At 36.3% G+C, this 144179-nt stretch overlaps 1 protein-coding gene across 3 annotated transcripts; it reads right to left on the minus strand.

Annotated features, from left to right (window-relative positions):
• Window positions 1–47315: 47315 nt before the first annotated feature.
• LOC131028545 (uncharacterized protein At3g49055) lies at window positions 47316–107187 on the minus strand. Of its 3 annotated transcripts, none has more exons than XM_057958829.2 (5): window positions 106379–107181; window positions 105016–105092; window positions 97495–97606; window positions 97189–97305; window positions 47316–47802 (listed from the first exon to the last, which is right to left on the minus strand). In XM_057958829.2, exons 1-5 carry the CDS (start codon window positions 107009–107011, stop codon window positions 47452–47454), a joined length of 1290 nt encoding a protein of 429 aa, XP_057814812.1. In that variant the 5' UTR covers window positions 107012–107181; the 3' UTR covers window positions 47316–47451. The 3 variants fall into 3 exon arrangements, with proteins under 3 accessions (XP_057814812.1, XP_057814813.1, XP_057814814.1); XM_057958830.2 differs by having other exon boundaries at window positions 47366–47824; window positions 106379–107187; XM_057958831.2 differs by having other exon boundaries at window positions 47528–47708; window positions 106379–107185.
• Window positions 107188–144179: the final 36992 nt, after the last annotated feature.

Consider the following 144179-nt stretch of genomic DNA (forward strand, 5'->3'; position numbering starts at 1 on the left):
AACTTTTGAGCAACTTTCCCAATGTTGCTTTTTATGACTCCTAGACCCACATTGGGCCAACCTAAGGACACCGCCATGTTATAAAGGACCCCTAAACACCTCTAGGATACACATAACCTCCATTTTCAAGAAAATCACAATCTTGACTTATGACCCCTAAGATCTCCTCTAGGACCCTAACTAGGACCTATGAGCACATGGCTCATTATTTTATGTACAATGGCTTCTAAAGAAGCATAACACCAACAAAACAAAGAAAGAGAAAGAGTTTGGAAGGGTGCTCCTGCACCAACAAGTGATGCAGAAGAAAGAAAAGAGAAGGAAAAAAATGATGATGAAGAAGAAGAAGAGGAGGAGGAGGAGAAATCAGAGAAATTTCTTGCTAAGTATGTTTAGAAGCATCATTCAAAGAATCAGATAATTAGAGATAAGACCAAAAGGTGTTCAGACAAGAAGGAAGATTGTGGAAGCTTGACAACAAGTCAATTACTATTTTCTTTCTATGACAAAACCGAAGACTTATGAGGAAGCAAGAAAATATGAGAGTTGGGTAAGAGCAATGGAAGAAGAACTAAATCAGATTCAGAAGAACAAGACTTGGGAGTCGGTACCTAGATCAGTCCACAAGAATGTAATAGGAACTAAGTGGGTATTCAGAAATAAGTTAAATAAGCATGAACATGTGACAAGGAATAAAGAAAGACTGGTATGTAAAGGATACTCTCAGGTGAAGGCCTAGACTTTGAAGAAACTTTTGCTCTGATAGCTAGGATGGAAGCTATTTTTATTTTTCTTGCATTTTCTGCTTACAAGAACTTTAAAGTTTATTAGATAGATGTAAAATCAAATTTTTTAATGGAGATCTTGAAGAAGAAATTTGCATTGAGAAACCAAATAGATTCAGATTGATAGACGATCTGGATACAGACTATAGGTTGGAGAAGGCATTTTATGGACTTAAACAGACACCTAGAGCCTATTATGCAAGATTGGACAAGTATTTGCTTCAACATAATTTCAGGAAAGGTACAGTAGACAGTAATATTTATTTCACTATTGATGGAGATAAGTTATTAATTATTATATTTTATGTGGATGGCGTAATATTTGAAGGAGATGATAATTTATGTAAAGAATTTGATAAGGAGATGCAGAAAGAATTTGAAATACCAATGATTGATGAGTTTTCTTTCTTTCTTGGGTTGCAAGTTATTCAATTGGAACATGGAATTTTTATTTCTCAAAGCAAGTATGTGAAGGAAATGTTGAAGAAGTTTGGTTTTGATGATTGCAAACCGGTTACAACTCCTTTAATCATTGGATGCAAGTTGAGCAAAGATGATGAGTCTCTAGAGGATGAATAGAAGAAGTATACGTCGATGATTGGTGGATTGTTGTATTTGACCATGTCTAGACAAGATATCATGCAAGTTATTTGTCTGGTAGATAGATTTCAATAAAATCTGAAGGTGACACATGGCAAGTTGTAAAGAGAATTTTTAGATATTTGAAAGGTATTGTGGATTATGGACTTTGGTATAAGAAGGGTAGAGATTTTATGTTGAAAACCTAAACTGATGCAAAGTGTGCTAGAAGTGTTGATGATTGGAAGAGTACTAGTACTGGTGCATTCTTTTTAGGGGACAGATTGATCTTCTGGTTCAGTAAGAAATAAGACCTAGTTTCCCTGTCTATTGTTGAAGCAGAGTATATTGTAGTGGCATCTCATTGTACTTAGGTAATATGGATGAGATAAAATCTTAAATATATCAAGGTAACATATGATGAAGCAATTCCTACTATCTGTGACAATACAAGTGCAAAAAAAAATTCAAAGAATCAAATTATGCATTCAAGAACAAAGCATATTTCAATTAGATATCATTACTTAAGGGAGAAACTTGCTAAGAAGGAAGTTTGATTGGAATAAATTTCTATGAAATAGTAGGTTGCAGATATTTTCATAGAGGCACTGGAAAAAGATACATTTCAATTTTTTCAAGAGAATCTTGGGTTCATTTCCCCTCCTTCTAGTTAGGTGCATTATGGGGATGCATGTATCCAAGGGGAGCTTTCATGACTATTTCATGTCTTGGATTTATGTTGTGGTTACTCTCGGGGGGAGAAATGGTGTGTGCAGTGTTGTTGTGACCTTTGCCCTTGATGGAAAATAGGGAGAGATTCAACAAGTTTGATCTTTGGGGAAGTGATTGATTGAGCAGTTTGAAGATTGAGATTGGGAGAGATAGTGCAGAAATGTGATGTATATTTTTTGAGAGATATTGAGTAGTATTAATATTCTTTGAGGTGCAGGAATAATCAAGTGTTGACATCAATGACAAAGGGGGAGATTGTTAAAAGTATGTGTTGATGTGTTGTTTTGATTGTCATTGATGCCAAACTTGTTTTTCTATATTGGTCTGGAATGTCTGTGGTGCAAATTTATCTTGTTGTGTTATTAATGTTGCAATTGTTCTATTGGTTGTTTTGGAAGTGTTTGGTTTCTGAATATGTTATTGATGTTGAGTGTTCCTATTATTTTTATTGGATATAGTTTTAATATCATAAATATCATGGTTTTGTGGTCTAGAAACATCTTTGTGTTCTCTAGGTGTTGTGGCATTGATCATTGTTGGTTGTGAGATTCTATATTAGACCTATCCTTTTGTCTGGATATGATTTGTGGAAGTGTGTTTTATATGTTATGGGTCTCACCATAGCATGTGGAGATCTGGATTTGGATTATTTGCATTGGAGAGTATGTCTTGATTTTTAATTACTTATATGGATGTGTAGCATGTGGATATGTTTTTGGTTATGTTCCAGTGATTGTGGATCAGTGAATTGATCTTTGCAAGATGTATTTTAGTCCCCTCTTTCTCTTGGAGTGGATCCATGTGTGTATTTTTTGTTTGGAAAATGTATTTTGATTCAGGTCGACTTGGTTTAAGTTTTTGATGATCTATCTTTTATATAAGGATGTGTATGATTGAGTTATGTACAGGCAAGGAAGGAAAGTTTGACGAATATAGATTTCAAAATAATCTGTGAGGTTTGGTAAAGAGTAGAAGAAGAGCTGTGTTTGAATGATATGCAAATTGTGTTGAGACTATGACAAACATTTGAGATAGAGTGTTGGAATTTGAGGTTAGAGTTGTGTGTGTTGATGTTGGTCACTTGATGCAGAGTTCAAGGATAGCTTCATGATCAGGAGATCCTTCTTTTCATATCATTTTTGTATCTTAAACTGAGTTAGTTAGCTTCAGGTTTTTCAAGTCCTCTTTGTATCTTTCCTCATGAGTAGTTAGCCTTGGTCTGCAAGTACGAAGCAATGGATATTTTCCTTGTAATCTGATATACATAGCGGATGTATTTTATGGGTAGGTACTCATCGTGGTTTTTCCCTATTTGAGTTTTCCACATATAAATCTTGGTGTTCATGTGTTGGATGTGTGTTGGAGTTTAATTGTTTATATGTTGCATTTAATTTTTATTTTGTACTGATTCACCACCCCTCTGACTCCCACCTTGGGTTCAACAAAATGTCATAAACAAACTACAAATTGCAATAAAGGGAAAACATGAAAAATAAAATAAGTGTTCTGAGACACATTATCGTCATTAGTATTCTTCTCCAAAAGTCTTTATATCTTTGTAAGGCAGCTTGCACTTTAAAATAATTAGGTCCCGGTGTATAACTAGTAATAGTTGAGACTCATATGATGGAATCCTCTATGGTGATGTAGGTCTTTTTATATTTACTCAAAATAAAATTCAAGTTATCCAGAGTCACTTGAAAATGCACTAACTTATCAATATAGGATGTTGGCATGATTGGCATAACTAATGCAAATGAGGTGATGCAATTGAAGACTAATGACTGAACCAGTAGAGGATAGAAGACTATTTGTGATGAAGAGATTGAGATTTTGTGATTAGATGACTTGATTAGTTATTTTGATGGAAACTGATGACTATTGATGTTATTTGATGTTTGGTTTGTCATCTAATTGATTTAGTCTACCGAAGATAGGGTTTATCGGCAATATACAGAAGATTGTCAAATAGGAATTTAACCGGTATATGAAGAGATGTTTTACTTGAAGCGGATGATTGGTGATGACTGGTGATTTATGGTTTGGAATGTAATCTTTTATTATGGTAATGAGTATCTGACTGGAACCGCATCTTGTGATGACTATCAAAAGGCATGTTTCTAATTTCTGATGAAGTTTTGCTAGGGTTTATTAGGGTTTTAGAACTGTTGAAGAAATCATCAAACTGGTAATGATTTTTGGTATGGCAGTGATTGACATCAAGTCTACATGGTGGTGGTAACACGGCACAACCCATGTGAATGATTTGTTTGTTGTTTTGGCATGATTTATGGAAGAATTTCTTGGGAAACATTGAAACGCTTAGAAGAGCATTTTAAGGATTTGACTTTATTACAAATCAATATTTTTGTGATGGGTTACGATCAATCAATGATTGATATTGCATTATAATTTGTTGTAATGATCTGGATATTGCTCATATATGATCTTTGATGAAATGTATTGTAATTCATGATGTAATTTATGGTTTAGTGGTCGACCTAATGGAAAGCATTATTTATGTTGGCTTAGTTGATGTTCATTATGACAGTGATCTTAGAGAAGAGTGTGAAGTTGTACCAGAGAAGAGTGAGATCTACCTGAGAGTTACAGATAGTGGAGCATAACTGGATCTGATTTAGCAAGCTGAGAAGTGCAAGTAATAGATCACTTTTTCACTATCATTTCCTAACAATTGCATTATATTAGATCCCTTTACCGGGTAGGTCTTGACAGGCCTTAATCTTGTAAATACCCTAACAGGGTATCTCTCAAAAAGAGTGATAAATCCTCTCACGAGGTTGATCCTAATAGGTCATTAAGCTCCTAACCAGACTGCACATCCAAATCCCTTAACCGTTTGACTCCTAACAGGGCGTATTGTAAGCTCCTAACAGGGCTAAGCTCCTAACAAGGCATACTTCAAAAGAGTAAAAATGTTTGTGGGTACTAACTCCCACCATTGGTTTTTTCCTATTTGGGTTTCCACGTCAAAAATATGGTGTTCTTGTGTGGAATTATTTTCATGTGATGTTATTGACTATCTTTAATTTATTCATTATTTATGAATACATCGGTTATAGCAGTTTATCAGAGACTTATCAGTGATTACCAATATTGTTTAATGAGTTGGCATATGTGGTAAATGAAGTTGGATTTGTTGTAAGTTTGTTTTGGGTTTAAAGTTTCAAATTAGTATTAATATTGATTCACCCCACCCCCCCCCTCTCAGTATTAATCAGATCCTCTTAGAATTAACAATTCGTGTTAGAGATTTGGTCCTCTATGTGCAGAAAGCCTAACCGCTTGAGGGAAAGATTCTGAGGAAGTCAAGATAATGAAGAAATAGGGTCCTAAGTTCAACAAGGATAACTACAATATCTGGAAAGACAGAATGAAGATCTACATCAAAGGTCTTGGTGCACAATATTGGAAGCAAGTTGAAACAAAATGTTTTGCTCCTACTACTACTCCCTTGACACCGGATGAACTCAAAGAGTAGGAAAAGAACATGCAAGCCTTGGAAGCTATTGTTAGTACTTTATCTGATTCAGAATATATTAATGTTCAAGGATTCAAAACTGTAGGTGAGGCTTAAGAAAAGTTAGATATAATTTATGGAGGAGATGAACATGTACAAAGAGCCAAAGAGGAAAGCTTGAGAGGAAAGCTTGATGACATGAGAATGCTTGAAGGAGAAAATATTGCACAGTATGGTCATAAAATCAAACAAGTTGTTGGTGGCATAAAGAGTGCTAGAGGTAAAATAGATGGTGACATAATAGTAAGTAAAATGCTTAGAACTCTTCAACCTCAATATGCTATAAGAGTATCTGCAATCCAAGAACTTAGATCTATTTCAAAGGATAAGGTAACTATTGATTCATTGATTGGTAAGCTTACAGCATTTGAGTTGAATAGTTTTGACAATGGTGTGATAAAATCTATTGAATCTACCTTTAAAGCTTTAGTTACTGGTTCACCTGCTAGAAAAGGAAAAGATATATGTCAAAATCATAAGTCCAGGTCAAATCATGGAAGTAACCATGGAAATGAAGACAATGAAGATCAGGTGATGAAACTTGAGGCACTATTAGCAAAAATATTTCCAAGAGGCACCGGTAAGTATAAGGAAAGCTACCTTTGAAGTGTTTTTCTTGTAGTAAAATTGGTAATATTGGTGCTAATTATCCTAATGCTAACAAGAAAGAGAAATTTAGAAAATATAAAGGAAAGGGCAAAAAGAAATGTTATGTTGCAGTAGATGAAGGTGTGACCAATGAGGAGTCTGAAGATGAAGATGACAATGAGAAAATTGTGTTTGTAGCCGTGAAGGAGGCACTGGTATCTCATATGGAGAATAGTCATAAATAGATTATAGACAGTGGCTGCTCACACCACATGACTAGAGACAATAGTAAGTTCATAACCCTTGATGAATTTGATGGTGGTGTTGTTAGATTTGGAAAGAACTCTCCTTGCATGGTGAAAGGTAAAGGTTCAATTTCTCTAAATGGGAAGAGTATTGTTGATGATGTGTTTTGGGTTGATGGTCTAAAGCGTAATCTTTTAATTTTTGGTCAGCTCAATGATAAAGGCTATTTGCTTGAGATTAAAAGTGGAGTCTACAAGATTCTTGGAGGTAATGGTGAATTGATTGCTACCGGGAAGCAAACTAGAGGTAACTTATTCCATTTGATTAGTAATGTTAATAATTGTTTGTTTGCAAGAATGGAAGACAGTTGGTTGTGGCATAAAATATGTTATCATATTAATTTTGATAATTTGGTTAAGATAAGCAAGTCAAGTGTTGTAAGAGGATTGCCCCAACTTGTTAAACCAGATAGTGTGATATGCAAAGATTGTCAAATTGGTAAGATGACCTCTATTTCTTTCAAGAGCAAGAATTGTACTTTTGAGAATATTTTAGATTTAGTACATATTGATCTCTGTGGTCCTATGAGAACAAAGAGTTATTATAGTGATAGGTATTTCATGTTTTTCATTGATGACTATTCTAAAATGATGTGGGTGACATTTTGTAAGAAGAAGTCAGAAGCATTTAGTAAATTTAAATCATTTAAAGCTTTGGTTGAGAATGAAACTGGTAAGAACTTGAAGTGTTTCAGATCAGACCGGGGAGGAGAATTCACATCTGATGAATTTGTTAAGTATTGTGATGAATAGGGTATCAAAAGACATATGTCACCTCTGAGGAAACCACAACAGAATGGAATAGCAGAAAGGATGAATAGAACAATAGTTGAAGCTACTAGAACCATGCTATTATAGAGTAATGTACCTAAAATTCTTTAGAGAGAAGCAGTCAGCACTATTGTATACATTTTAAACCAGGTACTAGTGAGGTAACAACAAAACACCCTATGAGTTATGGTATGGAAAAACTCCTTGTGTAAGTTATTTCAAAAAAATTGGGAGTCAATGTTTTATTAAGAAAGATAATCACACTAAGAAATTTGATGCAGAATTTGATGAGGGAATCTTTCTTGGTTACTCTACTAGAAGTAAGGCATATAAATGTTACAATAAGAAAACTAAGAAGATTATTGAAAGTGCTAATGTGAAGGTAGATGATCTCTCTGGAAAGTCAGAAGGTACCAGTAGATCTAAGTCTGAAAAAGATGATGAGAAACTTGTGATTATTGAACCGGAAGCACAGAACAATGAAGAACTGACAAATGGAGAATTAGGTGCTCAACCGGTAAGTGATGACAGTGATGAACAAAATGAAGAAAAAGAAGCAGAAGATGTAGAACCAGTACTAGTATTGCCTAGGTATGTCAGATTAAAACATTCACAAGAGAAGATAATTGGTGATAAGAATGTTGGTGTGCAAACAAGGAAAATCGGAGAAAACTCTTGCTCGATATCTACAATAGAACCCAAAATAGTAAAGGAAGCACTAAAATATGATGATTGGGTTAATTCAATGAATGAAGAATTAGATCAAATTGAGAAGAATCATACATGGTCACTTGTTCCTAGACCGGAGGATAAGAATGTAATTGGAACAAAATGGGTCTTTAGGAATAAATTGGATGAAGAAGGAAAAATTGTAAGAAACAAGGCGAGGTTACTCTGCAAAGGGTATACACAAAAAGAAGGTGAGGATTATGGAAATACCTTTGCACCGGTTGCTAGATTAGAAATGAGAATGTTGCTAGCATTTGTTGTATATAAGGGATTCAAAGTTTATCAAATGGATATCAAATCAGCCTTTCTGAATGGGATTCTAGAAGAAGAAGTCTACATTGAACAGTCGGATGGATTTTCTCTGTCTGATGATAAAGACATGGTATGTAAATTGCATAAAGAACTATATGGTCTAAAACAGGCACATCTTATCAAAATTGGATTCCAACGTACCAGTGAGGACAGTAACATTTATTTGAAGACTGGTGGAGACAAGATGTTGATAGCGGAAGTGTTTGTAGATGACATAATTTCTAGTGGAAATGATCATATGTGTATGGATTTTGTTGATGTAATGAAAGGGGAATTTGAAATGTCTCTAATCGGTGAAATAAAGTTCTTTATTGGGTTACAGATCTAGCAACTAGATGGTGGTATCTTTATTTGTTAGAGCAAGTATGTCAAAGAGGTGTTGAAGACATTCGGCATAGAAGACTGGAAACCGGTAGGAACACCGATGGTGACAAGCTGCAAGTTGTCCAAACAAGATGATTCTCCTGTTGTTTGTGAAAAAGAGTACAGGTCTATGATTGGTAAGTTGCACTATGTTGTTCATAGTAGGCTGGACATTACTCATGTTGCTAGATTAGTTTCTAGATTTTAGAAAGAGCCTAAGGAGACACATTTGGTGGTAGTGAAGAGAATTTTCTTGTATCTCAAAGGCACAGTAGACTATGGTTTATGGTATCCCTATAAAGGAGATTTTATTTTGGATGTCTTTATTGATGGAGATTGGGCAGGTAATGTGAATGACTAGAAAAGCACAACCAATAGAGATTTTCTTCTTAGTGGAAGATTAGTGGCATGGATGAGAAATAAACAAGCATGTGTTTCTCAATCTACAACTGAAGCAGAGTATGTTGTTGCATCCATGAATTGAATGCAGGCAATATGGATGATACATGTGCTAGAAGGATTCAAAATAGATATGTCTGAACCGGTGACTATCTATTGTGATAATACAAGTGCAATAAATATTTCTAAGAATCTTGTACTTCATGCTAGAATGAAGCATATTGAATTGAAGTATCATTTTCTAAGGGAAATAGTTCAAGAAAAATAGGTCAAGACGGAATATGTGAAGAGTAAAGATTAGATAGCTGATATCTTTACTAAACCCTTACCGAAGGCTACCTTTGAGTTTCTTAGAGGTAAACTAGGGGTTAGACCCCTACACCGGAAGAACTATAATGATGGAGATGCATCAATCATGTGGATATAATGTTTATTCTTCACTAAGGATTGATGAGATGCAAACTACTCTATAGGGGGAGCAGCTCAGATATAAAGCTCTGATTTAATGATCTAATATAATGATTGGATATAATGTTTTGATTTGGTTAGCAAAGATGATGATGACAGAAGAAGTAGTAAAGAAGATTGGTGATGCACATACACCTTTTGCATTTCTTTCAAAGGGGGAGAAGAACAAGATCAGATTTGGGAGAAGAACAAGATCAGATTTGGGAGAAGAACAAGATCAAATTTCAGAAAACATAAAAGGGGGAGACTGACACATGATATGATATCGGCAGCAAGTAGCACTGATGGTGTTGCAATCTGATTGGTATATCTAATTGGTGTTGCCATCAATGCCAAAGGGTGAGAATGTTAGCATGATTGGCATAACTGATGCAGATGAGGTGATGCAGTTGAAGACTAATGACTGAACCGCTAGAGGATAGAAGACTATTTGTGATGAAGACATTGATATTTTGTGATTAGATGACTTGATTAATTATTTGTGTTGTCATTGATGGAAACTGATGATTAATGATGTTATCTAATGTTTGGTTTGTCATCTAAGTGATTTAGTCTATCGGAGATAGGTTTTACCGGCAATATACAAAAGACTGTGAAATAGGACTTTAACCGGTATATGAAGAGATGTTTTACCTGAAGTGGATGATTGGTGATGATTGGTAATTTGCAGTTTGGAATGTAATCTTGTATCATGGTAATGAGTATCTAACCGGAACTGCATCTTGTGATGACTATCGGAAGGCATGTTTCTAATTTCTGATGAAGTTTTGTCAAGTTTTTAGTAGGGTTTTAGAACCGGTGAAGAAATCATTAAACCGGTAATGATTTTTGGTATGGCGATGATCGACATCAAATCTACATGTTGGTGGTAACACGGCACAACCCGCGTGAATGATTTGTTTGATGTTTTGGCATGATTTATGAAAGAATTTATTGGGAAATAGTGAAACACTTAGAAGAGTGTTTTAAGGCTTTGACTTCACTACAGATCGAGGATTTTGTGATGGGTTACAATCAGTCAATGATTCATATTGCATTATAATTTGTTGTAATGGTCTGGATATTGATCAGATATGATCTTTGATTAACTGTATTGTAATTCATGATGTAATTTAGGGTATAGTGGCCGACCTAGTGGAAAGCGTTATTTATGTTGGCTTAGTTGATGTTCATTGCGTCGATGGTCTTAGAGAAGAGTGTGAAGTCATACCAGAGAAGAGTGAGATTTGCTTGAGAGTTGCAGATAGTTGAGCATAACTGGATCTGATTTAGTAAGCTGAGAACTGCAAGTAATAGATCACTTTTTCACTGTCATTTTCTAACAGTTGCAGCAGATTAAATCCCTTTACCAGTTAGGTTTTTACAGGCCTTAATCTTGTAAATCCCCTAACAAGGTAGCTCTCAAAAAGAGTGGCAAATCCTCTCACGAGGTTGATCCTAATTGTTCATTAAGCTCCTAACCGGGCTACACATTCAAATCCCTTAACTGGGTGACTCATAATAGGGTCTACTCCTAACAGGGCGTATGGTAAGCTCCTAACAGGGCGTACTTCAAAAGAGTACAAATCTTTGTGGGTACTAACTCCCACCATGGTTTTTTTCCTATTTGGGTTTCCACATGAAAAAATATGGTGTTCTTGTGTGGAATGATTTTCATGTGATGTTATTGACTATCTTTAGTTTATTCATTATTTCTGAATACACTAGTTATAGCAATTTATCAGAGATTTATCACTAATTATCGGTATTGTTTAATGAGTTGGCATATGTGGTAAATGAAGTTGGATTTGTTGTAATTTTGTTTTGGGTTTAAAGTTCCAAATTGGTGTTAATACTGATTCACCCCCCCTCTTAGTATTAACCATATCCTCATAGAATTAACAAAAGATACTAAAAAATCTTTAGATTCTACCTCTATATGAATTAGGGATGTGAAATCTTGGATAATTGTATCCATGGGAAGAATTTTCTATTTCTCATCAAGAAATTTGCACGGAAGCTCTCTGACTTTGACAATGATGTCTAGCCCTTTGTTAGTACTTATTTCCTGAGCATCCTACAAATCTTTTATTAGTTCCTTCATAACCTCATTTCTATGTTTTATCACTTCTCAATACTCAATATATTTCTTACTGGTGGGAAAAATCCCATTCTCAACCAAAACTTCCAATTTGAAGTCTCTTTAGCTCATCCAAGCATCAAGATCTTTCTCTTACAACTGCAAATCCTAAGATAAGATATCAAAAGTTTCATCCAACTCTGACTTAACATTACTCATGTTGTCTAATAGCTCAATAAGGATTTCAAAAAATGAATACCTAGTGCAATCAACCTATCAATCCATACACTTACAGCTCTTCCTTGAGCATCAATCTGTTCATATTTCTTGATTGCCTTCTCATCAATGGAGGTAACAAAAGTTTCAATCATTTTTAAAGATTGACTTATCTTCAACAGTACAACAGTGAATTGTTCAACCTTAAGCTTCAACTGATCTTTAACAACCTTTTCCCTATCATGCCTTTCAATCAATTCATCCATCGTTGCCTGCAAATCATCTTTGGAACTTTCATGTGTTTGTTGAACAAACTCAATCCTTCTAACCAAATAATTTCAACCTTGTATTTCTTAAAAAAAATTGTCTGGTGGTGGCATAGCCAATTCTGCATACTTATTTCTCGATTGATCAACCATTACCCTTGAAAGTGTTTTGGCTCTTTTTGTAAGTTTTGGCTTCAATGGAACAAGTTGGCCAAAATCAAAGTCATATGGAGAGATGGATTTTTTCTTTCTCTTTGGTGTCATTGATTCCAACCAAGGAGGAAGAGTAGGATCACCTTTTAGCTCCTATCACCATAGCTTGAGTTGATGTAGCTTTTTCTTGAACAATGGTGGTTATGATTGGTGAAGAATGAGTCTAAACTACAAATGAGGTTTCCACAGTCGACACATTTGGCAAAGACTCGGTTATGAACTTATCAAATTATATCATTGTAGCATCAAACATAGATGTGGGTACTTCTGACAAGCTTGGGGAGAGAAGAAAGTATGTTAAGCACATTCTCAATGTTGTCATGAGGAGAATCTAAAGCAAACTCACTAGTAGTTGAAGAATGGATACACTAAGTTGATATAGTAGGTGCAATGAAAAACAATAGAAACAATAGGCAAAGATTGTATACTTGTGACAAGAGGATGTACCATAGTACATACAGGAGTGGAAACCTTTGGAGCAACCTCTGGTGTAGATTAATTCGTTGAAGTGACTAGAGGTTCTTGTAGTTCTTCATTTGGATGTTCTTCACCTTGCTCCTCACCATGAGTCGATATTCCCTCTTGGTTCTTGGTCTTATCTCTACCTAGTGTAAACTTATACCTAGGTGATTTCTTGGAAATAGTGTTATCTTCTTTGTTCTTTGTTCTCAATTCAGACTTCTACCAACAGGTATTATAGTACCTTCTTCTAGGCCTGTGTTGAAGGGTTTTAACTTTATTCCCTTTTTTGGTAGCTAGATATTGGTATTTGCAAAGATATGTAGAAATCTTCCTCTTATAGAAACCAATTCCTTTTGTGATCACTATATTGGAAGAAGAGGGGTGTTAGCAATCTTTTTCTACCTATAAGAAAGATTGAGTATATCTTCCATGTCCTCACGAATATCAACAAGATCAATATTTTTAATTTATTCCAATGCAAGTCGGTTGTAGTCTAGCTTACTTACCTCTTCTATTCTCCAGTTGGCCCATATATCTTCAACCTTGTGTACATGTGTGTAGCTCCTTCTAAGATTATCCTTCATGCCCCTATAGTCAAAATCTTCTCTTATATTAAAATTCTTCATGCTAACCCATTGCATCTTTGTCTCCATAGCCTTAGCTTTGGGAGATGTGGCTACTAAATATCTACAAATGGCTAGAGGAAATTTAAATCTAGACTTATGTGATTCAAATTATTTGCTATGTACAACCATGATTTGTCTACATAACTCCATTATCACAATCTTAGCACTAGGGTACCTAGGGAGAATATAAGGACATCCATTAAAACAGCCTACCTTGATATATGTGAAAGTTGGAAATTGTAAGAACATACAACCAAACTTGTTGATAGTCTCCCATAATTCATTTAAAACTCTTTTCTTTTTAAGTTTCTAATCAAACATATAGATATTTGAATAGAAGAAAAAATCATTAACTCTCCTAAAGTTTTTGATACTTTGCTTTAAAGTCAATTGTGAATAATATTCATACACTGAGACTTTCCTTCTATCACCTTCTAAAGTCAGGCCTAAAACATCTCTCATTGGTATGGCAACATACACTAAGTATGAGTTCATGTAGAATTTTGAGGTAGTTAACACCTTTGAAAGTTGATCACAAATTATATCAATGATTTTCTTTCCCTAGAAGATTTTCTAATTGCCAGTTCTAATAATGTGAATGTATTGATACATTCATTCCTGAAAAATATTGGATACGAGAAGGCCCTTAATCCTACTGAAAAGAATTATCAAATCATCGACCTATTCTTCGAAGTCATTGTTGTAGAGGGTCTTTGGCCATCTTTCAATCATAGGCCTGGGTGTCTAGAACCAATTTGTGTTTATATTATTCTTACACTTTTTAGAAAACTTGTCATAATTTGCTTATGTTGATTGCATGGTGAGATCAGCATATTCATCTATGTCTAGACATTTGAAAATTTTATCAAAGAAATCCTCATCTATCCTTGTGACCATCTTTCCATCTGCATCTTTTACACTCTTGATTTATCTATCAAAGTGGGTAGTTGCTACCAATACAAACTCGGTATTATGAGTTGACACTAGAAACAAAGAGGCTAGATGAATATTGGTGGCCAGAACAAGTTGCATGCTTCAAGGTACAAGTTGCTAGTTGACCCTCTTCAAGAATTCAGACATATCAACATGACTAATTTTTGTATCTCTAATATTGTCAATATTGGATAACACAGAGGTCATTGGGGACACCTTACAGTACTTATACTTATGGCCTTCTTACTCGGAGAAGGATCTAACATTTGGAATTAAGCTGCAACATTAAATTTGAGAATTTTTTAGTGTTAGAATTTTTTTGCAGATTTCATGTAGTAGCAAAAAAAAATTGCACTTCTACATTCTAGAGTGTTGGTGTGATGTAGATCAAAAAGAATTATTTAATCTATATGTAAATTTTATTTTATGGTACAAACATAGAGAAATTCTCCACTCTTGCACAGGGTAGGTCAAAACTTACAATTCGGAGAAAATTATTTGAACTACGTAAAGGGAAACACAATGTGTTCAGGTTTTAAAACCCAAACTTCACTAGAGAAGGAGAACAAGTGTCATTTAGTTTTTAAAACATGAACTACATGTGTATCATGGAGAGGATGTAGAGCAGAGAAAATTCTTCAAACTATATCCAACTGAATGAGGTCAGAGTGTAGTGCACATAATTTTCTCTGCTCTACACTCACATGGTGATAGAGACTATGTTGTTTAGAAAAAATTATTTGAACTACACTAAGGGTTGACAATAGCAATGGAGTATAGTTCAGAGAATTTTCTCTGAACAACACTATGAAATGACAAGGTAGGGTTTTGAACGTGAGGGGATGCAATGTGGGGAATAATCCCCACTCTCTCATAGGGTAGAGGTGACATTGGGGTCACGGACAACAAGGGAGCCAACCTAACCCTATGAAAAGAAAGGATAAAAATGAGAAAAGAAAGAAAATAAATGAAAACAAACTAAACAATAACTGAAAGCAAAAGGACAAGAAGAGAATGATAAAAATACTTGTAAATGTGTGATGGGGGAGCAAAAACATGCAAGAATCTCGCCACGAGGAAGGCAATAGCGACACAAAGGCATGGGAGATGTATAAAACCAAGAAGAATAAGGAAATAAATGAGAAAAAACAATTTAAAAACCTATTAAGACATAGCACAAGATGACATTAATTACACACACGCGAAGACAGAAGTGTAGTTTGGGTTTTAAAACCCAAACTACACTAAGCAAGGAGGAAGGGATGTAACCAAACTACATAAATGGAGGAGGAAGAAGTGTAGTTGCGCTGAAAAACATTGACACTGCAATTTGGTGAAAATGACCAACTCCTTAAAATATAATTTTGCCAATCTAAAAAATGATGAATGAAAGATCCAACCAAGGTAATTTTCTAAGGCATTTGATTTCGCATGAGAGGAATTGGAAACTACCTTGATATGTGTGCTTAGAGGACATCGGCTACAAAATAGACAAGTTTTGTAGGGCTTATCTCATGATTTGAGCAAGCTAAAATCAAGGATAACATAACAATACTAATCCTAGCCACATAAGCAAAAAATTTAGTATAGTCAATATCTTCTTGTTGAGTGCATCCTATGCAACCAACATATTAAAATAATATTATAATATTTGTTGGCCATTTGGATGAATTGATTATGTGTTGCATTGATGTCAATACTGGTTGTTTGGATGCTTTACCAGCACCCTTCTAGTCCCAGTAGGTTGAATAGTTTCTAGTTGGTTTGGATCCAACATAATCCGATAAGATCCGGTATGATTTGGTTATGGAATTGGCTTATTCATGTTACTCATATTCATATTCAGTCAGTTTGTTTTGGTCTGGTGATCGAATGTTATCCTGCTTGCTTGGAAGCTTGGCTTGTGGTTCACACAAGGGTTTTGTCAGCAGAGATTTTGATGAAGATCTTTGATGATATGCATAAGTGGTGTCGGTGCAGCTTCTGGTGGAGTTTCAGGATTTTGTTGGTGATCATGTTTGAGACTTGGCGAATGGAGATCATTGCTTTAGCATGTGGACCTATATTGGGTCCCGATTGATCTAGGTTATGGACCGGTTTTTAATGCAACAAGTGGATTGGACCTCTCGATGTGTTTCTGGGATGTCTTATGTGTTGGATATTATTTGTTTGGTCTAAGGCCAACATGTTTTGTAATTATGTAATTGGTTTATTGTCTGGTGGCTGACCTAATTGTTTATGGTCGAGGGTTTGTATATATGATGTAAGATCTCATTGTAGATTATGATAGGTATAAGGTCAGGGAATGTGTGAGGATATGTAATGTGCAAATAATGTAATATCATTCAAGAAGAGGATTTGGTCGATCATTGGAGATTAAATTGGGTTTATGTAAGAGGATTTAGTCCTTTTGTATAGGAGATGCTCTCTTTGCAGTTCAACACTTCTTCCAGATTCTAGACTAGATTTCTATGTAGTCAGTGAGACTCCTTTTGTGATGAGAAGTGCGCTCTAGGTTGTTGGCCTTCCTGCAAGTGCAGACCCCTCAATTGTAATTCACATACTTACTGCAGAAGTATTATCTGACTGTGGCTAGGCTTCCCACCATGGTTTTTCCCTTTATTGGGTTTTCCACGTATAAACCTTGGTGTCATGTGGATGGTATTTATTTTGTGATTATTTCTATGCTTAATTGGTTTAACTACTATTCCTGTATTTGGTTTTTGCATTCTGGTATTAATGTTTTGTGTTTCGATATTAATGTTTTGGGTTTAAGGATTAAATTTTTAATTGCTTAAGGTTCTGGTAATATGTGACAATTGATTCACCCCAATCGTAATTTTCTTCCGGTTATTTAAACTGTCTAACAATTGGTATCAGAGCTTTGGTCCTCTCTACAAAAAGCTTAAATGCTTGAGGAAGATCCTATGACGACTAATAGTTCAAGTTCATCCAGTTCATCTGGAGCTATCTTTTGGAGAGATATTCCTAGTCTTGATGGAACAAATTGCACAATATAGAAGATTTGAGGGTGAACTCACAATACTGGTTCCCACTTTTTGACCAACTTTGACACTTATATGAATATTTTGAAAAAAACCTTCTCTTTCCAACACCTATAACTTTTAAACCTTTAAGAATTTGAAGATGAAATAAACTAGTGATTTTTAACATCTTGTTTGTAGATTCTAAATATATTTTTTTCAAATTTGTTTGAATAAAATTTTATTGATTTTTCCATCTCCCTCAAAAAGTAATTTTTTACAGCAAACAACATTTTTTAAGAGTGATGTGTATCCCGAAATGCATAATTTTTTTTCTATAAATGATAAAAACTTAATTCTTTTGAATTTTGGTTTGTAACATCAATACCCAGGGCATGCAGTTGGTTTGATAGTGATATGTTGAATATTTTTCATTTTTTTAAGTTTTGAAGTTCGACTAATTATAATTTAGATATATGTGTATGTTTGAACACATAACTTGTTCTATATATATCAAAATTCAATTTTATTTTTTTTTGTTAGAAAGAAAACATCAATACCTAGGGCATAGATATTTTTGAGAATTTTTTTGAATTAGTTTACTATTTTTCCCAATACATTGAACAAAGAAGTTCATATTTGGTGAAAAACCTACATTCATAAGAAATAAAATAAAAATATATTAATGAAATTAAATATATTAAAAGTTATACTATTTGGAAAGCTTATAATAAGGACTAAATACTTAAAAAAAAAAAAACTTTTAAATGAATTAATCTGACCCCCCAAAAGCTAATGTAAAATTGGTTTTTTATCAGCATTTGATAGATGCAAAGGAGACTCCATTGCAAATATGATTTAGAAGTAGAGAAGTTCTATCCAAGAAATTTTGATCTAAGAGCCTTTGATTTAACTCTCTTCAATTAATTACTTAAAATGGGACCTCTTAAAGCTTAAATCATTATATTTTCTAAAAAATGTATGATTTCAGCAAAAATCAGGACGTACCAAAAAGTGGGAACCAGCTTTGTGAGTTCACCCTTGAATGGAGACTCATCTGAGATGTCTTGGCAAGGAGATTTGGGAGATCAAACAGAATGGTGTTACACCTCATAATCCGACATCTGGCAATCCTCCTCCAGAAAAAATAGATAAGGAGCTTGAGAATGATTGTAGGCAAAGAGAAGCCCTCTTGTGTGCACTTTCTGATTAGCAAATAATGGGATTGACTGACAAATCATCTGGAAAGGCTATATGGGATAAGTTGGAGACTCTTAATGAAGGTGACCCTATAGTGAAGATTACTAAACTTGATGGTTACCAGGTGAGATATGAAAACTTGAAGATGGAAGAAGATGAAAGGATTGTTGCATTCATGGAAAGGGTAAATGAGATTGTTATGGGAATTCAATGTTTTAGTGGAACTCTGAGTGAAGATGAAATTGTTTCTAAAGTTTTGAGAGCCCTGCCACGGGCTTACAAGATGAAGGCTACTGCTATTAATGAGTTGAGAACAATGGCTAATACATATGTCAATAGAGATACCTTGGTTGGTAAAATTATCTACTTTTGAGCTTGAAGAATTTGGACCTTCTGGAGTTGTGAAGACCGAACCCGCTTTTCATGCATCTGCATCAGCAACCATTAACCAAGATTGGAAAGCTTTGTATCTGAAGGAATTGGATGATATGAAGAGAGAAGATGATGAGTTTGAGCAACTTGAAGCACTATTTGCTAGAAGAGTACCTAAAGGACCGGTGTGAAGTAAGTATGAAGGAAAAGCACCTTTTAAATGTTTTGCATATAATAAGATTGGTCATTTTGCATCTAGATGTTCTGAAAGGAATTCAAGATTTGAAGAAAGAGTTAGAAGATATTTTAAACCTAACCCTGGATATTAGAACAAGTATAAGTACAAGAAAAACATAGACAAATCGTGCTACATAGCGGATGAGGAAGGCATTACTGATTCTAATGATGAACCAGCAAAAAACTCTACTAGTGGTTCCGACAATTGGAAGGAATGGGTGTTCCTGGCTATCAAGGAAAATGTTCTCGCAGTAGAAGAAAATGTACCTAAAGAGAAGGCACTTGCTGCTAAAATTGAAGACAAGGATGAATGGGTAATTGACAGTGGTTGTTCACATCATATGATTGGAGATAAAGGGAAGTTTCTATCTTTGCAAGAGTTTGATGGCGGTCTGGTTAGATTTGGAGATGACAAAGCATGTATGATCAAAGGAAAAGGAACTATATCATTGGATGGTAAGAATAATACTGACAATGTTTATTATGTTGAAGGTTTAAGGCATAATCTTTTGAGTGTAGGACAATTCGTGGATAAGGGATTTCAATTACAGTTCAAGGATGGAAAATGCAAAATCATTACCGGATCTGGTGTGGAGATTGCAATCGGTACACAGACAAAAGGTAATATATTTCATTTGAATTCTGGTGAGAAGACATGTTTGTTTACACAAATTGATGAGAGTTGGCTATGGCATAAAAGGTTGTATCATGTGAATTTTGATTGCATTGTGAAGATCATTTCAACTAAGGAAGTTAGAGATGTACCTAAGATTATGAAGCCCTATAATCCAGTATGTAAAGAATGTCAAATGGGTAAATAGGTTAGAACCTCTTTTAGGAGTATACAAGACAAATCTAATGATGTTCCTGATCTTATTCATACTGATTTGTGTGGCCCTGCTAGAGTTAAAAGTTTTCAAGGTGATAGATATTTCATGCTAATCATTTATGATTATTCTAGAATGACGTGGGTTACTTTTCTAAAGGAAAAATCTGAAGCATTTGAAAAGTTTAAAATCTTTAAGGCTAAAGTGGAAACTGAGACAGGATTGAAGATTAAATGTTTGAGGCCAGATCATGGTGGAGAATTCACATCCGATGAGTTTAATAACTTTTGTGAGAAGCATGGTATAAGAAGACAATTTTCTGCTCCCTGAACACCTCAGCAAAATGGAGTTGTGGAAAGGAAGAACAGAACTATCTTGAATATTGCTAGAACAATGATGATGGAAGCTAGTCTACCTCATATCTACTGGAGAGAATTAGTGAGCACAATGGTTTATACTTTCAACAGAGTACATATCAAAGGAGAAATCGGTAAGACACCTTATGAATTATGGTTTGGCAATACACCTACAGTTAAGTATTTCAGAATCTTTGGTAGTAAATGTTATCTCAGGAGAGATGATATCATTGGTAAATTTGACCCTAGATTTGATGAAGGCATATTTCTTGGTTATTCTAATGAAAGCAAGGTATATAGATATTATAACAAGAGATTACACACAATTGTGGAGAGTGCTAATGTCGAAGTGGATGAGTTGAATAGAGGTCAAATCAGAGTTTATGAGAAGGAGCCGGTGGTGGAAATGATTATATCTGAACCGTTAGCACCTTTACCAAAATAGAGTGTTGAACCAGTTACTCCAATAGTAACAGAAAATTCTACAGTAACTGAAGAACCGGGAAGAGGAACAGAGATTCATAAGACTCCTAGGTATGTGAGATTGAATCATCCAGAAGATCAGATCATTGGGGATAAGAACAATGGAGTAATGACAAGAAGAAGACTAGCAACTAATGAGGTATGTTTAATTTCTCAAGTTGAACTGGTATCAGTAATTGAGGCATGTAAGATGAATATTGGTTGAAAACTATGGAAGAAGAATTAGATCAGATTGGGAAAAATAACACATGGACCTTGGTTCCCCAGCCTAAAAAATAAGAATTTTATTGGAACTAAATGGGTTTTTAAGAATAAATTGAATGAGGATGGTCAAGTTGTAAGTAATAAGGCTAGATTGGTTTGTAAAGGATATTCTCAGAAAGAAGGAATTGATTATGGAGAGACTTTTGCACCTGTAGCTAGGATGGAAGCTATAAGATTATTTCTTGCCTATGTTGCCCATAAAAACTACAAGGTTTATCAGATGGATGTTAAGTGTGCATTTTTAATGAGGATCTTGATGAGGAAGTTTATATTGAGAAACCTGATCATTTTTCACTATCAGATGATACAAACATGGTTTGCAGGTTAAGGAAATCTTTATATGGATTGAAACAAGCACCTAGAGCTTGGTATGCAAGGTTGGATAAATACCTTTTGAAGATTGGTTTTACTAAGGGTAATGCCAACAATAATTTATATTATAAGATCACTGATGATGATATAATTATTATTGAAGTATTTGTTGATGACATCATTTTTGGAGGTGAAGATAAGTTATGCATATGGAGAAAGAATTTGAAATGTCTATGATTAGGGAAATGAAGTTTTTCTTAGGTTTTCAGATTACCCAAACTGATAAAGGTATTTTCATCTATCAAACTAAGTATGCTAGAGAATTGTTGGAGAAATTTGGTATGGGAGATTCTAAACCGATAAGTACATCTATGGTTACAAGTGTGAAATTGACAAGAAAAGATATTTTTGCACTGGTAAATCCTACAAGATACAAATCTATGATTGGAAGTCTACTTTATTTGACTCGGACTAGGCCTGACATAATGAATGTTGTTCATATTGTATCAAGATTTTAGAGTGATCCTAAAGAAATCATGAGAGTGCAGTGAAAAGGATTTTTAGATACTTACAAGGTACATCTAAATATGGCTTGTGGTACCCTAAGGACGATGACTTTACTATATGTGCATATACAGATACAGTTTGGGTTGGAGATGTTGATGACCGGAAAAGTACTTCTGGTGGAGCTTTCTTGCTTGGAAAGAAGTTGGTTTCATGGATCAGCAAGAAACAATCATGCACTTCTTTATCTATTGTTGAAGCTGAGTATATTGATGCTACTACTAACTGTACACAAGTTTATGGATGAAGCAAATTGTGAAGGATATAAAGGTGGATTGTGATGGACTGATAGTTATTCACTGTGATAACTCTGTTGCCATTGATATATCAAAGAATCTAGTATTTCATTCTAAGACAAAGCACATATCTATCAAGTATAACTTTTTGAAGGAAAAGATGGAAGAAAATGAAGTTAGATTGGTTTATGTGAACACTAAAGAGCAGATTACAGATATCTTCACTAAAATTTTGCCTAAGGAATCATTTGAGTACTTCAGAGACAGATTGGGAGTTTCTGCCCCTCCGATAGAGACTTGATTGATGCGGTTTGGCATCAATCTGGTATGCATTATCAAAGATATTTTTTCATTTTGGCACTAATGTGGGGATGCTATTGCTCGGGGGGAGTAGTCAGCTTTGTGATTCAGTGGTTTATATTTTTGCTTTGATATTTTTGTCAGATTTCTGGCATTGATGTCAAAGGGGGAGAGATATTGATGTGAAAAAGAAAAACTTAAGGAGCTATATACATTAGGGGAAGAGATATATGTATAATTTAGAGCTTTACAGAGATATCGTTCATAGGGGAAGTTTGGTCTTTGTTTCAAAACTTCATTGCTATATGTTTATGTGGGAGATTGTTGGTTGTCTTCCATTGGGGGAGACTTGTTTGGCATTTCTTTGTAATTAGATGTTTTTCACATCTACTGTTGCCACCAATGCCAAAGGTGGAAATTGTTTGCCATTTGGATGAATTGATTATGTGTTGCATTGATGTCAACACTAGCTATTTTGATTCTTTATCGGCACCCTTCTAGTCCCGATAGGTTGAGTAGTTTCTAGTTGGTTTGGATCCGACATGATCTAGTAGGCTCTAGTATGATTTGGTTATGGAATTGGCTTATTCATGTTACTCATGTTCATATTCAGTCAGTTGGTTTTGGCTTGGTGATCGAATGTTATCCTACTTGCTTGGAAGATTGGCTTGTGGTTCCAGTGAGGGTTTCACTAGCAGAGCTTTTGATGAAGATCTTTAATGATATGCATAAGTGGTGTTGGTGCAGCTTCTGGTGGAGTTTCAGGATGTTGTTGGTGATCATGTTCAATACTTGGTGGATGGAGATCATTGTTGTAGTATGTGGACCTATATTGGGTCCCGGTTCATCTAGGTTATGGACCATTTTAATGTAACGTGTGGATTGGACCTCTCGATGTGTTTCTAGGATGTCTTATGTGTTGGATATTATTTGTTTGGTCTAAGGATGACATGTTTTGTAATTATATAATTGGTTTATTGTCTGGTGGCCAACCTGATTGTTTATGGTCGAGGGTTTGTATATATATGATGTAAGATCTCATTGTAGATTATGATAGGTATAAGGTCAGGGAACGTGTGAGGATATGTAATGTGTGAATAATATAATATCATTCAAGCAGAGGATTTGGTCGATCATTGGAGATCGAATTGGGTTTATGTAAGAGGATTTAGTCCTCTGGTATTGAGCTTAACTGGAACTGTACTCGGGCATAGGAGATGTTATCTTTGCAGTTCAATACTTCTTCCGGATTGTAGTCTGGATTTCTATGTAGTCAGTGAGACTCCTTTTGTGATGAGCAATGCACTCTAGGTTGTTGGATTTCCTGCAAGTGCAGGCCCCTTAATTGTAATTCACATACTTACTGCAAAAGTATTATCTGACTGTGGGCAGGATTCCCACCGTGGTTTTTCCCTTTACCGGGTTTTCCACGTATAAACCTTGGTCTCATGTGGATGGTATTTATTCTGTGTGATTATTGTTTATGCTTAATTGGTTTAACTGCTATTCTAGTATTTGGTTTAAGCATTCTGGTATTAATATTTTGGGTTCCAGTATTAAAATTTTAATTGCTTAAGGTTTTGGTAATCTATGACAACTGATTCACCCCCCCCCCCTCTCAGTTGTTTTCCGGTTATTTGAACTATCTGATAATATTTAGTTATAATGGTCAATTAAGTTGATAGGATAGACTTTAAGGAATATTATTTATATTTTTAGTTGTCATTTTCTTTCTTTGTTGTCATTCTTTTCCTTACAAATAAATCATGTGTAACTCTTACTTAATTTGACATTTAGTCCTTTGTTAAAATCAAATATCTTGGTAATCATTCTCTATGTTATTACATCTCATGATAAAACCTAGCCTTATATTTATCAATAGCCCCATTAGATTTATATTTAGTTTTATAAAATCCACTTTGTACCAACAAAATTCTTCCTAAAAGACAATTATACCAATTCCTAAGTGTCATTTCAATCATGAACAGCATTTCACTCTTCATGGTTGCAACCCACTCTTCCTTTGCACTAGCTTTTGTCAAATCTTCTGACTCATCATTATGCATAACATGAGCTATGAGAGCATGGTCAACTTGTCTATGACCTTGTAGTCATCTAATCAAAATTAGTATCTAATATGAGTGATGGGGGTGATTTTTCTCATTGTGTCTTTAGTATTTTTAATATCTCCTAGTCTCCAAATTTGAGAATGAAGGTTTTGCATTATTAATCACTTATGATTCATCAAACACAAGTATATGAGAGTCATCTTCACCTACATCATTCACAAGAGGGTTATATTTCTTCAAATAAATCTCAATATTCTTATCCTTTTAATGCAGTCAAGGTAGGGAGATCCAATTAAGGACATCCTCACCTTGTAGGCCATAACACAAATCACCATGCAAGATATTGGCATAACACAAAAAACAATACAAGATACCAGCAACTCGTAACAGAACACAAGGTATAATCGTTAAGAAACCCTAACCAGTAGAAGAAACACACAATATAACCGGTAATGAATAAATCCATCATTACAATCATTTAAAGAATTACATAAGCCTTCAACGGCTACACATGCTGGACCACAGCCTAGGATTAAAAAATAATCCTTACAACACAAAACTAAGATCCGTAGATCTTCTGCTCGACAAATAGGACTTTGGTAACAATTTGCACTAATCCAGACTTCAGTCCTTCCAAACTTTAGTCCCCCCAAACTAGAATCTCTTTGGAAACTACATCCTCACTCGATCTCTTCTTCCTACTATCTTTTTCTTTTGTCTTATGTCCTAAAATGAATCTCTAAACTTCCCTTTATACCATCCGCAAGAAATAGCAACTCGATCAAGTCGGCCAAAGACCAACTGGTTCATGATGAAACATATAAACAATAACACATCGGCCCAAATTACCAAGAACAACTTCCAATGCATAAAACATCACGTGGTCCTCCAGGAACATCGAACAAGGCCCAAAACAACATTGCTCAACGATCTCCAAGTTACACAAATCACCCGCAGCCCGATTCCATACACTGCAAAACCAACCAGTAAGAGCACACTAATACCAGCCAATACCAGGATCAAAATCAAGGTGTTAGTTTGAACTACTCTAGTGAAGCTACATTAGACTCTCGAGGTTAATTGAAAAGTGAGTCCCATCACTTGATCTAGTTCGACGATCTGTCAATAGGTACTTGCAAATGCCTCAAGGGTTTGGTGGTCTGACTATAAATTTTGGTTGCCTCTTGTCGGTGATCTACCGGTCCACCCTATAGCCTGCCTCAGTTCAGCGATCTGTTCAAGTCTCCACCCACTAACTGCCTCAAGCTCAAGCTCTAGGTTCAGTGGTCTACTTGCAAGCCTTGTATTGCCTCACGTTCGACCTTCTGAACAAGTCTAGAAGTTGCCTCAACTTTCTTTCCAACCAACCGGGACATAACTGGGTCTTCTAACAGGTTCATAAACCAGCTCTGATACCACTTAATGCAGTCAAGGTAGGGAGATCCAATGAAGGACATCCCTGCCTTGCATCCCATAACACAAATTACCATGCAAGATACCAACATAACACAAAACACAATACAAGCTATCGGCAACCAGTAACTGAACACAAGGTATAACCAGTAAGCAACCCTAACTGGTAGAAGCAACACACAATATAACTGGTAATGATTAAATCCATCATTATAATCATTTAAATAATTACATAAGCCTTCAGCGGATACACATGTTGGACCGCAACCCAGGATTACAAACAATCCTTACAACACAAAACTAAGATCCACAGACATTATGCTCAACAAATAGGTCTCCGATAACAGTCTGCATTGTTCTGCACTAATCCAGACTTTAGTCCCCTCGGACCAGAATCTCTCCAGAAACTACATTTTCGCTCGATGTCTTCATCCTACTATCTTTTTCTTTTTTCTTCTGTCCTAAAATGAATCTCTAAACTTCCCTTTATACCATCCGCAAGAAATAACAACTCGATCAAGTCGGCCAAAGACCAACCGGTTCATGATGAAACGTATAAACAATAACATGTTGGCCAAAATCACCAAGAACATCTTCTAATGCATAAAACATCATGTGGTCCTCCAGGAACATCGGACAAGGCCCAAAACAACATCGCTCAATGATCCGCAAGTTACGAAAATCACCTGCAACCCGATTCGATACACTGCAAAACTAATCAGTAAGAGCACGCCAATATTGACCAATACCAGGATCAAAATCAAGGTGCCGGTTTGAACTACTCTAGTGCTCCTGCATCACCTTTTAATCAAGAATATATTGTTCTCTTTCATCAAGTATGACATCTCCTTTTATAATTAATTTCCTATCGATAATATCATATAATCTACAATCTTTGTTTTTATAACCATCATCAATAAAAATGAATTTGACTTTTTTAATCAATTTATTTTATTTTATCTTTAGGAATATGTGTATAAGAAACACAACCAAACACCTTATGATGCAAAATACAGGGTGTAAAACCAACCAAGCTTATTCAAGAGTCATTCCATGAACTACTTTCATTCAAAAAATAAATTGTGGTAGTGACTACCTCAACCCAAAGACTTTTATCTAGATACTTTTTCTACCATCATTCTTCTATCCATTTCAACAATAGTTATATGTTTCCTCTTAGAAACTTCATTTGTTGTGGAGTGTAGGAAGTGGAAAACTCTCTTTGAATTCCATGTTTTTTTATTACGAAAAAAACAAGTTTTGAAGGGACCCGAAACCCTTTACATCAAGATTACATAAGATAAATCTTTTAAATCCAATACAGAACAAAACCAACAGACAAAACCCCACAAGGTTGAGAGACAACAGATACAATTAAAAAAGACCACCCAGCCCACTAAGATAGCAAAAATCTAGCAAACCGCAAGCACCGACATAGCAACAGAAACAGAAAATCAACCCAAATTTTAAAGATTCTCAGCAACATCAGCACTCAGTTGATGCATCTTCTTGGCAACATTATTCAATTCCAAGATATCCTGGGGCACTTAAGTGGCTCTCTTCTTCAGGCTCGCCCAAGTACGCTTACCTGGAGGACCCAATTCTTCCGCACTAGTAGCCATATCCATGTCCACATCCACTATAGTCCTTTCCATATAAGATTTGTCTAACTTGCTAACCATGGTAGACATAGTTTCAGTAGAAACCTTAACAATTTTTTGACTACTCTCCATTATGCCCCGGAGGGTAGCCTTGCATTTGGAAATTCTAACCTCTATGTCCACAATTTTTTTATCAAAAATATCCTTCACTTTTTGGGTGGCTTCCATGTTTTTACCCATACAATCAGTCATGACTTGCTTTTCGCTTTTTGCCCATAGAGCACCCATCGAAGCCCCCTCAACCACCTCCTTACGAGTACTAACAGGATGAGCAATAACAACAGCATGCGGCATATCTCCAGCACTCACATTAGCCCACATAACTTCCATCTTGGAAGATAAGGACTGTTGCTTGAGATTAATGGTCTTAATCTCATAAAACACCCACCTGAAAAGACGAAAAACCTCCAGAGAGTTGTTCTTGGCAATGTTGAGCACATCAAATGGGATCTCCTGTTTGGGATGAAAATCTTGTGAAGTAGAATCCACTAATTCCTATGAATTATGTTCAGAGCCATGGGAGGAAGAGGACGCCTCAACATTGTGATTGTGGTCCAAGGAGTCTTGATCATCAAAGTTGTCTAAAACCTTCAAATTGGCCTTTCGAGCTTTACCCTTAGGTCGTTTGCTCGAACCCTCTCCACCAACATTAGGGGACCCCTTACTAACACCTGAAGCAACCACCTTAAGCCCAGTTTTAGCCTTTTTGTTGGTGTGGGAGAGGAAATCCCCATCATTGATGGCAGTCTCCCAACCCTCCAATTCCAAGTCCTCACTATCATTAATCTCTTCTGCAATAAAGGGAGAGGGCTTTCTAGGGTTTTCTGAAGCCCTAGCCTTCAAATGCTCATAGATAAGAGAGATTAAACCTTGCTGCAAAACTGGATTAACATGGGGATTCTCCTTAAAATCAGCGATACTAGTACTCAACGAAGACAACAGATAAAACGAAAAAGACATTTTCTCATTGTGACGAAAATGATTAAGGAACACAAAATGATACCCATAGATTTTGATGAACCTGCCATCCAAAGTAAAAAAAACTCCATAATCACCTTTAGGAGCTTCCTCCAAATGGCCTTAATCTGGTGTGGCTCAAAGTGGGTCTTGTTTGCTTTCACCAAGTGCTCATGCTCCTTATCTTTCTTGGGGAATCTCTTCACAGCAACATCAGAGATTTTTTTCTTTGTAAAATTTTATCCCCTCCATGGACATACTCTTCACTTTAGCTATGAATTCTTTATTAATCTTTGTCACCCTACCAAACAGATTCACCTTACCATCCTTCCAAACCCTTCACAAATTGCCTAGTAACACTCTAATTATACCCATGCAGTTTCTCCAGGAATGGCGCCACTCACCCCTTTTGCAATCTGTTCCAAATGGTAGGGTTCTTCTTTCAGTTAGCACAATTAGTTGGCTCCACCCAGCATCTCTTAACCCCCATAGTCTCAAAACTTGACAAAAAAAACAACACTCTTCAGTAAAACAAAGTCAGCCAAATAAAAACCAGCACTAGCTTCCAAAACAAGTAATACCCATAAAGTGTCTGAAGTCTAGTGGTCATAATTATAAGTGAAGGCATTCAGACCAAACACAAGCCAAAAAATGATGAAAAATTAATAAATTTCATCATCAAAATTAGTGGGGATCTCCTCAAAACTGCTATGTGTTCGATCATGCATGAGAAAGGACCGAACCTCAATCTCCAGGGTATCTTCCTTAAATAAAGTCTTCCTTGTGTTAATCTTAACCCCCATGTTAGCAAAATAATCTGCTACACAATTAACCTCTCTATAGTTATGGGAAATGTAGGACTATTCAAAGGTCTTGATTATATTCCTAGATGCTTTAATAATATTCTCAATAGTCCATGAAGGTATACTTTTCCCCCTTAGGCATTGAATAATATTGTTCGAATCACCCTCAATCCACACCTTTCTGCATCATAATTGTTTAGCAATTTGCAAAGTTTGGAAGGCACCCATGGCTTCAGAAAGGTGGTTAGTCTAGGTACCCATGGGGAATTCCACCGTTGCAATACACCTACCATGCTCGTCCCTTATCACTCCCCCACACCCAGTCGGCCTAGGATTGCCCTTAGTCGCCACATCAAAATTAATTTTAACTCATCCTGAAGGAGGAAAGCTCCACACACAGCTATCTCTAGTCTTCTTCATCTGTCTTTGAATTTTGAGCATAACAATTCTCCACTCCTTAGATGTAGCACTCTCATAATCATTATTCAAGACTGAAGAGAACAAAGAACCAGCACTGAACACCATGTTAATATTCTCAGAGATGGCCCTGCAAATTTTCTCAGCCACGACATCAAGGGGAAGCGAGGAATCTCTGAAAATATGGTTATTCCTCTCCTTCCAAATCCCCCAAGGGACATGAGGGAAAATAAAGGACCACACCAACTTAAAGGAAGGATTAGAAGAGGGAAACCTCCACTGCTTTGAAAAATCCAAAATCTGTTGAGGGAAGACCCAATAGACGTTCCACTTTTGAAGGACTCGACTCCAAATATCAAAAGAAAAAGAAAAATACAGAACCATATGGGAAACCGATTCCTCCTCCTGCAAGCAAAGAAAACAACTATTGGGGAGTGAAAACCCCCTTTTACAGAGATTATCAGTAGTGAGAATTTTATTCTAAAGCATAAGCCAGAAAAAGATATTTACTTTAGGAATAAGGTTCTTAACCCACGCATTTTCCCAGCAGGGGGGAGAGGAAGCAAGAGATAGCAAAGAAACAGCACAGGCCACTGAAAAGCGACCAGAAGATGTTTCTTTCCAAATCAGAGAATCCTATAAGTTCAAATAAGGGAAGAAAGAGAGAAGAGACAATTGGATAGGAAGAAGCGAAGGAAAGACATCAGAAAAACTAACCCACCTAGAGTCCGAGGAGTCCACAACAGAAACACCAAAAGTAGCTTTTCAATCCTCCATAAAAGGCGCAAAATCAGCAATGTCACATAGAGGACCAAGAGAGAGCCACGAATCTTCCCAAAATCTAACAGTCTTACCATTTCCCACCTTCCAAGTGCTTCCCATCATAGCAACCTCACTTGCCTTGAGCACATTATTCTAAAGGAAAGAACCCGAGGGGAGAGCTTCCGCATTAAAAAATTCCTTCAGAGAGGGGAAACAGAATAAATACTTATTGTGCCAGATCAAGTTTCATTCATGATTATTTTCAAAAATCCTCTAAATCAGTTTGGCCAAGAGAGCTTTATTAAAGGATCGAATACATCGAATACCCAAACCGCCTCCCACTTTAGGTTTACAGACACTCTCCGACACAAGCAAATTTATATGCTTTTTCTCCTCCACCCCATACCAAAGGAACCGCTTTCAAATTCTTTCAATAACTTCAGAAAATTTAGAAGGAATTTTCAAAAGACTTGGAGCATAGACAAAAAGATTTTGAAGAGTGGACTTCAGAAGTTGTAATTTCCTTACCTGACTAAACAAAGCACCTTTCCATCCCACCAGCTTTGTATTGAATATATCAATCAAAGACAACCAAAAGGTATCAGGTAGTTTCAAACAAAGGGGAAGGCCAAGATAAGTAGAAGGAAAAGAGCCACTATCACAGTTAAGAATATCTGCAATCCTTCTTTGTCTGACCTCAGGAGAATTGAAAAAGAAAAGGGAACTTTTATTCCAATTAGTCAACTGACCAGAAGCCTTACTATAAAGATTAAGAGCATTCTTCAAAGTTCTTGCTTCCCTAATAGTAGAACTCCCCAAAAGAATTGTATCATCAACAAACTGTTGGTGGGAGCACACAAGATTAGACGAGGAAGGCCTCAAACCCTGAAAAGAACCTTCTAAAACCAGTTTCAACAAATATCTAATAAGAGCTTCTGCCATAATGGTAAAGAGGATTGGATAAATCGGATCCCCCTGTCTTAAACCTCTGGAAGACTTGAAGAACCAATAAGGGGAGCCATTAATAAGGACAGCAAAGGAGGGCGTAGAGATTAGCTGCCAAATAAGCTTAATAACTCTATCACAAAACCCAAAGGCTCGAAGGATTGTGGAGAGAAAAGAACAATCAACTCTGTCATAAGCTTTAGAAAGATATAGCTTCATAAGAAATCCCTCTTTACGAGACACCTCCAAGGAATGGATGTTCTCATGAACCTTAATGATAGAGTCGAGAATCTTCCTACCAGGGACAAAGCCATTTTGTTGAGGAGAAATGATAGCTAGCAAAATACACAGAAGTATCAAAGTGAGAACCTTTGAAATGATCTTGTAAAAAGAGTTACAGAGGCTAATAGGGCGGAAACAGTCCATAGTATCAGCCCCAGCAAACTTAGGAATCAGCACGACAAAAGTAGAATTAAGTTCCTTGAGAAACATTCTGGCCCCAAAAAAATCTTTCACCCCATCAAAGACATCCTTCTCCACAATGTGCCAAAAGGTTTGAAAGAAAAACATCAGAAAATCATCTGGCCTCAGGGCTTTATTACCTTCAAAGGAAAATAGTACAAATTTAATTTCATCCCTAGAAGGAATAGCATTCAAAAACTTATTATGCTCCTCATTCAAGATAGAGGGGATGGTATCTAAAAGAGAATTATGAGCTTCAATGTCCAGATTATCCTCAGCCAAAAGAAGGGAAGCAAAAAATCTAGATGCTTCCCCACAAATTTCATCCTCTTTCAACGGTGCTCTATCACCCACCACCAACTTAGAGATCCTATTAGCAACTTTATGTTTAGGGGCAATTAAATGGAAAAATCTTGTATTCTTGTCCCCGTCAAATAGCCATAAATCTCTAGACCTTTGCTTCAAAAAGACCTCTTCCCTAGCAATGATTTCATTTTATTTCTTCAGAATATCATTCTCCCTTTCCAAATAACCAAAAGAATAACCCTCGGCTTGAATCTTGTCCTAAATGTCTTTAAGCTCACACTGAATAGAATATTTAGAAGCAAAAACGTTTCCAAACACCACTTTATTCCATCTTCTAATATTATCTTTCACAAATCTGATTTTTTTAGCAACTCTGAACATAGCAGACCCATCCACTGCAATATTCCACCACTGCTTAATATTGTCTTCCAGCAAGGGGTGGGACAGCCACATCTTTTCAAACCTAAAGGGAAAGTTTCTCTTACCATCAATAGCCTCCGCAACAAAAGAAATAGGGAAATGATCATAACCAACCCTGGGGAGGGTCGTAAGGGACGAGACATACTTTACCAGCCAATTATTAGAGATAAGGGTACGATCCAGACACACATGGATCAGATCATCACCTGCTCTCCTATTGGTCAAGGTAAACGAGGAACCTTGAAGATCAATATCATGTAAAGAATGAGCATCAATAAAAGCCATCAAGTCCAACTGACTATCCATTTGGATTTGAGAGCCTCCAAATTTTTCAGAATTATGAAGGGGAGTATTAAAATCTCCCATAATAATCCAATTGTCATTACAGTTCTTGGAGCGATGAGCCTCCAATTTCTTCCAAAACTTATTCCTAGCTGCTTTAGAATTGGGAGCATGGATATTAGAAAGAACCCAGGAAAAATCATCTCTAATATGATGAAATCTGACAGAGACAAAATTGGAATCCACATCCAAAATTCCACCCTTAATATAATTAAGATTCCAAAAAATAGTAGTCCCACCCGAAGCACCTTCAGAACTACTACCGACCACCCCACAATGCTTGAAAAACTTCAAATTTTCCACTTTTTCCTTAACCATTTTAGTTTCTTGAATAAGGACAATATCCAGCTTATGATCCCTAACCATATTATGAATAATATCTTGTTTATGGGGTGCATTGAGTCCCCTTATGTTCGAGGAAATGAATTCCATTTTTTACCAGGAGAACATACCTCATAGATGGTCTGCTAACTACCATCCGCTCTATTACGCCAGCATTCTTGATCTCTAATCCATTTAGTAGATTTCCTACCAAGAGTGGAATTCGGGGTTCCAGTATCAGCTTTACATTTTTTCCTAGTAGAAACACCAACTTGTGAAGCCCCGGCATTCTGCCCAAATTTCTTAGACTTCTTTTTCTCCACTTGAGTAAATGGGACTTCACCCCCCAAAACCGCTTGAGTAGGCACATTATTTTCTTTCCCCAATTTCAAGGGACCAATCCTACCAACATACTCCTTTCGATTAATCTCCAACGAGGTTTGAAAAAGAGGGGAGCTCTCCACCTCAGGGTAGGTGGATTTCACATGCTCCACAAATTGATAGCTCAAACAATTTACGAACACATTCAAACCCTCCCTTTCCATATGCTTAGGATTGGTCAAAGCATTCCCACCAACATTGTTTCCTTCATCTATCTCTCCATCCTCAAACTATTGGTTAGAGGGATTGGGCTTCATACCATCTTCAGCAATTTATTGCTCCAATTTATCAGTACCATCATCACTATTAGCTTCTTCCATTTCTCTATCCTCCTCTTGTTGGGATAGAGACTTTGACTTCAGAAGATCATTAGCACCACCTTGCTCTAACTGAACTGAAACAGTAGTATCAGATCCATTCGGAGCCCCTTGACTAGCATTATCCTTAAACGTCTCAATCATACCAACATCACCCTAAAGCTCCATAGATATTTTTTCTCTCCATATCTGTTGTTAAGGGCTACTCTTGGGGATAGTATTCTTGTTAACGGGGGCAGCATTCTTCTTGGTCTGCAGAGGACATTTCTTAGCCCAGTGCCCATATTTTTTACAATGGAAGCAAACAAATGGCATAGTCTCAAATTCCACTGGCTGAGTCCATTTCCCCAAGTTGAAATGATATCCACTAAGGACGCGAGATCAGTATTCTGACTAACACAAACACAGATCCTATCATAAACCATTCTTTTCCTAGCCGTCATCATTGGATCAACAGATAAGAGTTCCCCAAAGGAGTTAGCCAAACCCTTAAACACATCCTCATACCAAAATTCTAAGGGAGAGCCAAGCAATCTAACCCAAACAAGGGCAGAGGAAAAGATACCATCATTCAAATCCAGATTGGGAGACCAATGCTTCAAAGCCAAAGAGGTCTTCCCAATAACCCAAGGGACTCCACAAAGAACGTCAGAGAAATCTTCTTCACAAGAAAAGGCAAAGGAGAAAAAGCCTTTTGACATAGTCGTTATTTTAATCTGACCTTTTAGGCACCATCTCTTTTTAGAAAAAGCTCTAACCACATAAATGTTAGGACTAGGTCCCATGAACTTACCAACTAATGATAAAGCCATAACAGAGATGTTATGATCTATCACCTGATCAGGGACAACAATCACAAAAAACCCAAAAGTCGGTTTCGAAATATTATTAACAGGAGGGAACCTCGACTTACCACCAGGTTTAACACCAAAGAGGGAGAACCAAGGTTTGTCAGCAACCCGACCTCCCTTATCACAAGAACCCTTGCCAGGATCATCTGGAATCCCCCATTTTATGGGTCTCCATCTTCAGAAATCGTTCCTTCATCCTAACCGTTTCCTATCTTTTCACCACCTTGTCCCACCTATTGTCCTTCGGGACCAACACCTCCAACATTCCCTTGAAGATTTGCTGAGATTGAAGGATCGGGTTTCCTGCCCAAGTTCTCGCTCAAGCTTCCCATTCAAAAAATTAGATTTGGTCTTGAATTCCATGTTATCTACATAAATATAGAAATATTTTTTACCTATACTCTCCCATTATTTGATTTCATGACAAATAAATTGACCACTTTGTTTTTCAAATAATTGTTTGAACTCAACAAGCCTATCAAAAACTTTGAATTTATGGTGTAAGAGCATCCAGTAGTGTAAGGAAAAGCATGCATCACCTAAAAATAATGTGTTTTCCTTCTGTTTAGTAATTTTATTTATTTATTTTAATCCCATGATGACACTTACAAGGTGTAGGGTACTCAAAAGTTTGAAACAACCAAAAATAGTCACTTGCTATTCTTTGTAAGTCGGCATATATATAACATATGAACATGAAAAATAAGGAGCAAAATGAAAAAACAAATTACTAGTGAAAGAATAATCTCAATATCTTGTAGCATTTGGGAGATATTATGTTTTAAGATTAAAAAATACTTAAAAAAATATTCAACTTGAATTTTAGACCTTTAAATGATTGAATAGGACCTTGATGAAGGTTTGATTGTTTTTTTAGCTGGGAAAAGAATGGTTTTGATCAATTTGAGATCTTTAGTTTAAAAAATGGGCTCAATCGAGTTCTTGTGTCAGAAGTTTTGGCCTTTCAAAGTTGTGCTACTTAGGATGTAAAATCAAAATAATTCAAAATAATTTGGTGGGTGTCAAAATCCATTTTGGGCATATTTTTGGCATATTCCAAAAAAGGAGATAAAAATGGTAGGTCACAAAAAAGAGGGAGTTACACTTTCTAGAAGATTCAAAGGCAGTTATTGGTGTTAAATAAAGAGGTGAATTAAGGTTACAAAAGTTAGCTCCATCAATACAAATTGTGGCTCCAAATTGTAGGGTTTTCTTTGAGAGTTTATTTTCTTTGTAATGATTTGAGCCCATTTAGTTGTGGCATTGTAGTTTTTAAATCTTAATTCAATATTAAAGAAAAAAAAGTGGGTTATTTTTCTTCTTGCAATTTTTGTGTTATTATCTATTATTTTGCTATGTGTGAGTGTTGGTTGGAGTAGCCCTCCAAGTGGTATTAGAGCGAGTGTTAATGAGTGTTAAAATAGATCAGCAAAAGGAGACATTTTACACTAGGATTTGTGGTTGTGGGTTTGTGAAAAAAGTTATTATAATGCCTCCACAAAGAAATAGTGGTGGTGCGAAGAATGTTGGTGTAACATAAGAGGATTTGAGACCACTACAAAGACAAGTTCAAGCACTACAAGAGGATCTGTGTAGAGAGTTTGAACCAAGAGGAAAAGATGAAACTAAAGAATAGGGACAATTTGAAGAAGAACAAGATGTAGTAGGATATCTTGAGCAAGTCAGATTGTTAAAGGCCATCTCCAGGATTGGAAAAAGGCCAAAGATGAAGTTTCCACATTTTTCAAAAATCTTAATCCAAAAGAGTTGATTGATTCCAGATCAATGATATGGAGGAATACTTTGGGTATTCGTTGGCACCTTCAAATTTTGCAAGTTTGAAGTGCCTTTACATCTTCAGTTTACACTAGTAGCCTAAAATACTTCCTTGTCAAATATACCTGAGTGCCCTACTTTTGTGATTAATATCTTGCAGCCTGATAATTTTAACGAGAGACCCTTTGGTGGTTGATTTTGTGGGACATATGTCAATGCGCATGTTCAATTCCATAGCTCAAAGATGAATTTCGATATGCTTTTTAATTCTTTTGTGACTACAACCTAGCTCAAAATGCTTCCCAAAAAGTATCAATTTGTTTTATTCTGACAATAACCCACCTTATATTTTGGCGTCAAATGTCTCTAATTTCAATTCTATGGCAATTTGAGCTCATATGGTATATTAACATAAACTTTCTTTTGTGGAGTGATCTTACTGTTAGGGCCCATTTATAAAGGAGGTACCAAAATTTAGTGAGTTATTCAAATTCTAGTGACAAACCCATGTTTTATTTAATTGATTATACTTGCTCACCGATTTTCATAGCTTTGTGGCACCCATTTTGTCCAAATTGAAGTTACTCCAAAAAGGATAAAACAAGCTTCATCATTAGAGGGTTTTCGAAGCTCGATAGATATCGTTGGATCGATGGAGTTGCATCATCATTAGATCACTGGAGTGTTTTTCGGAGCTCCATAGATATTGCTAGATCGATGGAGTTTCCTCATCCTTGGAACACTGGAGGGTATTAGGAGCTCTATAGATATTGTTGGATCAATGGAGTTGGCAAATGGCAAAGTGCAATAGTGAAGATGGTTTTTTCACCAAAAGGGAAGATTTTTCATGAGAAGTGTGAGGAAAGGAGAATAAGATAAAGTTTATTATTGCAAATGAATAAAGATATATGCAGATGGAGGAGTGCAAAAAAATATTCCAAATACTTTCTTTATGCTATGAAGTGAAGAGAAGAGTGCCAAGTGTCATATTCAAATTCAGTTTTAAGCCTACCTCTTCATCTATATCTTCTTCTTTTTCTTTGAAAAGGGTTCCATTCTATAGTTTAAGAAGTGTAATTGTTTGTATAGGGTAGATGCTTACGTTTAGGTTGTCTTTAAGTTTCAGTTTGAGATGATATAACCAATTGTTTCTATGATGGCAAAGAAAATAGTTTGTAGCTAGAATTAAAATGTCATATAGTAGTGTTTCTTTTTAATCAGAAATATGAAGGATGTTTATGGTTTTTGTTGCACAATTGTTGTGATAAACAATTTGGTTGATGGATCTTGTTCACAGAGCAAGCTAAATATGCTTTTAGTCAATTATTTGAGATATTGTTATGTTCCAAGATCTATACGTAGATTACTAGTATGTCCATGAGATCTCTCATTATTGTAGGCAATAATGGTTTAAAGATCATTGGCTATGTATTCATGTTGTTATCAAAAGGTTATTCATATTGACTATGCCCAATGGCTAAGGCATGGATCTTATGTGCTTTCTTGTGCAAACAGAGGAAGGATCCAATATTCAAAAGTATGAAAATCATTTATGTTTCTTATTTTTAGTTTAGTTTTAGTTTTCTATTTCACTTCATGGTAGTGCTAAATGCAAAACAAAGGATAAATCAATCAATAAATAGTCACACAAACCCTTATAATTTTGTGTGAAGTTTTGTTTGATGTAGCATCATTATTTAGTGTTGTGAGATATCTAAAAATGATGTGAATTGAGGTAGACTTTCCTACGTTGTATATAGTCTAAAGTGTAGGTGATCTCAACCTTTCATTGAATCTTGTTCATTGGTCAGATCCAACACTAAATCCAAGCATAAGACTTGGCGTGCCTTTAGGATTTAGTGAATCTGTTGATTTGGGAACCAACAAATATCAGGAAGTGGAAGATCTTGAGAAGCTCGAATTCACAAAGACCAAGATGAAAGGTCGTGCTAGTATCTGGTGTAAGGAAGTACAAATAAAAATAAATAAAAGAGGAAAAGAAACAATAACAAGATGGGATCAAATGGTGGAAAAGTTGAAGAGACAATTCATTCATGTTGATCATGAGCTAGATTTTTTGAAGAAGATGTAAGGTTTGAAGCAAGCAGGTAAGTTTGTCAAAGAATAAACAGAAGAGTTTTATAAGGTATTGATTAGAACTAGTCATTCTAAGGCCAACAAAGAGAAGGTAGCTCATTATATAAATGGTACAGACTATATACAATGTGTACAGACTCTCGAGCCACTAACAAGATTCCAATCAAATGCGGATTTTCTTTGTCAAGGATGGATGATCTTATGGATTGTTTGAGTGGATCCAACTACTTCACAAAGATTGACCTGAAGAATGAGTATCATCAGATTCATATCAAAGGAGGAGATGAGTGGAAGACAACCTTCAAGACTAAAGAGGAATTGTATGAGTGGTTATTCATGCCCTTTGGGCTAATCAATGCAACGAGCGCATTTATATGGCTTATGAATGAGGTATTAAAAGTGTTTTAGGAAAAATTTGTCATTGATCATTTAAATGACATTTTGATTTTCAGTAAGATATTGAAGGAGTGCCTTATGTATATTCAAAGAGTTTTGGGGAATCTAAGGGAAGAGAAGTCGTTGATTAATCTAAAGAAGTGCAATTTTATGGAGTTGGTGTATCTAGGATTTGTTATTTTAGATTAGGGTCTTAAAATTGATCCAAAGCAAGTGAAGGCTACCATTGAATGGTATACATCAAGGAGTGTTATAGAGGTAAGGTCATTACATGGTCTAGCATATTTTTACATAAAGTTCATTAAGAATTTTAGTAGTGATTATGCACCCTTAACGAAGAGAATGAGAGTGGATAGAAAGGAGTTTAAGTGGACTGCAAGGGTAGCAAAGAATTTTGATATGTTGAAGAAATTCACAAAGCAACCCTTTTGGCACTTCTAGATTTTGATAAGGTAATACAAGTATATTGTGACGCTAGTGGTATAGCCATCAGATTTGTTTTGAGTCAAGGTAAGCATGTTGCTATTTTAGTGAGAAGTTTAATGATTCCAAGAAAAAGTACTATGTCTATGATCAAGGGTTTTATGCTATAGTTTAGGATTTGAAGAAATGGAGACATTATTTGTTTCCAGAAGAACTTGTTTTCTATAGTTGTCATTAGGCTTTGCAATATCGTAATTATCAAGGGAAGTTAAATTAGAGGCACTTAAAATGGGTTGAGTTTTCGCAAATTTATACTTCTATTTTGAAGAGTTGCAAATGCCTTAAAGAAAATTTGTTGACAAAGATGAAGATAGAGGTTGTAGGGTTTGATGAACTCAAGGAGTTTGTATCCTAAGATCCAGACTTTGCAAAGGCTTGGAGAGTTTACTTGGAACCCATTACTTTAGATAGGACAAAATGTTTGGATTTGTTAATCCAGGATGGAATATTATTAAGAGGAAGCTAGTTGTGCATTCCAAGGAGTTCTATGAGAGAGAACCTAATCAAGGATAAGCATAGCGGAGGATTGGCTAGACACTTTGGTTAAGATAAGATCGTTACTCTTGTTAGTGAGAATTATTGTTGGCCACAATTACAACATGATGTGAAGACGTTTGTACAAAGTTGTAGAGTATGTCATATGACCAAATGAATAAATCGAAACATTGGATTGTATAAACCATTACGTATACCAGAGAGAGCACAAGAAGATATTAGTGTGGATTTTATTGATTGTTCACCAAGGGCACAGAGGGGACATGACTTGGTATTTGTGGTGACTGATGGATTTTCTAAGATGGCACATTTCATTATGTGTCAAAAGACTAATGGTGTTGTTCATATTGCAGAGTTGTTTTCCAAGGAGATGGTAAGACTACATGGTCTACCAAAGAGTATAATTTTTGATAGGGATACGAAATTTGTTGGGTACTTTTGGAGGAGCTTATGAAAGAAATTGAAGACATATTTGAAGTTTAGTTCCACACGCCATCCACAGACTGATAGACAAATAGAGGTAGTAAATAAAAGTTTGGGAAACCTATTAGGATGCTTAGTAGGATAAGCCCAAGGGATGGGATTTGATTTTACCATATGCATGATTTGCTTACAATATTTCTATCAATGGAAGTGTTGGTAAATCCCCATTCCAAACTATATATGAGAGTAGTCCAAGGAAAGCTTTTGAGTTGAGGAAGATAGAGAAAGGAGAAAAGAGGTGTTGATTTTGAGGACTTATCAGAACACATGAAGAACTTCCACAAAGAAGTAAGAAAGCAAATTAGTAAGATGAACTTTCAATACAAGGAAAAGGCATATTAGAAGCGGAAGTTCAAAGAATTCAATGTTGGTGATGAAGTTATGGTTCATCTAAGGAAAGAAAGGTTCACTATGGAAACATATAATAATTTAAAAATGAAGTTTGGACCATGTAGAATTATAAAGAAACATGATTTTGGAAATGCATATGAGATAGAGTTACCAAGTGGAATGAGCATATCACCTATATTCAACATTTTTTATTTTACTGAGTATCATGAAAGAGCATTGAAGAGAGACCAACAAAAGCACAATGGAATATTCCAGCATCTACTCCAAAGAAGGAAGAGATAGAAGAGATCTTGGATAGCCATGTAGGAAGGAGTAAAAGAATCAAGCAATATAAAGAATATTTGATTAAGTGGAAAGGAAGGCTTGTTGAAAATTCTTCATGGTTGTCCAAAAATAGGTTGACCATCTTGGTTTACCTTTAGGATCATAGATATGACTATGTCACTTCTCAAATTACCTTGGGTGTCTAATGTAAGAGCATCCAATGGTGTAAGGGCAATCTTGCATCACCCAATAATATATTATTTTTCTTCTGTTTAGTAGTTTTATTTAGTTATTTTGAAGCCCATGATGACACCTTTGAGGTGTAGGACAATTACAAGTTTGAAATAGCCAAAAATAGTCACCTATTTGTTTTAGTAAGTCAACCTATATAGGCACGTATGGACATGAAACATGGCCCCAAGGAGTAAAATGGAAAATTATAATGGTCGGTACAAGGATCATCTCAATATCTTGTATCTTTTGGGAGAGATTAATTTTTCAAGGTTCAAAAAAACTACAAAAAAATATTCAACTTGAATTTTGGACCTTTAAATGATCGAATGGGACCTCAATGAAGGTCTTATCTATAGGAAGTTGAGCTGGCCTTTTTTCCCAAAAGATGCACCAATTCAGGTTATTGCTACCATCCAAATTAAAGATCTCACGGAAGGTTGCTAAACCATGTCACAAATCTCAAGGGGAGACATTGAACACATTCCAACAATCTCCCCCTCATTGTTACCCAAGGGGATTTGAACCTGTGATCCCACTCTGATACCACTCGAAGGGAGTTGAGATGGTCGATCTTTTTCCCAAAAGATCCGCGAATTCAAAAAAAATTTATCATCCTAGTTAAAGATCTCACAAGAGGCTGTTAAACCATGTCATGAATCTTGAGGAGAGATGTTGAACACGTTCCAACAATCTCCCCCTCAACGTTCCTCAAGGGGATTTGAACCTATGACCTTGGTTTGATACCACTAGAAGGGAGTTGAGCTTGTAGTTTTACCCAAAAGATGCACCAATTTAGGAAACAATTACCTCCCAATTAAAGATCTCACGGGAGGTTGTTAAATAATGTCACGAATCTCGAGGGGAGATGTTGAACGCGTTCCAACAATCTCCCCCTAAGTGTTACCCAAGGGGATTCAAACCTATGACCCCACTTTAATACCACTTAAGGGAGTTGAGCTGGTCATTTTTTCCAAAAGATGAACCAATTTAGGAAACCGCTACCATCCTAGTTAAAGATCTTGTAAGAGGTTGTTAAGCCATGTCATGAATCCGAAGGGGAGATATTGAACATGTTCTAACATGATCAATTCTTAATCTAGGAAAAGCATGGTGTAGATCACTCTAATATCTTCAGTTTAAAAAACATGCTAAGTAGTGTACCCAAACAGAAGTTATAGCCTCCAAAAGTTATGCTACTTAAGAGAAGAAATAAAAAAAAATTAAAATACTCTGATAGGCACCAAAACCCATTTTGGGCATATTTTTTGACATATTACAAGGCAGGGAAAAAGGGGAGAAAAGTCATAGGTCACTAAAAAAGGGGGAGTTCCACTTTCCAAAAGATTCTAAAGTAGTACTTGATGCTAAATAAAGGGGTGAATTGAGGTTACAAAAGATAGCTCCACCATTACATATTGTGGTTCTAGATTGTAGGGTTTTCTTAAAAAATTGATTTTCTTTGTAATGAGTTGAACCCATATGGTTGTAGCACTGTAATTTATGAATCTGTGATTCCATATTATTACAAAAATAGAAAGCATTAATTTTCTTCTTGAAATTTTTGTTCTATTATCTATTGTTGTGCTATGTGTGTGTGTTGGCTAGAGTAGCCCTCCATCAAGTTATTAGCCAAAAAGGATATCCAAGTTTTACGAGGAAAATCATCAATGAAAGTGAGAAATTACTTGGATTTTAGTGGCAGAACTGTTATAGGACCACATAAACCAATATGAATAACTTCAAGAGGTTTTGTTGCCCTTATAGATAAACCAATCAAAAAAGTATTTCCATGTTTTCTAAACAAACATTCTTCACAAGTTTCATGTTTATTTTCACGAATGGCAATCCTTCAACCATATGTTTCTTTTTAAGCAAAAGAAAACCACCAAAATGAGATGCTCATACCTTTGATGGCATAGGTGACTATCATGCACCTTTGTAGTACTCGAGATCTGCCAACTTGAAGAAAAGTGAAGGGAAAAAATGTGATCACCTATCATCTATGCTCATACAACCACTGCATTTAATTTAGTGACATCTTTAATTATACATTTGTTTTTGTCAAACAATTTGATAATTTTGTTCAAGCATCTGAGTGAGTGATAACAAATTATTTTTTAGAGCAAGAACTAACAAAGTGTCAAAAATATGCTTAAATTTACCATTTTCATTTGCTACTTCAATGGTTCCTTTTCCTTTAGTCCCATGTGATTTATTATCCCCCAACAAAATAGTACTATTATATTTTCATCCAATTTAATGAATAGGTTTTTATTAGAAGTCATATGTGAGTAAAAACTAGAATCAATATACCACAAACTCAAATCATTAAAACTCATATTCAAACAAAAATGAAATATATTTTGTGCATCTTATATAGTACAACGAGTATATTGCTTAAGTCATCGTTCAAACTCATAATGGCCAAAGTTATTACAATGAAAACATTGAACATGTCTTTTATTGTTACTAGTATCCCCGCTTCTACCACTGTAGTTGTTACTTCTTCCCTAAAAACCAAAACCTCTTTTATGGTCCTACTCCTTGCCTCTATAATTGTGACTAGGCTCACCTCCATGCTCTATTTTGAAATGATAGTCATTGTCCTTAAAAAACTTAGGTTGTTTCCCTCTTTTGTTTGCTTAAATGCTAGTGCTTATTCTAAAGATTTTTCACTAATTTTAATTTGTTCTTCTATTGTTAATAAAATGCCACTTACATCATCAATTTTCAAAGATGTAAGGTTTTTGAAATTTCTATCATGGAAACAACATTGTCAAATTTGAAAGGAAAACTTCTTAAAATTCTCAATCAAATGTTGATTACTTACATCATCTCCTAGAATTCTCATCTAATTTATTATCTCTTCAACTTATGTGAAAAAATTCTTAACTCATTTGGGCTCATTTTAACATTTTCAAAACTTTTCCTTAATGTTTGCAATTTAATTGTATGAGCACTTTGACATGCATTTACAAGAATATGACATACCTATTTCGACTATAGAACACCACTTATCCTAAGGAAAATTGATTGACTTAATGCACCCTGAATTAAAAACAAAACTTCATTGCCCTTTTGTTCATTTTGCTTGTAAGTTCTTTTTTCTATTGATTACTTATACATTAATATACTCAAGCTTTTCATGTCCATTACTAACAATTTCCCACAAATCCTTATAGATTTTATCAAAGTTTGCATTCATGTTATCCATTAAGAAAAAATTGTTCCATCACATAAGAATCAATAATTCCCATCTCAAAAAAAAAACACAGCAAATTACTTTTGGAATAAAAAATCCTCCCATCAATTTCAAATTCTGACAATCTTTTTGCAATGTTTTCAGAACACTTCCTTTCAAATTTGATGTCCCATTATCTGACTATGAATTGATTTGTTTTTATATAGTTGTTATTTGATAAATACCAAAAACAAAATCAACGGAAGAAAAAAACACAATCTGATTTCCTTTAATGGTTTAATACTCCTTACCGCCAACAACATCCAACAACTCTCTTCATGATTTCGACATATTTCTGCTCACAGCAGTTTGCTCTCCCCATATCCGGAAATGAAATGCTATTGCATCTACAAATAGCAACCAAACCCTTTGTGTTTGCCAACTTTTTATGCAGGCTGAGTTCTCTCACATTTACCAAGCTCAAATCAGCAGCAACCAGCAAAACTCCTTTAAAAAGCTGAGATCTTATTTCCTCCTCACTGATATCTTCTATAGACTTCTTTGCAAACATACAGGTCTCCTTCTTTTGCTCTGATACTTATTTAAGGCATCAAAATATTGCAAACAAGATTCTAATGATGATCTACAAATCATCAAGACAACAGATGCAGAAATAATTCAAGGACACAAATAATTCCTCCATTAAATTCATTGATCAAACTGTACATTTATGCAAATAGGAATCACGTTTGAATCCAATTAAAGTGACTGATCACCTTACAACAACTAATCTCAGACCTGTCTACAACTAACAACTAGTCTCAAAACTGTCTTCTAACAAACTAACCACGATGTTTATTATCTTACACTCATTTGTTTGGAAAATAAGGTTGAACTTATTTCTTGTCAAGTAGAATCCAATCATTTGAACTACACAAGATATATGATTGGCATAGCCACTAACATCTTGTAGGTTCCTAATCGAATAATAAAAAGAAAAAAGGGTTATTGCTTGCATGAGACTTGACTAGCTATGCATAGAACCATTTGTTTTATTTAAATTCTGGTACTTCCATTTAGAATAAAAAAAGAACCTAGAATTAGCATACAAAACCCACCTCATAATTAAAAACAGTTGATTTTTTGCCTAATGGTTTGCCCCAGCACTGAGGCAACGCAACTTGACTTTTCATGGATCATGGATTGGAAGTTTAAGATACAATGACTGATGAAACCTAACAGAAAAAAACAGAAAGTTCAACCTATGTTGTAGAGAACTACCAGAACTTAGTGGGTTGAGTGATTCCTCCCCATAGCCTGGTGAAGTTCTACATGCAAAGTTGTGAAATTCACTACCTCTGCCTCAATTGCACCATTGTGGATTTATATCCTATCCTTACATTTAGATTCATCCACATTACTTTCTTGTTCTGCACTGCAGTTTACCTTCTATAATGACCAGGGTTAGTCCACTCGTGAACACATGTTCCCTTACATAAATGAACAGTTCCAACTCTTCATTACGCACACATCTAACTCGCTCCCTACAGTTTACCTCTAAGTCTTGCACATTTGGTGTGTGGGTGTGTGTGCGCGCATGTGCACAATTGTAAGCTCCATACTGCTCAAATGCACCCAACACAAGGTTATTTGCCAAAAATAACTTTGAAGTGGTTTTAGTTTTTTAAGTTGGGAAATTGTTCTCAGATCAGATTGGAAAAGACTTACATCATCCTTTTATCATTTAATTATAGATCACCCTAATATAGAAAATGTCAATCTTGAATACTGTTTTTGTTTATTTCATTTAAATTCTTTATTTTAAATGCTCAAATAAAATAATACAACTACAATGTGTAACTTCTCACAGTGTGCATTGGTATGGACAATACAATGTAGAAAGCTGGTGATTCAAGATTAGTTTAGGTAAGCTTTAACCTTATCTCTACATAAGCTTTCTTGAGTTGTTTCTTTGTTTAGTTTAGGTGAGCTTTAACCTTATCTCTACATGAGCTTTCTTGAGTTGTTTCTTTGTTTTCTTCTTTCATTTTTTGGGGGAGTAATATCCTTCTAGAAAAATCCTTATAATTTCCTGACGTTTAATTATATTATCCTCATTTTGAGCATACAGCATGAATATTTCTCATGCCTTGGATTTACTTGTGGTATGGACTTTTGCTATTTGGGATTGAGGAAAGAACCTGTACTTGGCGGGTTGTTCTCTTCTTTGTGTGCATTGTAAAGAAAAGGTTTCGGTACACTCAAATCTCTGTACAGGTGAAAGATTATTAGGAACTCGAGATTAGATTGATAAGCAATCATAAGCTATGGGTTTTTGGAATGATTTAAGGAGGATAGAAGAGTTTGCTGGGTCAACTCTGTACTTGCTGTATTATATTCTTGCATTATGGTGGCTAAGTGATTGAGAGTTTGCATGCAACTGGTTTGCCATGATCTTTCTAAAATCCAAGTGTTTGTGAGATGAGTATTGAATCGTAAATACAATATTTATTTTATCTTTTTAGCTATTTGTACATAAATTTAGTGCTTCAATGTGACGAAGCTACAAAAGCATTTAGGTATGTTACATATGAGATACAGTAACACAAGCAATAATGGTTCCATAGCATTGCCCCAAAATATGCATTACCTTCTTAAAGGACAATGTGCCCTTCAATTATTAATTGAAAATAAAATAATTAATAACGCGAGAAACCATTTTTATACAACTTCAAAAGGTTAATACATTCACATCTCTGAAGTCCTAGTATTATCAACCTCTTTAGAATGAAGGATCTAACAGCTCCTCCATGTCGGCTGAAAAATGTGCTCTTATATTTCTGAAATTTGCAATTGGAGTTATCTTGGACCAGCACCAAGGCCAACATGCATAACGCATTTTTGATAGACTAATCTGCTCACCTCTACTATCAAACTCCTCAAATTGCCTAGTTAATTCATCAATCCTTTCTCTAAATGCAGCGGCCCTCCTATCTGCCAAATTTAGTGATCTCTCTGCAGCATCACGAGCAGCCATAGCTGCAATTACCAAATTTTCCTTTAACTTAATCCTGCTGTTTGTACTGTCTAAAGAATATTTCATCTCTTCCAACTCCCGCTTGAGGGCAGATATCTGTGAACAGAGTAGAGCATAGCTAAAAGGGCATAATTGAAAGCAATCAGAACAATAAACAGAAATTATGGCATGCCACTTCCAACCTCTTGGATCTCTGTTGCCAGAAAAACATCTCAATTGACTGGCTATAACAAGTACCTAAGTTATCTTTAATAATTTGATCATACTAAAACACTGATTGAATTTCAATTTCACAATTATCTATTGCTCAATAGAAATTTAATATTCAAGGATACTAAGTCTAACTCTTCTATATAAACATTTTTCTTGCGGCATTATGGATCCTCTCCAAATCATCTTCACAAGATTGGCCCATAAATGTTTTGCATTCAACATCACATCACAACTACATAAATTTTCTAACAAATAAACATGAAGGTCAAAATTGATACAGGGAACTGAAGGAAGGCAAACCATGCATGAAATGAAAATAGAGAAACATTTAAAGACCAAATGCAGGAAGTATCCCAAAAAACTCATTGGAAATTTTTGAACCAGGTTTCTATGCAACTGATCATTGATCAAAAAGTAATGGCAAAACTGCACAAGACATTTTAACTTTACAAACAGAAAAAGATCATATGGCCCATGCCAGTCAATACATAAAGGAAAAGAATAATGAGAACTTTTTAATCGCAAGCATACAAAAACAGGAAAAAACTTTCAAACATATGCAATTTACTTCAACATGAGTTTGGAAATCAAAAAAAGAAAACAAAAATTTTTGTACGATAGATTGCACATTCAACAGAACCCTGCATCATGAATGCAACTGCTGGATATAAACTCCCTTACTGGAGATATGAGACTCAAGGATAACATTTTAAGTATCAACAACTACAGCAATTCATTTGCTGCCTTTCTTCCAACCTTATTTCAAATAATTGGAATGATTCTGTGAATATAAAAAGATCCTGACAGTGGAATTGTGTGTATTGTTATTAATGGGTACAGTCAAATAATCATGCAACCCAATATTGTGCATAAATAATAAATATATATATATATATATATATATATATATACATAAACATTATCGATCAGACTATTATTGAAAGACAGGTCATATGTGACTGGAGACTGGACATCCTCACGAGCAATATGACTGGAACTATAGTTGTTTTTGAAAAACATGATTTTTCCAAATTGTTTTTGCCTTTATTCCCACTTTTCACAAATCCTTTCCAATTGATCGTCTTTCAAAATTTCAGAATTACTGCTGTATTCCTCTGTTTCTTCCCTAATATGCTGTTGTTACACAATTTTGGCAATCTATTGACAGAAAAGTGCTTATTTTTATACCATGTTAATAATAGTACAATGTGGGAGACAAGGTGCCCTATGCCTTATTTGTGTTGATAGCAGTGTAACAAGAATCGCCAAAACTTGGCAAGTCTGAGCTGAGCCAGGCTGGCCAAGTCTGGAAGACTCACAGAATCTTGGCAAGTCTGGGCCTAAGACTCTGTCCTTCTAATTTTTTTATTTATTTTTAAACTCTTAAATTTTAATGCTTTTTTGGTTTATGACATGCCCATCTATCTTGGTTATCTCCTTGAATCATGAACAACATATAGATTGTCCTACTTCTATTTTCATAAAAGTTTAAAACTAGTAAAAGATTTTCTATTTTTAATGAGTATAAAGGATCAAGATCTCTAGCAACCAATGCCTTATTGGATAATAGAGTACCGTTTAACCATCTCAAACAAGAATCAACAAGGAAAAATAGAGATATTATGCAAATAAATAGTTCTACTTGGTAATCCCTATCTGAATCCATCAACATTCATCCATAACAGGTAAAAGATAATCACATATAACAATATGTCATTGATAAAATGCTGCAACATTTCCAGATACCCATTTACAGCTACATCAACGAATGTGGTAGATGAAAGTTTACAAGGTGATGCCATCTCATCTCAAAACTCTAAAAAACCTCTTAAACATTGATGCCCAACCAAGGAGACTGTAATCTCTTTTCTAGTGCATTCCAACATCCTTAGAAATCCACAACTTTCTTGGAGAGTGCCGACTTTGTTGGAAAAGCATTTTGGCAATGGTAGAGTTCTTAAAGCCAAGATGAGCATGATGGTACTTCCTGTGTGCAAATTTGACATTCTAGGAGCACTCCACACTTCTTGGAGAAGTTTGTTGTTTTCGGAGAGTGCCCATTTTCATATAGATGTATATCTTATACACCCAAAGTATTAATGGTGTGGTCAGAACTCATATTTTGGGCCATTTTAATATTTTTTGTAGCTTTGATGGTTGTGCAAAAAATAATTGAATTATTCGATGGTTAAATATTAAAGTTGTGGACAAAGCAAAATTAAATGAGAAATTATATTTAATTATTTTGAAGTGTTTTACGGGTGCAGATAAAATGTCGCTAGGGTCAAGGTGATGAAAAGTGGTCATAAGAACACTTTATATTATTTTATTAAGAGAATGTTTTTCCAAAAAAGCAATAACAAAACAGAAAAACATTTTTTTTAAAGCAACAAAAAATCATATAATAATGTTTTGAAAAGCAAAGAAAAAGAAGAAAAGTACCTCTTGGAATACCTGTTTCGAAAACAAAAACCCTCCTAGCTGGATATGGTGATTCCCCACTAAGATCACATTGGTGCTGCAAGCTCAGTTCTCTGTATATGTTTGTTTGATGTATTTTGAGGAAGTTTTAATTGCTAAATGTTATCAATGCAATTTTATTGAAGATTACATGTTTTAGGAGGATGGTTGAGGTTTTTGTGAGTTGTACTTGCTATACCAGTAGCATTAATTTCTATTTCAAACCTACAACAGTATGTTATGTCTTATTAGTCTGATCTAAATCAATCCTAATGAGAAATAATAACATTTTCAACATTATTTCAATTTGGTTGTGTTGGTGTGCATTCAAGTAGTGGCTACAGTTGTGTGTTGGTCTTTCTACCATGTAATCAGGAGTGTATTAGTTTGATTTTTGTGGCAGCGGTGTTTTGATCAGCATGTATTCATCTTTGTTTGAAATTGAAAAGTTCCATTAACCATTGCGAGCTTATATTCCCTTGTTATATATTTTTATAAGCTAATTCATTGTGTTGCAGCAGTGTTTACTTATGATTAGACCTGATATTATAGTTGACTACAGCAGTTTCTTATATTTGTCATATTGTAATGCATTTCCTAACTACTTTGCAAACTTCGGATGTTGATAGTAGTTGATACCACCAAAGGGTTATCATTTGAATGCATTTCATATTGTAGGATTGACCAGTGTTGCCTTGAATTTGTTATTTTCCTTTGTTTTTCCCATACCAACTATTTGCAACTCTTAGTTTTGAATTTTCCATCAAAAGTTATCTAAGTATTGTGTCATCAGCTGATTTATGAAGCTTCAAAAACTTTGTTGGCTTGTGAAAAGATTCTCACAACCCCATCGACTTTTGACAAAGTTGCCACAACCTTATCAAAAGCTAGCATCCTATAGCAACCTCCTTGTTCAAAAATAGCGAAGTTTGTGTTAAAGTTTCGTCAAGGTTATGGAAATTGTGTCAAAATCCGATGAACTGATCCTTATTTGAAGAGAAATATATCCAAAGTTGATATTGGCGATTCCACATGGTTTCAAAACTCATGTCACACACCAACAAGGTTGTCACAACCCCATCAAAGCGTGACAAGGTTTCCACAACCATGTCAAAATGTGAAGCACTTTCAATAAATTCAAGAACAAAGCAAAAAGAAAAAAATTAAAGACTCGGATTTGAATCACAAAGATGCCTTACAAAGGCATTTTAGAGATTGTTGAAGGTTTTGAAACCCATGTTGGAGCCTAACAACGTTCCCAAAACCTCAATGGAGACCAATGAACTATTCATAACCACAACCAAGCAAATGAAGTTTTCTAAAGATGGCATGTCAATAATGTAAGAACCTATTTTGTAAAGAGAAAAATACCTCTTGCAACTTCAATATATGGTTCTAAAATCGAGGGGTCATAGGGTTTCAAAAACCTCTCAAACCTCCAAAAAGTTAAATAAAAAGGTGGCTTATATTTCAAACAAAACCAAAGATTACCAATATGGTAGGAGTAGACACACATCAACATTAAAAGCACTATTAATGTGCCCACGAAGCTAGAGGACATTAAATGCAAGCCAATATAAGGCTAAGGGGAAACGCAAAGAGGGCATTTAACAAGCAATTGTCAAGAGCAATCAAAGAAGTGTGGAAGTGAATTTGCAGAATGCATCCAAGAAGCTATGCAGGGACGAATCCAAGGCAATACAAAATTGAAGCGACTTCAAATGTAAAGGTACACAATTATTTTCTACTCTCATAGCTTGTAGACGGAGAAATTTCAATTGTTAAAATCATTATCATGAAAACTTGCTATATAATTGCCTACTAAAAATAAAAATTCCTCAAAATTTGCTAGCTGTGTGTTACAAAACATAATTTGCCTCATGTGTAATTCGATTTTGGCAAAACTGAAGTACAAATATCTTGGATATGAGCAACTGTCTAGTTTAGAGAGCACCCTGCTTGAAATTGGGAATATGAAGCTAGGGCACATAAATCTCGAAGAACTCTAGAGGAGAATGAATGTCAAAAATAGGTCTCTAATCACACAAAACTTGCTAGATAGTGGGTTGTTGTTGGCGGTTGGTTTTCTCATGGCTACTTAGTGCACAAAAATTAGTTCTAGAATGCATCAACCACTATGGACCCCAGACTCGAGAGGTGAAACTACAGATGATAAAATAATTGTTAGGTTGGATAGAGAATATTTCAGCACACGCCTCAGATTACTGCAAAGGGAGGTATTTGCAAACCTTGATAGCATAGCTTCTTCTCAACATTTTACCAAGAAGAAAAGTGCATGCTGCAACACAATTGCTAGGCATAATTGGCAATCCCTAAAAGGGGAAAATCACAGTTGCCAATGAATTTATAAAGGTCATGCTTCATCAATGATATCTCTAACATCATTGTGCTCCTTCACAGACTAGTCGAAAATGAAGATTCTAACCATTTCAAGGAATGGATGTACTTAATTATTATGGTCATCACTCACACAAAACAATTCATATATTGAGGTGGCACAATTAGCGAAAAACTTCATAGACAAATAACCCAATTTCGGCTAGACAAATCCTTTTACATGTCTTCGTATTTATTTTATGCTATTGCTAGAATGAAGGCTTGGCTGGGGCTAATTTTGATGAGATAACTCAGATTTATAATCATTGTCCACAACAACAGTTGGATACTAATTATAAAAGTTTCAAAGAGAATGAACAATGTGTTCACAATAGTGGTCCAAGAGCTTCAGGGTGACATGAGTATGAGAATCTCTCCATAAGCTACCTAGTTAATCAACACGTGGAAGCTAGTTCAATTTCAAAGACTCACCTACATCAAAGTTGGAGGCTTTGATGGGTTCCCATGCAAATTACCCAAGTACATGTAATGTCCCCTACTAGGACTTTACTCAATTTGCCCTAGAATTTACAAATGAGGTATGGATTATGTTTGGGAATGTAAATTGTCAACTTTATATCTTGAATTAGAGCCAGCAACCAGGTTAGTTATCATTATAAAAGATGAATAGGCATATAGGCTAACAATGTTAAAATAAAATTCTAATCAACATTATAATTCTCATAATATTCATGTGGGATTCCCTTAAGGCTTTACCCAACAACCTATCCACATTATGAAGAGCCATGGGAGATCATACAAGGCACCTCGAGCCTATCCATGAAGCCCAAGATCACAGTATGACACTCTCCATTTGGCCTCCCAGCCCCACTCAGGGTTACTACCACTCAAATGGATTCTTATGCTACTTGCACCTCGTGTATGTACATTCTCCCCTCCATAATGTGGCGGCTAATTGACTATAAGCTTTAAAGGAATCTTCATTAACATCAATACATACGTTCCTACTTCATTATTAATTATGCATCCATTATAAGTGATAGAATATCTGCATACATTCCTACTTCCTATCAAATGGAAGACAAATATAAAATCAGCCAAATCATCATGCATTATACTTCATTCCACAATATTAGATAAGTATATAAGCTGCTGGTTAATATATATATTCTGAGTCAGCAATTCTGATTAGATCAAATGCTTAATGATTCTACCTCTTCGATGATTTCATTTGGAGGTTGATAGGCTGTATTTATATCTTCTTATTGGGTGGAGAGGTATGTCTTTTCCCCACGTGTATCCCTTTGCAAAGTGGTGCCCCTTTGCTTCGTGCCCCTTTTCCCTTAACTACTCATTTGGTGATTGCACCACTTGGAAATTAATCACAAAATTAATTAATGATCCTTACTATTCCTTAATTCATTCAATATTGTGCTTTGAATTCTATCTTGTTGCTGATCTAGATTCTAAAGGATCGCAGCCCTGTAACTCTACCATTGCTGCCAGCATATTAATCTGTGTGCTTGCCAGGGAATCGCAAAATAAACAAGCAATCAGAATCACACCAATCAGTCTTAACAATGATTAGTTTGTTTCTTTCTGAGGAAAATACTTACTAAGCATACCTGCATAATACACTTCAATCGTGTAAATTATGCAGGTCCTGTGGTTATTGGGTTAAGTCATGATGGTACATGAGTAATAAATCTGTTCTAATTAAAGTTTGCAAACAAACAGGTGACTTATGCAAAAGATGCAAAGAAAGGAAGAAAGTGGGAATTCCTTTCCCATTGGTCTAGCTCACTATCAATGTAGATAATTGTTTGATGCATTGAATATTGAAGAGATTTGGTGAAATATACCAAGCAATTCTTTGAGATGAGATTTCCATTTGATAGCAAAGATTATATTAGATATAACTTGCAGTTGGGTCTTGGTTTCAACCACCTCCCCAAGTTAGAATATTATTGAGTTTACTGTGATAATGAATATGAAGTCAAGAGGAGGAACTGGATGAGGTTGTCACCACAACATATTAGAACTTTCTAGTTAAAATGGGATATCCATGGTCTAAAGAATGACAAGTTTGATTTAGTGGATCCTACATATTTTGGTGATTTGATCACATCCAAACGTAACCCATACTGTCCATTAAGTGGAATGTTAGAGAGGTGAGAATATTGAAAGAAAAAACAACAGTAGTACTCAAAAGAACACAGGAATGGGTGTTGAAAAAAAATTGCTGAAAAAACGGGTATAAAGCCTCCCAAGACAAAAGGAACTGCAAAAATAAAAAGAAGGGCAAGCAAAACCTCCCTACTCTCATCTTGCATCATCAACCAACTCTCAGCCCACAAGTAGAGATGGAGGAGACGGTGGCAAAGATCCTCCAGAGAGGATAAACCTTGATAGAACATGTAGAGATAGCTCGAAGGGAAAAGCAAAGGAAGAAAAGGAGAAAGAGAAATTAGAGGCTATTCAAGAAGAGTCAGGCGAAAAGATACCATCAATGTTACCTCCTATCCATCTCAATTAAGTGCCTCTCATCTCCTTCATCTCAATCATTGTCAGCTCCATCACCACCACATTCATCTCAAAACCCCTTTGTTCAATCCAATCCTTCACCCCCATCTTCACCAAACATTACCTCCTTCAATAAAATGGGACCTTCATTCACTACACCTCCCATTAGGCCACTACAATTCTCCCTTGGTACTAGGAACTTCTTTTGATTCCCATTCGATACATCGTCCTCCTAGCCAGATCATACACTTTCAAGGAAGAGGAAAGTAGCTCAACCGAAAAATTCCTAAATTTGATGGTGTATGTGATTTGCTTCAATGGTCACCTCAACCTAAGAAGGCCAAGACAACTTCCATGTTGATGAAAGATTCAAACTCGGGACATATGTACATGGAGGTTGATCATCCATCTGTAAAAAATGACATCAATGAAACAACTGAAAAGGATTTTAACATCACAAGAATTAATTTGGTCCTTTCATCTAGTGATGGAGACATTCATAACTTGTGTCAGCTGCCAAGCTTGTTGAGAGGACAGAAAAAGACAAGCAATCTAAAGATGCACTTAAGCAATAAGTAAGAACCTTAACTACTTGTTTTAAGTCTATAATGGATACCCACTTGTTGTGACGTATTCACACATCACCCCATTGTAAATGGGGACCCCTACTTTTTGCTTTCCGGGGTTTGTTTCTAGGTCTTTTAGGGTTTTGTCTATTAGCCTTTGCATGTTGAGTGTTGCCAGAGGGATCACTAAGAGAGTAGGCTTTGTTTTAGCTAAAGGTGAGTCAGTGGATGCTCTGGGTTACGGTCATCTTTGAAAGTCTTCCTTAGGACAAAGTTTTGCTCTTGTTGCTAATTGTGTCTTGTTTGAGTTTGAGGAGGTCAATGAAGCTTGGTAAGTGAATATCATCTTTGAAGGTCTGAGTTAGGTCAAATTGGTGAAGTGATGAAGTCTAGAATGTCATCCTGATCTTCAAATGTCCTCTAAGTCTGGAATGTCGTCCTGATCCTGAAATCTGACTAAGTTTGGAAAATTGAAGAATCCTCCAAAAACTAGATTTTGCATTATAACTCCTGGAGGTCCGAAACCACTCTCAAACATCCTGACAGTATATATGGAATATAACTCACTTATACTTAAATGTTATATTCCATATATGAATCCTGACGGAGAGACCAAAATGTCAAATTTCGCTCCTAACCCTTCCAAAGGGTCCAAAGCGAATTTCAATTTCGCTCCTGACCCTTCTAAAGGGTCCAGAGTGAAATTCTCCATAAGACATTCTACTTTGACCCAAACTTAGAACTAACTCATTCCCAGGCATTATTGAGGGCAAAACACTTGTTTGGATGAAGAAATATGAGAAATGAAGTCAAGATTTGAGCCTAAATGTGAATTTCACTCCTGACCCTTCCAAAGGGTCCGGAGCGAAATTCTCCCTAGACGCTATTTTCTCCATTGTTTGGGCTAACATCCTTGTTCCTTGGACATGGTGGGGGTAGATTGATATGTTCTTGCCTCAGGAAGTGATTGAAAGCATTGAGGAATGAAGATTTTGACCTAAGACACGGATTTCGCTCCTGACCCTTCCAAAGGGTCCAGAGCGAAATTCATATTTCCTCTATTTTGCTCTTTAACTTGACCAAGTTTGGAACTTCTAAGGCATGGTTTGGAAGACTTGTATGCATATTTGCCTTGGAGAGGAGGTTTGAGGCGATGAAATGATGGAAATCAACCTGGAAGGAGAATTTCGTTTTTGACCCTTCCAAAGGGTCCAGAGCGAAATCCTCCATTTGACCTTCTTTTTTGCCTTAGGCCTAGGTTAGCCTTGTCTGGAGCTAGTTTGATGGTGGATTGCCTTGATTATGATGAAAGGACCTTGAAATTGATCAAGTTTGAGAGAGAATTGGATAAATTAAGTGGAAAATCAACCAAGAATGAGGATTTCGCTCCTTACCCTTCCAAAGGGTCCAGAGCGAAAATCCCCATAACTCTCATTTCCTTCTTAGTTTTGGCCAAGTGTTGGTTTCTAAGGCATGTTTTGAGGTGGATTGATGTGTTCTTGCCTTGAGAGGCGGTTGAAAGCATTGGAAGATGAAGATTTTGCCTAAAGGATGAAATTCACTCCTGACCCTTCCAAAGGGTCCAGAGCGAAATTCATTATAAACCTTATTTGCTCCCTTGCTTAGGCTACAAACCTTGTTCCTTGGGTGGAGAGTGATGTATTTTTGCCTTCCAGAGAAGATTGGAGTTGAAGAGATGAAGAGTCGAGCCTAGAGTAGGAATTTCGCTCTTGGCCCTTCCAAAGGGTCCAGAGGGAAATTCCACAAAACCACTCTCTTCTCCCAGTTTTGTGCCAAGTCAAGTGTGGGTCAAGGTGAGATAGGATTGGATATGTCCTTAGGAGTAACTTTGAGTTGCTAGTGATCAATAAATTTGAAGGAATTGAGCAAAAACTAGGATTTCGCTCCTGACCCTTCCAAAGGGTCCAGAGCGAAATTCCTAAGATCACCTATTTCCCTTGCAAATCAAGTCAAACTTTTGGTTTTTATGGCTTAGGAAAGAATGGAGCAACGTTTCCTTGACCTTTGAGGTGAGTTGAAGTGCGAGACATGATAGAATTTGTCCTAAAATGCAAATTTCGCTCCTGACCCTTCCAAAGGGTCCAAAGCAAAATTCCAAGAAGACACCCATTTCTTCCTTGTTTGGACCAAGATCTTAGTCCCTTGGGCGTATTTGGAAGTAAATCAACATGTTTTTGCCTTAGGAAGTGAATGAGGGCGAAGGGAATGAAGAATCAAGCCTAAATCTTGAATTTCGCTCCTAACCCTTCCAAAGGGTCCAAAGCAAAATTCTCGCAAACACCTATTTTTCCCTTGGAGAAGGTCAAATCCTTGATTTTATGGCGTGGATGGAAGTGAGATGATGTGTCCTTGCCTTTTGAGGTGGATTGGAGTTTAAAAAATAAAGAAATGTGCTCAAAACTATAATTTCGTTCTTGACCCTTCCAAAGGGTCTAGAGCGAAATTCCCAAAATCCCTCTTTTCCTTCCATTTTTGTGTCAAGCTAAGTGTGGATCAAGGTAGATTAAGCTTGGAAGGACCCCTAGGCATGCCTTTGAATTGATTTTGGCCACCAAAAATGAATATTTTGAGCTAGGACAAGGATTTCGCTCCTGACCCTTCCAAAGGGTCCAGGGCGAAAATCCTAAATAGGTCCTCTCCCTAGCCATGATTCTTAGCGAAATTCTCCTTTCTAGCCATTTTGAGGGTCAAGCAAGTTTTGCCATGTTGAGAGAGGGATTCAAAAATGGAAGTCCACGTATAAAAAGTGAAAAGAGTAGACTTAGGTGAAGGAAAACAAGCAAGTCAAGAATTTCGCTCCTGACCCTTCCAAAGGGCCCAGAGCGAAATTCTCAATTTCACCTAATTTGCTCATGATGAAGGTCAAGTTGTGGATTCCCAGGCCTTGGTGGAGAGAAGACTAGTGTACGCTTGCCTTGGAAGACATTTTGGAGTGGAGAAATGATGGAATTTGAGCTTAATCAAGAATTTCTCTCCTGACCCTTCCAAAGGGTCCAGAGCGAAATCCTTAAAACCTCTATTTTTTTCCCAATTTTGCATCAAACCTAGTGTTGATTGAGATTAGAGGCATCTTCAGGCATGCATTTGAGCAGGTTGTGATCACCAAATGTGGAGATTTTGTCCTAGAATGCAAATTGCGCTCCTGACCCTTCCAAAGGGTCCAGAGCGAAATTCTCTATAGGTCCTGTCCTTGGCCAAGGTCCAAAGCGAAATCCTCTTTTTTTGGTCTTTTTGGAGGTCAAATCAATGATGTCTTCAGGAAAAAGCGATTCAAAGGTCAAGAGAAGTTCAAGGCAAGGAGATGAAATTTGAGCTAAAATGCAAATTTCGCTCCTGACCCTTCCAAAGGGTCCAGAGTGAAATTCTTATAGGGCCTGTCCCCGGAGAGGATATTGAGTGAAATTCCATTTTGATGTCTTCTCATTTTAATGATTTAAGGTGGAAAATGCTATGTTGAAATGAATATGTCATATGTGCTTAATCATCCTTTGGTTTATTTTGCAGATGGGAGGAGACCAAGCCAGGATGAGGATGACCTATTCCAGTCCATCCTCATCAAGGACATTCCAAAAGCATAAGGGTGGACTCAAGGTGTTCTAAAGCGTTGGAAGACTACAAGCATTCAAGAAGTTGCCAAAACCTTCACCTCACCACACTAAGGAACCGCATGATGACAAAGAAAGGAGTTGCCAGCACTTCAAGGCAAGGTTTGCTACCAGAGAAAGAAAACTTGACAGTGAGGAGGCCTCATCAAGCACATGGGAGTAAAGGAGGTACATCATTCATCATATCAAAGATAGAGGAGGATCAACCAAGTCACAAGCATTAGGCAAGGTGGCATCCCAGTCATCATTCCTCTGGTCGGATTGGTCCACCTCAGTAGGACCAGATTCAATGTATCTAATCTATTAGAGGTGGCACAAACTTCGATGTACCTACCCATGCTTCCTATTGGTCCTCACTCTTGCAATGTAATTTTCTCATTGGCTAGAGGAAGTTTGTTGTAACAAACCCTAATTAGGGTTTCTATCTTGTAATCCTAGCCATTGATTCTAAGACAATCAGAGCCGTCTGTTTGTAAAGGGTTCTCTATATAAAGCTTTGGATCCTCATTTGTAAAGGTTAATAGTTAGCTAATAGTTAATAGTCAGAGATTAGTTAATAGTTAGGAATTAACAAAAAGAGATAGAGATAGCATTTTAGAGTAGAGTAGAAAGAGAAGGCAAAGATTGTTGTGAAGACATTGTTGCAAAAGACATGTAAACTTCATTGAAGAAATGGTGAATTCTATGTGTTGATTCAACAATTTACATGGTCTCTACACTTCTCAAGTTTAATTTCAGGTTACTAGATGAATGGAAGAAATTTGTATGATCAACGGTGAAATTCGTATATCCATACTACTAGCGGTTTGTTGATTGCAGACTTGCCTTGCGTAGTCAACTGGAATCATTCAACTTAAGCTTAACTTCAATTATCGCTTCTTCATTGATATGCATCAACCTGACGGTCTCCATACTTGTAGCGATGATCTAAACATCATAAAGCTTTCCTCAAAAGATCACACTAATCTTGTGGAGATGATCCTAGGTTGTCAAAGCAAGACATAGTTAGAATTCATCAAAGGTCATTCATTGCTCTTACGTTCTTAGTGTTAGAAATAGATCCCGTTCCAACCCTTATCCTTTTTCCTTTTTTTCAAAATCAAGGGCCGATGAAATTCCACGTTCCAATAATATCCAAAGCAAATCAGACGTTCAGATCGTTGAAAGTAAGTCCCCTTGTGATTCCAACAAAATCACATCGTACCGCAAAGAGCTTATCCACACGTAGAGAACCACATATCAGAACCTTGGAGTTACTCCGTCTAATCCTTCAGCGAGATCTTCAGCAATCAGGAAACTTTGTTCAAGAGAGGATAAGGTACCTTTAGGTATTTTATTCTATGTTTGGTCGTGTACAAAAGACACATCAACACCACTAAACAAGATCAATGCCTCCATTGACCCTAGCTTAGGAAATGGGAAGGAAGTGACTGAAGATATGTAGGCATCAATCCTATGGCAAGATAACTAAAGATTGGGTAAGCGAAATTGTGACCAAAGGATTGGAATTCATTGAGGAAGCAAAGAAGTTGTATGAAGAAGTTGGCAACGGGAGGAAGAATGTTGACGATGAAATCAACTTGTCAAAGCAAGAAGAGACAGTCTGGGTAAGGACAAACGAAAATCTCAAAGAGATGGCTGAGATGAGTAATAATAAGCTTATTGCAGAGCAGATTCTCCAGAATGCTAATGATAACAAGTGCTTTCTATGGAGTAAAAGCATTGAATGGAGATTCGTGGCTCTTAGGCAAAAACATCCAAGAACAAACAAAGTTATTGAAAAAATGTGACCAAATTAAGATGGATGTTCAAATTGATTTCCTGTCCATCAATTTAGACATTCAAACAAAAGATGATTTACATGTCATTAACACTTAGACTATCAAGGGAAGATTCAAAACAGCAATTGAAAAGTTATTTGACAAATAGAAATTCAGTGTAGTAGCTACGAAGAAGTTAAGTAACTTTGATACTACCCTATTGCACTGCACCAATCACCTCACCACACTCCAAAATAAAGTAGAGGCTATTCAAAGCAACAAGGCAATTTGAAACTAAGAACCAACAACGTCATCATTCCCAAACACAACGTTCTTGGTTGTCATGTCCCCATCCTTAACCCAAAAATCAGATTAACAATTATACATAATACTAATAGCTAGCTGTATATTTATGAATATCGTAGCATAGAGACATTGTGGAAAATTGTCTTATCCCATAAGACTTCATTATTTTCCTATCAAGCCTCCAAGTGAAACATAGAGAATAAGAAAAAAATAAACTCAGTAATTATTTAGGAGGAAGGTCCCCATTTATATTCGCTAAGCAATGGAGCAAACACATAGTAAAACATGTATAAAAGAGACAAGGAAAGCTACGTTTAATATTAGAAGATATAATAATATTTGACTGATAATAATCAATATTTATTAATAATAATTTTTACTTATATTTGATCTATTAATAGTTGTTTATTTATTTGGAAGAAATTATAATATCTGAATTGAATGATTTCTAAATCCATTGCCTTGAGCAATTATGTCATATCCCGTTCCCTTGATCAGATGTACTGGATTATTTAAATATGATAATAAGTTTCTAAAATTCATCTTCTTATATTTATCTTACCAATAAGAACATAGCCATTGTCAATGTATTTATCTAATCTTAACTGATTAGTAACATAAACTTAATTGATCAGCAATATAACTTAAATTGATTAGCTATAATAATTGATTGATCATTAGTAATATTTAATTAGGCTATGTATTAGTAATATTTGATAAGGCTATGTTAACGGTAATGTTTAAGGGACACAATATTGATTAGAGGCTGGGAACCTTAGCTATTCCCAAACAGAAGACACCGTTTGAAATAAGGGGACATGTCCTTCCCACGCAGCCCATCACATCAGCCACACACGTATTAAGAGGTCCAGCGAATCATTATGAGGAACAACTTTTGGGAGAGAAGGTAAAAAAGGCACGATAGAAGAGAGGCATTCAGGAACAGGGATCAGAATACATGGATACAGCAATTACCAAGTAGGAGGAGAAAACGAACAGCAAGGAATCACTGAAACTATAAGAAGGAATCCGTGGAAAATAAAAGAGACACTGGCACCAGTACGTAACAATCTGAGGAGGATTATTACTGCAGAAAAAGACCCAAGTGGAAGGTGATATTCAACAAACAGTATGTCATCTACCCACTCTGCCATTATTGCATAAAACTAGGGTATGTTCAGTTGTTAAGAATAGATAATTACTGAGCAACATGCTGGTACTTTACTGTGTATATCTGAATGAAGACATTATAATTTATATGTAGATTCTATTGATTGGTATCTCTGTTAATCTACTGTAATATGAATCTGCATAAGGGAACAAGTTTGTAATACGAATCATATAAGACTGTAACTCCTGATAATGCATAGATGAAAAAATCGCCAAAAAATCGTATGAATCGCGATTTCTCGGGAGCAAAAAACCAAAATAATTTAATCTTAGAAAAAAACGGGAACAATTTTTACGGAAAAATCATCTGTTTTTCAGCGAAAAAAATTGCAAGTAAATGCTGGAAAATCGCGTTTGGAAAAGCCATTTCGGTTTTTTTAAAAACCTAAAAAGGTCGCGCAATAGTTTATTTTGTTTTGACGTCAGAAGGTGTGGGCGAGCGGGAGAAAAAATATGCCACGATTTCTGTCATGCCAACACGATTTCTGTCTTTTGTGAATCTGCAAACTACAACAACACCCCAGCGTTTCAAAGTCAAACTTCCTAAGTTTGACGGTTTGGAGAGTTTGACATGAAATGGCTGATTTAAAATTTAGGTTTCATGGTTTGCAGAGTTTGACATGAACAACACATATGAATCTATTCCTACTTCCCTTACTATTAGTATTGGTGATTGATTTTGTTTTTTAAAACGATGTGAAGGTTTGAGTTTTCAAAATCGGAAGGGCAAGCCACATGGGCCACCAAGTCTAGCAAGGAGATTAGAAGCAACCATTCCTTGGTCTTGGTAGACAACGGACCCAAGCAACCCTTTCATGTGTGCATATAGGTAATAGGCTTGGAGGGATAGCAACATGGGCCGCCAAGTCTAGAAAGGAGGTTAGAAGCAACCATTCCTTGGGCTTGGTAGACAATGGACCCAAGCAACCCTTTCATGTCTCATATACCCACTCTTCCTATTGTTACCTTAGAATAGATTATGACTGATTAAGAATGGATATGCTCGTAGGTGATTGCCTTTCTTTGTGGATGCAGGTTATCTTTATAAGTCTCCACTCCTCTAATACAAGATAAGTCTCAAGCCCTGTTTCTGATTTATGAATTTATAAATTCTTGATTGCAGTAGGATATCACATTCAAGGATAATTACATTGAGTATTGTGATAAATATCTGCTTCAGATATACTGTTAGCAAGTTAAAGATGGAAATTGTCTCCTAATCAAGCAAATTAATTTAAGTCCTAAGTGTACTGAAATTCGGTAACTGTTGTTAAAAAGGCCTATATCAAGTAGGGGGCATTACTGTAGAATTTTGAACCTGACCTATCCTCTCTGAACCAACTGATTAGCAAACAATAACAGCAAAAAGAAGAAATTGCAAAAAGAAATCACAATTCAAAATAAAAAACAAAGTGCCTTGTTTTTTTTTGGAATTGCACACGCCAATATCTTTATTGAAGCTTAATTAAAAAATTACATAGAGGCTGTATATATAAACAATTTGCAGTCTAGAAGAATAAATAATAACTGCAGTTCTAAATATATTCCTAGCTTTGCATGGAAAGCTACTAAGGCTCTCAAACTAAAAAAAGCAAACTACTCCCTAAATTAAGAATACAATAAGTGCATGCACAGCATGCTTTATTTACTAAAAAAACAAACCCATGCAAAAAACAAAACTAAAAATAGTCCTAAGGATTAATGCATGTTGGAGTACATGTTTTATTTGCCTGAATAAACAAAAAACTATTAACTAAACTAATCTAGCTGCATGCTAGAGCAGCATCAGTTATCAACATACTCCCCCTTGATGCTGAGAGGGCTGACAATCTTATCTCGTAGTGCTATAAACTGAGCTTTCGCAACCGCTTTGGTGAATATATTTGCTAGCTGATCCTGGGTGTTGATGTGCTTCAATTTGACATCCTTCTTCTGCACCAAATCTCGTATGAAGTGATATTTCAAATCAAAATGCTTTGTTCTGCTGTGATGAACCGGATTCTTAGCTAACTTGGTAGCACTCACATTGTCACAATATATCACTGTAGGATGAATTTGTTTTTCCCCAATTTCTTCTAAACTTTTCTAAGCCAAAGAGCTTGTGTACCTGCTGAGGTAATTGCAACATACTCTGCTTCTGTAGATGAGAGGGCAATCAAACCAAAACCAAAAGAAAAACAATTTCCAGATGTAGATTTACAGTCATCCATACCACCTCCCCAATCTGAATCACTAAAGCCTACTAAATTGAACTTTTCAGAAGAGTAGTAATGAATACCAAAACTTAAATTCCCTTTCACATACCTCAAAATCCTCTTGGCTGCCTTCATATGTATTTCAGATGGATTTGTCATATACCTTGAAACAAGTGAAACTGAATAGGCAATATCAGGCCTTGTGTGGATTAGAAACATCAAGCTCCCCACAATACTTCTGTAAGTTGTCTCATCAACTAAATCAACACCATCATCTCTACATAACAAATCTCCATGAGCACTTGGAGTGGAGGTGGGGTTACAATCAGTCATATTAAATTTCTTCAGCATATCCTGTGCATACTTTGTTTGACAAATGAAAATCTCATCCTTACTTTGATAAACCTCCATTCCTAGAAAATATTTCATTAGACCAAGATCTTTCATCTCAAATTCTTTCATCATAGCAGCTTTGAATTCATCTTTCATCTTAGAACTACTACCCATATACAAAAGATCATCAACATACAAACTTATGATGAGAATATCAGTACCTTCTTGTTTGTAGTATAGGGTAGGATTACTCTTACTTCTCTGGAAGCCATTCTCCTGAAAGTATCCATCAATCCTGGCATACCACGCTCTTGGTGCTTGCTTGAGGCCATACAAAGCCTTCTTCAACTTGTAGACATAATTATCTTTTCCTTCTACTTCAAAACCTTGTGGTTGCTCCGCATACACTTCCTCTTCTAAGTACCCATTCAAGAAGGCACTTTTCACGTCCATATGATGTATGCTCCACTTCTTCTGAGCTACTAATGAAATCAGCATCCTTATGGTCTCTTGTCTTGCTACTGGTGCAAATGTCTCTTCATAGTCAATTCCATACTTCTGTGTGAAGCCTTTAGCAACTAATCTTGCCTTGTGTCTTTCAACACTCGCATCACTGTTAAATTTGGTCTTGTAGACCCATTTGATGTGAATCCTTTTTTTGTCATGTGGAAGTTTTGTTAACTCCCAAGTGTCATTCCTGTGAATGGAATCCATCTCTTCTTCCATGGCTTTCACCCAAACTTCATTAGTACATGCATCTTCAAAACATGATGGTTCAAAATCATCCTTGGCTAATAAAGCAAAATTCACTATCTCACCTATTGGGTTTTCTTCATGTAATTGATTTCCACTCTTCTGGTAGATATCACTCAATCTCTTTACTTTCCTTGTAGAACTTGGAAAAGAAGCTGGACTTGAACTTGGTACTAAAGAACTTGATGAAGGATTGCTTGGTGGAGTTAAACCACTGGATATAGAAACATTAATTGGCTGCTCATGATCAATATCAGCAATTATATCATCATTTAAAATAGATTTTGGCTTCTCAACATGGCCTTTTTGATGACCATAAACTCCCCCTTCATCAAAAATCACATCTCTTGAGACAATAAGCTTGTTAGTGAGGGGATTATACAATCTATAAGCCTTGTTTTTCTCACTATACCCAATAAAAATACATGACTCACTCTTTGCATCTAACTTCTGTTTATTCTGATCAGGTACATGCACATAAGCCAAACAACCAAAAACTTTGAAATGATTAACATTAGGCCTTCTACCATACCAAGCTTCATAAGGAGTCATTTTTTCTAGTGCACTGGTGGGGCTACTAGTGCACTGGTGGGGCTACAGTTGAGGATGTACACAATTGTAGCAACTACATCTCCCCAATAAGAATTGCTCAATCCCTTGGTTTGTAACATGCACCTTGCCATTTCAACCACAATACGATTCTTCCTTTCAGCTACTCCATTCTGTTGAGGTGTGTATGCAGTAGTAAGTTGCCTCTTGATGCCATTAAAATCACAATAACTTTGGAAAGCCTTTGAGCAAAACTCTCCTCCACGATCAATCCTTAAACATTTGATCTTGCACCCTTTCTCATTTTCCACAAGGGCTTTAAACTTCTTGAATGTATCCAAGGCTTCATCTTTGGTCTTCAAAAAATATACCCAACAATTTCGTGAATAATCATCAATAAAAGTGATGAAATATGATGACTTACCCAAACTCTTAGTCTGCATAGGACCACATATATCTGAATGAACAAGCTGAAGTGGGTGATGAGCCCTCCATGCATTGCTCTTTGGAAACTTTTCTCTTGCATGCTTTCCTTTAGCACAACCTTCACAAACCTCCTTGTGTTCGTCAACCTTGGGCAAACCAGAAACTAATGCATGTGAATTTAGAAACTTCAAACTCTGAAAATTTAAATGCCCATACCTGAGATGCCATAACCAACTTGAATCCTCATAAGCCATATTTGCCAAACTGTTGTACATGCTTTATTTGCATGAATAAACAAAAAACTATTAACTAAACTAATCTAGCTGCATGCTAGAGCAGCATCAGTTATCAACAATTACATTGGTCTTGTTATCAAGGCAGTTCGAGTTTACAAGGCCAAGATCACTCCCCAAATGCCTCTATCTCTGATGAAAGACAAAGATGATGCAAATGGAGAGATTGTGCCACCACGGGCAACATTTAAATTGTTTCTACCATTTTATTTCCAAAGACTTTGAGTTCTTAAAGTGTTTAAATTCCAAAAAAATTACGAAACTTTAATCTTTATTTAACTGTTCAAAGAATTGGTTACATTTTAAAAACTATTTATATGTGATTGATGGGATCTATAAAGAAATTTTTTTTGGAAATAGTTTAATTTTCAATCCAAAATGGTTAATAAAAAACAGAATATTTTTTAGATACAGAAGATTATAAGTCCATGACCTATCAATTTTAAACATTAGAAATTAAGAAAACCGTAATACAAAATTTACCCAAGCTGAAGACATTTGATTATGATATTTAACTTAAAATTTTAAGAATAGTTCAAAAGATAGAACTTATCTTAATAGGTTCCTTTGATTTGTATACTTAAAATATATGCCTCAATTTTATTAATTGTTGCTCCTAAACTGAGCCTTCAGATTAGAATGAAGTAGATTCTTCACAAATGTGCTTTCATTTTTATATCTTCTCTGCATTCTTTCTTTCTTTCAAGTCTGCTCTAAATTCTTTCATATGTCTACCCAAAACCTTCATGAATCTATCCATAGTATTCACGAAGCTTTCACAAGTCTGCTTTATTCTTTCACAAATCTTGCCTTTAATTAATCTTTGTATTATATACTCTTTATGTAAATCTGCTAGTGTATAAAAGATAACTTATTTTTCTTTCATAAACGATCTATACAAATCTTCCTTGAATGTATATACTCTTCTCATGAATCTACCATGACACATATATATATTTTCCTCATACAAGACCATTGTACTATCTATCTTCATGACCCACCACACCATACTTCCTCTCTTATCTATGAGTTATTGATATGACATATTGGTCAAGAGTAATGATATTGCTCTTTCTGTTACCTTCTTATTACAAATGTAATGTATCTATTTTCTTTGGAAGAAAATATATTAAAATAAATATATAGCGACTGCTGTTCCTGAGATAACATGGTGTATATGTGATGACCTTTGTTACGGAACAGAGAGTATATGTTGTTCCTAATATCTTATGCAGAATATATATGAATCACACTGCTGCTGATCAACCCAGTCTGAGTGCTTGACTAAGGTAGTAAATGGCGATGATTTGGTTTTAGGCAATCGTTTTTGTTTCCAAAAGTATGGCTTGATGCTTTTGCGATTCAAGATTGCTGGCTCTAATTAACCTCTCTATGAACAGTTGATCGGAATCCTCTTATCCACTAGTGGGTAAGCTCTACTTTGATCTGCAAAAACTGATTGAACAATCCACTCAATCCCTCCGATTGGTGCTTAAAATGTATTTGTATAACCATAAAATGACAAATCGCTGACCTACACATTGTACTATTCCAAGTACTAATTACTGCATGACCCAGATCGGTAACGATATAGAGATTATTATAATCACTGGTAATTTATCATTCAATTTCTATTGCTTTTGGGATGCCATGTTTGGCTAGAGCAAATTAAAATCCATCCGATAATATCCTGGTTTTTATCATATCTCCCCCCAAAATAGAATGATATTGATCTTGTTCTTATACCTCCAAAACCGAAGGGTTGGCATCTTTTGAGGTTTAACTAGTCACCTCTCTTCTTGATCGATTTCTTCATAACTATGCCTCCTGTAGGCAAATCGTATTACTTCATAACAACCGGTTTATATATTCAACTAACTCCTTTACTTGTCTTAATATTATATTTTATTATTATTTATTTATTTAAATTATTATTATTATTATTTTATTTGAATAATTCAATTAATAAATATTAATTAAATAATAGTATAAATAGATAAATTTCAAATAATTATTCATTAGTAATTACTATATTAAAAAATAATAATAATAATAATTGTTTCTTTTAGGATATATATATATTAAAGGAGGGGACATGACATGTTGTCAACTGATTTATGGGTTGTTATTCATGTGATGTGTAATGGCTATTCTAAGTGTTTAGTATTTCATATTGATTCGTGGTCTGAAATATCTCTGTAGTAAACAAATTTGTTTGTTTAGAAGGTAATTTATTGGTCTGTGAGCTTGGCTTCACCCGAAAAACTATTTTTAGTTGCGTGCTATATATTTAGGAATTTAAAAATAACAGATCTTTGAGCTTATTTCCTTCCACACGAAATTAGGAGTATACTTTTGCTTCTTTCGTTTTAGCCCTTTCTAATCAAAAGGAAACCCCAAAACCTAAATTTATCATACAAGGGAGTTGTACCTCTAAAATTCGAAGGAAGATTGTTATATTGAAACCAGAGAAACGAAAATCGCCATGAATCGCCTAAACTCGGCGAGTCCGAGTCCGAGCTATGCTCGTCAAGTCTCTGGGACTCGGACTTGGACTCGTCCAAGTCTGGCGAGCAAAATCGCCAGACTCGCCGAGTTGGCGAGTTTGGCTCAAACTCGCCAAACTCGGCGAGTCCTGAGCCCCAAACTCGGCTACTGGCTGGGTTAGTAAAATGACAAAAAAAAACATTTTAAAAAGTTTTTTTTAAATGAATGGTATCGTCTTTGTTCACTACAACCTCCGCCTGAGAATGAGAAAGACTAGGGTTACAACATGCCAGCCAATAGAAAAAAAACACCCGATGGCTTTATTAAATAATAAGTTTTTTTGGCCTCGCGGGGCGCTGCCCCTTGACCCCCCCTGCAAGGGGCGATGCCCCTTGACCCCACCTTGGGGGCGCTGCCCCCAAACCCCCATTGAAAAATATGGGGGGAAACTGTGTCGATAGAAGTAGGGAAAATTTAACCTCTTGAGTCTGACACTGATTGGATCAACCAGGTAGATATAGAAGTTGAGACTGTAGCCATGGCAGAGGAGGAGCGGAGAGCATGAGCACAGACAGGAGATTCAGAGGCAGATGGTGACACGGATGTTCCTGATGTTGGTGAGCATGGCATGGTGTCACGAGGAGCAGCTATGGCTGTCGAATCATCCAGGACCTACCTTAGACACCTTCACAGGGGGCCGGGGCCGAAGGGTGCAAGCTCCTCTGAGCCATAGGCTTGTAGTTGTATTTACCTTTGGTATTTGTATGAAACATTTGATGATGATCATATGATGACATGGATTTTTTATTCCATGAGTTTTGTAATATTGTATACATTTGACAATATTTATATATCTATGTTTGTTATTTCCTTCAGCTACAATTTGCGTTTATGCTTATGTGATTGATGTATACTTGTGTATGTAATCAAATGAGCCGAGTTTGATGATGTTATTGTGTCTTTAAGGTGTATTCAATAAAGGGTGCCTGAAACAAGTTTTAAATCTTTAAAAATCTCTAAATTTCTCGAGTTTTTCACTTTCTCGAGTCCAGCCGAGTCTGGATCCAAGTCTAACGCCAAGTCCCGAGTCCAAGTCTGAGTCGGCCTTGTCGAGTCCGAGTCCCGTTTCTTTGATTGAAACAACTTCTCCAATTGCTAGTTAAATCAGTGATGACAAATCTGTTAACCAACAGTTTATTTACTACCAATCATTATAGCATTATTATATAGCTTTTGTTTTGACATTAAAGAAGCTGACATTATTGGCCATTTTGGTCTAAGTCAAACTTAATTTTTTTACTAATGGCTTGCATTGTTGGGATTAAGGTGTCTCAACCTTTGAAAATCCTAAAATTAATTATTACAATATTTGATATATTTATTTGTTATTTTTATTTAATTAAATGTTTGCAAATGTCTAGTCATCTAGCAGGACCCAAAAGTTTGGTGGCATCCTACTTGGTGATGACTGTATGACACATGTTGCACATGTGGAAGTAGGCGTCCCACTTTGAGGATCTTGTATTTGGTATATGTAGGTGACAAGTGTCATGTTATGACAGCTTTATGATAGAATATATGACGGTTATTATGACACACTTATATGACCAAACAACCTATGACAGATTCTATGACAAAATGGACGAATGGTAGGAGATACCTCTGCATGGAGAAGGTAGGCACCCAAGTTGGAATATGACAAGCTGTAAAAGAATGATCTATTTATGGTCAATTATAACAAATTCTCTTACAACTGTAAGTGTTGTAAGTTATGACAATATTTATGACAGATTCTCATGACAGTTGTAAGATGTGTAAGACCTTTTGTAATACCTCAAGATAGTGAATTTTGTGCCCCCAACTTAGGAGGCTTGAATGGGGAGTCATTTGGAGATGTACATGTGTCATTTGCATGCTTTTAGGTGGCTAGAATGTTGTGCCAAGTGTTTTGCACGACCCCATCTTCTTGCTTCATCTAGAAGCTTCCTTCTTTGTTGTATTTGTCTATATAAGGTAGCCTTAGAGAGTACGAGTCGTGTTGTGTTTTTTGTAGGTGAAGTGTCATGCTATCGGAATTAATCCAGATTGTGGGTTGTTAATTATAGACTCCTATTGAAGAAGCTAAGTGTTGATACTATATTATGACCATTAATTTACTAGAATACAAAGTACTGTGCCATGGAGTGTGGGGTTTTTCTCCTGAAAAGGTTTTCCCCACGATATATCTTGTGTTTATTGTTGTATACCTTTATCCATGTTCATTATCTCCTAAATGTGTTTCTATTGCTGTAACAGTTTAAGATTTGTAAGAAGATTTGCATTATCTCCCCCGCTAGATTAGTGTTAGGAACCTGGCCAATTTTGGTCTCACTATTGAGTAGCGGGTTTTTTATACTAATCTCAATTTGAGTGGGAGCTTTTGCAGAGTATTTTCAAAATCTTGTTGCAAGAAGATGTCAAGCACATCTACAAAAGTTGATATGGAGAAGTTTAATGGAGGTAACTTCGAATTGTGGAAGTTAAAGATGGAGGATATGATCATAGATTGAGATCTGTGGGCTACAATATCTAGAACAAAACCTCAAACTACAGCACAAGATGTTTGGGATACGATGGATCAAAAAGCTAAGGGCCTCATAAGGCTCTGTTTAGCATACTCCATTTTGTTAAATGTCCATGGAGAGAAGATTGCGAAAGATCTTTGGAAGAAGCTTGGAGATGTTTATCAGGCTAAATCCTTGGTAAACAAGATTTTCCTGAGAAAGATGTATTCTCTAAAGATGGAAGATGGAGGATCCATTACTGATCATCACAATGCATTCAACATGATTGTTGCTCAGTTGGGTTATGTTGGTGACAAGATCGAGGAGGAGGATTGTTGCATGCTTTTATTGTGTTATTTGGCTGACTCATGGGACCACCTTGTTATGGCTATTTGGGAGTACAAGCACCTAATTCAAGATGGATTAGGTGGTAGCATTGTTACTTTTTGAAGAGATGTAGAGGAAGACTTCTAAGTTAGCTACAGAGGCTCTTGCAGTTCATGGTAGATCAAAAGAGAAAGGCGAGAAAAAGGACAAGAAAGATGAAAGAGGCGGATCCAAATCTTGTGGGAGATCTAAGTATCCTAGAAAGTCCAAGGCAAAATGTTGGAACTGGAGTAAAACTGGTCATTTCCAAAAAGAATGTGAGGAGAAAAAGAAGAAGAAACAATTCAATTCACATTCAAACAAATTCTCTCAGGATGACGGTCAAGCATTTGTTGCAGCCTTGGCAACGCATGTATCAAAAGATGTGTGGTTGATAGATTCGGGTGCATCTTTTTAGATGACCCCACATCGAGGTTGGTTTTAAAAGTAAGAAGAATATGATGGTGGGAAGTTGTATCTCGGTGATGCCACTCATCTAAAGATTGTTGGTTGTGGAAGAGTTGAGATTATATTCCCTAATGTCAAAGTGAAGGGGATCAATGGTGTAATGCACATCCCAGGTTTGGCACAGAATCTATTCTCTATAAGTAAATTGAGTGATGTGGGTCTGCAAGTTGTTTTCTTGCAAGGAAGATGTAAAACGACTAGAGGTTCTATGGTGCTTGCTAAGAGCATTTGGATTGGCACCTTGTATAAGTTGCTGCCATATTCTGATAAAAAAATGTTGTTACAAAGTTGTGAGAATGAAACTGAGGTTTTAATTTATGAAACTATGCTTGGGTACTGCCCTAGGTTCTTCCTGGGTGCTTGGGTTCTTTGTGGGTCCTTCAAAGAACCCAAGCACCTAGGAAGAACCCAAGCCATACCCAGGTTGTACTCGAACCGTACCCGTACCCGAGCAAAACCCGTACCAAGACCCAGGCTAAAACAGAAGAACCCAGTATCTTAGGTCTTAATCCTTGATCTCCACCTTGTTGTGAGGTATTCACACATCGCCCCATTGCAAATGGGGGGACCCCCACTTTTTTTGCTTTCTAGGTTAGTTGTCTAAATTTAGTTGTTGGTTGTTGTCGAGTCTTTGCTATTAATCTTTTGTTTGCAATTGCTCAGACGCTGATCAAGTCCCCCTCTTAAGGATGAAATGAGGTTCAACACTTCCTTTGCCCAGCCAAGGCTTAATCCCTTCCACTTCTCCCAGTCCTATCAGTGGGTGCCCAAACCCGATCACTCCCATTTCCATTCCTCACCATTTCACCATTCCTTTTCCTTCTATTTCCACCTCCTCTACCACGCTTCACTTCCATTTACCATATCCTCTACCCACCTACCTTTCTATACTCCATCTACCCTTCCTTCCACCCATCCCCATATCCTAACCTACTTCACCTACATAACCTACCTTATATTTCCTAGCTTCCATCCCACAATGGTAGCAATATGTTTTCTAAACGCATTTCACCATCCAAAATGAGTCGACTCTCGATCATCCACATGAAGCTTAGAAGAGGATCTTTGGTTTCTGGGACACTGAAATTGTTTTCTTCCGTTTCTGGCCTAGGGACATCCCAAAAGAAGATTTTTCCTTGCGCTGCCGATTCCATCCTTGATAAGTACTTTAAGCAATGCATTTCATCATGTTCCTCTGTCTCGTGGACTCGACATTGCCCTTGTCTTGCAAACTCAGACAATCTTTGTGGATAAAGTTGCGTATCTAATCTCCACCAAAGTTCAAGAAAATCAACTTGTTGCTCCTCGTGAAACTGTTGTTGCTCCATGAGAAATCTTTCTTTTTGATTTTTTTTTTGATTTTTTTGGATTTTCTATTTTTCACTTTTTTTGGATTTTCTATTTTTCACTTTTTTTTCGATTTTCTGGTTTTTCACTTTTTTTTTGGATTTTTTGGAATAAGAGAGATCTTGACTATCTCAGATTCAACTTGAATGTTCAACTGGTTCCAGCTTGATTCCTTCTTGCGTAAGTCCAACTGACGATCCAGCTATCACCTTCTGTCGAGTGTTTGAGAAAAAGCTTTCCACTGATCTTCCTTGGATTCAAGAGTTCGTGTTCGCTGTCAGGCACTCCTAATTCAATTCTGTCGAGCGTGGACAAAGGTAAAAGGCTCTTGAAAATTTCTTCAAATGCGATGTGACTTGACAAGATCGAACTTTCAAATGCTCAGCCCTCCTTCTAGCGCCAATTCTGTTGACGTGTATTTTGTACACTATCATACACAGAATAAAATACCCAAAGGCATCTTATCCTCTCTTGAATAAAGTCTCTAACTGCTGAAGATTCGCATGAAGGATCAGTTAGGATGACTCCAATGTTCTGGTTAGTAGGGTCTCTACGTGTGGATAAGCTCCAGTGGTATGATGTGATTTGCTGGAATCACAAGGGGACTTACATCTGATGATTGAACTTCCGATCTGCTTTGCTGGAACACAGGCTCTTATTGGCTTAGATTTGAAAAAATGAAAAAGGATGGGGCGAAGAGAGGATCTAATCCTAATACCAAGAATGTAAGAGCAATGATTGATCTTTGACAAAACTCTAACTAGGTCTTGTTTTGACATCAATGGACCATCTCCACAAGGCTAGTGCGATCTTCTAAGGGAAGCTTTATGATGTTCAAATCATCACTGCAGGCATAGACACCATCAAGTTGATGCATATCAATGAAGAAGCGACAAATTGAAATTGAGCTTAAGCTGAACGATTCCAGTTGACTACACAAGGCAAGTCTGCAATCAACAAACTGCTAGTAGTATGGATATACGAATTCCACCATTAATCAATCACATTTCCTCCATTCATCTAATCATCTACCATCTAGGATTGAAGACTCAACAAGAAACCATGCAAATTGCAAGAAACGACACACTTCACCATTACTTCAATGAAAATGGAGTTTGTTTACAATCAATGGCAACAATTTCTTGCCTTGTCCTCCTATTCTACTCTAATTGCTATTCTATCAATTTCTAACTACTTTCTATCTTCTAACTCTCTAGCTATTGCTAATTAGCCTTTACAAATGAAATGCCTGGGCTTATATAGTGCCCACAATACAATTCGATGGCTTAGATCAATTCGAGATCAATGGCCAAGATTCAACAATGAAAACCCTAATTAGGGTTTGTTACAACCATTACATAACATTTAATGCTTGACCAATGAAATAATTGTATTGCTTGGACACATGTCCTCTCTGGAAAAATCGACCAATGGATAGCCGGGGTAGGTACATCGGAGTTTGTGCCACCTTCCATGAGTTAAGTACATTGAATCTGGACATGTTGAGGTGGACCTCACTAATTGGAGAAATGATGACTAGGACGCCACCTCATTTGACACTTGTAACTTGGTAGATATTCAACTTGATGTTGTTGAGAAGCTTGCTTTAATTAATTCATCTGGAACTATTTACTTCTTCAACGAGCCCTTGTTCTAACTCCTTTTGTCCTTGATGTGTAGGATGATGATGTACCTCGCCTTGGAACGCTGGATTTGAAAGAGGTCGCCCCTGTCCTGGCTTGATCGTCCCAGTGAAGACCGTCCTTGATCCGGCTTGATTTTCCTTGATGAGATCTCCATTTGATGCCTACACAACATTTCAAAATTAGCAACATGATTTTGCAATGAATAACATAGATTAGATTAATTTTTAGGAAACTTCATAATAAATCCTTGAGTTATTATTTCCTAAAAAACAATTGGGCTACTGGAATTCAAAATTTCAAAAATTCAAAATTTAAGGCAATGACGATCAAAATTCAAAACAAGGGATCACATCGCCATACCTCTTTTGAGAGCTTAACTCTAACATGCAAAACAAAGAATTTGCCTAGGCAAAATTAACGTTAGATGGCCTTGACGCGATCTTCAAGCAAATGTCCTTCCTATCAACTTCGCCACCCTTGGAGTCTTTGATGTGTTCTTCAATGTCTTTCGCCTTAATTCAAACTTCAAGTTCGCACTCCTTTGATGATGTTTGCGCCTTCCTTGGATAGAAACTCGCACTTTGAACACAATTTCGCACCTCCTTTGTATTCTCCAAATCGCATGTTAATGAAGGATGTTAAATGATGATTTGAAATGAAATAAACTACTCCTCCTTTATAGGCGCTCACCTTCATATTGACCCTAGGCCGACTTTGGTGAATAAGGCAAATTTAAAATAAACTTAAAGGCCGACCTTTGTAAAATGAAACAAATTTTAAATCAAGCGCCCCATTTTATTTATAATTAATTAATTTAATGCCTATAATTTTAAATAAGCTCGATTTTTAAAAGGCAAAAATTAATTAATAAAGGCCCATGCGCTAATTTTAAATGCTATTTTAATTGAATTTTTTGATTTTGTCGATTTTAGCATTTAAAATAAATTCAAAAAAAATGATTTAATCGCCAAGAATTTTAAAAAAGGTGGAAAGATGCAAACCTTATCGCCCTGGTCCCTGACTGAGGGACAGGAGCGATCCATTAACTTTGTCTTGATCCTTGCATTTTTGACGTTCAAAGTCTTCATCTCCACGTTGAATTTGCCATTTTCGTTGGGCTCTTCGAGCTTGATTGATTTGCTTGTGTGAACGAGTGCCCTTTATGACCATTATCGCCCTGGTCCCTTGGAGAGGGACAGGAGCGATCTAGATGTTTTCACTTAGATCTTGCATCTTTAATCTCCAATTTTCATCATAAGGCGAATAATAACATTATTTCTTCATTCTATGCTTGTTTCACTTGACTTCTACAAGACGTTTTTGATGTTTGGAGGATCATCGCCCTTGTCCTTGGAGAGGGACAGGAGCGATCTTGAAGCTCTAGCCAAAATGCGTTATCATTTAACCTTGGTTCCTCGTTCATTACCTTCCAAATGACGTCCTCGATCTTGCCTATCCTTGTATTGTCATGATTTTGAAGGAACATGAGTGTTTTAATAAAAATCGCCTTGGTCCTTGTCCAAAGGACAGGAGCGATATAGCTTCCTTGGCTCATTGGATAGTCTGTTGACGTTCGAAACCTTTGTATTTCACCTTCTAAAGACACCTTAGACCTTTTATCATCTCGCATAACCTTGACTTAACGTGATTTTTGAGAGATTTGGCAATTACAGTAGATATCGCTCTGGTCCCTGCCTGAGGGACAGGAGCGAACTTCAAGGTTTTGGACTCGTCCTTGCTTCCATCAACTTGCAATATCTTTCATCGTGTAAAATGAAGTCCTTTGATCCTCCTTGGTTGCTTAACACTTGATAAACTTTCGAAATCTAGGTCCTCATGAAGATTTCGCTCTGGTCCCTTCCTGAGGGACAGGAGCGAACTGGGGTATTTTAGTGCAAATCCTTCAATTTGGTGGTCTTCGTAACTTTGTGCTTGATTGAGATGCTTCGAAACGCCCTTACCACCTTGCTCTCCGTCTTAGAGTATCTTGAATTTGAAGAAGAGGCAATATAATCATCATATCGCCCTGGTCCCTTGGAGAGGGACAGGAGCGAACTTAGTCCTGTAGGCTCCATGTCATTTTATCACCTTCAAAAATTATCTTCACTGGATTCATCATACCTCCTTTCATCCATCCATGCCTTGGGATTCACTGTAGCTTGGCAAGAAATTTGTCTAAGGTAAAAATCGCTCTGGTCCCTGCCTGAGGGACAGGAGCGAACTTGGGCATTTGGGTCCCTTGTTGACGTTTTATAATCTTCAATTTATCTTCAACGGGTTCAACTCACCTCCTTTCTTGCCTTCGAACATAAAACTTGCTTGATCTTTGCCCAGTGCATACCCTATGAAGAATTTCGCTCTGGTCCCTGGGAGAGGGACGGGAGCTACAATAGACTTCGCCCTGGTCCCTGACTGAGGGACAGGAGTGATTTTTGCATTTTGGTTCATTTTTCTTCACGACGGCACTTCAAGTTATATTCATTTGGTAAAATGCATCTCTTTGGACTTCTTCAAATCATCAAGTCGTTAAAATCCTGCGAGGACAAAGCAATGTCAGACTTTAAGCTCCGGTCCTTCACTGAGGGACAGGAGCGAAATTTGCTCTTTAGGCCAAATCGTTACAATTTTCATCAAAAAATGTCTTGGCTAAGGAAGATATCATCTTACTTAATGCTATGAATAAAAGTTAATGTCCAAAAAAGGTCTAAAATTGCGTATCTAAAGAAAATCGATCTGGTCCTTCAGAGAGGGACAGGAGCGAATTTGACCTTCTAGGCAAAAACCTCATCATTTCATTGTTTTTTGATCAAGTCTGGATGCTCTATCATGCTCATTTCGTCCTTCACCATGCCTTTGATGTCTCAATTCGTCCAAACAAGGTCAGGAATGGCTCAAATAAGTATTATCGCCCTGGTCCCTTGGTGAGGGACAGGAGCGCTTCGCCTTGGTCCTCCTGGGAGGGACAGGAGCGAAATTCGCTCTGGATCCTCAGTGAAGGACAGGAGCGAAATTTGACTTTTGAGACTCTCTATCAGGATAATTTTTATGGAATATAACATTTAAGTATAAGTTATACTTTAAGTTATATTCCATATATACTTTCAGGATGTTTGAGAGTGGTTTCAGACCTCCAGGAGTTATATTGCAAAATCTAGTTTTTTGAGGTTTTTCAGTTTCCAGACTTAGTCAAATTTCAGGGTCAGGACATTCCAGACTTAGCCAAATTTCAGGATCAGGACTTTCAGACTTAGCCAAATTTTCAGGACCTACTATCCTATTGATCTCCCCGACAACACTCAAAATGCAAAGGCTTAACTAACAAAACCCTAAAAGACCTAGAAAACAAACCCTAAAAAGCAAAAATAAAATTTCGCAAAACAAAAAAAAAAACATGGGTCCCCATTTGCAATGGGGCGATGTGTGAAAACATCACAACAGGGCTCCACCAAAATTTTGAAATGAAAGAAAAGGTTTTTAATGAATTTTAAATAAAAGGGAGAGCATCCACCTCACTGTACCCCTTCATTTCTTCCACCTTATCCCCTCCGTGGCACTTCTTTACCACATCACCCCATCTTCTTTGCCACAATATCCTCTTTTCTATTACACCTTTCCACTTCCTTTTCACACCCGTGGCATATTTGGGCTACACTAAAACTTTAGGATGAAGAATATAAAGCAACTAACTTCAAATTTGATTAAAAACTTCTAGGTTCGTACCTGTTCAAATAGATTCATCTTGAAGGAAGATATTAATCTCTAATTGGCTCCAAAGGAGAGAAGATTTTCAAGCATAAATGTGGTGAACTATAAAGGATAAGCTTTGTAAGAGGAGATTCAAAATAGGCTGGTTCCTCATCACTGAGAATTTTATCAGATCTTTGGGGAAGTGATCAGACCTCATTCACCCTTGGTTTAAATGCAATTTCCAGTAGATTAATTTCTCTGAGTTTAGACCACAATCAGACCTAAGTATTATTTTATACTCAGAAATATGATTAATGTGCATGATGTTTGATTTAAGTTGTGTGTCTTTGCAGGTATGGTTGCAAACAAATGAAGAATGGAGCACAAGGAATATAAGAGGATGACAAACCAAGAATGGGGACTCCCCAACATAAGGGAAAAGATCTGTGCATCACCGCATGAAGAATGCATTCAGATAGAATTAATCATGCGAACACAGATAGACAGAGGTGAAAAATCCTAAAGTCAGATCAAAGGTTGTGAAAATCTGTAGTATCCCTTGCCAAATCTGTCCTCAAAATGTTGATTATAGGCTCAAGGAATATTATCAAACACTTAGCATACAATGTATGAAACCGCTGCTACAAATTTTCTAATTGTCTTCTTTGAGTTCGTAGGCTGCAAATGAAGTTATTGAAGGCTTCTAACAATGCAAGGTTGTTATGGAAATGATATACTAGCTGTCTAAGACCTTTACACCCACATGTAATGACTGAAATTAACTAGTACAGCTAGTTGACATAAAGACAAACACTTGTCATGCAAACTACTATCACCTTGAATATGGACATATTATCAAATAATTGGCCTGCAACTAACAAATAAACTAACAGCTGCAAATGCACTATGTATTCCTTCAATTATTCAATAGCTGTTCATAATACATCATACCCGTATATTGGCTGGCCATGATAAATTATGATGATGATTGACAGATTGTTGTTGCTAGGGTGTACGGCCATCATAGGGGTGTGTGCCAATGCCCTTGTTTGCAGACAAAATGCTTTCCAATGATGCATTTGATCCATTCTAACCCTCACGCCCACTACCAATGAATTTCAGAATTTTCTTGTGCCTTTATACATAAAATCGCACCACCTCTAGGGTTGCGCCTTCTAGCAACAAGGTCTCATTTCTGGGCTGTACGGCTGCCTTTAATTGTTCCCAATAACTTCAAATATGCTGCTCACAATACTGCTGTTAATTGACCCCAAAATCTGATTAAAAACTCAGTGAATTTTATTCCCAATCTGCACAATTAGAACTTCTGAATGAAGCTCTATTCAATGCCACAATTCGGTAGATATTTCACTACTTCAAAGCAGCTGCACACTGAAGATTCGCACATTCTCCAATGGCTCAAAGTCTGAAACCCTTGGCTTCTTCCTCTCCAAACAAATTCATCAATCTTCAATTCATAATAATCAATGATTCGAATTGTTTTAAAGCAATATATATGTTTCTCCACAAAAGGGTTCGATTTTCTCCATAAATGCCTTTAATTATATTTAATGATATTAAATGATATAACATCTTAATTAATCATTAAATGTATGCCTTGGTAAGTGTGCAATAATTAATTAATTAATGGCCCCCTTTTTAATGATGCCATGACCCTCAATAATAAAGTTAAGTTATAACTTTATTATAACACTTTTAGTTATTTAATTATAATATGGGCCATTAAAATATTAATATCTCCATTAATACTCAACATCTCGCATAGCCGTCTGAAATGGGAGTCATCACGGCAATTCCCCATGTGACCAACTGCTCAACTATAAATAGTAAGGGGTCTATCTCGATGACTTCAGACTTACTATAAATAGTAAGTGTGGCAAATGAAGTCCAAATGAAGCCAAACGAAAACCAGATCGGAGCGCACTGAACACTGGAGAAGATGCAACCCTCAGAAGACCCTCTATCCAACACATTAGCCTACGAGGGTCAGGATAATAGGCTAATCTCACAGAATCCAGGTCTACTAAAATGGGAACATTACAGTCCACCCCTCCTAATATTGCTTGTCCCCAAGCAATCTCAACTGCAAATAAACTCTTCCACCGAGATCCCAAATGAAGACTTTTGTAATGTCCTTGGTATTACCAACCAACTCCTGTAATACCCACACCAAGGGCACAACTAACAAGACCTGCCAAACTAAATCAACCTCAACAGCAAGTGTCACAAGAACATGAACATCAAGTGGAAGCAACTCTGAAAACTGACAATGTTTGCTTCCCAAAACTGTGCAAGATAAGCTGCCAAACATATCATCTAACACATGCACAACTGAACTATGCATCTGAGACAAATCATGTGCATGAAAACCTGAAATGAGACTACCAACGATCCACACCATGTACATGCAATAATGCTCCCCAATGAACGCAAACTAGAACCCTAATGCACACGAAGGATCCCTCAACATACTGGCGAGTGTCCGACATACTATACCAAGATCCCAAATCCAGGAAAGAAGTCTGCCATGTAAACCTCTCTCAGACTTCTGTTGCTCAACACTGATTCCCACTTCACCATGCCAGATGTGGTGAAGCCAACCCATGGGACCTATCCAAACTGCAACACTAACACTGCCACCACCTGGATCCCAATGCAATCTATACACACATCCATCCGTACTGTGAAGATAGGAGTACCTGGAAACATCTGCTACGCAACATCTCTCCACAACCTTTGCTAAACCCTCATGGATGTGACATCCAACTAAACCATCATGCCCACTGTCACCATAATCTCTCTGAATCCATGTATCCAAAGACAGCTTCTGTGTCATAGGAGTAACAATCTCCACCGGATACACATCAGCATGATGGGAAACTGAACACTGCTCGAGCAAGTAGCCACCAACAATCAACTGAGCCGAGTACTTGCAACTACTAGTTCCATCTACTGAAGATGGTAACTCTCCATCCCACAATGGATAGTATAATCCTGAAGCCAATCCACACTAATGCATCATCAAATCCTCCACGTGTGGATCAAAAGAAAAGTGATGAGCACTCCTCACTGTGTAGTTGAGATAAAATGCTCCAACCTCGGTCAAGGGCTCATCTCTAACAATACTGGAATCATGAGATGGCTCCAATCTCTGACCCCGAACAGTTGATTGGGTAGGGGCTCTGGTAACCCTCTCTACAAACCCAATCACAAAATCTCTATTAGGAAGCATTGTAGTCAGAGTATCAATAATTACTCCCACACCACGCCGGATGGTGAGAGAACCTCGGATGAGAGTATCCTTGGTGGCTCCAAACGGACCCTCCCGAACCTTAGGACTCTCAAGAAAGTACTCAAAAAATGAATCTGTGCAATAAAAACAATATCAGGCTAAGTCAACCTTATCCTCTGAGACCTGTAGCTAATCACTCTAACTCTGAGACGCAACAAGCTGGCGTCCAAAATCAGTTGCATGGGATGAAGAAACAAATTTTCTTCCAGGAGGAGAGGGAAACAAATCTACATGAGAGCCATACTCCCAACCCGATGATACTCTACGAGTCCCATGTGAAGTGGATGGAGTCAACATCGTGTACTAACACACAATTCTCTGGAGAGTTCACCACTGCCACACAAGAGCTATCAACAATCTGAGTTGCATCATCGGTCATAGAACTAACCTCGGAAGATCCTGATGCAACAAGTGGCTCTTTGCTGCTCTCAATCGAAGTACTCATCCAAGCTAAGTCACCTATACTTGCATCGGTGATGGATGTAGTCACATCCTCAATACATCCGTCACTACAACCCATGGGTGTAAACTCATCACCAAGTGCCGCTATAAGAAACTCAATTGTATCCACAGATGGTGAAGACTATGCTAAACTCAATGCCACAGTAAGCTCCTCAACCTGTGACTATGACTCACGAAGGGCTAACTGAGCGCTCTCCAACGAGTCCATAGTCACCTCAAGCTCATGGGTGAGCTCATCAACCTCCTCCTCTTTTCCCTTCAATGCATCGTAGCAAGTGCAATCCCACTCAAGAAGATAATCCCTATCCACTAGTAACTGCACGTGATTCTGTTTCATTATCCCAATAGCTTCTTGGAGTGCGTGAACTCTGCTAGGGAAAGGCTACTATCACCGTGCTCATGTGTCTCAGAAGTACTGCAACCAAAGGTCGCCAACATCTATCGGGCGACATCAAAATGCTCCAAAGCTGTAGCAACCATATCATCACTAACCTTCAACTACCCAGCCAGATTATGATACCCTTGTGACTCATTCTTTCCACCCAAATCTGCACTATGGTATGAGGCTGAATCAACATCACTCTCCCCATGATCAACAGCATCATGTGTGCTATCATCCATGCACACCTCAACATCTAAGGTACTGCTACTATGTAGCTGATAGGATGGCTCAACTGGCAAGGTAGAAGCTGTTGTTATGACAGTATCTTCACACACTTCCACTCCCAATGTAACTGTATCACCATCCAAAGCATGATCCTGAGATTCAATGCGAACAAATGAATTTTCTAACTTGTTTTCTAAGGTCTGATTTGAGAAATCAGACTCATCATGACATGAATCCACAACATACAATGCATCACTAGTACCCAACTCCTGAGTACTTTCATGTGACTACTCAATAGTAACATCTTGCACATGTGTAGTCATTGTTGTCTCATACTGATGCAAAATTTCATCACTGCTATCATGTAGATCAGAACCGTTATGAGCCAAAATTCCCATGCAATCCTCATTCTTGACACTTGTATCATGAGTGTCAATACTCAAGGTCACTCCCACAACACTTTCTAAACTTTCCATGACTTTCAAATCATCATTACGCTCAAGTGGAAGGCTGTTGTCATGAAAATCAGACTTGTTATCATGATTGATAACTACTTCTTGAGTGCCAATAATCACCACATTCTCTTCAAGTTTCACCTTTTTATCCTTTTTCTCTAGACTGATAGGATTGTTTGCATTAGTGTTTGCTTTCTTTTTCTTTGCAAACAAGGGATCCAAAATTTCCGGATGTTGTAAAAACATTGTTAAATTCCTATCATAGTCTTGAAAGGCCTGCATGAATTCTACCATAATTTCCTCAATGGACTTCGTCTTTCCCATACTGAAACAATGCAAGAGTGCTGGTCACTCAAATGACAACCGTGTGAGCTCAATGATTTCCAACCCCAGTAGGATGGCAGGAAACCGCTCTGATACGACTATAGTATCCCTTGCCAAATCTGTCCTCAAAATGTTGATTATAGGCTCAAGGAATATTATCAAACACTTAGCATACAATGTATGAAACCGCTGTCATGAATTTTCTGATTGTCTTTTTCGAGATCGTAGGCTGCAAATGAAGTTATTGAAGGCTTTTAACAATGCAAGGTTATTATAGAAATGATATACTAGCTGTTTTAGACCTTTACACACACATGTAATGACTGAAATTAACCAGTATAGCTAGTTGACATAAAGACAAACACTTGTCATGCAAACTACTATCACCTTGAATATGGACATATTATCAAATAATTGGCCTGCAACTAACAGCTGCAAATGCACTATGTATTCCTTCAATTATTCAATAGCTGTTCATGATACATCATACCCGTATATTGGCTAGCCATGATAAATTATGATGATGATTGACAGATTGTTGTTGTTGGGGTGTACGGCCATCATAGGGGTGTGTGCCAATGCCCTTGTTTGCAGACAAAATGCTTTCCAATGATGCATTTGATCTGTTCTAACTTCTAACCCTCACGCCCACTAGCAATGAATTTCAGAATTTTCTTGTGCCTTTATACATAAAATCGCACCACCTCTAGGATTGCGCCTTCTAGCAACAAGGTCTGATTTCTGGGCTGTACGGCTGCCTTTAATTGTTCCCAATAACTTCAAATATGCTGCTCACAATACTGCTGTTAATTGACCCCAAAATCTGATTAAAAAACTCAGTGAATTTTATTCCCAATCTGCACAATTAGAACTTCTGAATGAAGCTATATTCAATGCCACAATTCGGTAGATATTTCACTACTTCAAAGCAGCTGCACACTAAAGATTTGCATGTTCTCCAATGGCTGAAAGTCTGAAACCCTTGGCTTCTTCCTCTCCAAACAAATTCATCAATCTTCAATTCATTATAATCAATGATTCAAATTCTTTTAAAACAATATATATATTTCTCCACAAAAGGGTTCGATTTTCTCCATAAATGCCTTTAATTATATTTAATGATATTAAATGATATATCTTAATTAATCATTAAATGTATGCCTTGATAAGTGTGCAATAATTAATTAATTAATGTCCCCCTTTTTAATGATACCATGACCCTCAATAATAAAGTTAAGTTATAACTTTATTATAACACTTCTAGTTATTTAATTATAATATGGGTCATTAAAATATTAATATCTCCATTAATACTCAACATCTCGCATAGCCGTCTGAAATGGGAGTCATCACTGCAATTCCCCATGTGACCAACTGCTCAGCTATAAATAGTAAGGGGTCCATCTCGATGACTTCAGACTTCTATAAATAGTAAGTGTGGCAAATGAAGTCCAAATGAAGCCAAACAAAAACCAGATCGGAGCGCACTGAACACTGGAGAAGATGCAACCCTCAAAAGACCCTCTATCCAACACATTAGCCTACAAGGGTCAAGATAATAGGCTAATCTCACAAAATGCAAGTCTGCTAAAATGGGGAAATTACAAAATCAGGTCTGATTCAATTGTGCAAGTAAGAGCAGAAAGCACCACTTGACAATGTGAGGATTAGCACTCAGAAATTTGTGTTTTGTACTAATCAAACCCTTAAGACCTGATCTGTTTGATGAATGAAGGCAAGTAAGATTGATTGATCAATCATCTGCTACAAATGAAGCTCCAATGACCAATTCAGGAGTAAGGATTTTTGTTCATGCAAAGATGAGAAATGTTTTCACCAAACAGCTTTAGTACAAAGGAGCCTAATTTGACCGATCAAGTGTGCAAGTTGCGGAGGACTCCGTCGATTCACTCATGTTTGCTAAGCTGCTTAAATTAGCCGATCATGTTTTGGTTTGCAATGCTATCCAATTTAGGACTAACTTCATGTACAAGGCAAGTAGAGTGACTTCAAGATTAGAGCATGAAAAGCGAACTTCAAGATTCAATCCATAAGTGACTTCATGAGTTGAGCAACCTAAGCGAAATCTACCACTTCATGACTTTGCACTTTATAGCGAAATTTATACTTCATGAGTTGGAGTTTGGGAGCGAACTTCAGGTTTGAGAGTTTTGGAACGAATTTCATGTTTGGAAAAGACAAGCAAGTCAAGCAAGCAAGCCGATTGAAATAAGACTTCAAGTGCACACCATTTAGAGCGGAATTCACACTTCATGTATTGAGCCATTGGAGCAAAAAACACACTTCATGAGTTAAGGATCTCAAGCAAAATTCATGAACAAGGAGGTTGGAGCGAATTACATTTTCAAGCTTCCATGAGTAAAATTGGGAATAAAGGAATGAAGCAAATTTGAGAGGACGAACTTCATGAGTTGCAAGTTGCAAGCAAACTTCATGAATTTGCATATTGGAGCAAAAAACATACTTCATGAGTTGAGCAACCCAAGCGAAATCCCTACTTCATGATCTCACATTTTGGAGCGAATTTCACATTTGAAGCAACTTCATGAGTTGAGTATGGGAGTGAACTTCAGGTTGGGGAGTTTTGGAGCGGATTTCATGACAAGCAAGCTTAGCAAAGCAAGGTGATTGAGATAAGACATCAGGTGCACACCCCTTGGGATGAAATTTTGCAACTTCATGAGTTGCCTTCCTGGAGCGAATTTACAACTTCATGAGTTGTCAATTTGGAGCGCATTTTTGCAACTTCATGAGTAGCCAGTTTGGAGCAAATTTCATGTTTGGGACATTTGGAGCAAAGTTCATACAAATCTACTTCATGAGTTGATAGTTAGGAGCGAATTCCATTCAAATGAACTTCATGACAAAATAAAATGAAGCGAATTCACTATGAGAGTGAACTTCGTGAATGAACAAAGGGGAGCGAACTTCATGTTCTGAGCTTCAAAGGTGAATTTCAAGTGTAAAAGTTACGGAATGAATTTTACTTCATGTGTTCCTAATTGAGGGTGAATTTGCAAGATTGACTACAGGACCACTACATTGAAAGAGATTTGATGATTGGAAAGAATCATTTTGAGTTGAAAAGATGAAAGAACATGAAGAGAGTAACAAGAGAAGGAGTTTGGGGTTTCAAAGGAGAAATCAGAAGTATATCAATACTTCAAAACTGTTAATGCATGATAGCTTCGGTAAGATAAATGATTGAATGAGAGATAAATGGAGTCTCTCATTCAATCATTTATCCTATCGATAAACTATGATGAAAAAGTTCAAGCTATTGTTCCTTCATTTGATGATCATTCTTCATTTGTATATGTTCAATCTACTTGTAAAGTTCGATCAATGCTTAACTATCGATAATCATTGATTGCAAATCCCATAGCACAGAATACCAATTGTTGGTTTACATTATAACGTATGCACTCCGATTAATATCGATTACCATATTAACTGTGATCACCAATTATTATCGGGCTAACCAATGTACTCCAATTAATATCGGTTGATATATTAAACGGTGAACATTGATGGTTATTGGGATTAATACATACCAATTAATATCAGTTGTCTTGCATATAATAGGCACGCCGATTAAGTATCGGGTGATTAGTTAAGTATACACCGATTGGTATCGGGTGGTTAGTTAAGTATACACCAATTGGTAAATGCTACGATAAGTCAAACGGTGCGATCCAATAATGTCTTGATCGATCATGTCTAAAACACATGACCAGTCAAGGCATTGCTTGATCCTTCCTGCTTACATATACATATCAATCGGCATTTGTGAGAGGTTTATCGAAATCAATAAATGCTCCTCTCACCTACAATATAAAAGAAGATAATCAGATTTATTATATTAAATATATAATACATAGTTAAAAGAAAAGATAACCTTGAATATAACTTGCATCTTGAATTGAGAATTGAATAACATTTACAAAAACTAAGATCTACACCTCGCACATCTATGATTGAAGCCTTCAAGAAGCAGATAGTTTCAAAAGAGTTTATCAAAGTTTGCTTCTCATCATCATCATCACTTGAAGCAAACTGGATAATGTTGAGTATCAAGAGATATCTCTCAACATCTCTTCGTGATGATGAATCAAAACAAGTCTACGAAGTGCAAGATAAAAGTCATGTCCCACTCATCGTCCCAATCACTATCTCTACCAATCAGGGAACGTATACTTCAGCATGTCTAGATACAATGAACCTGATTTGTTACTTCAACAACTCGCATGGTCTTTGCTTCTCAATTGGCTTTCATGTTGATTAAATTGAGTGGAGGGATTTGTTGAATGTATTTGTGTGGAATCCCTTGTGTCCATACCACTAGCCTCTTGCTGCTTGTAAGTGCGCCTTGTGTGGTCAACTAGAATGATATGAGCTTAACTTCGAATCGTTCTACACTCATTTCTTATGCATTAACTTGAATGGTGATCAATGTTTGATGGTATTGATTTGAATATCTTTAAAACATCCTTAGAAGATTGCACTGAGCTTGTGTCAAATTGTTCAAGTTGATGGTGAATCCTCGCTTGGTAGGATTCCATCTAATCATTCATCCATCTTCTTACATTCTAGGTCTTGGAATAGACTCTCTCAACCCTTTCCTTTTACCTTTTTTTAATTCAAGTTAGTTTAGAATCAAAAGCATCACCATATTGTAACATCAAATGATCTAAGTTCCAGCAAATCAAGCATTCAAGCATTCTAATGTAAGTCCCCTTGTGATTCCAGCATAATCACATCAACCAACGGAGCTTATCCACACGTAGTGACCCTACATTCATGAACCTTGGATTCTTCTCAAATGATCCTTAAGCTAATCTTCAACATTTGAGAGATTTTATTCAAGTGAGGATAAGATACTCTTGGGTATTTTATTTTGTGTTTGCATGTGCATAAAAAACACATCAACACACCTTCGCATTTTCCTTGTGTATTCATATAGGCCTCTTTTATCAAGATGATGGTTCTCAAGTGCCTTCAAGTACCCATCAAAGGGAACACTAGCTTTGAAATCATTTGGCAACCTTTAATATTGGAAAGATTTTGGGAGCCTCAAGTTTGTAGAATTCTTTGTCCTATATTTTCAACAATAATTCTTGAACAAAATCTATGTCCTCTACCTTTTGCAAGAACCTTGGCTGAAAAATATTGTATTGTGCCTCTATAGAACCTTTCATCTATATCTTCTTTGTAGATTTTCAAGACTTCGTGACTAGAACGCATCCAACATGTTAGTTTTATCTAGCCTGCTAGAAAGATCACAGCTCTGATATCATTTGTAATGTCCCTTTTTAAATTTTCCTTATTTTTCCTTAAATAGATACACCTAACTCACAATAATTATTGCATACTTAAGTATAGATATAGATTTACTAAAAATTATAATTTTGATTATATAATTCAAATATAAAGCTCATAATGTATCTCTAAAACTTATCCTTTAGCCTCCGTTGTAATTCTTCTTTCAAATTCGCAACTATCTCCCTTTGTACAAATGTCTTTGAAATGTTTCTAATTTTTGTCCAAGTTAGGGGTTTTTGTCCACTAACTTGACAAGAGAAGTTAAGGGGTTTTGTCCTAGGTTTGCTGAATAATTCACAAGGAAAAATATATGATATGTCTTCACCAGAGTAGCCAAGAACTCCTTTGCCCCTTCCTGGGCACACGTATCCCCGTATCCAAAACAGATAAGTATCCGATACAGCCCAGATACACGTCGAATACTGTACCCACGCGTGCCCAGAAAATCTTGATTTCCAACCATGCCGGATACTATGTGATTTGACTTTTTATAAATTTAACGTAAATCTTTCTAAATTTAATTTTAAAAACTTCATTTGTACATTTTTTTTTTTAAGTTTGGTATAAACAAAACCTACACCAAATGAGAAAGACAAATGAAATGTTTTCCTATTTCAATGACCCATTTTTTGGGTTATCTTCCAATGCAACTGTACTATTTTTGCATATTGTAAAATGTTAAATCAACTTATAATTACTTATGTAGCAATTATGTGTCTATATTGCTTTTGAAGTAATAAAAATCTCCTCTAATAACTTAGAAAAATGTGTTAAATGTGTATGTGTTTTTTATGAATGGCGTATCCAGCCATATCCATATTGGGGGTCTTAAAAAATGGCCGTATCCATATCCGATACCATATCCGTATTTGTATCCATGTCCATGCAACTTTGGTCTCACCCAATAAATGGATGCAAGAGCATCCAAGGTGTAAGGGCAATCTTGCACCAACCAAAAAAGATTTTTCCTAGTTAGTTGTTGTTGTTCTCTCCTTTGTTTTGGTTGCAGGAGTTGAAGATTCAATTTTCAAAGAAATGCAAATGGTTCATGTCCTAGTGATTGCATCGTCTTCTAAGGAGGCCAATTTAGTACTCACGTTTCAAATTTGGGGAAGATCTGAGTTCATTCGGAGAGGTTACAAAATTACAAAGTTCTAGCCCTGTTTGGTCAATTGCAGAAATTTTGGTGTGCTCTAAAGGCCTATTGGATCAACACGCTCCTTGCAAGTTTGACTGATGGAGTTTCTTCCGGAAATTTTCACGTTGTTTGGACTTATCCATGTACCTGTTGAATTTGCAATTCCCTTTGCACCAAAATTCTCTGCAATGACCTGCCTGGCAAAACTTTTTATGCCATGTGGATATTATCCGCATATCCCTCAAATTTTTGAAGTTGTTCAAATACCCCCTCAAAACTCGACAAAGGGCTTATTTTTCCTTCAAGATGATGAAATGTTGGAACTTTAAAGTAACAAGGATATATCCCTGAAACCATTAGATTTCCACACTACTGCCAAAATGCAAATTTACACTAGAAAATGAAAAAGTGACAATTTTAACCACCTACATGCGGATCCTTGGGGCAAATGGAGGCTGGCCATGTGTCCCATCATGTCTGGACATGGGGTGGCAGCCTCTACTCCATTATATGCTATATATAAGTATTTTTTATCTCATTTGGAGGAAGCTTTTTGAGAGAGTCTTCTATAGGATTTTAAGTATGTTGGATACAGTTAGAAGATTCAATAAGCAGAAGTTGGAAAAGTTGTCTAGGTGAATGTATTTGTGAGTTTGTAAGGATTGATACCCAAGGTCTATGTGGGGGCCTGCAAGAGTGTTGGTCTGTAATGACATTGTAAAGGTTTGTATCCATGCTATAATGATCTTATTGCTAATGAATAAAGGAAATTTTCAGTAGTTTTGGAATTGTGCGAGTTGTGTCTTTGGCTGGATGGCCAGGTGATCTAGAAAGGCCCCTTGGTCATGACTGCACCAAATCCTCCCTTCCTCTTGATTTATCTTCCTTATATAGCCTTTTCCTTTGATAGACATAAGTTTCATTTACATGCCTTTTGACTTTTCTTTAAAACTTAACTTATTAAATTTCACTTTTTGTGTTATATTGATTATTCTCCTTAAGTGCTCCCATTATATTCCTCCTTTAAGGAAATTATGGGTGAAAGGAAAGACTATTGCAACAAAAATAAAAATGTATTTAAGGAGAGGAAATTACAAGGAGTGACAAGTAAGTCATGTTGAACGAGGAACGTCCAAATGAACAACCTCAATGAGTTAAAAGGGCATCAAGCTATTGAGGAGTGGAGTTTAGAGATGACCCATGGCTAGTACCATTTTGAAGTAAAGTTTGGACTTCAAACTCCAACAAGAGACACATAGGAAGCTATCAAGCAGCAGAGCTTCAAAGGAATCAAGGAACAAGAATTAAGGTGGAAGGAGGGGCGAAAGTCCAACTCCAAAGAAGTCACTAAAAGAATTGGTGGCTTTGGGAGTTGAGCATACCTCAAAAGAGGTACTGAGATGAAACGAAGTTGAACAACACAATCAAAGAACAATTAGAAAAAAAGTATTTTAAAATGAGCTTCAGAGAGTCAAGGAAGGAATGGAAGCAAGACCAATTCCAAAAGTTTTAGTGAGAGGAGAATCAGAATGCGAGGGAATCAGGATGACAAAGAACAAGTACCCTCATAGAAGGATGGATACAACTCCAACCCCAACAAATGCAAAGGAATTTTGAAGCGAAAATCAAGGAGAAAGCAAATGAGGCACTTTGATTACAGATGGTCCAACTTCTTAGTCTAATTGACAAAGACTAGGAAGACTAAGTGAAGATGGCAGAGGTACTTTGAGAAGGGAAAACCCAATGACCTAGCAAAAAACAAAGGAATAGGGCATTTTAGCAGAAATGATTGAGGATTGCAGATTAGGGATGCCAATGCAAAGGCATTAAGAAAGGTTAAGTGTGATACCCAACGATGAAAATCTTCTAGGCATATTGGCATTTATGTCAAGAAGAGGGAATTAAAAGTATTAAATTAAAGGAAACTCTAAAAATTTCCAAGCCCAACAAAACATAGAAAATGATCCAAAATTGGTACTTTCACAAACATAAGTTGACTTTAACATTGGCAATGCCCACAAGGATTCAAACTCAAGCTAAACACAAAAATGAAAACCCATATGAAAACCCATATAAGTAGTTCTCAAATTGAATATAATCATGGGTCAAAAGAAACCTAAGTGAACAAACAAAGAGGGACTCGATGAAAATCTTTGACACTAAAATATTGAGTCCCAACAAATCTAAGTTGTTGCTCCTTTGAAATCTTCTTTGCATCAAATTGTTGGTTGCTATCTTAGCCAATACGAAGGTGTTGATAGTTGTGTTTAGAGTTAATTGCTTTCATTCCTTAAATCTATAGAATCTCACTTGAAAATGAGTTGTTTCCAATCTTGCAATTGTACTTGAGGAAAAAGATGGGTAATTAGTTATTTCATTTATGCAAAACCTTATAAAAGAAACATTGAATAGTGTAAATATTTACATCTTTTGTCTAAAGCTCAATATCTAGGGTTAGTTTAGATCTCAAAGAGCTTCTGCTTATAATTTGAAGAGAAGTTTTAACTCACATGATACTCCAATTTGAGTTGTCTCAAAAGAAACAAATTAAAACACTAACATATTTGAAGATTTAGTATATCAAGAAGTTTGGTATATTGATGGGATTGCTCTTCTATATGATCACCCTTCCACATACCTTTAGGTATATCGAGAGGTATGGTATATTAGATAGTTTGGCATTGGAGATACAGGCATATCTAAATGCAAGAGTAATAAAGCTTGGAGCAACAAGGGTTTCTTCTAGGAGTGATAGGGGAGAGTTAAAACCTTCAAACATTCAAAAGCCTAAACCTTATTTTTTTTGTAGATATTATCCTTTTGCTGCATGAGACATACTTTGCATTAGTGTATGGCATATCAATTCCAAGTACAAACAAAGAGAAGTGCAATTTTTTCAGTCTTGAGTGCAATAAAAGAATTTATCAATTAAAATGGCATTTGACGAAGTTCTCAACCCATGATGCGAAGCCTTGCAAAGAGTGGCCTCCAAATGTCACCAATTAGGAAAAGCAAGCTATAAATCCCTATTCAAAGGGTAAGGCAAAGAAGGCAAGGAAAAACACACAAATTGGATCAACTTCTTCAAAGGCCAAAGTGGATCTTTTTTGATGAGCCAAAACTACTACAACCAGTGAGAGAATATCAATCTATGCCTACTACATATCACAAACAAAACACTAAGGGTGAATATTAACGCCTTCTTTGCACCTTGTACTACAATGAAAGCACACTTGACTCTAAAGAGTATAGGGTAAAGGAAGAATGTTCATGAATAAGCAAGGAAGGCCAATGGAACTTTTTGGTATTATTATAGCCTATTATTGAATGCTTGCAAGTCTCTACACTAGCAAGATATGATAGACATCATTATAGTTGCAGATCCAAGGTTCAATGCCCCACCATATAAATCTTTCAAGGCTGATATGTAAAAGAAGCAATACAAGATGTGAGCAATGTTGTTACTAAACATCACAACACGTGTGCAAAGAATAGTCGCAATGTCATATCAGATGGGTAGACAAATAAACAAAATTGAACTCTCACCAACTTTCTTGCCACATCTAATCTTGGCACGATCTTCCTAAATTTGTGGATACATCAAATAAGGTGAAACAAATGCAAGCATTGTTCAAACCATTTGATGAGGTGATCAATAAGGGAGACCCGCAAAATGTGGTCCAAATTATTATAGTTAGTGTTGTTGTCAAGAGACTTCTAAAAGGAGAAGTATCCCACAATGTTTTGGAGCATATTGTCCCAGTTTAATCCTAAATGAGATTGGAAAACTTGAAAGGTTTAAGCATGTATTTGAAAGGGCCCACACATTTACCAAGACTATATACAATCATAGAAGGGAGTTTAGTATGATGCACGCCTTTATAGAAGGCAAGAAACTTGTTCGTTTAGAGATGATACAATTTGCTACCCATTTCCTTGCATTGCAAACTCATTGCAATTAGAAGATGAATTTGAAATGGATTTTCATTTCAAGTGAAGGGCATTCTAGCTTTGCCAATCAAATGGATGGCAAGACCATGGCAAACTTTATTTTATAGAGAGTTTTTGGGTAGATGCACAACAAATTTTTCAATTTTCAAAGCCAACTATCAAAGTTTTGAGACTAGTCAACAAGGATAAATCCCTTGTGTGTTATCTGTATCAAGCTATGGATAGCCCCAACGAAGTTATTTTGAGTAAGATGGATTACAAGGGTAGGTACAAGTCATTGTAGAAAATAATTGATGATAAATGAGGTTGGCCAATGCATTTCACCCTCCATGCCATGAGATGCTATATTGATCCACCATTGTACTATTGTGCCTCATTTCAAGACGTAGAGGTCATTGAGACCCTCTAAAAATGCATGGAAAGATTGATCAACGACCAAAGCATTTCAATGCAGCTATGGTAGAGTTTCCCATATACAACCAAGCAAGGCTCTTTTTCCTCCAATGTTTATGCCATAAAAGGTAGAACAACTTTCAAACTAGGTAGGTTAAATCATTTTTTTTACAAGTTCTCTATATTGTACCTACATATATTACAGATATTTAAGTTTTCATTAAATTGCAAATGATAGAATCATGATAAAATTTGTGTTTTTTCAGAACTAAGGAGGGATTTTTAGTAAGGATGCCCAAAGCCTTTGATGGGCGGCGATTCACGTTTTGAGCCATACATGCAACACATGCATTCCAAGAAATGTAATTATTGACACAACAATGGATGAAGGATTTGGTGTTCGATCACCACAACCTCTGCCTCAAACTGGGAAAAAAAATGGGGTTAGAAAAACTTGCAATTCTACTTCTAAATTCTAATTTTGTTGTAAACAATTTTTCAAAACTAATTTCTATTTCTCTAGAACTTATTTCATCTACCTCAATAACTTATACATTCAATTTGATAATATCAGGTATCATAAAAAGATCAATCAATTGACCTTGACAAGATCAATCCAAATTCCGAATGAATTGCAAATAATGAGGAGCAACTTCTTGATGAAGACGAGTTTTTTATCTCAGCAGACGCTAAGATTGATTGAATTGGGAGACGCAGAGACCCTTGAACTTCATCATCGCGATCTGTAGCCCCTACTGTAGCATACTTCCTAGCAGCAAGAATCATTGGCTCCCTACACTTTATGTTACTTTGTAGGTTGACTTTGTAAAAAGTAGAATGTAACTGATTTTCAGTTTCCAACTTTAAAGCCAAATTATGTAGTAATGTACAATGCAACGTACAATGTGATCAGTGATCTGAAAATTAAGGAAACAAACATATTCCAAAATTCATGGTGTAACGTTTTATTTCCTTTCTGCAACTAAATTGCCGTTGCATTAAAAAACAACAGTTTTTTCTCTCTTTTTTTGTCTGCAGTTTTCGGGATGCCAATTAGTTGAGAAAATTTTAATATTTTGGTCTGCAGATTTATTCCCAGAAAACATTTTTGCTAATATGCTTTAAAATATCAGTGCTGCTTTTCTTGAATGTAGATAGGCTTGCTAGCACTATGAGCTTACTCACTCGCAGACAGGAAGAATAAAAGGCAGTCTCCTTCCCATTAACATGGACTGCTTAAAGTGGTTATGGACCCCTTGGTGCATTTTGTCTCTAAAAATATTTAAGTCTGCTGGCATTTGGTATGTTCATGGGATAACTGACAATCCAAACAACTGCCTGGGGATCTACAAGGTCAAATATAAGGCAAGACGGGGTATATCCACTCTGATAAGAACAACAATATAATAAAAACTGGATACCTCTGCTTGGCACTCTTCCATGACAGTTTTTCCAGCTTCTGCTTCTAGCTCACAGGCCTTCCTCCATCTGGTTATGTCTTCTTCTGCCACTGCAATATCCTTCATGAGAACTTCAACCTTTCAAGATGACAGAGTGGGTCAATTAATTATTTGTTCCTAATGAAACATATCCCCTACAGACTGCATAAATAAACATCTACCAATAACCACCATTTAAATCGAAGACTAAAATGAAAACCCTGATATTTTTCCATTGCTTTTAAAACTAGCATATGAATCCACAGAATATCCAAGAATGTTGATTACATTTTCTGTTAGTGCAATCTCCCTCTCTTCAAGTTCTTTAACACGTAACTTATTTTTTGCCAGATCTTGAGCTTGACTTGCTGAAAATTCTCTTAGATTGTTAACTTCTTCTCTGAAACATGACAGAAAAATGAAATTGAAGTGAAATGTTTAGCAACTAACAAATATGCATAGCTTCAAGAATGTGATTAAGATGCCTTAGTCCAACAAAGAATATATTTCAAGTGTGTCACATAATGCTTAGCTTCAGAACTAATTCAACATATAAGCCCAGTTTATTCACAAGCTACACTAATATAAATAGAAACAAACCAAGCATAAAATTAGTTGGTGAAAATGCATATTATGATTTTGCAAAGATGTTCACCATCATTGTAATGCCTCCTGCATTTGCATTCTGCTACTTTCATTTTGATCCAAGATCGATAGTGTATATGGTAATCTTGGATTGTGTGTAATATTATCCTTTGTATTGGCACCCATGGGGTGCATCCTGATTACAGTTATATACTTTTGATCCAGTGGATATTACTGCTGATGATTATAGATGGTTATACATGTAGATTCAGTTATGGTTATACTTATGATGTTTATGATAAGATGATTACATGATGACATACTAATTATGCTTATGATGATATGTTCATATTGTGGTGCATTGATTAAGTTTATGGTGACTTGATGATGTATGGTGTACTGACCATGTTATTGTGTTGACCCCAATTAGGGAATATTGATATATGCACTTCGACTATGATGTACATGCACAGATACATGTAATGTTTGTTGAGTGATGCAGGTACAGGGTATTGACTCCACCTAGCTACACAGAGCTTACCCATTTCCTTGATGATGATTACAAGAGATAGCACACTAGCCATTATTACCTAGCCATACCCATTGTTTTGAATTAGGACAATTTCTTTGTGATATGTGTTTACACCCTCAATTACCACTTGGGTTATATCCGGAATACCTTACCATTCCTTTCTGAAAGACCTGTGATGATTGTATATGCATTTTTATTCATTTGCAATTTAGCATCATTTTGGTATATATGTTAATGAGTTTTAATGATTATGTGGCTTTTACTAATTAAATGTTTTAATGTGCCTTATATGTATTTAAAATGTTGGTAATTGCATGATTTGAATAACGGGGTCTTTTGGGAGATTTAATTATTATTTTTATTTTTATTTTCATAAGGGCAAAAAGTGAGTTTATATTGGGGAATTGTAAGCCATTTTTAGATTAAGTCTTTATTTACATTTTTGCTCTCCAAGAACCATACTACATTTGGAATTTGATTTGCTTGTTGGGAGAGATTGGTTTGGATATTTTTGTGGGTAGACTCTCTTTGGTTGTCTTGGGGAGATTGTTCAGCTGTCCAAGAGATTTGGCCATCCATTGAGTGTGTGCCAATTTCTTCGAGTTTGAAATTTGCTCAAGTTGAGGTAGGGAAACTTTGAGTTCTCTCAATTTTCTCGTTCTTTTTTATTCAAATTGGTTTATTTGATTTAACATTATGTTTTAGAACAAATTCTTAGTTTGAACCAAGTGCAATTATGGATTGTATCAATTGTATTGTTTAAAATTTCAAAAATGTGCCCTAGGTAGGGTTATGCTGTCAAAATTAGGATTGAATGCATCAAATGTGGATTTTGTTGTGAAAATGTGATGTTGTGCATATTAGATTCAAAAAGGTACTTTTACATTTTTTATTTTAGAACTTTGAATTTTGGAGCTTTTTGGAGGTCCTTCAATGGTGGAAAGCCATGGGCTTAGTTATTAGTCAAATTTATGATATGAACCAAAAGAGGAATTCGATGAGTTTTATATGATTTTATGATATGGAATAGTGGATTATATATATGGATTTTAATTTGTTGATCAAATTGGATCCGTTCTCATGTGGAAATGGCCAATTGGGCAATATGTGAATAGTGGCATTTTGAAATGTTGTAGTTTGATGCATTTTAATACCTCATTCATTGGGAATGGGATGAGCCTAGGGTTAGGCTTTAGAGTGGATCTAGGGAGTGGCTTCCAACATGTCCCCGACCTGTAAGTGGCACGCTAGCAATCACGCTTGGGGAGTCTCTTAATCAACTAAAAACTAAATAAAACAAACACTTAATAAGATAATTGGTTCCTCAAGCATGCCTTGAGTGCTAGTATGAGGCCAAGGATGTCTTGGGAAGTGTTGTGACGTTTTCACACATCGCCCCATTGCAAATGGGGACCCCCTCCTTTTTAGGCCCTCTTGGTTTTTTGGCTTGCGTTTTTGTGGTCTTTTCGCAGCAGTCTCGTCAGTCTCTTTGCTTTGCAGGTGTTCGAGGGTCATATTGGTCAAGTATACCTTTCGTTTGAGCAACTTCGGCTAAGCCTAGGGCTTGTTTTGTCTCGTTTTTGGGTTTATGCCTTTTATCCTAGATTTTAGGGGTTTCTATTAGGGTTTTGGGAAAACTAAACATATGACTGGAATCAGGACCCTTCAAGGGACCTCCCAGTAAAATTTGAGCCCAAACGGAGCAACTTTCAATTTTTAGAAAGTCCCTATTTTTTAGGGATTTTTCCGAGTCCCAGGATGTCGCCATTTTGCCAAAAATCAAACTTACTATTTTTAGTAATTTCTATTTTTAGTAAGTTTCTATTTATAGTAAGTCATTCCTGCGTCCTATTTTAGGCTCTAACTCTAACATTTTGGAAAGTTTCTATTTCGGGAAAGTCTATTTGTGGCAGGATCAGGCTAGCAGACAGCGAAGAACCAACATGCACAATCACTTCTAAATCTGGAAAGTTGAAAGCAGACGAGCAGGGGTCTAAAATGGCTAAGTATGAGAATCATCCCTGAAGTGGAAGGCACAAAATTGTTCTAAGTCTAGAAAATCCACCTTCAAAATCCCAAAGTGGCATCTCAACACAGACAGTGGTCAAAATTTGGCTAAGTTTGGATCTCCTATTCCAGAAGAGGAAAGCAAGCATGATCATCCAAGTCCAGAAATTCACATCAATGATCTCCTATTCCAGAAGAGGAAAGCAAGCATGATCATCCAAGTCCAGAAATTCACATCAATCCACCAATGTCATCCTGATCCGAAAATGGCCTAAAATTTGACTAAGTCTGGAAATTTGGAAGATCTTCCAAAATCCAGAATTTGCATTATGATTTCTATGGACCTGAAACCACTCTCAAACATCCTGACAATATATATGAAATATAACTTAAAGATGCCACTTATACTTAAATGTTATATTTCATATATATATCCTGACGAAGAGCCTAAAATGATGGAAAAATCCATGAATCCATGAACGTGGTGAAAATGCGCCCAAGATTGGGCTGGGGCGCTGAATTGAAGATGCCATTCACAAGTGCAATAATCCACCTCTCCATGGACAAAGCCAAAATGCGCCCAAGACTAGGCTGGGGCGCTAAATTGAAGATGCCATTCACAAGTGCAATAATCCACCTCTCCATGGACAGAGCCAAAATGCGCCCAGGCATGGGCTGGGGCGCTGAATCCAAGAAGTCATTCACAAGTGCAAAAATCCATCATTCCAAGGACATGGCCAAAATGCGCCCAGGCATGGACTGGGGCGCTGAATCCAAGAAGCCATTCACAAAAAGAAAATTCATGAATCCTTGGCATGGTAAAATTTTCACCCAAGCAAAGAATTTGAAATTTTGCCTAAGGCACGGAATCCAAGGAGTCAAGGAGGAATAAAAAGCAGAATTCCCCTCAGGCGAATTTTCAGTTATGCTATTTTTAGACATCAAACCCCAGCCAAATATGGAAATTTTTATAGATTCGAAATCGTGGCAAAATTCTCCATCCAATGAACTTGACTCCTAAATTTTAGGAGGATACCTAAAAAATAGGGATGTTGAAAAGGAGACATGGACAATTCACAAAGTAATGAATTCCTTCCTGCAAGACATAATTCCAGGAAAGGTAAAAAATTAACTAAGTGTTGGAAATTCCTTCCTTCAGGACAGAATTCCAAGAAAGATGAAAATTTGGCTAAGTATTGGAAATTCCTTCCTTCGGGACAAAATTCCAAGCAAGGAAGAAATACACCCAAGGATGAATTGAACATAAAATTTCTAAGGCAAGGAAGGAATCAAGGATGAACTGAACAAGAAATTTTCCCTCCAGGGAAAAATTTGAAAAATCCATTCTCGGGCATCAAATCACATCCAAATTTCAAAAGTTTTACAAATTTGGATTCGTAGGAGGATTTTCTCTCTCCTGGACCATGGAACCATAATTGGAAATTTTCCTAAAAAATAGGAAATGTGCAGAATTGATGAAAAACCTTCTTCAAGCAAGGAAAGTTGAGGAGACATCAAGAAAATTCTTCTTGAATCGAATTTTCCCTCTCCGACAATTCCAGATGTGCAGGAGCGGATATACGACGGCAGAGTCCATTTGCATGGCGAGGATCTATTGAACGCATGGCAGTATGGTGGCGCATTCATTGCCGGAATATTTGACCAAATGGCAACCTGGTCATTGCATGTTGAATTTATGGTAGATTCCTTTTGCATGCAGCCACCGCATGTGGAAATGATGGAGCATTTATGACATAGTGGGGTGATTTTTGCATGGATGAATATTCAACGCATGTTGGGCGAATTTGAAGGAGTTGGTGCATTTAATGCACAATGGATGCTATTTTGGGTACTTTTGAATTAATTGTATATGGGCATGATGGGTTATTAATTGGGGATTACCACCTTGTTGCATCATGTGTGGAGAATCTTTTAGGGAAAACCCTAATTAGGGTTTGCATGTAATCATGGCCCAAGGCCTATATAAAGGGGTGACCCCCTCATTTGTAAAGGGGGGAGTTTTGTATGAAATTGTTGCGATAAGTTTTTGAGAAAATAATAGTGAAACATTGTTCTCTGATGGTGTCCACTTAAATTATTTTTTCAAAGCTTGCATGGTTTCACCTTCCTCGCTTAGATTAGAAATAGTAAAGTGCTTTGATTTCAATGGAGAATGTAATGGTGTCTGATGAATTTCCATGGTTCATACTTTTTGCATCTTGCTGATTGTAAGTTGCAGTGTAAAGTTAGTCTGAGCCCCCTAAATTTGTGCTGAGTTCGATTGTGGATAGTAGTTTGGATTGCGCCGTTTTGGGTATTCAAATGTACTTTCTCGATTTGAAAATCCTCTAGCATCCCCAGAAGATTGCACCGGTTCTTGCGGAGTTGTAGTTGAACTTGGTGAAGCAGAGCTTGGTTTATTTGAAATTTGTCCACCAGAGCACTATTCATTGTTATCACTGCCCTTAGGAGTAGATTTAGATCCTTCTGAACCCTTTCCCCTTTACTTTCAGTTCATTTTAGTCCGTTCGAAGCTGCAACATCGCAGAATTGCCATATCCAATGATGGAGTTCCAGCCACAACAAAGAAGTGAAAGAATGATGCAAACGTAAGGCCCCTTGGATTACCAGCAATCACATCAGCCAACTGAGTCACATCCACGCATTGAAGGAACCTTGGAGTCGATTGTTTGAACTTCTTGCAATCTTAGCATACAATCGCACTTTGATCAAGAGAGAGTGAAGTGACCATTAGGCAACTTTATTCTGTGTTCGACGCTGTCAAAAAAAACACGTCAACAGGAAGACATGCCCACACATGGGGCACTAGATCTTACCCAAAGTGGTATGCTCGCACATGCAGCGTCGGATCTTGTATGACCGTCATTCTTGTCTATATAAGACAATGCTTGGTTCCATGTGGTGCCATCCCTTTGGGCACGCACAATGACACTCCCTATACTTAGCACTCTAGCATCTAATGCCTATTGTAGACATGAGTATCCTTGATATGGTTTCATGGACATTGTGCTACCTTCCTTGTTGAGATTGCGTCATGATCATGTATGTTATTAAATGTCATGTATGCATCATGTATGGCATGTGTGTAAGCCTTCCTATCCCCATGTATGTTCTAAGTTCTTGTATGACTGTTTGGGCTGTCTGACTATCTCCACAAACACGATAGGGTGGACCTATGGGTTCCACATGGTCAAGTAGCATTACAAACCACCGTTGGGGACCAAAGGACTTAGCTTAGAGGATTGGCATTGAGAGTTATTCTTCTCTCCTTTTCACTTATACTTCTTGTTCTTCATTTCATTCAAAATGTACACACTTGTAGATAGAAACAAAGCATTGTAATATTGATCATTTGTATCTTGAACACTCCATATGGAGATTGATGTAATTGAAACACATTGAGATGGATTAGAGTAGCATTTACGTGTATCGATGTTGGTATCAGACACGATCTCTTGTATTGTATCTTTATAGTTTTATGATGTATCTTGCTAATGATCATAGGAGCACTTCCTTTGGTGCTTAAAATGAACATAGAGGTGTCATGTGGTGTCTTGAGGGTGTCTTAGTCTCCTCTCATTGTTGTCTTACGAATTTGATTGAAGTTGTGAATTCGGGTAGGGTTCAAGTGCATTGGAGTCAATCTAGGTCCGTTTTGGACAATCCCAAAAGCCTTGTAAAGTGATCCAACTAGGTATTAAGGTAATTGGGACTTGTCCAAGAGTGTTGGAAGTGAATTAGGGAAGTTTAGGGTGGATTGGATATGTTTAGGGTCCACCCAATTCCCACCTATGTTTGTGTCTCGAGGACACTTTTGCATACCTTGTCCCCAACCTTTTTGTCGATTTCTCTTGTTTTGGGTATCATCAATGTATTTGGTCTTCACAACATGTTCGGGGTGTTTGATGGACCATACTGTCCAACTGGGAAGCTCACTACCTTGGACAAATGAATGGATCAAAGGATGGTAGCACAAGTTACCAATCCCAAAGAACACCAGCGCAAAAACTAGACACTAGCGTGAGTCTAGGACACTAGCATGTCCAGAGGACTAGGGCGCGTCACACCATAGTCCTTTTGGAGCACCTATGTCCTTTTAGGGAGCCTAAGTTCATTGTTGGTGCCCAAGTCCTTTAGTTGAGTCCAGCAAGGTTTTAGGGGTCCCAAAAGCTCAGTTTGACCCCAACAAAGATGTCAATCAAAGCTCAAAATGCTTGGGAAACCTTTGAGGCATTGAGTGGGTTTAGTGTGAATTTGAGTGGTGTCGGTAGCATTCGGGTGCGATTCAATGCTTGTAGAGCCCATTGGTGACACCTAGGACCTAGTAGGTCTTGTTCGCCGAATCAAGTCTTGTAACGTCAAGGAGGATCTTGTATTTGTCCAATCACCTTGTTGTCCTTTCCTTCCTTAGGTGTTTGAAGGCCTTTCCCTAAGTTTGATTGAGGTTTCATGTGCTAAGCCTTCCATTGGTGAAGTGTTATAAGTCAACATGATGCTGTGTTCTTGAGGTTTGAGCTTTTGAACTTGCTTGTAATGCATATGTTATACTTAAATGTTTCAAAAAATATATATTTCCATGTATTCTTATGTGTGTTTAGCTTATATCCTCAAGGGTTCCTTGGCAAGGCATTACAATGAGATGTCTTTGTTGTCAAAACACGTACCTTGATGCTTCCAAAGTTTGCCGCAGTTCTGTTATTTCACGTCGCATAGATTTAACTATATTCTCCATAGTAGAAGCCTGTGTTGAAAACAAAAAATAGAGTATCAAGTCCATGCTTTCCTGCACATACTTTCCTGCCAAATAAACTGATAAGATTAACATTTCTACTATATTTATGTGAGCATACTAATGGAAGGAAGAATGATGAGATAGCAAAAGCTATCAACATGCCTAATCTTAACTGCTACATTGCCATTTCTCGACTAAAACATAGATAATAAAATGGCCAGTCCTAAGACGTAAAAATTCAGCTCATGGAAGAACCGAGAATTAGTAAAGCTTTTATAGAACCACCCAAATATAATTTGCACTTCATTCCAGATTTGGAGCTCGATGTTGGAATGTATGTGATCTTTCAACATTTTGTTCTCTTTACCGATATTTCAATTTCTGTCTCAAGTGGCATCCATAAAAAGTAGACCCGGTCATTCTTGAAAAAAGAAGAAAGTTTTGGCATGTATAAAAAAAAAATCGGTATTGCAAAATTCAGGTATTTCACAAATTGTTTTCTATTTAAAGAATTTATAAGAGAACAAAATATGTTCACAATAAATAAAACTGAACAATCGCATCCTCAAAGAAGGAAAATTATATTCAAGATCCACAACTGAATATAAAGATCAATCAAGTGCTAGACCGAATTTACGAACGACGTGGAGAAATGAAAAATGTAACCTAGACCTAAGATTGCAACATAACTTGGAATGAGAAGGTCGGTCATAAATTGATAAATTATCAAGCAACGTCCAGGACAAAAATAATTAAATAAAAAAAGGAAAAGGTAATAGAATGAGCTCAATTGGGAAAAGTTTTGTGGCTTCCAAAACGGAAACCCAAATTCAAAGTCCCAGAAAGATAATACAGTGTTAAAATCAGGAAAAATACCGCATCTAATGCATTTGGTGTGGTATACCTCAAAAGATGAAGCCAGGCAAATTCCAAAATGAATTTGACAGAAGAGATACTCTTTAGTTGTAGCATCTATGCCAAAAGTCATCACTAATTACAATAGAAATCGGGCCACTCTTGTAATTGGTACAACCTCAATAGTCACAGCTCTGCATACTTGGCAAGAGGAATCTCCCTGCCTGATTGAGATATAGCTCGAGAACAAAAGAAACTTCTCCGTAGACCTACTTTAGGGTTGTAAAAAATTCTCCTCTGGGAAGCCTAATTCGGGATTGTCGAAAGACACAACTTTTGAAGAAATGTCTACAAATTTTGGAAAATCAAACAGCTTAAATTCCAAATGAGCCTGCTAACCAACTTAAAATTATTAAATGAAAAGTCGGAGACCTTCATACCAGACTGAAAGCATCTTCTTCCCCTTCATTGCTGTCATTTTCCGGCGTAGTAGGCTTGCCCCCAGTCTCAACCTTGAACCCAAATCCAACCCTTTGCAGCCCTCTTTCTGCAATCTGAAAAATTGCAGCTGCACCGCCTGCCTTGGACTTTGAAAAAGCCTTCTCAACTGCCTCTTTTTCTGCCAAAGCACTCCTGAGCAAAGTACTAATGTCCCTATTCTCCTCTGTTAAACTTATGATGCTATTCTCTAATTCTTTCTTTTCTTTCCACGTATTTTGCTGGTTCTCTTTAAACATGGCCTCCGCAGAAGCAGCAAGCTTGGACACTGCCCTTACCCTATCCAAGCAAGCTTCCAAACTACTCCCCTCAATACACAATTCGTCTGAGATTGGTTTGAGTTGAGAAATTAATTCACTCTTCTCTGATTGATCGGGCTTTGGGTCATTGCGCATCATATTCAATAAATTGTCAAGGCACTCTTGAGCTTTGGAAATGTCAGTCAAAATGGGATTCTGAGATTCCATTTGTGTGCGAAGATGTTCCCCCTGTATTGGGGTTTCATGTAATATCTGACCAACCTCTTCATTTTCTCTGAATACATCCTCAAAATCCCTTTCTCGGCTGATGTCCATAGCATGAGCTGAGTCAGGCTAACCTTAAGTAATCTATTGTCATGATCATCATTCCAGTGGTGCTGCTGCTTCTGTCTCTGCCTGGCAATGCCATCATACGTGATTGTGCCACAAAAACCTGCAGGGAAATATAAATTATATTGTGAATTTTCCATGTTTCCCATCTACCAGTCAAATTACAGGGCAAGTCAAAGGAGAGCTTGCTTGTTAGGAATAGGGAGAAAAGCTCGCTTCAGTTTGAATCACAACACACCCGCCATATTAAAGAAAAGCTCGCTTACGCCATCGACTTTTTTTTATTATAATTAAAATTAAACAAGGAATTTGAAGGTGAATGTATTGTTGTTTATACGATAGAAATAATAATAAATCTCAATATGAATATATTTTATATTTGTTCGAATTAAAATGAACATTTTGATAGAATTTGAAAGTTTCTATTATGAAATAATAATAATAAGTGGTTGAGTAGTAGAAAATCTCATTAGTCATAAGTTTGTTCTAAGTTTGAATATCATTGTACAACATTATCATCAAAGTATTTACTAGTTACCACGGATTGTACCTTGGTGTGCAATGAGTACGTCGAAGAGGTCTGGAAGATCGATTAGGAAAAAATTTGGTCTATCTTTGCATCATGTAGCCATTTAACAAATTGTGTTGTTTGTGTAACAAAGTTAGCAATGGAAAAGTGATAGCTTCAAATGAACCATACATCCACTTGTATGGATCCTAACACAATTGAAACAAAGCCTCTGAATTGAAAAGATAATTAAGCTCTATAACCAACATGCTTATGTAATGTTTGCGATGGAGAGAGAGGGAGATAGAGGGAGAGATAGAAGGAGAAAGAGAGAGAAGGTGGGTAAGGAGATAGAGATGAGGGATAGTTATAGAGAAGAAGATTGAGATAAATATGGAGAAGGAGATGGAGAAGGAGAGGGATATGGAGAGAAAGGGAGGGAGGAGAGATAGAGCGAAAGAGATGAGAGAGGGATAGATAGAGATGGAAGAGATAAATATATAAAGGAGAGAGAGGGACAAAATGAGACAGGTGGAGATTGAAAGATAAAGATAAAGATAGGAAGTGTTATATAGAGAGAGGGAGAGATATACGGGTAGAGAGAGATGGAGTGATAACAAGATAGAGATAGAGGGAAAGATGGAAGAATAAATATGGAGAAATAGAGATAGAGGGGTGAAGAGATATAAATATATAGGTCTAAAAAGAGGGAGAGGGAGAGGGAGAGAGTGATGGATAGATAAAGAGGGGGACATGTTTAGAGATAGAAGGGGGAGAGGAAGATAGGAGTAGAGATGAAGATAGAGAAATAAATATAGAGATCTAGGAAGGGAGAGGGAAAGACGAGGAGATGTAGAGGAAGAGGGAGATGGAGAGAATGAGAAAGATATATATATATATATTGTAAAGCGGAAAATCACGAGCGAACCCTAAGTGTTCCCCCCACCACTTCGAGGAGAGGGGAAGGAGGTCACTTAGGATTGATGGTTTTCACTTAGGGGAGACTTTACATTCAAAAGAGAGGTTGAAACCCACAAGATCCAATCCCACACAATGCAAGATTGGATTCTAAATGAGTTTCAAGGGTCAAGACAGCAAGGCTACCCTCTTTTGTAAAGAATGTCGATAGAAGGATTAAGCTAGGAATGCATGAAAAGTGAGAAAGATTCGCTTATAAACAGAGATAGGAATATAGGATGAAGCTGCGGACCTGGAATTAGCAGTAAAATGTCGAGACGGCGCTGTCCTGCAAATTTGAGCGAAAGTTGACGGGATGATGGCGCCCGGCGTGCACACGGTCCTCCGAAAAATCCGCGAAATGAAGGGGGATCTGTTCGTCTCTACACAAGGATTCCAAATCTTCAATTACAGCCGCATACCTGCAACCTACACACAGAAAAGTGAAGATGATTGGGGGGTTAGGGATTAGGGGTTTGCCCTTAGCTCAAACCCCGGTTTTGGAATTAACCAAGAAATGAGAAAAGTTGTAAATGTAAATGATTGTAATGTAAACAAGTACTTGATACCTTGTTGTAAGAATGTTTGTATTCTTACATGCGAAGGTGTAGATGTTGTTGTATGTTGTATGTTGTATGTGATCTCCTCTTCAATGGTTGAATCCTTGTCTTGAATGCAACACTTAGCCTTGAATGGAGACTTAGAATGCTTGAATGTTTGAATGCTTGAATGTTTGAATATCGCTTCTGCCTTTTTTCCATCTACCCTTTTTGAGAGGGGAAATGTAGTTTATATACTTGCCAATTAGGGTTAAAAGACTCATTTTTCCGACCTTAGGCCGACCTGGGAAGATTATTTTCCAATTTGCAAACATAAAGACCCGAGACCCAAAAGAGACCGGGCCCAAAAATAGGGCCAGGGACCAGGGCGCTGGGCGCCATGGTCCCACCTCCAAGGACAGCAGGGTGCAAGGAGGATCAGGCCAGGGTGCTGAAAAATGCAGTTTTTGATGTCATGAACAAGTTTCGGGGTCTCCATTCAGGTTCTGTGTTGCATCGCCATCGTGAAGACCCAAATGCAGTAGAAATTGCAAGTGTCGCAATTTTAGGATGCTACATATATATATATATATAGAGAGAGAGAGAGAGAGAGAGAGAGGTCTAGGAAGGGAGAGGGAGAGGTGAGGAGATGTAGAGGAAGAGGGAGATGGAGAGAATGAGAAAGAGATATAGATGGTGAGAGAGAGAGAGAGAGGGATTGAGAAATAAACAAACAAAAGGAAGATATAGATCTAGGAAGGGAGAGGGAGAGATAAGGAGATGTAGAGGGAGATGGAGATGGAGAGAATGAGAAAGAGATATAGATGGTGAGATAGAGTGTGTGTGTGTGTGTGTGTGTGTGTGTGTGTGTGTGTGTGTGTGTGAGAGAGAGAGAGAGAGAGAGAGAGAGATGGGGATAAAGATTGAAAGATAAATAAACAAAAGGAAGAAGAGATAGAAAAATAGAGATGGGGAGAGGGAGGGATGGAGAGAGAAATAGGGGAGTTAGATAGAGGGAGAGAGAGAAAGAGAGAGGGACAAAGATATATGGGGAGAGAAAGAGATAGAGATAGAGATATATAAGAGAGAAAGGGGGAGGTAGAAATAGAAGATAGATAGGGTGGATAGAGATTGAGTGGAGGAAGGAGAGACGGGGATATATATATAGAGAGAGAGGGGGGGGATGGGGGGAAGAGGGAGATACGGCTCAGTAAATAGAGAGAGGAAGATAACTCTATACATAAAGAGGGAGAGAGGGAGTGATAAAGCCAAAGGAAGATATAGAGAGATAAAGAGGGATAGGGAGAATAATAGAGATATAGGGAGAAATATGTAGAGATGTGGATAGAAACAGACAAAGAGAGGAGTGAGAGGGAGACAAAGAGAAATATAGAGATGGGCATATAGAGACATAGAGTATGAGAGATGGAGTGAATATGAGAGAGGTAGATAGATAAAGATAGAAAGAGTAATAAAAATGTGATGGAGATGATAAAGAGAGAGAGAGATAAAAATGGGGAAGATAAAGAGGTAGAGATGGAGATAGGAGGGAGAAACAAGGAGTGTTTGTGTATATGAGCGAGAAAGAGATATGCAGAGAGATAGACTTTTAGAAATAGCAAAAGGGGGAGGGAGAGAAATAGAAAGAGGAGAGAGAGAGAGATATTGGGAAAGATAGAGGAGGTCAAATAAATATATAGAGAGGGAGAGATGGAAGGAGAGAGGGAGAGGGAGAGGGAGAGGGAGAAATAGAGATAGAAAGATAAAGATTGTAGTGTTGTAAATTATACCTCATATCATTCTACACTACATAAGTGCCTCTGCTTTATGCCGATTGGAGATCTTCTTCATCACCTTTTCCTTTTGTCCATCTCACTTGTCCTGTCAGCCTTTGCCTTGTCCTTTTCTTGACCTTGCTGACTATTTGACTCATGGACACTAGTGCACTACACTGACATCTCATGAATCTGACAGTCTGAAGGTGGTCGTTTAAGTGTTATGCCTACCCCTGAAAGATGCTTGTAATGCCTCTATGCACATTCATCGACATCCATATTCATCCCGGCTTATTTTTAGAGCTCATTTTGCCTATCTAGTTGCCCATTTGATTTCTCTAGTTGCTTCTCTAACTCTCTCCCTGGAAGGCTAATGGATTTATGCTTGTTCATTGTCTCACTTCGAAGCTCTCTCTCATGGTGTCCTTGGCTCTCACACATTTCTACCATTGTCGTGCTTTGAGGAAGATCGGCTTCTTCTTCTTCTTCTTCTTCCACCGAGCTTCTCACTTTAGGTGTGGAAGGGGGTGTGTGGAAGGGGAATCTTCTTCTTCCTCTATCTTTTGTTATCTCCATAGCATATTCGTTAAGATATTGTTGTTATATCTTTTATATATTATTTAAACAATCTTTTCATCTATCTATCTTGGCTATCCATGGAGATGGAAACACTAAAGTGGGGATCTGGCTATGGTAGTGTCCACATGTTGTCGATCATGAATCTTCTCTTGAGGTTGCATTCAACCAGGTTCATTCTTTGGAGAGAAACTTGGAGGACTTCAAAGATTTCCTTGAGCGAGAAAACGTCCTTCCTCAAACCAGTTATGTTATTCACAATTTGAGAGATATGCTAATCTTAGATAAGAAGGGTCTAGAAATGTTAAGGGCTATCTCTATGATCATTAAAAATCATGTACCACTTGTTGATGTTGTTGTTTAGGATGATCAATCTATCACCACTGGCTCGTAGATTGGCATCGATATCCCTCAAGCAATAATCCATATGGTGAATACTAGACCTACTACTGATTCGCTTGTCAGTGGATATATGATACCTAAAGTTAATGTCTCACACATGTCCATATGGTGAATACTAGATCTACTACTGATTCGCTTGTCAGTGGATATATGATACCTAAAGTTAATGTCCCTAATGTCCTTTAGGTATACTAGGATAGCGATGACCTCTACTACTTACAAACCTACTGTTAGTGCTAGTGGTGGTGGTCGTCGTAGTTCTAGCAGTGGTGGTGGAGGTGGTACTACTTTGTGATATCTGCCTCCTCCACCACATAATCCTATGCTTAACACCTGTAATGGTGAAAAATTAAGGTTCCCACCATAGAAGGAAGAAACCGCTAATTTTTTACTTGGAGACAACTACATTCAAAAGATGGGGTCTAATCCAATACATCTAGTCACGAACCAGCAAGGATTAGGACTAATAATTTTGATTGGATTGGGGGTTTTGATGATATGAATTAATAAACCCTCTTTTGTGAGTTGAATTGCTAAAATTAGGTTAAAAATGTTGAAAATTGAAGTAGAAATGCATAAACAGTAAGCTATAGTCACGAGATTGAGCCACGAACCTGGCTCTGAGCAACGTAAGACAATTCAAACCTATTCCCAGAAAGAGCTCCTAAAATGTCGAGATTGTGGTGCCCGTCACTCTAAAGATTGTAGCTTCGTGCTTGTTTCTTGCTCATAGAAAGAAGGTAAAATAGGTTGGGAATAAGGGTTTTCTTAAGTCAAACCCTAGTTTTGGAATTAACCATGAAATAGAAATGAAAGATAATTGAATTGCAATAATGGAAGTGTTCTCCTTTTGAGGGAAATGTTGAATAATGACTGGAAACACAAACAATATACCGCCTTGTGAATTTTTGTTTGTCTCCACACAAAATTAGGGTTTCATGAAGTCTTCAATAACATGGAACATGAATATCAAATCCAATGCTTGAATCTTGACCTTATTGTTGCTTCAATGCTTGAAGGAAGATGGATTGCTTGCTCACTTGACTTTGAATGCTTGGTTTCTTGATGTTGAATTGAATTTCATGTGCATTTATTATCAAATGGGAGGGGAAAGCCTCCATTTATACTTCCCAGTCAAAAAACATATTAATTTTTTGACATGGTTCGACGCGGTTGGATTTCCTTCTCAATTTTTGAAATGGCCAAGGGGTCCAAAGTAAGGCCCTAATTGGGAGGATTGAGGCATGGCACCCTGGTCCTATTGGGGATTAAGGCACCACACCTTAGTCCTACCTAATTTTGGGGCCAAGACAAGGATCTTGGATGATGAATGGGGTCATTATGAAGTCAAATTTGCATGATATGAGCAAAATCAGGTCCTCATCAGGCTTAGGGGCACAAACGCTAAGGTGAGGACTCAAACACGGTCAAAATTATAAGGAATTACAATTTAGGACAGTACTTTTAGCCCCCACTTTAGCAGGAGTATGAGGTCAAGCATACTCTCGGTAAAGTACAAAGGTGCACATTGAAAGGCTTTCATCAAAATGCTAAGGAGGCAAGACACACCAAGCCCCTAGTAGACTTTAGGTATCTTACGACTTCAAGATCAAGATAAAAGGGAGCAGAGTGTATGCCCCCACGTTAAAGCGATTGTGCATGCCTTATTAGGTGCAATTGCTTTAAGGTAGTATATGTTGGGATCCAAGAACACTGAGAGGAGGGGTGAATCAGTGTTCTGCCGGTAACACAAGATTTTATCCTTTTATACCATACACATATAAATCGGTAAATATATAACATGAAGCAAATAAATCATCCACATAAATGAACACCATAACACAAAAAATTTATATGTGGAAAACCTTAAAGAGGAAAAACCATGGTGGGATTTGTGACCCACAATATCAGTTCACTGGCCATATGAAATGATATTACATATAATGGGGGCTTGCACATGCAGGAAGGCACACTGCCTAGAGCATACTGCTCATCACTAAAGAGTCTCACTGACTACAAGTTTATGCTAAAGTAAAACAATAAAATTGAACTAAAAAATGCATCTGTTATGCCAAATAGAGTTCTGGTTGTAGCTCTGCTCTGTACTAGTTCATAAACCCTGAACACTACTATCGGTATCTCTTCTCCTCCAAGAATGATTTCCAAGCTATCTACAGATCATTGTATGATATAAAATTCACATACAAATGATATACATACATATACTTTGCATTATATAGTTTTTCTATATTCTCCTATGTCGCATCCTATGTCATATCTTGTATCATATTCAAAATGACCTAACAGATTGACTTATATACCCATTACAAACCATATGCCTTATGTCGACTTACAATGTATTAAAAAAGTTATTCAATGTCAGCCTCGACAATAATTACAATTTTTTTTACTAAATAAATCTTCCTTGATGTCAGCTTCCTTCAAGTACTGATGTTAGTGTCGGTGTTGGTGCCGGTGTAGCCCTGAATGCTCCAAAGCCGGTGTCTGTCGATATATGCCTCTTAATGTCGGTATATGACTTCCATCTAATCTTGTTGCCATCAATGACAACAAAATGAATCCGATGAGTGTTAATTGCCAACAGTATACATACATCCAAAAGAGAAGCACATTATCACAATGACATGCCCCCAAGAAGGACACAAATCAAAGGATGATGATCACAAAACACATAAGGGTTCTACTTAACTCTAGGGTCAGTATTATCTTATGATAAATAATGTATATCATGTATATATTTGCATTGAATTGTCCTCGTCCCCCAAAGAAAGTAGAACCACTATGGAAGAAGGGCACATGTGTCTTTTGAGTCAACATGGGAGAGACCAAAAGAAATCTCAATGCTTTGCATCATCCTCAAGTAGACAACACCAGGGACAACAAATAGAAGAATTGAGAAATGAATGAAAGAAGGTTACAATAGAGAGAGAGAGAGAGAGAGAGAGAGAGAGAGAGAGAGAGAGAGAGAGAGAGAGAGAGAGAGAGAGAGAGAGAGAGAGAGAGAGAGAGTCTACACCACGAATGAAGCTAATCAAGAAAGTCATCTGCCTCCCTATCTTGTTGAACATTATTTTGGGAAGGTGGACAATATGCAATAGGAGCAACATCGAGTATAGTAGATGGAGCTATCTCAAGTTCCAAACAAGGACCATGCTCTAATGATGGATCACTTTATCTGTTACTAGGAGCTAGGATCAATGCTTGTGAAAATTGTTTAGATAAAACATTGTCAACATCAATATATTCATATCATCAATTGAATCAACATTGTTAGCATGAACATAATTTTCATCCATCTCTTTATCAAGATTATAAAAATAGGATCTTTGATAGGAATAGAACATGACCCATCATTTTGAGAGGCAAGTTCATGAGCTCTAGCACGACGTCTCCGTCAACATTCTCTCGCACAACAATTTCTTTTAGATTTAGTTGAAGATTGTGAAGGTTTGGGATCGGTAGGCATAGGCTTCTTCTCTTCTTTTAAAGAAGGATGCAAAGGAGAAGGTTTTTTAGGTTGAAAGATGGGAGATTCTAGGCACTTTCCTTTGTAAGATGTAGGAGGCAGAACTGTGACATATAAAGGAGGATTAGAAGGTGTAGGAAGAAGACTAGGTCCATCACGAGGAGGAGGAATAGGTCTATTATGAAGAAGAGGAATGTGATTAGGATCTCTTAGCTTTCTCAAGGGTAGGATCATCTCATTCTTCCATCTTTTATAAGATTGAAAAAGAGCATCACTTCGAGGCTTAAGAGGTTCAAATTGTTTAGACCAGAAGTAATCAAGGTTAACATCTCCTTGCCTAGTCATGGGTTGGTTCATGCTATGATTAATTGTTACGATTTGTTATCAAGAGGGAATTTCAAACATTTATGAACAATAGAAGGAATCACTTTCATGGAAGAGAGTTGAGGATGTCCCAACTTCACACAAAATTGTTCCGATGTAGGAATAATAGAAAAATCAACATCTAAAGATTTAATACTAACCTCAATGGGAAGGGTAATGGAACCAATAGCAGGTTTAATGGAACCAATAGCATGACAAGAGAAACCATCAAAGATCTTAATGACCACATTATATTTATTATATGTCACTTGATGCAATTGTAAAATATAAATATGTTATTCAATTATCACATTCACCATGCATCTGGGATCAATGAGCATGCCTCATCAAAGCAAGTTTTTGATCCTCGCAGTGATGTATAATGGGCCATAATGTGCTTCAATAGTCTCACTAGGATCGAAGGTAATACATAGGTCCTCAGGAGGTATAGGTTTATGAATAAGATTCACCATATTATTAGACTCAAGGCCAACATCATCGGGAGAAAAAGGAAAGATACTTGGACTCAATCATTAATATAATGGGAAGGCAAAGGATCGGTAAATATTTCAAGATTTTGATCCAGAGGAGCTACAGATTTGTTTCCTTTATCATTCACACCAGCTATGGATATGGTATTGTTCTCAATAAGGTCTTGGATATTACTCTTTAGGGAATAACACTCTTCAGTGTCATGACCAGGTTGACAATGATATTGGCAAAAGGCTTTGGCATCATAACGAGGTGACAAAGGTTTGGTTGTTTTAATTGGCTTGATGGGAGGAAGTTTCAACACATTCTTACTCAACAATTGTGTCATAATGCTATGCAAAGATTCTTATAAGAGGAGCAAATTCTTTTCTAAAATACTTGGATAAAGGAGGCACACCTGTTGTTGTGACTGCTACTTGGGTATTGTTGGTGTCATTGAACTTGATGTATCCTTTTTTCGGTTTAAACTTCACAAAAGGTTGTTGAACACTTTCATTCTTATCATCTGGATCCATTGAAGGAGATGATTCAAATTGACTCACTTGAAGTTGATAGTTATGAAGTACTATGCACAACTGCATAAAAGGAAGTACACTCAGAAAAGAGAAGTTTATCCCTAATGTCTTTTTATAAATTAAAAATAAAAATTATTTGAACATATTGATCATGCATAGGATAATAAATTTGAGAATACAAATGCTTATATTTACCAATAAAATTAGTCACTTTTTCTTTAACACCTTGCTCACAATGCATTAAATCGGTAAAAGTAACCTTAGGACCAATATTATTGTGAAATTGTTCAATGAAAGCATTAGCCAATTGTTGAAATGATGTAATAGAATAAAGAGGTAAAGAACAATATAATTTCAAAGCTTTATCTCTAAATATTCTAGTAAACAATTTAGCCAAAAGTCTTTGATCATAGGAAAAATCGCTACACAAAGTTTGAAATATTTTCACATGATTCGTAGGATCACTTTTTCCATTATAAAGCTCCAATTGAGGGACTTCCACTTGTTCAGGTGGAATAGCATGAACAATTAGATAATGGGATCGCTACATCAAATGTGGGCACATTATACTTTTATTGATTCATGGAAGCTATTTGTTGTTGCAAGGATGACGCAGTTTGAGTTAGGCTATTAATGGTTGCTTCAGTGGATGGGTTGAAATTGGACATGTTTGATTGGGATGAGGAGAAACATTCTTAAAATTGTTAAATGAAGGAGGAGGTTGAGAATAAGGAGGTAGGACACTATGATAGGTAGGTGTGGGAGATGATCGGGTAACAAATGGAAGACTCATGGAAGGAGGGATGAAAGAGTTTTTATTATTAATGTTGCCCCATTGACTAACATGTGTAAGAATAATATTTTGTGTGGAAGTAGTCATGATGTTGGATGTGAAAGTAGGCACAATATGCATAGAAGTATGCATGTGAATAGAATGATTAACTTCAGTAGGAGGTTGAGTTTAACTAAGGGCTTCGACACAACTTTTCAAAAGAATGATATTAGTGTCAACAATATGACCAAGGCCACACAACGAATCAATGCCAATTTTATTACTTTGAACCATTCTTTTTAATTTGTCAATCAATGGGATGGCCTCACTTTCTAGGTATTGTTATCTCATCCATTGTTGAAGATTTTCAAATTCATTATCAATCTTCTCCAATTGGTCAATGGAAACCCTATTTAGTGATTCACCCTCATCATGAGAATTATGTAAAGAATGGTGACATCATTTATTGGAATAGAAGAACCACCCACATTCTCATGAAACAAGTTATCCAAATTAGGCTCCATATCCCTAGTAATTAAACCTTGGGAAGCCTTATTTCTACAACTTCTCATCATGTGAATATTATAGGTATGACTAGTAGTAGTTAAACTCATGCACAAAGGAGTGAAATTTGAATTTGAATTTGAAAATTATGATTAAGCAATACAAAATTTTATGAAAATGATTGATTAACCAATTAATTAAATAATTTAATTTGTGAATTTGAGAGATAAATGCATCTAAAGCATAGCATAGCATTCATGGATATGAAAATTGAATTGAAAATTTATGTGACCTCACAGTAAATTTTAGAATTATAAATTAGGGTTTTTTATAAATTCAACCACTAAATTTATGTAATTCAATTTGAAAATGAGATCGAGGAGGGAAATTTTGAAATTTAAATTAAGTGAATAATCATGAAATGTTTAATCTAAATTAGACAACCCACAAGCTCAATTTTAGAATTAAAAATCAGGGTTTTTGTGAATTTAACCTCTAAATTTTTAAAATACTCGAAAATGTAATTTTGAATTTGAAATGGCAAAAACACTTAGATCTAAAAATAAATATCAGAATTGCAAGTGTAAGGAGTTGGGTTCACCAAAATGTAATAATGAAAAATTAGGATTCCCACCATAAAAGGAAGAAACTGCTAATTTTTTACTTAGAGACGACTACATTCAAAAGATGAGGTCCAATCCAATAGATCTAGTCACAAACCAGAAAGGATTAGGAATAAGAATTTTGATTGGACTGGGGGTTTTGATTATATGAATTAACAAACCCTCTTTTGTGAGTTGAATTGCTAAAATTAGGGTAAAAGTGTTGGAATTTGAAGTAGAAATGCATAAACAGTAAGATACAGTTGAGAGATTGAGCCATGAACTTGGATCTGAGCAATGCAAACCGACTTGGACCTATTCCTAGAAAGATATCCTAAAATGTCAAGATCGTGGTGCTCGTTACCTCCTGCGAACTTTTCGCACTCTAATGGGGGATCAATTTGTCACTATAAATAATGCTTCTTCTAAAGATCACAACTCCATACCTATTTATTGCACACAGAAAGAAAGGATATTAGGTTGGGAATAGGGGTTTTCCTAACTCAAACCCTGATTTTGGAATTTACCATGAAATAGAAATGAAAGATAATTGAATTGCAGTAATGGAAGTGTTCTCCTTTTGAGGGAGATGTTGAATAATGACTGAAAACACAAATGATATACCTCCTTGTGAATTTTTTATTGTCTCCACATGGAATTAGGGTTTCATGAAGTCTTCAATAGCATGGAACATGAATGTCAACTCCAATGCTTGAATCTTGACCTTATTGCTGCTCCAATTCTTGAAGGAAGATTGATTGCTTGCTCACTTGATTTTGAATGCTTGATTAATTGATGTCAAATTTAATTTCATGTGTGTTTATTATCAAATGGGATGGGAAAGACTCCTATTATACTTTTCAATTGAAAAACATTAATTTTTTTTACACGAGCCAATACGTGGCTAAATTTCCTACTCAATTTTTGAAATGGCCAAGGGGCCCAAAGCAAGGCCCTAATTAGGAGTACCAAGGCGTGGCACCCTAGTCCTATTGGGGACCAAGGCACCATGCCCTGGTCCTACCTAATTTTTGGGCTAGGACAAGGGTCTTGGATGATACACAAGGTCATTATGAAGTCAAATTTGCATGATATGAGCAAAATCAGGTCCTCATCAGGCCTAGGGGCATAAATGATAAGGTGAAGACTCAAACATGGTCAAAATTGTAAGGGAGTACAATTTAGGACACTACAACACCATATTGAAAAATATGAGACAATTACAATAGTATCTTACTAACCTAGCATCTACTTATAATCAATCATCTCTTTCTACTTATTATCATTGCAACCCTCTTGACGTGAGTATTCTAAATAAGATCACCCCACAAGGAGCTAAGTCTCTAAAATTTGATCAATATAGTGGAGAAGGAGATCCAAATGCACACATAAACATTTTTATGATCGTTAGCAGTGATTACCATAATCTGGATTTTGTGCTACTTAAGATGTTCTCTTGGTCCCTCAAGGAACTATGTTACAATGGTATAGTTCGCTACCTTATTATTCCATTCATTCATTTGATCAATTTATGGACACTTTTCATATGAGGTTTCAAGAAAATATTGGAAGCCACAACAAACCTGGTTCATTGTAAGAAAAAGCCTGATGAAAAGGTTACAAAGTTTATCTCCTAATATTAATCCATCTCCACCAAGATCACATTTGTCCTACCAGATAGTGATTTACAAAGAATGTTTATCGAGAATCTATAACCAACAAACTAGCTTTAAATTGTTATTCAAATTTCACCATTTAAGCACTACACTCACTGACTATCAGCACACGATGACTTGGTTTGGGGAATCTTCCTCAAGCTCTCATGGAGGCTCTTTTGGAGGAAGATCTAAAAAGAACAAGCTAGTGGTAAATGTATTCTTAGTCCCTCATGTTACTGAGAGATCTACTTAGGAGCTACCATGGAATCATGTTTTTATGAAGTTGTCCAACTCCTATTTAAGTATCATGCATAAACTCTTGAAAGGAAATCTCATAACTCTTCCTGAGATCCAACCACTGTCCAATTGAAGGCCATATCCTAGATGGTATGATGGCTCAAAATTTTGTCAGTACCATTGTATGCCTGGACATGATACTGAGCATTGTATTCGCCTTAGGAATTCATATAGATAGTAGTGTCATCTGGGTTGATGAGTTTAAGAAAAAAGCTAACAAGTCTATGGATAAGACATATAGTGAATTACAGATTTACACTAATCCTTTTCCACCTCATTCATCTAACTTCATTTTTGCATCATCAAACCCTAAGTTGGGTGGTGGCCCCTTTGTCAACATGGTCACTATCACTCCTATTTGGCCCCCTATCCAAAAGATGTGGAGTAACAAAGAAATATCATTCACACCTTTGGACACTCCTTATAGTAATGATCCCACTCTATTATATATCTCGACGAAGATCAACAATTACACTATCATAGATGCGATAGTACATCCCACATGGCAAGTAGATGTTATGAAGAAGGAGGCCTTATTCATTAATGACTAGCATAGGGCAACATACAATGAGTTTTGTGCCTTTGTCAGTATGCATGACGAGCTTTCCATTCTACCTCTTAGTAATACCACTTTGACAGTCCTTGTGGGACCCAAAGCGGTTTCAACCACCTTTGTTGTTATTCCTAAATCATAACTATTTCGAGTTAAGATAGGTATTCCTTGGATAATTTCCATGGAAGTAGTCCCCTTGGTTGTATAAGATGTTTAAAGTTTCCCCATGAGGGTATTATGCACACTATCTAGGACACTAGTTTTCAGCCATTGATATCCCATGGGGAAATTTCATTAGATCATTTTGGACTTGCTCCGATTAGACCCATGACACCCCGTGGAGATATGCTATATAAAGAATATTAAAAATTTAAGGCAAGAGAGTTATCTTCTTCATCAACTCAGCCTTTAATCTCCTTTCCTCCTCTTACACCCGTATCCACTCAATCTATTCTTGTACTGCAACAGGTAGTAACTTATGCCCCTTCCTCATCAGAGGCAGAGGTAAAACCTGATCTTCAGAGTAGCCTATTATGGGATCATATGTGTGTATATGTCATTGATGTGATTATTTTTAAATGAGCCATTGCTAGACATGGATGGATGATTTTGATCATGCTTGGAAAAAATTTCTTCGCATATGACTGATTTCTCATTAGGTGATCTATGGATATTATTAATGTGGTTACTTTTGGTTGAAATGGTGGGATGATATTCAAAGGTAATGTTACCTTGATTAATAAGCTCCTAAATGGGATTTTTTAATTTTGCACAATTAGGAGTTTTAAGTACTTTAGTACTATAGTATTCAAGAAAAAAATATATCTTTCCACCACTATTGTTTTATTTGAGGCTCAAAGTGAACAATTTCAAATAATGTGGTAATATTTGATTGGACCAATTTTCTTAAGAAAGATTCAATTGGTTCTCCAAGATGAGAGTATATTTTGTGTTGGTGTTTGGAATTTTTTTAAATTAGGGTTGTTGTTTGGAGGAATGTATGAGAAATTTTGAGGATATGGACCATGGGGATGGATGTAGTGATATGGCTTGGTAATGTGGTTTTTTGGTAGAAAAGAATTGTGAATTGCAAGTTTTGTGGTGGTGATTGGGGTGAGATACATGAACCTATAGAAGTTGGATAATTTTGAGGGATGTGTAAGTTGGATTGATATTGTTGATAGGTTGATTGTGATGGTATGGTCTCATAAGAGCATGAAGGTTCGTACAATTGTGATGTTGGCTAGATTGGAGGTATGATTTGATGAATGGGGTTTAACATAGGTGCTTTAACTTCCATAAACATTTTGTCAAACCAATTCATGACGTTGTTTGTGGGTTTTTTGATTAGGATCAAACATATTTTGAACAAAAATGATGATGTGTTGGATGTGTACTAGTATGTATCAAGTTTTCTCTTTAGTATGTCTGTGTAAAAGTCTTGTTTTTAATTTTAGGATTTCAAGACAATAGTGATAATCTAAATCAATTAAATCAAAGTATGGGTCAAATGCACTAAAATATTAATCACATATGACATATAATGGATCAAATGCATCACAAAATGACTCAAATGCATCATAGAAAGACATTAAGCACACTAACAACCTAAATTTTCCAAGGAGTGTTTTTGATAGTGTAGGCCCACATAATAAAATACCCAGGATTGTGCATGCACGTTCCACTCTCAAGAGTCAAAAAGTAGGGGTCCTCACCTTACTACTTACTTTAGAGGTTAATAAACTTTATCCCAAAGGATTTCCTCCTTACTCATATTAGTACACGTTGGGTAGATTCAGGCATGATAGTGTAGCTTGCACCACACTATAGATACAACTAAAGGCCTCAATGCTTTTAAATAAAAAGGTTTATAGTGGGGGAGAATTGTGAGCACTAACCTATCTACAAGTGTGACCATGGGCCCTAAGGATGTGCTCAACATGATGTGACTAGATCAAGGTATAAATTTCACTATCCCCATTTACATAGACTACTAGAAAATATGGTTGAGGTCAAACCCTAGGGTCATGAAATCCCTAAGAAAGCCTCCTACTGTAAATAAAAAGAAGACTGTTGGTATTTTTGGTTCACCAAAGTCTGCATGAAGTGCAAGGGGAGAGAATATGTAGACAACAACCCTTGGAATAACAAAAAGTGTGCAATCACACAAGACACAGTAGAAAAGTTCTTTCCCCTATAAAATTAAAATGCAAACTAATTTATAAATCAAAGCCACGTAAATTCTTGCAACTGATTCATCAATAGTTTGAATATTTAATCTTCCCCAAGCAACCACAAGTTGCATAGATTAAGTTATTTGCCAAAGCCACAATAAGAATATCCCAAAAAAATATGGTCTCCAATTCATATAAAGGATGACAAAAGTGAATTTCTCATAGATTTGAAAAACAACTTACTAAAAGATGGTTTTGTATGAAAAAGCTATAAGCAACTTAAGTTTTTAAAAGAAGAAGTGAATTGGAATGAATTTACTAAAATTTTAATAAATTATCTAGAAAAAAGGAATTATACCACAACAAACGGTATTTAACTAGATTTCCAACAAATTTTTTAATTCTGAAAAAATCTGATATGTTATGCAAAATTTATGGTTGATTTAATAAGATTGCCCATTTATCTCATCAAATGTGCCATTTTGCTGATCAATTACATTGTTTAAAGTATCAACTGTACTATTTAAAAAATCACTGCACTACTTTTAAATTCAAATGTGACATTTTAAAAATAAGTAAAAGCAATACTTCTTAAGAACTAATATTGGTGCAATTAATAATTACACCAAGAGGTGTAATAGTTACAGTGACACCCAATTTGTGTAATTTTTTAAAAAAGGAAAGTAATGCATTTGGAAGTATTTTTTTGAGAAGTTTCTAAATCTGCTTTGGTAAAATGTTGTGTGATTAGGTTGTTACCTGCCAATCAAATGTAGGCGTTGATTGTAAATATAGTAAAACGAACACACTTTGTCCAAGCAAAATGAGCAGTGAATATATTAAAGAACGAACTTTGTCCAAGAAAAATGAATAACGAATATAGTAAAGAATGGAGTTTGCAAGTGTTTTTAAAGTTTATACAATAAGCTAGATTATTTTATCCTAGAAATTACACAAATGAAGGGCCAAATATACTGGAAGATGTTGTATGGACAATCATCTCTTTGCTCACTAAACTTCAATAATCTAATTTAATGCACAACCATATTGTTTTCCAACAATTTAAGTAGTTTTCTAAGCTCTCAAAGCGTTTCAAATTGCGATACCATTTTCGTTTTTCAGTCACCAAGATTTTTCGGCAATGTAATAAGTTGTGAATGGTAGATGGTTTCCTAAAGCATCAATGTGCAATCATCATCAATCAACTAATAATAAAAAAAATAATGGCTTAAATCACACACATTGAGCTTACACTTCTAGGCTTAGAAGTGTTGAACACTCAGAGTTGATTGACATTTTCTAGGCTTAATATGTTTTTTAAGGTGTGCGATCACACTAAGAATACACTTCTGGACTTAAAAGTGTTAAACACTCAGAATTGACTAAAATTATCTAGACTTAATATGTTGCTTAGTGTGTGTGGTTTTAAAGTAGTCTGCACAAAATTATTGAGAAATATGATCTCACAAATAACAATGAAACTCAGACAATTTAAATAATATTGCAGTCGCAAAGCTTGCCAAGCTTTTGGGTTATGCAAATAACAAACTAGAAGAAAAGTTATAGATTCTATATGCTATGGCCACAATGAGGAAATGTTGTTAAGCCAATAATTACACCATATTAGAAACTGCGATTTCTCCAAACTTAAAAGATTAAAAGAGCTCAATAAAGGTATTCTAGGGGTGGAAATTAGGCAAAACAAAATAATTGACATTGCTATAATAAGATATAAAAAATATTTTTACTTAATACTGTTTTCCTATTAGTTTTACATAAGACATAATCTAACAGAGTCCGTAATCTAAAAATATTAAGATGAATTGAGTACAAACACAACTGGTTAAAAGTCGATGCTACCTGAAGGATTCCTATGATGTCTCATCCTTAGCATGTATTCTATTTATGGACTTTTTTTCCACAAGAAAAGCTCGCACTAAATAACTATGTATATTCAAAACATTGTAGTAAGATTACAAGCCACGTATCTATGAACTAAGGAAAGATACGCATTTTCAAAAAGAGAAAGAGATTAGATGAACCTGGAAACACCCATTACTCTTCATTCTTTCCTCTTCTTGGCTCCACTTTGGCACATCTTTTGCTCCAAATGTTGCAATTTCTTCCCCACCGATTTTTTCTCTCCAGATTGAGACACAAAGTGTTAATTTAAAACAAATATAGAAAACATTTAAACAACACAAAACAAAGAAAGAATATTACAACAAGGACACGAGACACAAAATTATAGTGGTTCACCATAAAGGCTACGTCCACTCTCAAGCAGGGATAATTTTTATTAATCGATATCCAGTACATGACTATACATATCTATTTATACATTTATATTTAGGTATCAAATGAAGACTCTAGAGAAGGTGAATGGTCATGTGACTGTTGGGCTTCATATTCCCAATGATCTCTCCCATGAAGGCCAACAGGTACAGCTATGCAGTGTGACATCCTTGCTTCCATTTCTAAAATAGTAATACAACCAGGCCTTTAGAAGATTTTAACTTCACCAGAATTTATTCATGAACACTGTGTATGATCCTTCTCCAAATTAAATCAAATTCAAAGACATCTTTTCCTACTACAAACACAAACTTACAATAAAAAAATCAACTCACTGCAGATTCAAAATGTATTTCGCCATCACCATCACCTGCTCATGTGCTCCCCTTTAAAAAATCATCTAAAAGCATGTCATCTTCCTTAGACATCATGGAATCTACCTCATCTTGTATAAGAATAACAACATTAGGGTGTGTTACAATACCTAGATCCACTTTCATTAATTTGCTCTTGGAATCCTCATGCAACTGAAAATTCACCTCCTCATCCTAATTCAAGGCCCTATGAGTAACATTAGTCCATTTCTCTACAACCATTCTCATGGGAACCACATGGAATTGCAACAACTACTGTAGTGACTTGAGATTCCCAACCTCACACAGAAACCTCTTGAACTTTGGATCCAAATTCTTCTCCAAAAAAGCATTGTTGGGAGAAAAAATTGTGATGTTGTTGCTCCCCACAAACTCCTTAAGAGCCAACAACAATAGGGATTTCCTTCCTGCTCAGTATAACCACAACGCAAATCTAGCTTAATGTAACCGAAACATAGTTAGAGCTTATGACATTTCCACTTGAAGAAGAATTCTGGTGTACACCAACATGAATTGGGTGGTTTCTTAAATTGGTGAAGATATTTTGCTTCACAAATTCTGAAGCTCGAACACCACTATAGCTATTAAAGACACCAAAGAGGCCTACAATTTGACCATCAACATCGCAAGTCTATGCTTCATAGAAGTCCTCCATTAAAGATCTTTTCCCTGATAAGCTTGCATATCCATAGTTATCCTTATTCATTATAAGCCTTGTATCAAACAACAAAGCTTCATCCTCATTGGTAGGATGGTAATCAATTATTGGAATGCTACCATCTAAGCACCTGTTATATAGCTTGCAGGTCTCAAATTATACATATTATATGCATAGTTCTCCAAAAAGTTCTTTGCCTCCACCTTTCTCTTAATCTCCTTGTCCTCTACCTTGTATTGTTCCACGTTGCACACCATTTTGTTGATATCTTCTTTGTTGAGATGGACCTTGTCATTGGTAATGGTGATCTTGTTCTTCACTCTCATGGTCTTGTCCTCTGCAGAGACGTGCATAAAACTATTCGCGTCTATGGGTGGTTTGTTTTCTAGTATTGAGCCTCTTCCATCTGCAAAAGGATTGTAGAAGAGCTCAACACATCCAGCTGCTCCTTCTTCCTCACACACATCACGAGCTTGAACTTGCATAACCATTCTAGATCTCTTCCTCTCATTAATCTTAGTTGTTGTAGACATTGCCACAAGCTCATGAATTCTCCGATGACCACCAAAGTTTCGTCCCTCTTGGCAAATCTTGAGAGAGTTTTGGTTGCTTGCCTTCTTATCCATGTCATCTACACAGCCCTCTGAAGCCTCAATTACTCCCAGGCTTTGGTGCCCTACTACCTGATTCTAGTTTTCATCCTCCTCATCTCAGGAGGCAAACTTGACAACAAATTCAACTTGGGTCTTCATGTTAGCATTACATTATGTTTTGTCATTGATGTCAAATCTTGTGGTCTGGATTATGTCTAGATGTGGTATGTTGAGAAAAAGTGTTTGATTAAGGCATGTTGTGCATTTGGAGGTTTCCTAGTTTTATCGGATGATTTTGGTGTTTCGTAAAATATTACTCAATGCTATCTTTGGGTCTGGATTGGTTCAGAGCTCAACGTTTTGGACCAGATATTGAAGTTGTGTAACACAACATGCATATGTGTTTTTGGGTCTAGCTTTGGTGATGTATGTAATGTGTTGATATGTTCGATGAGGAATGGTGTAATATGGTCTACTTCTCATTCCTTCGCACCACTAGAATGTTTAGTGGAGACCTATTTTAGAACTTTGTCTTAGGCAATATTGATAATTATTTTTTTCCAGAGACAATATATGTAAGAGTATGGTTCAATGAGATTTTATGTGGCTTTTTTTGTTGAAGACATGCAAGGTTGAAGGAATCTAGTCATTGTGTGGAGATAGTGTTGCGAACTATTATCAAAAGCAATTATGGCAGTTCAGACTATGTTTTTGTGATGGATTCTCTTTATCTTTCTTTCTTCTTCGACGATGAGCCTTTTAGGGTAATGAGCCCACCGACAGTGAGTCTTTCAGGGTAGTGAGCCCACCAGTAGTGAGCCTTTTAGGGTAGTAAGCCCACTTGCAGTGAGCCATCCTTTGTAAAAATCACTTTAACCGATGTCACCTTAATCGATGTTTATATATTAAGAGTTAGCATTCTCTATGGTTTTTGCCTTCTTGGGTTTTCCACTTAAATTCTAGTGTTTCTTGTGTTTGATTTGTTTTGTGCATGTGCTTTCATGTTTTGTTAATTATGTTTATTATTCTGGATCTGTGAATTAAGGTTAAAAGAATATTTTATTATCAATTGATTCACCCCCAATCTCAGTTGTTCGGATATTCAGTAATTGGTATCAGAGCTTTGGTTCCTTGATATAGAGCTTAATCGCTTGAGGTAGATCATGATCCAATGGCACACAAATTATCCATTCCCATCTTTGAAGGATTTGATTATAGCTTCTGAAAAGTGAAGATGAGAGGTTATTTGGTTTTTATGGGTTACAACACTTGGAAGGTTGTGGAGACTAAGTATGTTCTACCGGCGAATGGTGTTAACACTCCGGATAAGATTCAAGCCTATGAAGAAAAAAAAAAAAAAGGTATGTTATTTTTAGTGCATTTTCAAAAACTGAATTGACTAATGTTATCTCTTTGAATATTGCTTGTGAGGTTTGGTAGAAGCTGGAAGACATCTATGAAAGAAATGAGAGAGTCAAGTTGACTTAGAGTTTAACAGCTAAGAGGAGCTATGAAAACCTGAAGATGAAAGAAGGAGAAGACATTGTAAGCTATTTTGAGAATGTTGATGCCATAGTGAATGAAATTAGAGAACTCGAAGGTACCTTGAGTGATGAAGATGTGATCGACAAAATCCTGATGACATTACTGGTAAGCTACAATGATAAGATCTCAACGATCAAATAAACTTATGATCCAAAGAAGTTGACCAGAGAGTAGCTTTTTGTTACCCTGACTGCATTCGAAGTAAGAATGTTTGGAAAGGACAAAGACAAGTCAAAGACCGCATTCAAGGCATCTAAAGACAGTCCAAATGACGAAGAAAACCTAGATGAGGTGGAAGCAAACTTTGTGAGAAAACTAAAGAAAGGCACTGGCAAGTACAAAGTTATATTACCCTTTAAATGTTTTAGATGTGGAAAGATTGGTCATATTGCAACTAGATGTCTGATTAAGGAAAACAAGGGAAAATTCAATAAGAAAGCTTATTATGTTAAAGAAGAGGCTGGAATCTCACATGATGAATCAAACTGAGGATGGGATTTCTTGTTTCTGGTAGAAAAAAATGTTCCTAAGTTTGATATCTCTAAGACTATTGCTAATGCATTTCATGATAGAAGAGATAAGAATGAATGGATGATTGATAGTGGATGTTTAAATCATTTGACCGGTGATAAAAATAAGTTCATAAAACATGAAAAATATGATGGAGGTTTAGTTAGGTTTGGAGATGATCAGACATCACAAATTGTTGGTTTTGGGTCGATTACATTTGATAGAAAACATAACATCGATAATGTTTATAATGCGAAGGGTTTGCATCATAATCTCTTAAGTGTTGGACATATGTGTGAAAATGGATACAATATTATTTTTTAGGACAATGGATATGAAATTCGAAAGGAGTCTGGACAATCATTGCAGATGGAAGAAGGACAAATGGAAATATGTACCAATTGGAAGGAGCTATAAAACATTGCTTGATATCACAACTCAATGATAGCTGGCTATGGCATTGAAGGATGTGTCATATCAATTTTGACAACTTGGCGCAAATTAGTTCAAGGAGTGCAATAAGAGATTTGCATAGATTGACTAAACTAGAGAACAACATTTGCAGGGAATGTCAAGTCAGAAAGTAGACTAGAAGCACATTCAGAGGAAAGGAGTACTCATCCACTAGATTACTGGATTTGGTTCATACAGATCTTTATGGTCCAACCCAAACAAGGAGCCTGCAAGGTGAGAGGTATTTCATGTTACTGATAGATGATTATTCTAGAATGACGGGTTGTATTTCTGAGAGAGAAATATGAAGCATTAGAGAAGTTCAAAATATTCAAGGGAAAAGTAGAGAATGAGGTTGACAAGAAAATCAAGTGTTTAAGGTCTGACAGAGGAGGAGAATTCATTTCAAATGAGTTCAATGAGTTATGTGAGAAACATGGCATCAAAAGGCAGTTATCTGCCCCCTGGACACCATAGCAGAATGGTGTAGTTGAAAGAATGAACTGAACTACACAAGAGGCAGCTAGAACCATGATAAAAGGAACAGAGTTACTAGAAGTTTACTGGAAAGAAGAAATCCATACAACCACATACACTCTTAACAAAATTTTGTATCGGAGGAAGTATGGTAAGACATCTTATGAAATTTGGTATGACAGAACTCTGACAGTAAAATATTTCAAAATATTTGGAAGCAAGTGCTATATTCAGAGAGATAAGGATAATCTTGGAAAGTTTGATAGTAGAGAAGATGAAGGCATATTCTTGGGTTATTCAACAAAGAGCAAAGCATATAGATGTTACAACAAAAGGTTTAATGAGATTGTTTTAAAGTGAAAGTGTAAAAGTTGATTAGAGTATTTCAAAGGATTCATAAATAGTAGTAGGATATGAATCAGATGAGTTCGAAGAAAAAGAAAAGAAAGAATAAAGGAGTAAAGAAAAAAATGATCAAGATGCTCCGACATCTACATCTAAGACTCCAAGGTATTTCCAAAAGAATCACTCACAAGAACAAATCATCAAAGACAAAAGCATGGGTGTTATCACAAGAAGCAAAGAAACACATGTACAAATCTTGTGTTTACTATCCAAAATTAAGCCAAAGATAAGAGAAGAAGCTTGTAATGATCAGAACTAGATGAAGGTAATGAAAGAGGAACTGGATCAGATTCAAAAAAATCAGATATGGGAATTAGTCAACAAATCGAAAGACAAGAATATGATTGGAACTAAATGGGTATTTAGGAACAAGTTGGATGAATATCGAAAGGTTGTAAGAAACAAGGGAAGGTTGGTTTACACAGGATACACTCAAATTGAAGGCATTGACTTTGATGAAACTTATTCTCTAGTTTCAAGAATGAAGGAAACCCGAATATTCTTGGTGTTTGCAGCATTTCAGAACTTCAACCTTTATCAAATGGATTTAAAATCAATATTCCTGAATAGAGAATTGAAAGAACAAGTTTATATTGAACAATTAGAAGGTTTCAAGCTGAGAGATGATCCAAACATTGTGTGTAGATTGAAAAAGGCTTTGTATGGACCGAAACAAGCTCCTAGAGCTTGGTACAAGAGGTTAGACAAGTATCTAACTAATCAAGGATTTCAGAAGGGTTCAACGAATAACAATTTGTACTTCAAGACAAATTCAAGTAAAATTTTAATTGTGGTAGTGTATGTTGATGATATAATCTTTGGAGGAATGAAGACATGTGCAAAAGATTTGCTAATGAGATTTAGAAAGAATTTGAAATGTCTATGATTGGTGAGTTAAATTTCTTCCTTGAATTGCAAGTTAATCAGAATGACAATGGAATTTTCATTTCTCACTATAAGTATGTCAAAGAACTGTTAAAGAAGTTTAGGTTGGAGAATTCCAGACCAGTATGTACACCTATGACTATTGGATACAAGTTAACTAAAGATGATAAAGACCAGTATGTACACCTATGACTATTGGATACAAGTTAACTAAAGATGATAAAGACCAGTATGTACACCTATGACTATTGGATACAAGTTAACTAAAGATGATAAATCACCTAAGGCAGATGCAAGTCTGTATAGATCAATGATTGGATGACTGTTATATTTGACTGCTACTAGACCGGGTATCATGTATGCAGTATGTTTGGCAGCTAAATTTCAACAAGAACCAAAAGAATCTCATGTTGCAATAGTAAAAAGGATTTTTAGATATCTTAAAGGCATAGAAGATTTTGGTTTGTGGTATCCCAGGAGCACATATTTTACCCTCATAACTTACAAAGATGTAGACTAGGCTGGAGGTGTTGATGACAAAAAAAGTACAAGTGGAGGAGCATTCTTCCTTGGATTTCAATTAGTTCTTGGTTGAGTAAGAAGCAAGACTCTGTGTCTCTATGTACAAAAGAAGAAGAATACATTGCAACATCTTCTTGTTGCACTCATATGCTATGGATGAAGCAAAATTTGAAGGACATCGATGTAAAGTTTAATGACCCTATCTCAATCATGTCTGATAATACTAGTGCAATAAATATATCAAAGAATCTGGTACAACATTCCAAAACAAAGCATATATCTATCAGGTATCACTTTTTGATGGAAAAAGTTCTAGATAATGAGATTAGACTTGGGTATATACCTACAAAAGAGCATATTGTAGATATACTTGTTGGAAACAATGCAAGAAACTGAGGGGGGGGGGTGTTTGCACCAAAAATTTACTGCAACTTAAACCACAAAACAAATATGATAATTAACAGTTAAAGCATGAAACAAAACCATATCAATAACACACATAACACCAATATTTTTTACGTGAAAAACCCGGTTAAGGGAAAAACCACGGTGGGAACCTACTCAAAATGAGATAATACCCCGTTAGGAGTAAATGTGAATATAATAATGGGAATGCACATGCATTCAAGCACACTTCCTAGAGCTCATTACTAAAAATAAGAAACCCAAAAAGGCTACAACCTAAGGGAAGGCTCACTACCCTACAGGAAGTCTCACTGCCTTACAAAAATATTCAGACAACAATCTGGATTACATGAACTATGAGAATAATATCTCCATATGCTTGAGTACAATTCCGGTTAAGCACACAGTCTTATGTGCAACACTTCTCTTCTCCTTCACACTTTCAAGAGATCAAATCACTTGTTCACACATCCAACTCAATCATACAATCACATATACAATCTAGACACTTGCAAACATGTATCTTACATGATTATTACATATATTTATACAAATCCTCAACCCATATTTCAAGGTCAGCCAAAACCTCAATACAAATCACAAAATAATATCCTCACACACTTAAATAATACACGTGAACCAAAATAATGTTGGCTAAGACATAGTCTGGACCCAAAACAATACTGCAAATATGAAACACCTCCAAGAATTATGCCTCAATCACTCGCAACACACTACAATCACCAAGAATGTCGCATAACACGAAGAACATCACCGAACAAGGAAAATCTTTAATAACATACACAATAATCAATGTGGACCACCATTATGCATAGATCACTATCTAGAGACATTCACAAGCAACACAAATTGCATCACAATAACCGCAACAACTTGGATTGTCAGAATCATCATCATTTCTCTACTGGAGCACAAGAACATCAACATAATTGACTGTCAAATTGAAATATTTTCTTGCGAACCTCATAATCATGAACCACATGAATTGAGGACATACATCAATGACTAGAACACATCCCAAACATCCGCAATCAAAGATATAGAAATTCTGGAGAAATACAAAGCACAAACTAGAATATCGAATAACACGAACAACTGCATAACATCTTTAATACCATATCTCATAACTCAATCAAATCATCATACAAACCTTTGAAAATGGGAATGAACCATCTACAAACAACATACTAAAAACCCTTTAAACTGATTCAGTTCATTTGCAATACACAGGCTAAACCAACTCATCCAATCAAACTGCAACATTGGAATACACAAAAGAAAACTTTCCAACAATCTCCACATATGTTGACATCAATGAAAATACACCAATGATAACATATCAGCCAATATCCAACATCTCCCCCTTTGGCATTGATGGCAACATATGAATGTGAAAAACAATCAATGCAAAGAAAGAAATCAACTCTCAACAATCTCCCTCAAAATCACAAGGATCAACTCCCCCTTGACAAACAATTCAAATCTCCAAATGCTCTACTCTCTTACAATTTTTTTCACATGCTTCTCCCCCCCTTTGACATCAATGACAAAGGCTCAAGAATCAGGATTCTTTCCCACAAATCTGAACATCTGAACCACCAACACTGACTATGACTACTCCCCTTGAGTAGTAGGCTCACTCATCAATCCGGAGCATAAAATATCTCTGTGAAGTTCACCAGACTGATGCAAATACATGCACCTTAGTTCTTATCAGGAGGGGCAATTACCCTTAACTTATTTTTGAGATACTCAAAAGTATCTTTAGGCAAAGGCTTCGTAAAGATATCTGCAATCTGTTCCTTTATAGATTCATACTCCAATCTGACTTCTTTCTCATTCACCTTCTCTCCCAAGAAATGAAACTTGATTGATATATTCTTTGTCTTGGAATGCAACACCAGATTCTTTGAAATATTGATAACACTTGAATTATCATAATATATAGCAATAGGCTCATCATAAATAACTCCTATATCCTTCAACATCTGTTTCATCCAAATTACCTGAGTACAGATGCTAGCATCAACAATCTATTTAGCTTCTGTAATAGATAAAGAAATATCATTCCACTTCTTACTTGCCCAAAAGACCAACTTCTTTCCCAAAAAAAATGCATCACCTGTAGTACTCTTTCGGTCATCAACATCACTTGCCCAATCAACATCTGTAAAAACACTCAAAGTAAAGTCATCATTCTTAGAATCAACTGTCCCTTTCAAATATTTGAATATCCTCTTTATAGCAGTAACATGAGATTCCTTAGGATCAACTAGAAATCAAGCAACATGACACACACCATTCATTATATCAGGTCTAGTCTGAGTCAAATACAATAAACCACCAATCATAGATCTATATTTGGTCTGATTAGCTTTTGGAAAATCATAATCTTTTGTCATCTTGCATCCAGTCACCATAGGCGTACCAACTAGTTTAGAGTCCTCAAAACCAAACTTCTTCAATAGTTCCTTCACATATTTAGACTGAGATATAAAAATACCTTTATCCAACTAAGTAATTTGCAATCTCAAAAAGAATTTCATTTCACCAATCATAGACATCTCAAATTCATTATGCATCTCTTCAACAAATCTCTTACATAGGCAATCATTCCTCAAAATATAATGTCATCAACATAACTTCAACAATCAAGATATTATTATGATCAATATTGAAGTAAAGATTACTATCAGCAACACCTTTATTGAATCCAAGCTTCGTCAAATACTTATCCAATTTGGCATACTAGGCTCTAGGGGCTTGCTTCAATCCATACAATGCTTTCTTCAACTGCCAAATCATATCCTTTTCACCTGTCAGCTGAAATCCATTTGGTTGCTCAATGTAGACATCTTCTTCCAATTCTCCATTAAGAAAGGATAATTTGACATCCATCTGATAAACCTTGAAATCTTTATGAGCAACATAGGCAAGAAATAAAGCTATCGGAGAAAAAGTCTCCTCATAGTCAATTCCTTCCATATGTGAATAACCTTTACAAACAAGTCTAGCTTTATTTCAGACAACTTTACCTTATTCATTCAACTTATTCCGAAATACCCATTTAGTTCCAATTACATTTTTATCCTTAGGTCTAGGAACAATAATCCAAGTATTATTTTTCTCATTTTGATTCAATTCTTCTTCCATAGATTTAATTCAATTTTCATCTTTGCAAGCTTCATCAACATTCTTAGGCTCAACCTTAGAAATAAAACAAATTTCTTCAGCAAGTCTTCTTCTAGTCGTCACACCTTTATTCTTACCACCAATAATCTAATTTTCTGAATGATTCAATCTTACATACCGGGAGTTTTTGGATTTTCTTGAATTTCAGGTTCTTAAATTCTTTCGTCTGCACTAGCATTTGCACCTTCATTCTCGTATTTTTCTGAAGAAATTTGAACTTGACTTTGGATCTGCACTTATTTTCCTTTATCTGAACTGAGATTGTGATCATCAGAATCATATCCACAAGCTCTAATCTATCTTGCATTACCTTCATCAACCTTCACATTAGCACTTTCAACCATTTTTCACAATCTTTTATTATAACATCGGTAGGCCTTACTTTTAGTAGAATAACCAAGAAAGATTTCTTCATCACATCTAGCATCAAACTTTCCAAGATCTTCATCTCTTTTGATATAGCATTTACTACCAAAAATTCTAAAATATCTAATAGTAGGAGCATGACCAAACCATAACTCATAAGAAGTCTTACCAGTATCATCTTTTAACTTTACCCTGGTTAAGAGTGTATACAGTAGTACTCACAACTTCTCTCCAAAATACATGTAGAACATTTCCTTCAATCATCATGGTTCTAGCAGCTTCTTGAACTATTTTATTCTTCCTTTCTACAACACCATTCTACTGTGGAGCCCTAGGAGCAGATAATCATCTCTTAACTCCATGCTCTTCACATTATGCATTAAACTCACCAGAAGTGAATTCTCCACCTCTATCAGATCTCAAATACTTTAGCTTCAATCCAGTCTTAGTTTCAACTCTAGCTTTGAAAATAATGAACTTCTCCAACGCTTCAGACTTCTCCCTTAAGAAGGTAACCCACATCATCCTTGAATAGTCATCAATCAGTAACATGAAATATCTGTCACTCTAAAAGCTTATCACTCTAAAAGGACAACACAAATCAGTATGCACAAGATCCAACAATCCATTAGAATTATACTTTTTGCTCTTATAAGTAATTCTTGTCTGCTTCCCTAATTGACATTCCTTACATACCGGATTAGAAGGATTTATTAACTTCAGTAGATCTCTCACTGCCCGAGTAGAACTAATTTACATGACACATCCTTTTATGCCATAGCCAAATTTCATCAATCTGAGCAATTAGACAAATTTTACCACCAACATTCAAGTGAAAGATATTACCTTTAGTATTTGTCCCTAATACAATCTTATTTCCAGAGCTACTTAAGATCTCACATTTCCCATTCTTGAATTGCAAGTTATATCCCTTATCAACCATCTGACCAACACTCAAAAGAGTATGCTTTAAACCTTCAACATACAACACATCATCAATATTATGCCTACCATCAAGAGAAATAGAACCTCTACCGTGTATTACACAAGCTTTGTTATCACCAAATCTTACTATACCACCATCATACCTTTCCAAGTTCTCAAATTTACTCTTATCACCTGTCATATGATGAGAGAAACCATTGTTAATTACCCATTCATCTTTCTCCTCAACTTTAGCAGCTAAAGCTTTCTCTTCATTAGTGCAACTTGTAGAATCTGTAGTTATAGGATCATCTTCCTTGATAGAAATGAACACAAATTCATCTACTGAATTACCCTTATCCAACCCATCTGTCACATCTTCATCAAAAACATAATAATACTTCTTCTGATATTTAGGCTTATGTGGCTTAAATGGCTTCTTAGGATTTCTATCTCTTTCTGGACACCTTGATGCAAAATGTCCTATCTTATTACATGAAAAATATTTAAGAGGTAACTTCCCTTCATACTTACCGACACCTTTAGGCAATTTTCTGACAATAAGTGCTTCAAGCTCCACAAGATCTCTTTCTTCATCTTTCATCTCTTTCATCTCTTTCTCATATCTAGATACTCTTGTAGAACTTTCTCGCGGATCATATATCTACTTCCTAGAAATAGTAGATTTGAATGCAGATCCAATCTTAGGAAGAGAGTCTCCAAAATCACTCAACTCAAAAGCAGCAAGTTTACCAATCAACATGTCTCTTGTCACATTTGTCCTAGTCTGGATCTCATCAATAGCAGCAAATTTTTGTTTGCAAGTAGGAGGCAAGGATCTCAACACCTTAGCAATAATCTCAGACTCTTCTAATACTCCACCAACACATATGATTCCACACACAAGCTCATTCACTTTCTACATATAAGAAGTAATGTTCCCATGTTCACTCATCTTCAGGTTCTCATATTTACCCTTCAAGCTCTGTAACTTAGCAATTTTCACATGACTATCACCTTCATGCAAGGTCTTTGACTTTACCCAGATCTCATGAGCAGTCTCTAAGTCCATCACATAAGTCATCTCAGAATCTAACAAGGCACTCAACAATGCTTCCTTGGCTTTAATATTGTATTCTGCTTCCTTTATCTCATATGGAGTAGTAGGACCATTTTGCGGAACATTATATACATTCTTAGTAATCTTCTATTACTCTTCTCCAATGCATCTCAAATGGCATTGCATCTAGCTCTTTCAGAGAGTATAGTTCATTCCATCAAATCTTTGACTATCCTTCTTGAAAGAAAAGTTTACCATCTCTGATCTCCTCAAGCAATCAAGCTTCTTTTAGAGGATCTAGCTCTGATACCAATTGTTGGAAACAATGCAACAAACTAAGAGGGGGGGTGAATCAGTTTGTGCCAAAAACTTACTGCAACTTAAACCACAAAGCAAATATGATAATTAACAGTTAAAGCATGAAACAACATCACATCAATAACGCACATAACACCAAGATTTTTGACGTAGAAAACATGGTTAAGGGAAAAACCACGGTGGGAGCCTACCCACAATGAGATAATACCCTGTTAGGTGTAAATGTGAATATTACAATGGGAATGCACATGCATTCAAGCACACTTCTTAGAGCTCACTACTCAAAATAAGAAACCCAGAAAGGCTACAACCTTAAGAGAAGGCTCACTACCTTATAGGAGGTCTCACTAACTTACAAAAACATTCAGACCACAATCCATATTACATGAACTGTGAGAATAACATCTCCATATGCTTGAGTATAGTTTCATTTAAACACATAGTCTGCTCTGCAACACTTCTCTTCTCCTTCACACTTTCGAAAGATCAAATCTCTTGTTTGCACATCCAACTCGATCATACACTCGCATATACAATGTAGACACTTGCAAACATGCATCTTACATGATTATTACATATATTTTTACAAAATCTCAACTTATATTTCAAGGTCGGCCAAACCCTGAATACAAATTACAAAATAATATCCTCACACACTACAATAATACATGTGGACCAAAACAATGTCGGCTAAGATATAGTCTAGACCCAAAACAATATCACAAATATGAAACACCTCCAAGAATTATGCCTCGATCATCTACAACATGCTACAATCACCAAGAATGTCGCATAACATGAAGAACATCACCGCACAAGGAAAATCTTCAATAATGTGCACAATAATCAATATGGACCACCAATATGCATCACAACAACCACAACAACTCAGATTATCAAAATCATCATCATTTCTTTATCGGAGCACAAGAACATCAACATAACTGACTGCCAAATTGAAATATTTTCTTGCGAACCTCCAAATCATGAACCACACAAACTGAGGACACACATAAATGACCGAAATACATCCCAAACATCCACAATCAAAGATATAGCAATTCCAGAGCAATACAGAGCACAAACCAAAATATCAGATAACATAAACAACTGCATAATATCCTCAATATCGGATCTCATAACTCAATCAAATCATCATGCAGACCTCTACAAATAGGAATGAACCATATACAAACAACATACCAGAAACCCTTTAAACCGCATTAGTTTATCTACAATACACAAGCTAAACCAACTCATCCAATACAATTGCAACACTAGAGTACATAGAAGAAAACTTTCCAACAATCTCCTCATCAACAATCTCCACATATGTTGACATCAATGACAACATATTAGCCAATATCCAACAATACTCACTAAGGTGTTGTGCAAATATGCTTTTCAGTATCTTCGATAGAAGTTAGGGGTATTACCCATCCCCAGCTTGAACTAATGTGCATTGGTCTAGTGAGAAACCTGTATATTCTTTCCAAGACTAATGCTTATGTGCTTCCTCTCAGGGGGAGCTAGAGTAAGTTTCTCAAGGGGAGTTTTGTCCACCTTTGTCATTACTTTCAAAGGAGGAGAGAGTGTAAAGAGAGAGTTTCCATAATAATTTTTTCTTCTTGTTGTTGTTGATGATGATGATGGATGTTGAGATCAATGACAAAGGAGGAGATTGTTAGCATTACATTATGTGTTGTCATTGATGTCAAATCCTTTGTTCCAGATTAAGTATGGATCTGGTATGTTAAGAAAAAGTGTTTTATTAAGGCATTTTGTGTGTTTGGAGGTTTCCCGATTTTACTAGATGATTTTGGTGTTTCGAAAGATGTTATTTAGTGCTATCTTTGGATCCAGATTGGTCTGAAGCTCAAGGTTGTGGACCATACATTGAATTTGTGTAACATAACATGCAGATGTGTTTTTGGGTCTGGCTTTTGTGATGTATGTAAGATGTTGATATGTTCGATGAGGAACAATGTAATATGGTCTACTTCTCATTCTTTCCCACCATTGGAATGTTTAGTGGTGACCTATTTTAGATCTTTGTCTTAGCCGACATTGAGAATTATATTTTTTCAAAGGTAGTATATGTAGGAGTATGGTTTGATCAAATTTTATGTGGCTTTTTGTGTTGAAGACATGCGAGATTGAAGGAATCCAATCATTGTGTGAAGACAATGTTGCAAATTATTACTAGAAGCAGTTCCGGTAGTTCAGACCGTGTTCTTGTGGTGGATTCTCTTTATATTTCTTTCTTCTCCAATAGTGAGTCTTTCAAGGCATTCAGCCCATCGACAATGAGCCTTTCAGAGGAGTGAGCCCACCTATAGTGAGCACCTTGGTAGTGAGCCATCCTTTGTAAAAATCACCTTAATCGGTGTCACCTTAATCAATGTTTATATATTGAGAATTAGCATTCTCCGTGGTTTTTCCCTTCTTGGGTTTTCCACATAAATTTTGGTGTTTCTTCTGTCTGATCTATTTCATTCATGTGCTTTCATGTTTTGTTAATTTTGTTTATTATTCCAATATGTGAATTAAGGTTAAAAGAAATTTTTATCGTGAACTGATTCACTCCCCTCTCAATTTCTCGAATATTCAACACTCTAATGGCACCCACTCTTCCTCCCATAATATTTTGAGTTCCTCTTCTGTTTGACACTTCTCTTTAACAATGACTTCTTTTTCAACATCTTTTTGCCAAGAAATTCCAAACTCTACACAAGGACCATCGCTAGTTCCAACTGAGGAATCATGGTGTTCAACCTTCATGACATAGATGACATCAATTCTTTTACCATAAATTTTTTTGCCAATACATGCCACAGCTGCATCAAGAGTCGAATAAGAAACATCCCCAACATCCTCCTCCTCTTCAGCTAAATTCTCCTCTTTCTTCTAGTCATTCCACTAATGTACATGATGCTTGAAGTACAAAGAAACATGGAATGTAAAACCATCATACATCTTCCAAATTTTACATCCTTCTTCTTCTTCCATCTCTGCTAAATCCAACCACGACTCTGATACCAATTGTTAATTTAAAATGAGTAGAGAAAATATTTAAACAACATAAAACAAAGAAAGAATAATACAATAGGGACATGAGGCACAAAATTATAGTGGTTCACCAAAAAGACTACACACACTCTCAAGTAGGGATAATTTCTATTAATCGATATTCAATACATGATTGTACACATCTATTTATACATTTATATTCAGGTATCAAATGAAGAGTCTGGAGAAGGTAAATGGTCATGTGACCATTGGGCTTCACATTCCCAACACGAAGTCCTCTTCTTCTTGGTGTTTTCACATTATGAGATGATAAGAAAATACAAGCATATGTATTTTCTTCTTGGGTGCACCTCATTAGAATCAACTATATTCTCCCCTTATCTCCATGAAGTGTAGTTTTTTCAATCTCTAAGAGTTTGATCCTAATGATTTTCCACATATGTCACTATTTTAGAGCCCATGATGCTTGAGATGTGCCATAAGGTTTCTTTGTAACTGTTAGTTTTAAAAACCCACACCGTTCTCATAAAGACAACCAAAATTTCCGCTATACTTTCTCCATCTCACTAAGGGTGTAGTTCTATGAGGGGGATTAAGCTTCTATTTTCATGCACAGGAGGTTCCATGAAACAAAAAAAATTATGCTATGGGATTATTTATAATCTTTTTCTTAGAACTGCATATTTAAGTGGGTGAAATTAGGGTGGGGCTAGAAATTTCTCCACCATCTTAGGAATGATATATGCCACTTGTCAAACATCTAAATTTAGACTGTTGCTAAAAAGCAATTTTAAAGGGAAAATAAGTTTTTTAACTTGTTTTTATCTTGCAAAGAGAATAGAAGACAAGCTATACATTTAGGAGCTTAAAATTTTAAGCTGAACAACACTACAAAATTCATGGGACTAGGAGCTTTAAAATATTCCTAAAAAATCTCAGTAGCTCCAGCTCTATTTTTTAGGAAGCTCCCCTCCGTGGGACCCAACCTAAAAGTTATGAATGAAAACAACTAATTTCTAGTAAACATAGGAGATGGCTTTATTAAATATTTTTATCTTTCATAAATATTATAATAATAAAAAAATGATTTTAAAATTTCCGTATTATCAATAAAATAATTAGAACGATAAAATAGGTTATGACATTTAATTTTGTTTGAGAGTGTTTTATGTAGATTTTATCTTTTAATTATCATTGCATTTTCTTAGACAATGAATCTCACTAAAAAAATATTTCAAAAAAGGAGAGAACATTTTTAACATGTCCTATATCATCTATAATAGTGGTAAAGGAAAAGATGTCTCATCAATGATTACGACACTATTTTTATTCTACCATTAAATCATGTCCAAAATGAGAAGTAATATGGAGAACCCTAAAAGTACTCAAATATAACACAAAATGACTTTCACATACATAATATCTGATACAATCACAAACTTGCACTATAACATGTACTTTTTGTGCTAAGCATTTGAAGAAACCAAGACAAAATAAAGAATTCTATAAAAGAATCACAAAATTTTAATCAAAATGCTTACAAAATCAACACTTAGACAAAAAAATATCAAGAAGGAACTCAACTTCTTTATTGAAAATAAGGAATTTTTTGCATTACAAATCTATAGAACTCACAAGAAATGAGTTACAAAGTATGAACAAACTGTTGCCTAATAGGTACAAGAAAAAAACTGGAGAAAACTGAGTGTAGAAGAGAGACTTATACAAAAGGCCTCCAAAATTCAATTTTTAAATTTTGGCTCCTAAAAGTAATGTGTTGTCAACTCTCCTAAAAAATAAACACTTAACTAAAAGAGAACTCCTCAAAACAAGTACAATGAGTCCTGATTTTTCAAACCACTCCAAGAGGTCGGATGTAATTGAAAATCCCTCCAAAATAAGGATAGAACTGCAAGAATCAAGTAGTTAAGTGCCTAATTTTTCTCCTTGACTGATACTCCAACTACTTGGACTCTTTAACTGAAGTCAAACTCACAATCAGGTGACTAAATCACCTTTTTTTCCTCCACATGATTGCAAAGAACTCAACTATCTCCTAGACTCATGCTAGAACTTCAAAGGTAACTAAGCCTTTACTTTGACTTATGCTTTTGAAAAACACTTAATAATATCCCTTATTTTTGCATCTCAAAATATCATTCATTTTAAAGTGATTTATAACTATCACTGAAAATAAAGATATATAACTTTATAGCAAATGCAATAAAGGATATTATTAAAAAGGCTTAGTTGTATGAAATCTTCTAAGTGTTTAAAACACTTAAAAAGATTTACAAAAGGAAAAACAAAAACCACGACCTTTTTATATGAATAAAGCTTTTGAAGATAAAGCAAAAAAAAACTTTCCTTTTTAGTGGGTTCCATTAGGGTTTTCAAACCCTCATAAAAAAGTGAAAGGTATCAAAGCATTTCATTTCTCTTATTTGCTTCTTCTTTTTTGTTGAGGTGGATGCCACGTGGAAACCCTAGATTTCTAGCTTGAAAATAGTTTCTTCAACAGTTATTATTGAAGCTTTGCAAAAAATAATCACAAGAAAAAGCGAGGTAAGTTTGTTCTCATAAATCTCTGCCTTTTTTCTCTATCCATGATGCCTTTTTCATTGTATGCCATGCTCATTTTGATGTTTAGGTTGTGTATGACTGCTAATGAAGTGTTATTGACTGAATTTTTCCTTTAATAATATTTGAAGGATTGTATTTTGCTCGGCTACTTTTACTTCGGCTTGACATTCTTCCTATGGCTCGATATGCTCTTATGACTATAGTAGATATTTTACCTCTGTCTTATTGAATGCTTCTATTGTTGCTTTTGTTTGATTAACCCATAAATTGGACTATCCCACCCTAGGCCTTTTGTGATTCTTTGTATCATCATGATCTATGCTCTTGAAACCATGTTCTTCATACATTTTTATGACCATTGTG

This window comes from Cryptomeria japonica, chromosome 8 (assembly GCF_030272615.1).
Source record: "Cryptomeria japonica chromosome 8, Sugi_1.0, whole genome shotgun sequence".
In the NCBI taxonomy this organism is placed as follows: Eukaryota; Viridiplantae; Streptophyta; class Pinopsida; order Cupressales; family Cupressaceae; genus Cryptomeria; species Cryptomeria japonica.

What these genes read in the sequence shown, in the direction of transcription:
- LOC131028545 (XM_057958829.2), bottom strand. Translation starts at nt 107,011, where the DNA reads ATGGACATCAGCCGAGAAAGGGATTTTGAGGATGTATTCAGAGAAAAT. An exon ending in AAGAAGATGCTTTCAGTCTG is followed by an intron (nt 105,093 to 106,378) that starts GTATGAAGGTCT and finishes TTTTCAACACAG; the next exon opens with GCTTCTACTATGGAGAATAT. An exon ending in CAAACTTTGGAAGCATCAAG is followed by an intron (nt 97,607 to 105,015) that starts GTACGTGTTTTG and finishes GTCATGTTTCAG; the next exon opens with AGAAGAAGTTAACAATCTAA.